A 127254-nucleotide genomic window follows, 5' to 3' on the forward strand; every position below is an offset into this window, starting at 1 on the left:
ATCATTTTAAAAAAGTTAGTTGGGGGTCCCAAACCCACGGATCCCTGCCCGCAGCAGCTCTCTGCTCCCAAACCCCGTGGGAGAGAGCCCTCACCGCCTGGTCAGGTGGGCACTCCTGAGGCTGCAGAGTGGAAGAGACCACCAACACTGCCCACCCCTGCTCACATCCCTGGCCCAAGAGGAAACTGTATATGGCCTCTGGGTTCCCGTAGAGGAGGGCCCAGGAACAGCAGGTCCACTGCGTCTGAGACACCGCCAGAACCTGAAGGAACCTACCGGATAAACAGTTCTCTGCACCCAAATCCCGTGGGAGGGAGAGCTAAACCTTCAGAGAGGCAGACACACCTGGGAAACCAGAAGAGACTGCACTCTGCACACATCTCTGACGCCAGAGGAAAACACCAAACGCCATCTGGAACCCTGGTGCACGGAAGCTCCCGGAAAGGGCGGCGCAGATCTTCCTGGTTGCTGCCGCCGTGGAGAGCTGGTAAGCAGCACCCCACGAGCAAACTTGAGCCTCGGAACCACAGGTAAGACCAACTTTTCTGCTGCAAGTGACCTGCCTGGTGAACTCAAGACACAGGCCCACAGGAACAGCTGAAGACCTGTAGATAGGAAAAACTACATGCCTGAAAGCAGAACACTCTGTCCCCATAACTGGCTGAAAGAAAACAGGAAAACAGGTCTGCAGCACTCCTGACACACAGGCTTATAGGACAGTCTAGCCACTGTCAGAAATAGCAGAACAAAGTAACACTAGAGATAATCTGATGGTGAGAGGCAAGTGCAGGAACCCAAGCAACAGAAACCAAGACTACATGGCATCATCGGAGCCCAATTCTCCCACCAAAGCAAACACAGAATATCCAAACACACCAGAAAAGCAAGATCTAGTTTCAAAATCATATTTGATCATGATGTTGGAGGACTTCAAGAAAGACGTGAAGAACTCCCTTAGAGAAACACAGGAAAACATTAATAAACAAGTAGAAGCATACAGAGAGGAATCGCAAAAATCCCTGAAAGAATTCCAGAAAAACATAAATAAACAAGTAGAAGCCCATAGAGAGGAGTCACAAAAATCCCTGAAAGAATTCCAGGAAAACACAATCAAACAATTGAAGGAATTAAAAATGGAAATAGAAGCAATCAAGAAAGAACACATGGAAACAACCCTGGATATAGAAAACCAAAAGAAGAGACAAGGAGCTGTAGACACGAGCTTCACCAACAAAATACAAGAGATGGAAGAGAGAATCTCAGGAGCAGAAGATTCTATAGAAATCATCGACTCAACTATCAAAGATAATGTAAAAAGCGGAAAAAGCTACTGGTCCAAAACATACAGGAAATCCAGGACTCAATGAGAAGATCAAACCTAAGGATAATAGGTATAGAAGAGAGTGAAGACTCCCAGCTCAAAGGACCAGTAAATATCTTCAACAAAATCATAGAAGAAAACTTCCTAAGCTAAAAAAAAAAGAGATGCCTATAGGCATACAAAAGCCTACAGAACTCCAAATAGATTGGACCAGAAAAGAAACACCTCCGTCACATAATAGTCAAAACACCAAACGCACAAAATAAAGAAAAGAATATTAAAAGCAGTAAGGGAAAAGGTCAAGTAACATATAAAGGCAGACCTATCAGAATCACACCAGACTTTTTTCCAGAAACTATGAAAGCCAGAAGATCCTGGACAGATGTCATACAGGCCCTAAGAGAACACAAATGCCAGCCCAGGTTACTGTATCCTGCAAAACTCTCAATTAACATAGATGGAGAAACCAAGATATTCCATGACAAAACCAAATTTACACAATATCTTTCTACAAATCCAGCACTACAAAGGATAATAAATGGTAAAGCCCAACATAAGGAGGCAAGCCATACCCTAGAAGAAGCAAGAAACTAATCGTCTTGGCAACAAAACAAAGAGAAGAAAAGCACACAAACATAACCTCATATCCAAATATGAATATAACAGGAAGCAATAATCACTATTCCTTAATATCTCTCAACATCAATGGTCTCAACTCCCCAATAAAAAGACATAGATTAACAAACTGGATACGCAACGAGGACCCTGCATCCTGCTGCCTACAGGAAACACACCTCACAGACAGAGACAGACATTAGCTCAGAGTGAAAGGCTGGAAACAACTTTCCAAGCAAATGGTCAGAAGAAGCAAGCTGGAGTAGCCATTCTAATATCAAATAAAATCAATTTTCAACTAAAAGTCATCAAAAAAAGATAAGGAAGGACACTTCATATTCATCAAAGGAAAAATCCACCAAGATGAACTCTCAATCCTAAATATCTATGCCCCAAATACAAGGGCACCTACATAATAAAAGAAACCTTACTAAAGCTCAAAACACACATTGCACCTCACACAATAATAGTAGGAGATTTCAACACCCCACTCTCATCAATGGACAGATCATGGAAACAGAAATTAAACAGAGCGAGACAGACTAAGAGAAGTCATGAGCCAAATGGACTTAACAGATATTTATAGAAAACTCTATCCTAAAGCAAAAGGATATACCTTCTTCTTAGCTCCTCATGGTACTTTCTCCAAAATTGACCATATAATTGGTCAAAAAATGGGCCTCAACAGGTACAGAAAGATAGAAATAATCCCATGCGTGCTATCAGACCACCACGGCCTAAAGCTGGTCTTCAATAACAGTAAGGGAAGAATGCCCACATATACGTGGAAATTGAACAATGCTCTACTCAATGATAACCTGGTCAAGGAAGAAATAAAGAAAGACATTAAAAACTTTTTAGAATTTAATGAAAATGAAGGTACAGCATACCCAAACTTATGGGACACAATGAAAGCTGTGCTAAGAGGAAAACTCATAGCGCTGAGTGCCTGCAGAAAGAAACAGGAAAGAGCATATGTCAGCAGCTTGACAGCATACTGAAAAGCTCTAGAACAAAAAAAAGCAAATACACCCAGGAGGAGTAGAAGGCAGGAAATAATCAAACTCAGAGCGGAAATCAACCAAGTAGAAACAAAAAGGACCATAGAAAGAATCAACAGAACCAAAAGTTGGTTCTTTGAGAAAATCAACAAGATAGATAAACCCTTAACCAGACTAGCAAGAGGACACAGAGAGTGTGTCCAAATTAACAAAATCAGAAATGAAAAGGGAGACATAACTACAGAATCAGAGGAAATTCAATAAATCATCAGATCTTACTATAAAAGCCTATATTCAACAAAACTTGAAAATCTGCAGGAAATGACCAATTTCCTAGACAGATACAAGATACCAAAGTTAAATCAGGAACAGATGAACCAGTTAAACAACCCCATAACTCCTAAGGAAACAGAAGCAGTCATTAAAGGTCTCCCAACCAAAAAGAGCCCAGGTCCAGACGGGTTTAGTGCACAATTCTATCAGACCTTCATAGAAGACCTCATACCAATATTATCCAAACTATTCCACAAAATTGAAACAGATGGAGCACTACCGAATTCCTTCTATGAAGCCACAATTACTCTTATACCTAAACCACACAAAGACCCAACAAAGAAAAAGAACTTCAGACCAATTTCCCTTATGAATATCGACGCAAAAATCCTCAATAAAATTTTGGCAAACCGAATCCAAGAGCACATCAAAACAATCATCCACCATGACCAAGTAGGCTTCATCCCAGGCATGCAGGGATGGTTTAATATACGGAAAACCAACAACATGATCCATTATATAAACAAACTGAAAGAACAAAACCACATTTCATTAGATGCTGAGAAAGCATTTGACAAAATTCAACACCCCTTCATGATAAAAGTCCTGGAAAGAATAGGAATTCAAGGCCCATACCTAAACATAGTAAAAGCCATATACAGCAAACCAGTTGCTAACATTAAACTAAATGGAGAGAAACTTGAAGCAATCCCACTAAGATCAGGGACTAGACAAGGCTGCCCACTCTCTCCTTACTTATTCAATATAGTTCTTGAAGTTCTAGCCAGAGCAATCAAACAACAAAAGGAGGTCGAGGGGATACAGATCGGAAAAGAAGAAGTCAAAATATCACTATTTTCAGATGGTATGATAGTATATTTAAGTGATCCCAAAAGTTCCACCAGAGAATTACTAAAGCTGATAAACAACTTCAGCAAAGTGGCTGGGTATAAAATTAACTCAAATAAATCAGTAGCCTTCCTCTACACAAAAGAGAAACAAGCCCAGAAAGAAATTAGGGAAACGACACCCTTCATAATAGACCCAAATAATATAAAGTACCTCGGTGTGACTTTAACCAAGCAAAAAAAGATTTGTACAATAAGAACTTCAAGACTCTGAAGAAAGAAATTGAAGAAGACCTCAGAAGATGGAAAGATCTCCCATGCTCATGGATTGGCAGGATTAATATAGTGAAAATGGCCATTTTATCAAAAGCGATCTACAGATTCAATGCAATCCCCATCAAAATACCAATCCAATTCTTCAAAGAGTTAGACAGAACAATTTGCAAATTCATCTGGAATAACAAAAAACCCAGGATAGCTAAAGCTATCCTCAACAATAAAAGGACTTCAGGGGGAATCACTATCCCTGAACTCAAGCAGTATTACAGAGCAATAGTGATAAAAACTGCATGGTATTGGTACAGAGACAGACAGATAGACCAATGGAACAGAATTGAAGACCCAGAAATGAACCCACACACCTATGGGCACTTGATTTTTGACAAAGGAGCCAAAACCATCAAATGGAAAAAAGATAGCATTTTCAGTAAATGGTGCTGGTTCAACTGGAGTTCAACATGTAGAAGAATGCAGATCGATCCATGCTTATCACCCTGTACAAAGCTTAAGTCCAAGTGGATCAAGGACCTCCACATCAAACCAGATACACTCAAACTAATAGAAAAAAAACTAGGGAAGCATCTGGAACACATGGGCACTGGAAAAAATTTCCTGAACAAAACACCAATGGCTTATGCTCTAACATCAAGAATCGACAAATGGGATCTCATAAAACTGCAAAGCTTCTGTAAGGCAAAGGACACTGTGGTTAGGACAAAACGGCAACCAACAGATTGGGAAAAGATCTTTACCAATCCTACAACAGATAGAGGCCTTATATCCAAAATATACAAAGAACTCAAGAAGTTAGACCACAGGAGACAAATAACCCTATTAAAAATGGGGTTCAGAGCTAAACAAAAGAATTCATAGCTGAGGAATGCCCGAATGGCTGAGAAACACCTAAAGAAATGTTCAACATCTTTAGTCATAAGGAAATGCAAATCAAAACAACCCTGAGATTTCACCTCACACCAGTGAGAATGGCTAAGATCAAAAACTCAGGTGACAGCAGATGCTGGCGAGGATGCAGAGAAAGAGGAACACTCTTCCATTGTTGGTGGGATTGCAGACTGTTACAACCATTCTGGAAATCAGTCTGGAGGTTCCTCAGAAAATTGGACATTGAACTGCCTGAGGATCCAGCTATACCTCTCTTGGGCATATACCCAAAAGATGCCTCAACATATAAAAAAGACACGTGCTCCACTATGTTCATCGCAGCCTTATGTATAATATCCAGAAGCTGCAAAGAACCCAGATGCCCTTCAACAGAGGAATGGATACAGAAAATGTGGTACATCTACACAATGGAATATTACTCAGCTATCAAAAACAATGACTTTGTGAAATTCATAGGCAAATGGTTGGAACTGGAAAATATCATCCTGAGTGAGGTAACCCAATCACAGAAAAACACACATGGTATGCCACATTGATAAGTGGCTATTAGCCCAAATGCTTGAATCACCCTAGATGCATAGAACAAATGAAACTCCAGACGGATGATTAAAATGTGAATGCTTCACTCCTTCTTTAAAAGGGGAACAAGAATACCCTTGGCAGGGAATAGAGAGGCAAAGATCAAAACAGACACAGAAGGAACACCCATTCAGAGCCTGCCCCACATGTGGCCCATACATATACAGCCATACAATTAGACAAGATGGATGAAGCAAAGAAGTGCAGGCCGACAGGAGCCGGATGTAGATCGCTCCTGAGAGACACAGCCAGAATACAGCAAATACAGAGGCGAATGCCAGCAGCAAACCACTGAACTGAGAATAGGACCCCCGTTGAAGGAATCAGAGAAAGAACTGGAAGAGCTTGAAGGGACTCGAGACCCCATATGTACAACAATGCCAAGCAACCAGAGTTTCCAGGGACTAAGCCACTACCTAAAGACTATACATGGACTGACCCTGGACTCTGACCTCATAGGTAGCACTGAATATCCTAGGAAGATCACCAGTGTAAGGGGAAACCCTGGGTCCTGCTAAGACTGAACCCCCAGTGAACTAGATTGTTGGGGGAAGGGCAGTAATGGGGGGAGGATGGGGAGGGGAACACCCATAAAGAAGGGGAGGGGAGGGATTAGGGGATGTTTGTCCGGAAACCAGGAAAGGGAATAATACTAAAATGTATATAAGAAATACTCAAGTTAATAATAATAATAAAAAAAAGTTAGTTGGGAACAGTAGCTCTTGCCTATATGCCAGTGCTTGAGTGGCTGAGGCAGGAAGATCAAGGTGACCTCAAGTCCAGTTTGGGCCACGGAGTGAGACTTTGTTACATAAAACTAAGAAAGCTGAACACCATGAAGCATGTCTGTATTACAGTAGATAAGAAGGAAGAGGAGGAGGAGGAGGAGGAAAAGGAAGAAGATGAATAGGAGGAAGAGGAGGAGGAAAAGGAGAAGGAAGAAGATGAATAGGAGGTAGAGGAGGAGGAGGAGGAGGAGGAAAAGGAAGAAGATGAATAGGAGGAAGAGGAGGAGGAGAAGGAGAAGGAAGAAGATGAATAGGAGGTAGAGGAGGAGGAGGAGGAGGAGGAGGAGGGGAGGCTAGCCACAAGTTGAAGGCTATTCTGGTGTACATAGTAGGTTCACCTATCACCATATCCCTGGTCAAATAGCTAAAATCAAATACTGACAATGGTAAGAGCTGTCTGAGCTGGACATAATTGTGAACTCTCCTAGAGTGTTTAGAAGCATTTCCTAATGTTAATTATACTATGTACCTTACAACCCAGCAATTCCTTCTATCTGTCTGCCTGTCAGTCTGACAAACAGTGCTTATTGAACATAAAGTCATGTGCAAGAAGGATCAGGTAGTGATTTTTTTAATGACTTTGGCTGGAGACAACTTGATGGATAAGATCTGGAAAGTGGAAGTTGATGAGAAAGAACACTATTTTTGTTGTTGTTGCTCATGTTTATCACAGGCCTGAACCACCACACCCTACTTAGACAGTCTGTTTTTACAGTCATAAGCAAAGACAAAGCCTATAATCCTAGCATGGGGAGAAGAAGGAGAATTGGGACTTCAGAGTCCTTCTCTTCCCTGTACAGGTGTTCCAGGTTAACCCCAGGTGACTTCAGGTCCTGTCACAAACAAACAAGCAAGCACCCACAAAATGAACAACACTACTAATACAACCAACAAAAATAAAGACATGACAAATAATACAAGCTTCAGAGATAACATTGGTTGAAAACAGCCAGACACAAACAATGCAGATTCTGTTTGGCTCAATATATATGAAGTTATTAAAATAAAACAGCTACCAGAGACGATGGAAAAGGCTCAGGATGTGGCTACATTGTGGAAGGTAGGAATGAGAGAGAAGTAGAGATTGGACAGGGATCTAAACCTGTAAATTCCTTAAATGGCACACACATTCAGGGTTTTTACTCTCTAATCTACTCTTAGTAGAATAGAAAAGTTGAATGAGAAAGTGATATTTGGGTGCTCAATTAGATGATCCTAATGATGTCATAGGAAGATTCGTAGAGCAGCAGGAAGCCTTGACTCACCAACCGAGGGGACATGGATTGCTTCCCCATGGACAAGTCTTTCCATTTTTCTTTTTCCCTCCTTTCTATAACACTTTTGAAATGAGGTGGGTTACTCCATTTTATAGCTTTTAAACTAACTTAAAAAAAAACCCCTTAATTTTGTTGACACATTATTTTTTAATTAATTTTTAAAAAATATTCTATTTTTAATTAAAATAAAATTGGATGGCTGATTAGGGGTCTCATCCTCGAGGAAGACTAATCCTACCTCTCTCATCAGTCTTTAATTACCCAAAGTTCTTCACCTAGGGGTAGGGCTCCATAAGATTTCCTCCCTCCATGTTGGTGTGTCATCGGGTGCTGCCATTGCTCAGGTCTTACTTACGCAGTCATATTGTCGAGAATTCATGGATGTGGCTTCTTTGCCACAATCTAGATTGCAGCAGGCTTCTTGGTCCTCTGACTCTTAGTATCTTTCCACTCCCATTCCACGATGTCCCCATGCCTTTAGTACAGGGGTTGTGGGTTACAGACGCATCTGCTGGGGTTGGGCACCCCACAGCCAGTTCTTTGCACTTTGACTAGTTGTGGCTTTCTGTAATGGTTTCTGTCTGCTGCAATAAAAGAGGTTTCTTCAACGAAGGATGAGAGCTACACTTATCTATGGATATAAAGATAAGTATTTAGAATATACTTAGGAATGATACTGGTTTAGGAAAAAGACAGTGGAAGGTTGTCTTCTAAGCTCAGTGACCTCACCAGCATGTGTAATTGGCTAGGTTACAACAGTAAGCTCCATTTTTTTCCTCAGTTGAGGGGTTCTTAAGTCAGGCTGTTGGTTACTGCCCACAAATAGACATCACAGCTGGGCGGTACTGTCGGGTGCTTCTCTCCTTTGGCAGCTTACACAGCATCTTTTAGTACTGTGCAACTAAGTTCTCAAGGAGGAGGCTTCTGAATCAGATCATATACAATCCTGAGTCCTGATGTACATGCTGTCTTCTGCAATAAGGGCTTATTTTCAACCTCTGGAAGCAACCAAGGGCAACCACAATAGCCTGTGTTGTTTGGAGAGTCTTTTGGATTTCCCTAACCAACAACTCAAAAGGAGATTTTTCATACCTGGTGCTGAAGTTTTTGTTAGATACTTTATGGCTCCTGGGGGGAATCATTATCACCCCATCAACCCGTGTGTTGTAACTTCATTTAAACACACACACACACACACACACACACACACACACACACACACACACACACACGTATGTAATTTTAAGTAAACGTAAAATTATATGATCCCTATGTTTTTCAAAGGATCTTAGCATTATTTATCCCTCCTCTCCCATCTCTTTCTGAACTGACCTCCCACCCCTTTTCCAACAAACCTCCTTACCCTGTAGCCAATTTTCAAATTTCCCTCTACATATTATCTGTCTCCTGTGAATCCTGCTAATTGTTTTGACAATAAAGTCAGAAAACACAATTTTTGTAATGAACTATCTACAAAAGGAACTACAGACTGTAGGAAATTTTTCTTCAAAGAAAGAAGAAGAACGACAGAGGGACAGTGTGAGAGAACCTGTTAGACTGGAGAGACACAGAGACAGTTAGTTACAAAAGTTTGATCCAGAAATGTTTGGGGCTAGACTGGAGTTGGTGGAATATAGACATTTTCCCCACTCACCAAGCCATGGTCAAGCCAGGCAAGGTCAGTTATGGACTGGCAGAGCTTCCGGGCGGGACAGTAGCCTGGGAACTGGCACTTGATATTACCCTCGTATGTATGTGGTCAAATATTTCAGACATTTAGATGTACAATGCTTTGTTTGCCATTCCAGATTGTACTTTGCTAAAGGGAAATTGAGATACCTTGAGCTCCCTGTCATGTGACCTAGGAGAAACAAAATCTCCAAAAGAAAAAGTAGCCCAAGGATTAAATCGTTCTGTATCCAGGTTCAGTGTGCTGTAAGGAAGGAGATAACATCTATTTAGAGAAGTTGTTCAAATTGGGTCACATCTGGAACCATGTCCGTTATTTTAAACTTTAAAAAATTTCCCACTTGACATTTGTTCTCTCATTGCGTTTGGGTTCAGTGTTCAGGCTAAACTAACACTCTCTCTCTCCCTTTCTCCCTTTCTCCCTACCTCTCTCTGTGTCTCTGTGTCTCTGTGTCTCTGTGTCTCTGTGTCTCTGTGTCTCTCTGTCTCTGTCTCTCTTTCTCTTTCCTCCCCCAGCACCCCCGTCCCTTCCTCTTCTCCCCTCCGCCGGGGTCCCTTCTTTGACATGGCTGGTCAACGAAGGACTAGCAAGCCGAAATAGCTCAGTTGGGAGAGCGTTAGACTGAAGATCTAAAGGTCCCTGGTTCGATCCCGGGTTTCGGCAGAAGTTTACTTTTCACACCTAGTTGTGGAGGTTTCTCATCATCCATTGCTCCTTTAGCCTCTGTTGTATGATAAGAGGTTACATAATTTCACTGTTATCACAGAGTAAGACTTGAAAATCTTTTTGTTTATAAGAAGCTAAGTTGTTCTTCAGTTTCCAATAGTTCCTGGAATGAAAATAAGAAAAAATTATACAGCGCATTATTCGTTTGAAAGTAGCTTTTATTAAAAGTCTGTATGTATAAGATTCAGGAAGGAAGTGTAGTTCAGGAGTAGTGGTTCTATATGCTAGACTCTGGGTTCTGTTCCTAGTAACATCTGGGTTCACTGGGTCTGTTCGTACCAAGAAGTAAAGCCACAGCTATGTGCTGTGGAGTAACCCAAACCTAGATGCTAATGTGAGCGAATGTTTAGAGACTCCGTTCCTCAATACCACCACCAGTCTCTGAGGATTTACTTTGAACCAACTTGAAATTCGAGTTATCTCTTGGCAATAATTAACGAGTTATCGAGAAGTTTACAATTTGCTGTCTAGTGATTAGGCGTGCTTCTAAAAGTGAAACATGGGGTCATGAGAGCTTTTACAGAAAAACTTCGTCAACGTTAAAGGTTTTGATCTGAGTGTGATGTCTAAGTATTCCAAATTCTCTTGTTTAAAACTATGAATATAGATTAAATAAAAAAATCTCCTCCTGTTGCTTTACTTGGATCACTTCACACAGTTGGCCGGTTAGCTCAGTTGGTTAGAGCGTGGTGCTAATAACGCCAAGGTCGCGGGTTCGATCCCCGTACGGGCCACTAGTTGAGATTTCCATTTTCCTTCTTTCTTTCAAGTCTCTAACAACTGAGAGCCAGATTTCCGTTTGCTCCAAAGTTTAAAATTCCTCCAAGGAAGTCACTACATTAAAAGGACGAGTGCGTTGCTTAAATTCCAGCACTAGAGAGGCAGAGTCAGGCAGATCTCCAAGATCCAGGAGAGTCAATCCTGCATGCACAGTGAAGTACTAACCTCTCTTTTAAAAAAATTCAAGAAAGAAAAGAAAAGCTAGGGGTGATTGCCTAGGTCTGCAATTCTCTCTCTTGCAAGGCAGAAGGAGTTGATGCTAGCGGGTTTGAAGCCTTCGTTGGTTGGGCTACAGTGTAAAGCCCTGTCTCACGAAACTTTGCCTGTAGTATGAGAGCTTAGGTGTATTTTAGAGGAAATTAGGAGAAGGAACAAAATTCTTTTTTCAGTATATTGAGAGAAGGGCAGACTCAATGAGTCAATGAGTAAGTTGGTGAGAGCGAGGCAATAATAACAGCAAGAAAGTTTTTGTCTTTGTTTTCTGAGCAGTCTTACTCTGTGGTGTTTGTTTTGAAACAGGGTCTCATGTAGTCCAGGCTGGTCTTAAACTGGGAGTGTATGTAAATCTGGCCTTGAATTTTTGATCTTCCTGCTTTAGCCTCTCAGCTGGGCCTACCTTTTTAATTTTTCTGGGGTAAGTAAGCACTGGGGTAAATAAAGCCCACCCAGGCGAGGCTTCCAGGTGGCTCCCGCTAAGATCCTTGGTAGCTGTAGTAATGGCCGGAGCTTGCTGAAAGTTGATTGGGCTGATATGGTTTGCAGGGCTCTGTGGGATCCTCTGAATTGCGGAGGCTGCTGGACCTTTAGACTTGGAGGTGAGTATCCTGCACAGAGACCCAGCCGAGGTGCAAGGGTTCCACTTAGGAGCAGCAGGGTGTTTCAAGACTCCCCTGTGTTTGGAGCTTTCTCTGGTGTAAATATTTCTTGCATAGCCTCATCTACTCAGACACACCAATAGTGAATTAATATCTGCAGACAGTTACAGTGCACTTATATAGACTGTGAGGTGCCCTGTGACATGTGAAAGGCTGATTAAGTGTTAGCTTTTGGTGCAGAACCCATTATTAAATGCACCCCTCTTGCGCCTGTACCGGAGCAGGGAGGGCAACACCAAGCAGTAAACGCCATAAGCTGGAGGCCACACTTGGCTTCTTTAGTTTTTTTTTTTTTTTTTTTTTTTGGTAATCCCCAAACTCTCTGTGAGAGGAAAGATAGATCCATTCCTAAACTAAGATGCTCTGGTATAACTTGAGAAAATTCCTCCCTCTTGACAGTTTCTCAGCTTCTAGCCTCTCTCTCCACTCTCTCCGCTCTTACTGAAATAAAAACTTCTTGCTTAGGGCACACTATGAGGCCTCCTTTTCATGCTCCCTTCCCTCTCTCTTTCTGGGTCGACCTCTTTCACCCTGGTACAATCAGTCCCCTTCTTACTTTTATAAACACCACTTTTACCTCTGAAATATTAGTTATGCTTTAGAGAGAAGATCAGTTTGTTCAGATTTAAACAAATTGTATCTCTTTTCTGTGCCTAGTTTTGAGCTTTCTGCTTGGTTCAACTCTGTTGTGTGCTTACATTGAGTTTCCAAGAGAGACAGTGAGGCATACCATTTACCATTGGCGATCATTATTGTTGGAAATGTAGTTATTGTAGAGATGAGGTGTCCTTTCATACATTTCAGAAGATGTTGACAATAGCCTTTTCCTCATGTCCAAATAGGTAAAAAGTGTAATTACTCACTATAGGTAAGTTTATTGTAAAGCATTATTATAGCTCAAAGAAACCTAAAGGCACTAAAATGCAAAACAGAATCCAGCTCCCTGGATGATTTCAGGTTGGAAAGGGTTTGTCAGGGTAGGATGCTGATCCTACCACCAGACCACCAACTATTTTTCAGAAATCAAACAGGAAAATAAAAGCCTCACTGGACTCAAAGTCCAGTGTCTTAACTACTCACTCATCGAAACCTAAAAGACTTATTCATGTAAAAATTAACATGTATTATTTGCTAGAGAGGAGACTGATCTCCATTTGACAGGCACGTTTCAGAGGACACTCTCTTCTAGAGCACCCATTCAACTCCATGCACCTTGTACCACAGCAGAACACCTCCATGTTCCTCAAGCCAAGGCAGCAGGTAGACCATCTCTAAATGTATAATCGGTGTCTCTTAGTTAGGGTTTTCATTGCTGTAAAGAGACACCATGACTAAGACAACTTTTTTAATTTAAATTAAATCTATATAAGTGCACTGTAGCTGTCTGCAGAAATGTCCTAAAAGGGCATCAGATCTTATTACAGATGGTTATGAGCTACCATATGGTTGCTGGGATTTGATCTCCAGCCCCCAAGACAACTCTTATAAAGGACAACATTTAACTGGGGCTGGCTTACAGGTTCAGAGGTTCAGTCCATGATCATCAAGGCAGGAACATGGCAGTGTCCAGGCAGGCCTGGTGCAGGGGGAGCTGAGAGTTCTATATCCTGATCTGAAGGCTGCCAGGAGAAGGTTCTCAATGCCCATCCCAACAGTGACACACTTCCTCCAACAAGGCCACACCTCCAAATGGTGCTACTCCCTGTGGGTCAAGCATATTCAAACAACCACCCTGTGTTGTTTTTTTTATGTTTTAGTATGTAAGGTATGTAAGTGTTTACAAAACAGGCATGGCTCATTTTAAAATAGAATCCTGTACTTAGTTTGTCTGGAGTTTTAGAATACACACCGAGTATAATCCATTGTGCTGTGGAAATGGTAGTGTGCCTACAGTTACTGAATTTGTGCAACAGCTGTGGGGTCAAATTCAGCTGGCTGTTGAGCCTTCTTCCTTAGGAGGATGTGAAATGACAGTGATTGTCAGTCAAGTGAACATGGTAGCACCATCCTCATCTCCAAGCATCTCTCTATAGGTTTCCTACTTACTTCTGTTACAAATGAACAAAGAATAACTTCATGTCACACAAAGAAACACATGGACAACGTGAAAGTAGGTTGGCAAAGAGGCTGTGCCAGAATTCAAACTAGGCTAGCAAGAATACTTGGCCAATTTGGCAAAGTATTCTGTCTTTCATTTGTGACCCTTCTGCCTCTACCTCTTTCAGCAAATCCTACATATGTGTACCATCAAAACTGGCTCAGTCTTTTGTCTATAATATGTGTAGTGACTTCATTTCACCCTGTGAGTGGGGGGCTTGACTTTGCAATCTAATTTGCCAAAGGTCAGCTTCAACAGGTCAGGTAAACTAGGGAGGTATCTTAGTTAGGGTTTTGCTGCTGTGAATAGACACCATGACCAAAGCAAGTCTTATAAAAGACAACATTTAGTGGGGGCTGGCTCACAAGTTCAGAGGTTCAGTCCATTATTATCAGGGCAGGAACATGGCAGCACCCAGGCAGTCATGGGGCAGGCAGAGCTGAGAGTTCTACATCTTCATCTGAAGGCTGCGTAGAGGAAGACTCACTTCCAGGCAGCTAGAGTGAGAGTCTTAAGGCCATACCCACAATGACACACTTACTCCAACAAGGCCACACCTCCTAATAGTGCTACTTCCTGGGTCAAGCATATTCAAATCATCCAGGAGGATAATGTGTGGAACCAGCTACTGATAACTCAGCAGACTTTTCTGTGAGGGAATAAAGCTTGACTCACTGGGCCAGCACTCCCTGTGACTGGTGAGAGAATCTCTAAACTCCACATTCTTTGAGGGCTGGTGAGAAAGAGAAGATAAAAAGGGGTAAAATTACACACACACACACACACACACACACACACACACACACACACACACACACACATACACACACACACTGAGTAGATGAAGCAAGACAAGCACCAACAACTTTATTTTCCCCCTTAACCCTTTTATACCACCTAAAACAAAGTTTTCTATGTAAGAGAAAATTTACCTCATAGCCGCAAGTTACAAAGTTTCTAAAAACAGTCACCACAAAGCCATATTCTTCAAAAAACAGATTAAAATCACTACACAAAAGGAAATTACAATAGGATTATTGATTACCTATTCTTCTTTTGAAACTCACACCTAACTAAATATTTCTCATCTATCTTTCCACAACTACATTGGGCAGTAATTTTTATGTCATTGATTAACAAAGTTTAAGCAAGCCAAGTCTGTAGTAACAGGGTTTTCCCTGTGCTTAGCTGGTGACACTCTGTATTTACCAAGAAACAGGTCATCTATTCTACATCGTATTTTTGAAATCTTGTTCAGCTAAACTGGCTATCATCTGTCCTTTGTTCTTATACTACTAATACAATTAATTACCTACTCTTTGTCCATGGCCCTCCTTTTCATGGTGCACATTGAAACCTGTGACCACATCCTAGACCACAAGATCAAGGACCTCAGACCCAACCTGGAATGAATGTATTCTTTGATCACTAACTTGCCTTAAGCCTATTTTTCTTCCTAGTATGTGCTTGCAGTGTATCAATGCTCACGGTCCTCTTTTTCTAACACATGCAGCCCTTTCTATTCTACAAGGAGGGGCACATTCTGTGGGATGATGTCACAGGTGAGGCAGGTACAAGATAGAACAAGGCCTGTCATTGGACGAGAAGGAAGGATGGGCAGGAGAAAAGTTTGAAGGAAGAGGAGGAGACATGAATGGAAGAGGAGCAGAGAGATAGTAGCTGGGGACAACATGGAAGCTGACGTTAAGATTCCATGCTGTACCTTTACAGGTTGTTATAAATGTTCTTAAGGGATGGATGTGTACTGGGCGTTGCATGTGTAGGTGGGCAATTATATCTTATCAATTGGATCAAAGGTTATTGTGTTGTGTGGTCTTTCTTGTGGAGAATTGAGTTTGGGAGAGTGTGTGGCAGCAGAGGGCCGCCTCGGAGTTGGGATGTATGTTTCAGGCAAGATATCTAGCAGATATCTTGGGGTACTGTGGTGCTGGATCTAGTGGGGGTAAAAGACAGCATTTTATTTTTTATAGTTTTACAACAACAACATTCTATTCTTGATTCTAACTTTATTATATCTTTCTGGAAAACCAACTTAAACCATCTCCTTAAACTTTCTATCAACTACCTTATCTTCTTAAAACTATTTAAATCAAGTCTGGATTTCCACAAAATCATTAATTCACCTAAACTATTATTTTATGAAAGTTTCATCTTCATATTGATCTACAGGAAAATTGCCCGAGAGAGTGGGCTATCTCCCAAGAGGCAGGCACACCAAATTATAGGCAGTGAGAGTCTCCCCAGCGCCCAATCACGCCATGTTAGATATATGAGGAATACAGCAATGCCCCTGTGGCTGAACCTCTCCAAGATACACCCATAGCAGCTGAGAAAAAACAAGGCAGACCATCTCCAGGAAGCTTACTTGCCCACTGCTGCTCCCCTTGCTTGCTGTCCACCACTAATTGATTGCTAAACCTTACAAAGGAGAAGGGGAAGGCTCAGGAAATATTGAGCCTCTGTTGAATGAACTATGTTTGACAGGAAAGAAAAAAAAAGCTTTTCAAGCTCCTTGCTGAGCCCTGTAGAGTCTTTGAGACTTGGTGCACCAGTATAAAGGCAGTCCTGCTAGCCTCTTCCTTTCCTTCCTACCTCTTTCACTCCTTAGGTTATTATCCCATGTACCTGTGTCTATTGCTTCTATCTATCTATCTATCTATCTATCTATCTATCTATCTATCTATCTATCATCTATCTATCTATCTATCTATCTATCTATCTATCTATCTATCTATCTATCTACCTTCCTTCCATTTATATACTTATCTCTCTCCATTTCAATCAAGAATTTCTACAAGGCAAAATTGTGTCTTTTATTTTTAGGGATGGGAGGATGGGAAGGGAGGGAAGTTAGTGGCAGTGGAAACAGGTTTTCTCAACATACGTATGGTCTGTGTCTGCAGTTCTAGCACTGGGCAGATAGGGCAGATCAGGAGTTAAAGGTTAACCTTTAATACTCAGCAAGTTTGAGGGCAGTCTAGTCTATAATGAGACCCAATCTTTCAAGTCCCCCAAATCTAGAATGTTAACAAGTTGCCTATGACAAGGTACTTACTTGGACAGTAGTCTCAATGATGTAATCTTTTTTCTCACCTCATGTCTCTCTTTAATGTTTTTTTCTTATGCTTCCCTCTTGCTTTTAAGAGACAGCCACTTTTTATTTTACTGGCATATGTCTCTCCTACAGAGTAGAATTCTATTTAGAGAAAGAAGAAATCCCCTTTAAAGAACTGTGGTTGGAACATAGTTGAAACATTTTTGCATCGTTTAATCACAGTCTTAACACTAAACCTCTCAGTTTTTATTGAGATATAGTCTCACTATGTAGCCCTGGCTGTCCTGGAACTCAAAATGATCATCCTGCCTCAGCCTCCTAAGTGCAGGTATAGAAGGCATGCTGTCATGGTTTGAATATGCCCAGAGAGTGGCACTAATTGAAGGTGGGGCCTTGTTGGAGTAGGTGTGTTACTGTGGGCATGGGCTTTAAGACCCTCACTCTAACTGCCTAGAAGTCAGCATTCTGCTAGCAGCCTTCAGATGAAGATGAAGAACTCTTAGTTCCTTTTGAACCATGCCAGCCTGGATGCTGCCATGTTCTTGCCTTGATGATAATGGACTGAACCTCTGAGTCAATAAGCCAGCCCCAATTAAATGTTGTTCTTATAAGAGTTGCCTTGGTCATGGTGTCTGTTCACAGCAGCAAAACCCTAACTAAGACAACCACCATACCCAGTTTTCTTTGGAGACTTCGAAGGCTTCATTTTTAACACCATCCATCAGAATCCTTCCATTTGCTTTTGACCTGGGAGGTAGTTGACGTTCTCACTGATACTTCTCTCCCTTACCCTGGGCTTTGGGTACCACAGATGTTCCAACACTTTTTCACTTTTTTTTTCTTCGAGTGTTGCTTTTGGAGTTCAGGAGTTTCTGCTTTTGAGTTCCAGGAACAGCCCTTAAATGTTTAATTTTATAGGTGTCCATGTTGCATATGTCTGTGTTTAACGCTTTGGTCTGGACACTACCTTTCCTCTTTACCCTGCATTTTCTTTTTTCTATTCTTCAGTAATAATGTTAGCATTCATTATAGTTTCATTGAACTACAAAATTTTAATGCTTCAATATTAAAATGTGTTCTCGGAATGGGTTTTTTTTCACTACCTGTGAAATACACTAGGTTTTCTCTTCCTTCCTTCTTTCCTTCCTTCCTTCCTTCCTTCCTTCCTTCCTTCCTTCCTTCTTTCCTTCCTTCTTTCCTTCCTTCCTTTCTTTCTTTCCTTCTTTCTTTCTTGGTCTTTTGGCTCAGGTTTGCTCTGTGTAGTACTGGCTGTCCTGGGCGTCTCTCTGTAAACCAGGCTGTCCTCAAACTCATTTGCTAGCCTCTGCCTTCTGGGACTAAAGGTGTGTGCCACCATACCTGGTATGCTAGGTTTTCATAATGCTTCTTCAGGACAGTCAAGAAACTGAAACAAAAAAATAATTAAAATCAAAATACATTTAAAAAACTGAAATGATTGTAAAATATATTTTAAAAAATACTTATTAGATGTATTTATTTTATGTGTATGAGTATGTATGAGTACCATATATATGCTGAGCCCACAGAGGTCAGAAGAGTGTGCCAGATCTCCTGGAACTGGAGTTATGTATGGTTCTGAGCCACCATGTGGATGCTGGGAACTGAACTTGGGTCCTCTTGATGGCTAAACCATTGCTTCAGTCCCACTTGTAAACTATTTTACTGTTGCTAAGTATAGGTTTGTTTCTGCCAGGACCCAACTTCCCTCCATAGCTATTGCCTGGTTTGTTCTAAACTCCACAAAAGCAAATTACTTAGGGTTGCCAATAGACTTGTAATATCATAGATATATTTATGTAAACCACATTGCTACATTCTCAAATACTCTTTCAGTCCTTCTGTGAGTAATGCTTTTGGGAAGTTATTCCTGTAATAAACCAGAGGCAGTATTAATGCACAGTAGCTATTTAGCTTGAGCATTTTGAAATTTCTTTAATCTTGAAATAGGCCTTCTCTATTTCCTTCAAGGGAGCGCAGTATTTGTGAGAGCTTACTTTTGTCATTCTACCCCTTTGTTTTTGCCTAGGCCTCCTGTATGCTAGGTGAACATTTACCATTATGCTATGTCCCCAGCCTCTGGGTAGCCTTGGATTTAAAATCCTGCCTCAGCCTCTTGAATGTCTGACATTAAAGATCTGTGACACTAGGCCCAGTTAGTTAACTTCTTAGATGCCAAGGGCCAGCCTTGGCTTGCTCCAGATTCCTGAGAGAAAAGATGTCTGGAAGAGGTAAAAACAACTCAAAGTCAAATTGTAGGTCCAAGCTAGAGGCCTATGTTCTGCTCAAGATGGCTCCCTAGATAGCTCTCTGTAGATAGCTCATGGCTCTGTAGTCTGCTTAAGACAGCTTCTCAGACTGCTATCTCTCTGTTCTCCTTGAGACAGCCTTTCTGAAAAACTCTCTGGTTGAGACAATTAGCTTTCTGCTTACGACAGTTCTCTCTGCTAGTGAAAAAATCTAAAGCTCTCTGGATAGCTCATGGGTTTTCAGATTAAAGTTAGAAAAGCTGCTATAAGAAATTCTTGGATTTTTCTGACCAAGGTCACAAATCCTATTAGAAAAAAAATTCTAAAAGGGTTGTGCTCACTCTCCATGGATTTTCCAATCAAAATTAGAAATCACATTTAAAAAAATTCTTGAAGAACTGTGTTTGCTCTCCAGAGATTTCTAGATAGCTCAGCTCTCTAGAGAAAAATTTTAAAGAAGGAAGTAGTATTACTTTTTGCTAGCTTACCTCAGATACAGACCAAAAGCCCAGATTTTTATTACAAATCAATTCAGTTATTTATTCCAGATTCCTTTCCCCTCCCTCCAGGTTCCTTCTTGACTATCCCACAAGTTAGCATTCATAACCTTGGCCCCTTGACTCTTAGGAAAAGACAACAAGCACAAGCACAGACAGTAAGAAAGCTGGGTGGAACCCTACCCTAGAAATATCATACCATGAATGTACCTAAATTTGCTCTGTCCCATGTGAACCTTGAACTCAGGAATCTGTCTGCCTTTGTAAACACACACACACACACACACACACACACACACACACACACACACACACACACCACACACACACACACACACACACACACAAAACAAAAACAAAAACAAAAAACTTAGGTGGGTGGGATCTCCCGTTATCACCACTCCCTAAATTTCTTTATCTCCTTTCTTAGTATTTTTCTGAGAAGTTGGCTAACAGAACAGCTGCTTTTGTCCCTTTAGATTCCTGAAGCCCCTCATATAATTCATATTGCATCCTTAAATTTTATATTTTTGAACTCATGTTTTCAGAGATCTTTTCCTAAGTGCTGTCCAGAAGGTTCCAGCATTTACCATTTTGCTGGATCATTAGCCACACCTTCCCCTCCTGAACTCATGCTGTCTCTGATTATGATGGAATCATTAACATTAACAGGGAGGATATTCCTTAAAGGAGGAACAAAAATATGTACATTATTGTACAATTAAGCCTTATATCTACAGCAGCCATTGATACTATTTGGAAGCCTATTTCAGCTGACCCTGTTGCAGGGATAAGAACCATGTCATTCCACCCCTACCAAAGTCATGCTGGAACCAGCACCTAGAGTCTCTGGATTCAGGCTTTCTCTGCCTCTCCATTCATTTTTTTAGTCACTTTCATTCACTTTCATTATCTTACTACCTACTTCTCATCATAGACTCTTCCTTCTCCAGGAACTGTAAGCCCCTGTCTTACATTGATGATACTGAATTGATGAAAACACTGCCTTCAAAATCTACAATTTTTTATGATTTTGGACAAGGTAATTATCAATGTATAATTAATTCTGCTACTATAAATCAGGATTGATTGCAAGTAACAATGACAGTTGCCCATAAACTTACTTTGTTAGTTTATGGAAAGATCACTAAGCATTTGATTTAATAGCTAGAATAAATGAGCTCTTTTCTCCTTCCTTTCTCTCTGTCTCTCTGTCTCTCTGTCTCTCTCTCTGTCTCTCTGTCTCTCTGTCTCTCTGTCTCTCTCTGTCTCTCTCTCTCTCTCTTAATACAAGGTCTTGTTGGACATAGTAGCTCATGAATTTAGTCCCAGAACTAAGAAAGTAGAGGCAGGCAGATCTCTGTGAGTTTGAGGCCAGTCTACAGTGAGTTTCAAGCCAGTAGGCTGTCCAGGGACCCTGTCTCAAAAAAAATAAAATAAAATAAAATAAAATAAAATAAAAGACTTGTAGTTCTGGCTGGTCTCTTGGCCCCTCAGTGCTGGGATTACAGGCGTGTGCCATCACACTTGGCTTTCTGTTATTAGTTTCAACATGTTATAGAAACTAAAAAGAAAAGCCTTAAAGAATGTATATCAGGAATACCCTTGTGTGCCAGCTCCATTCCTTTGCAAGCCTCAGAGAGTGCATTGGAGCCTTAGCATTATGTTTGGCAAGTGTGCTTAACATGTATTGGCTGTGCATGACAATACAGAGTACTGTGAATTCATCACAGATAGAGGACAGATGTTGTTCTGTCCTCATGCAATCCACCCTTCAGGAGATAGGTAGTTAAACACTGATAAACATAGAGATATGTCGGGATCCAGCCATGACTCAGGGTCGGAGTTCTCAAACTGGAAGCAGAGATATCTGGAAGGCCCATAATAAACATAGACTACTCTTTGGGTACAAACTGACAGGCAATTTTTCAAGGCTTAAAGTTTCTCTCTCTCTCTCTCTCTCTCTCTCTCTCTCTCTCTCTCTCTCTCTCTCTCTCTCTCTCTCTCTCTTCTCTCTCTCTCTCTCTCTCTCTCTCTCTCTCTCTCTCTCTCTCTCTCTCTCTCTCTCTCTCTCTCTCTCTCTCTCTCTTCTCTCTTCTCTCTCCTCTCTCTCTCTCTCTCCTCTCTCTCTCTCTCTTCTCTCTCTCTCTCTTCTCTCTCTCTCTTCTCTCTCTCTCTTCTCTCTCTCTCTCTCTCTCTCTCTCTCTCTCTCTCTCTCTCTCTCTCTCTCTCTCTCCTCTCTCTCTCTCTCTCTCTCTCTCTCCCTCTCTCTCTCTCTTCTCTGCTCTCTCCTCTTTGCTCTCTCTCTCTCTTCTCTGCTCTCTCTCTCTCTCTCTCTCTCTCTCTCTCTCTCTCTCTCTCTTCTCTGCTCTCTCCTCTTTGCTCTCTTTCTCTCTTGCACCCTCCCCTGCAGCTTGAGGCTGCACACACTGTACATTCTCTTGTGCACTCTGCTTTTCTCCATTGCGCTTTTGTTTTCTGGAACTCCCACACTCATGCACACCTCTGTTCATTACCTTTTCATTCTCATACACACTCTTCGTACACACCTCACACATAGCTCACACACACCACACATCCTTTCACTCACACATACAATCTTCATATGCACCCCTTATTCTTTCTTCACTCACTCTTCACATGCTCTTCTCATGCCTTCTGTCTCTTTCTCTCTCTCTCTCTCACACACAATCTCATGTACACCTCACCCTCTCTTCACTCACTCTCCACTTGCTTTTTACATGCTCACACATGTTCACATGCTCTCCACTTTCTCTCTAGCCTTTCTCTTTCCCCAGTCTTTAATTGATACTCCAAAAGCAGATAGAAAAAAGACATTGTATAATCATTGCCAAATCAAATTCAAAAGAATAACCATATCCCACACAGAATTAAGAATTACAATTAGGGGTTGGGGATTTAGCTCAGTGGTAGGGCACTTGCCTAGCAACCGCAAGGCCCTGGGTTCAGTCCCCAGCTCTGGGAAAAAAAAAAAAAAAAATTACAATTGTTCCCCAAAGTTTCAAGCTTCCCTTATTCCCAGGCCTGTGGCCAAAATAATAATAATTGCTAACTTATCATTATGTAAACTTTAACTTTTGACTTATTATACTTCAGAGCTCAGTGCTCTGAGGTCAGCTACCTGCATTTTCCTGTGAAGCTCTAGTGAAAAATGACATGGACAAAGCTGCTAGGTAGTGGCCAGAAAGAATCAAGTTAACCCTTAACTCACTAATTCCGCTAGCTTTCTGTTCCTTGCACACAATGACTCTCATAAGAGTCCCAGTAGTTTGACTTAGTTTTACTAGTATTTCCTTATCCAGGAACCACTCTCAAATGTTATGCAAAACTTATTTCATAACTTCAATAACTTTTTCCTTTTTGGGGGTCCCAATGTTGGCTCTAATTAATTTTCTAATAATTTCTTCAAACTTTCTTTGCAAGTCAAGCATTAATCTGGAACTACCATTGTGCAATTATTACATTGTTTCCTAAATGAGAACACATAGCATGCACCTGGGCCATTAGGACTGTGCTGTGCTGTGCCCTTATGGTTCAATTTCCAATTGTTTAAGAATCATTAGTTTCAGAGAACATCCAGTTTCACAGAATTCACCAGAGCAGAAGGAAAAAGAAGTAGGAAAGTCAGATATAATAGAATAATTATGCACACCAAGGCCAACTGAAAAGCAGTCATGCACAAATGAAATTTATACAGCTGTTGTCCAGAGCTAAGGTTAGTAGGAGAAATTGGAGCAACTGATTTTTACAAAGAGCTGTTGTAGGCTTCTGAGATGTCTCCATCCCGGCCAACTGCTGGCAGTCTCTGTTATGGTATGCTGTCTCCAGCAGAGGAGCAAAAGAAAACATGTTCCTGTGAGGGCATGGACTCTCACTTATGCTTATGGAATTCTCCCAAGAAATCTAAGTGTACCCAGAGAAAACTAGGCAAAGCACAGTTTTTCTGGTTTTTTTATTTGTTTGTTTGTTTTTGTTTTTCTCCGGAGAGACAGAGAGAGGAAGAAAGGACTTGTGGAATGTGTGAAGCCTATTGGCAGGAAGAGCTCAGTTGAGGGCCCCATCTCCAGGTACAAGCTTCAAGAGACAGTGTCCTGTGACTTGTGGTCCGTGGCCAGGTACATAGCAGTACATACCAGACTCCAGGGAGAGGGAGATACAGGGTCTCATTCTGAAGCTCAAGCTAGGCTGTGATCCCCCTGCCTTTGCCATCCCAAGTGCTGATATTTCAAGGGTGAGTCACAAGTCCAGCTATTCCAGGCCATCCAGGGCTGTTGTATTTAATGATTGTTGCAGAAATTGAATGGATTTAAAAATGTACAGCCTTGGGTACCCGGTATTGTAACTTTAATTTTTTAAATTCTATTTTTAACGATGGTTCTTAAACTCTTTAACCTTCCTTGTAACCCACCACCCACCAGAAGTAGTGGAAAAGAAAGGATAATGGGGGGAGTGGGATTATGGGGGAAGTAGGACTGTTTAGAAAGGTCCTTTGGAGCAACTCCAGTCTGTGTTGCCTGGAAATCAGCAGTTCAGTTCACAGGTTAGCAGGCAGCAGTAGCTTGATCTATCCACAAACACCTCACAGATACACTAGCAGCCCAGTTTGGTAGAGTCAGGTTAGTAATAGTGGTGACAATGACCTATCAGAGACAGCCAGGTCTCAACCTCAGCTGGAATCAGCAGAAGAGACCCTGAGGGACACCAGGAGAGGTTCTCAGCCGTGCCTGTCTCAGAGAATCAAAGATCAGGGAAGATGTGAAACCCACAAGTGTTGTACAGCTTGGTTTGCTGGTACAGTTTATTGGCTATGCCCTCCAGGCCTCTATGCCTCTATTGGTATGCCTGGAGGGCATAGCCAATAAACTGTACCAGCAAACCAAGGTCTGTCTCTCTCACTCTGGAGTCCTATTTATACCCTCCAAACATCATGTGTCTTCCATGTGCCTTGCCTCAGCGCAGCTCTTGCCTCAGCACGAGTACATCCATCCAATCAGTCCGAGTCCTTGGAAGCAGCAACAAGCTGCAGCACAGCACCAGTTTTTTTGGTGTGTTCTCTCTGTGGTGTCCTGACAAAGCAGCACAACTATGCAATATAAGGTGGACTGTGGGGAAGTGGACCATGAGAGGTAGCTTAGTCCCCACATAGGAGCTTCGCCTGCTCGCATGCACCAGGTCCCTGTCACTAGCCACAGTCCCACCTTGGCCATCAGTCAAGTAAGGGCAATGCCTCAAGCCTCCCATGTGTAGATGAGGCATTCCTAACATGCCAGACTAAGACAATAGGAAAAAAGACATGGCCAGAGATCTCCATGCTAATGAGGTACATAGAGGCCTGGAGGGCATAGCCAATAAACTTCATTTCTCAGACATTCCTCCCGGACGAAGGTATTTAATCTCAGGTCCACCCTGAGTGGGGAAGTGTGTATGGTTTTACACATTCACTTTCCATTATGGCAATAAATAATTCAGAACCATGAACTGTCTCTTTTCATTGGGATCTGCCATGGGGAGCCATGGAGAAGGCCTTTATCTACAAAGCCTCTGTCTCATCTTCTGTAGAAGGCCTCTCTGCACTCCCAGCCATAACCACCACTAAGCCTGGGATCATCAAGCCAAGGAGAATCGTTGTGGGACCAGCTGGAGCTCCCCCGAAACTTCCCCCCATCCCCCTGCTCCACTGTCTGTCTGAGAGTCTCAACTCCATTCTCTCTCAGCTCTTCCACCACTTCCAGCAGCACTGGGGTATAGGAGAGTCGGAGAGCCTGAGAACCAGCTTGAGACACCCCCCCCCCAACCCCCCAGCGGTGCCTCCGAGCTTTCCTATGGCCCAGCACCTGCCTAATGCGGGTTATGCAGTCAAACTCCCGGAGTCCCACCTCTGAGTGGTGGAGCTCTGTGTTGGAGCAGACGTGGGGCCCACAATCCTACAGCGGACTAATACATGTGTGTTGTTAGCAAAGAATCTTTCATCATGTGTCCTTTCATGTGCTTGCCTTAGCAGAACATCCTCTCTCCCGTGTCTGCTTCAGTGATGCATTCCTCCAAGAGTCGGCCTTAGCCTTTCACACCTGTGTCTACTTTAATAAAATATTCCCAGCAAAACACCATCCAACGGGTTCTTTTCAAAGAAACGTTAAGTTTCCACTTCAGGCTATAGCAGCTCTTGACTTTAATCCCAGTGTGTGGGAGGCAGAGGTAGTAGATTTGTTTAAGTTTGAGCTTAGCTTGGTCTACCTGAAGAGTTCCAGGGCAGCCAGGACTTCTGCCACCCTGTCTCCAAACAAAGGCTGAACAGTCACTGGCAGAAATGCCTTAACCAAGAGTGTCCAATGAAATGTGTGGACTGTTCAGAGCAGCGTGTCCATAGTTAGTAAACTGGGAAATAATCCTGGTGTTGAAGGACCCTAGTTCTTACTGAAGTGTAAGAGCTTTTAAGAGGTTTGGCCTGGTAGAAGGTAATTAGGTTATGGAGTTCCTGTGAAGGACTCTGAGGGCTTTCACCAGCCTTACACCCACCTCCTCAGGTCAAGATTAGGACAAGTACCAGTTTCCCGCCTCTGGTCAAGGCTAGGCCAAGTTCCATTCTCCACCCTGAAAAACTGCAGAATGTACTGACTGACAGTCACCTGACCCTCTGGTCCCAGAAACAGTTCAAATGTATGTCAGATCTTGCTAGCCAATAGATTTAAAGATCAATATGCTTAGCCAATATTTTTAAACTGTAACCTTGCTGATGTAACCTGTACCCCTAAAAAGTATAAGAACTGTTTGTTATAGCCATTCAGGGTTGCCTTCTAGTCACTTGCCATGAGGGGCTGATTGAAGGTTGACCCTGACACGACAGAAAATAAACCTCTCGCATTTGCATCGACCTCCGTTCTCGTGTCTCACTTGGGGGCGTCTTCTGGTAGTTAAGACTCACTTCGAGCCTTACAGGGTCCAGGAGAAAAACAATTTTGGATCTGAGTCTTCAAAAAGAAGAGTGTGTTGTCAGAAAAGGAATGTGTCACTGACTATAACAGGAGGAACTGTTGATTGGAAGCAGGACACAAAAAGAAATAGTTTAAATGGGAATTTGTGAATTGCCTCATAGAGAAAGGACATCTATAGAAGCCACAGTACTTTTTATTCTGATAGTGGGGAGAAAAATTGGCATGGTCAAAGACCAACTTTCAATTCTAGAAAGCAACAATCAACCAAGATATGATTTCTGACAGCTTTCAGATTAAATTCTGTCTTAGTGTCATTCTGTTGCTGTGACATATCCTGTGACCAAAAGCAAGTTAGGAGAGGAAAGGTCTTCTTTCAGTTCATAACTGAAGGTCACATGCCCTTACCTAGCAGAAGCCAGGAAGGAACACTTGACTGCTTCTGGCTCCAGTCTAACTAACCATCTACAAAATCAGACCCATGGGCTGAGGGAATGACTACACCCACAATGGGATAAGCCCTCCTGTATCAATTAACAATCAGGACTCCACCCCCAACACTCACCCTTGGTTGAAACTAAAGATGTATATGACAATATTAAAGGCAGAAGCTGGCTGGGTCTTGCAGCTCTGGCCCATAATCATAGCTACTCAGGAAGTCAAGAGAAGAGGATCAATAGTTTGAGGCTTGCCTAAGTCATGGAGTGAGTTCAAGAGAGCCTGAGAAACTTAGTGATACCCTCTTTTTTTTTTTTTTTTTTTTTTTTTTTTTTTTTTTTAATAAAGTGGATGCAGGGACCAGAGAGATGAAACAGTGGTTAAGAGCATATACTGTTCTTGCAGAGGGCCTGATTTCAGTTCCCAAAATCAATGTCCAGTAACTCTCATTACTCTAGTCTGGGGATCTAATGCCCTCTTCTGGTCTCCTATATACCCACACTCATATGCACACACATACCACCCACCCATATGCACGATTAAAAACAAAATAAATCTTTAAAGAAGTGGATGCAGGGGCTGGAGAGATAGCTCAGCAGTTAAAAGCACAGACTATTCTTCAAAGGTCCTGAGTTCAATTCCCAGCAACTGCATTGTGGCTCACAACCATCTGTAATGGAATCAGATGCCCTTTTCTGGTGTGTCTGAAGACCGCAACAGTGTACTTACATAAAAAACAAATAAATACCTCTCTCTTTTTTAAAAAAAGTGGATGCAAAGGAAAAAATTAGGTTAAAAGGAAAAATAAACATTCAAAAGAAGATGGAGGGAACAAAGGACACGTAAAATTCAACAAGAAACATGAGCAGGAAAGACCAGTAGAAACGATAGGTTAAATTGTAAGGGTCTGAAAATTGATGAAGGAAGACCCCGGACTCAGATAGTATACAAAGACAAAAAGGGTTTAATCTGCAGAAACAGCTAGCATGACAGGGTTTCCATTGTTTCCAAGTGGCAACCCCGACAGTGCATCGAGTTCCTTTTGTAACAGGACTGCTTAATTGCTTCTGAGATCACAGCAGACTTCTAAAACTTAGGGCACATTCCAAGGGGTTACAGAAATCTCTAACGGAAGGTCATAAAGAAGACATATACTACAGGACTCCAGGTACCAACAAACAAAGAAACAAAAACCAAACCAAACAAAACAACAACAAAACCCAGGAGATTAGTTATTGATTGAGTTTGTCAGAACTTCAAGGACAGCTTAGTTAGAGTCTAAACCTCTTCCATGATCCTGCAAGCTAGTAGCAAATGGTGAAAGGTAAGCCAAGAAATTGCTCCTAGTGTTCATGCACAAAGGTATTGTCTGTTATAACCTCTTATTCAATCTAGGATTGACTTTATGTGCAGACCTGCAGTGAGCTTTTTTACCATGTGAACACATGTTCTCAGTCTTACAAATACTGAGAAAAAGGGCAGAGGTAAGTTTCCCTCCCCTTTTCTCATGGTGACAGTGATGACTCAGAGAAGAGCAACACCCTCCCAGGCTTTGCCTACCCTCCTGCTGTGCCACTTTGAGTTCTAACTGAAGGCTGCAGAAGCCAGCCTTAAAATGACTTGGTCAGGTGGATCAGCAGTAGAGCGGCAGAAGCAGAATACCTTTCACCCAGGATAGATAGTGAATGGTCTAAATGGTCCATGGCTTAGTTTCTGAATGGGATACGAAAAATGAACTACTCACTGAACTACTCACAATACAGTCCTATGAATGATTAAGTCAAATGTAAATGAGACAGGGAATTCAAACCCAGAGATTGTTGGGCTGGATTCTAATAAAGCAAAAGGAAGGAGCCAGTTACATTTTGCTTCAGGAAGCACCTTAAGAGCCCAGATGAGGTGGTATGGTTGGGGCCTGTAAGATTCACAGAATAGAAAAACAGAAATAGCTGCCTAGGCTAGGCAGGGTCCTTGAGCAAACCTTTCTTACACCTCCCTCCTTCCTTAGTACGGCTTTTCAGAGACCTTGAAGGAGGAACAGGGAGGCTGCTTCGTGGTTTAGTCTCTGCCAAAATGCTTATGTGAAATCTTCCTGCATACTCCAAGCAGCCCTCCCTTCCTCCACATCCAAGCCATCTTTAGAATCCTACTTTAAGGTTTTAAAACAACTAATAACTTACCAAATTTAGAGATAAAGAAGCAAAAGCCACATACAAAAGCACCATTTTGCTGTACTCACTGTTTGTTTACAAACAATACTTCACCTGAGACTGAAAATGAACATTAAAGCTGTTTTCCTGAAGAAGCCTTAACGTTCTGTCTCTTGGATCAGAATCCCATAATAGTATGCATGTTCATCTCAAATCCCAGCAGACAGAGACAGGGCTGCTGCCAGTTCCAGGCAAATCTAGGCTACAGAATCAGACCCTGTCTCCAAAGAGACATAGGGGAAAGAAAGAAAGAAGGAAGTGAGGAGGGACAAACACAACGGAAAGACACTGAGGAGAAGCAGACCTGGTGGTATGTGCCTGTAATCTCAGCTTCTTAGAGGCTGAGGTAGGAGAACTCTAACAAATGCAGAGTCAGCCTGGGCTCCAGAGGCTAGCCTCAGCTATAACATAAGTCTCAGAGAGAGAAGACAAATAAACCAAACCAAACCAAACCAAAACAACAACAAAAAAACCCCAAAAAACAAAAAAACAAAACAAACAAACAAAAAAAAAACCACCAAAAAAAAAACCAACCAACCAAAAAAAAAAAAAAAAAAAACCTTCTAAACTTCATAAAATCTAGTTCTCTGTAGAATTCTGTGAACTTTATTGAAGAAGGGAGGTTGGACTTTTACAGAGTCTAGCACAATCCGAAAATACATTTTAGAATATCAAAAGTAGGAAAAGAAATAGAAAACAAAACATGAATGAATAATTTTTTGGAGTTCGATGTCTTTTGCAGTTATTCTATGAAAAATCTGCTAGAAAAAACTCAAAGACATCAAGTCGTAGGATAATGTTTTTTCAATTACCTGTGGTCAGTCTAGATTATGTATGTTTTGTTACTAATCATCTTTTAAAAAATAGTATCTCACTATTCATCAGAGTTGTCTAGCCTCTGCCTCATCCCAAACTCAAAGCATTGCAAATGTGCACCGTCATTCCTAACATGTTTAAAGTTCATAAATTATTATCGCTTCTTTTCAGTGTCTACACACAGTGTGCAAAGGAGCACACTAGTCTAGACCGTCTGCATCTCTAATCTCATGATCTCAAAACCAAAGTTCTGTAGTGTTTTATATAAGTTACTGGAAAGTTTTTGTCAAATTACTTCATTTCCTATCTACATATTCCAACTCAAGTCTGTTCCGTTTCTCAGCAAAGTTTAATAGGCGGGATATGTTCCAACTCATAAGATGTGAATAAAAAACGCTCCCATTTAATTAGTGCGAATAACTGGTGGGATTGAGTAGAAACAAGTAAAAGAGTAAAAAAAGGCCCCGCTGGGATTTGAACCCAGGATCTCCTGTTTACTAGACAGGCGCTTTAACCAGCTAAGCCACGGAGCCAGAACTGAAGGGTAGTGTAGTTATACATTATTTGAATACGATCTAACATGTTTGTACGGCTCAGCCATCCTGGAAATTAGTTTAGAAACGAAAAAGATCAGAAATACCAATCACAGCCAAAGAAGAACTTTCTCTTAAAATGGCTGCATATCGTAGCTGGATTGAAGGAGCGACTTTCCGTTGGCAAAGACTTTTGCTAAAGCCAGAGAAAAGAATCTTGTCTGCGATGGGTGCATCGCAATATACAGGAGCCGCACCTGCGGCAGTGTAGATTACGTGGGCGTCCCAGGAGGAGCGAAGAAAGCCCTTTCCTGGGCGCGGTTCACCTGGTTTAAGGGAAAATAAAACAAACCCCAAATATTTCTTCGGATGACATAGCGCTCCTTGAGGCAGAATCCCAAACAAGATAAATCAATGCGATTTCTTACTCTAAAAAAGAAAGGTCAAAGGAGAAAGAAGGAAAGAAAAGAAGGGGAGAGTGGGGAATGGGCAGGCTTCCTGGAGGGGAAAAACGGGAAAGGAGATAATATTTGAGATGTAAATTTAAAAAATATCCAATAAAAGAAAAAGAGAAGAGAAAAGAAAAGAGAAAAAGAAAAGAAGAGGAAAGAAAAGAAAGGAAAAGAAAAATGCCTGCTTGAAATCTTTTGTAAGAAGTGAGGAAAGCAACCTCATATCGTGTGGCCGGTTAGCTCAGCTGGTTAGAGCGTGGTGCTAATAACGCCAAGGTCGCGGGTTCGAACCCCGTACGGGCCAATAAGGTATTCAAATTTTACAACCCCTGGCTTGGACAGATCTATTCTCTCTAAAATAAAGCATAGTTCATCCCACCAATGCTTTGTTATCTGTACCTTGGATAAGTGACACTTGTTCACTCACCACTTTTGTACTGATTATCAAATATGGTCCTTATATATGCTAGGCAACTGCCATGCCTTTCTGATCACCTCAGTCTCTCTCTCTTTTTTCTTTTCTTTTCTTTCTTTCTTTTTTTTTTTGCATTTGTTAAGTCTTTCTTTTTTTCTTTCTCTCTTTCTTTCTTTCTTTCTTTCTTTCTTTCTTTCTTTCTTTCTTTCTTTCTTTCTTTCTTTCTTTCTTTCTTTCTTTTTCTTCTTTCTTTTTTCCCCTTCTTTATCAACCCGTGTATTTCCCATTTACATTTCGAGTGCCATTCCCTTTCCCGGCCTCGGGGCAAATATCCCCCCCATTCCCTCCCCCTCCCCTTCTTTATGGGCGTTCCCTTCCCCATCCTCCCCCCATGGCCGCCCTCCCCCCAACAATCTAGTTCATTGATGGTTCAGTCTTAGCATGACCCAGGGCTTCCCCTTCCACTGGTGCTCTTACTAGGATATTCATTTGCTACCTATGAGGTCAGAGTCCAGGGTCAGTCCATGTATAGTCTTTAGGTAGTGGCTTAGTCCTGGAAGCTCTGGTTGCTTGGCATTGTTGTTCATAAGGGGTCTCAAGCCCCTTCAAGCTCTTCCAGTTCTTTCTCTGATTCCTTCAACGGGGGTCCTATTCTCAGTTCAGTGGTTTGCTGCTGGCATTCGCCTCTGTATTTGCTGTATTCTGGCTGTGTCTCTCGGGAGAGATCTACATCCGGCTCCTATCGGCCTGCACTTCTTTGCTTCATCCATCTTGTCTAATTGGGTGGCTGTATATGTATGGGCCACATGTGGGGCAGGCTCTGAATGGGTGTTCCTTCTGTGTCTGTTTTAATCTTTGCCTCTCTATTCCCTGCCAAGGGTATTCTTGTTCCCCTTTTAAAGAAGGAGTGAAGCATTCACATTTTGATCATCCGTCTGGAGTTTCATTTGTTCTATGCATCTAGGGTAATTCAAGCATTTGGGCTAATAGCCACTTATCAATGTGGCATACCATGTGTGTTTTTCTGTGATTGGGTTACCTCACTCAGGATGATATTTTCCAGTTCCAACCATTTGCCTATGAATTTCACAAAGTCATTGTTTTTGATAGCTGAGTAATATTCCATTGTGTAGATGTACCACATTTTCTGTATCCATTCCTCTGTTGAAGGGCATCTGGGTTCTTTTCAGCTTCTGGATATTATACATAAGGCTGCGATGAACATAGTGGAGCATGTGTCTTTTTTATATGTTGAGGCATCTTTTGGGTATATGCCCAAGAGAGGTATAGCTGGTTCCTCAGGCAGTTCAATGTCCAATTTTCTGAGGAACCTCCAGACTGATTTCCAGAATGGTTGTAACAGTCTGCAATCCCACCAACAATGGAGGAGTGTTCCTCTTTCTCTGCATCCTCGCCAGCATCTGCTGTCACCTGAGTTTTTGGTCTTAGCCATTCTCACTGGTGTGAGGTGAAATCTCAGGGTTGTTTTGATTTGCATTTCCCTTATGACTAAAGATGTTGAACATTTCTTAAGGTGTTTCTCAGCCATTCGGCATTCCTCAGCTGTGAATTCTTTGTTTAGCTCTGAACCCCATTTTTTAATAGGGTTATTTGTCTCCCTGTGGTCTAACTTCTTGAGTTCTTTGTATATTTTGGATATAAGGCCTCTATCTGTTGTAGGATTGGTAAAGATCTTTTCCCAATCTGTTGGTTGCCGTTTTGTCCTAACCACAGTGTCCTTTGCCTTACAGAAGCTTTGCAGTTTTATGAGATCCCATACCTCAGTCTCTCTTAAGCTGAAATTTCTACTTCATTTACTGCCTCTTTATCTGTACTCATTATTGGCACTTGACTGTCTTCTTGTCCACTAGACCTGGACATCAGTATGTTTGTTCATTATTGCTTTAGAATGCTCTCCTGCCTGATAGCTCCAAACCTCGAGCATCATCTCGAGCATCATCCCTTCCTCTTATTTTTGCTTTCATCTTCATACCAGTAAGGTAATAATTTATTTCTTGAGAAGTGAAGCTTTGGGTCATTCTCATGTTTTAAGTGTTAGATCTTTAGTGCTGATGTATAATAGGTAGAGTCCATATGTTTTTGCTGTATGAAGGGCACTAGACACACATGCAGGCAAAACACCCATATACATAAAAATAAAAAAGGTTGAAGTCCTCAGTATATTTTATTTGTGTACGAAGTAAAATCCAGAGAAGAAATGTAAATACGTCCATAAAGTAATACTTGACTGCACTGAAATTATATATACAATTGAGCTGTCAGTCATGGTCATTTGTATTCACGCAGCAGGGAAACAGCTTGACAGTTCCAATCTTGTACTGGTTAGTTCTTGTCAACTTGACACTAACTGTAATCACTTGAAACAAAGGGAACCTCAGTTGAGGAATTGCTTCCATTAGATTGGTCTGTAGGGACTTTAGATTGGTTTATGATGTGGGAGGGCCAAGTTCACTGTGGGCAACGCCATCTTGGACAGGTGGCTCTAGACTGTATAAGAAAGCTGGCTGAGCACAAAGAATTGAAGCAAGCCAGAAAGCAGCATGCCTCTATGGTCTTTGCTCTAGGTCCTGCCAGCAAGTTCCTACTTTGAATTCCAGGGCCGTCATCCTGCAAGCATGACCTATGTATAACCTATAAGGTGAGAACAAGCTCGTTTCCTCCCTCAAGTTGTTTTTGGTTGTGGTGTTTTATCACAGCAACAAAAGCAAACTTGAGTCTCAGGGTTAAATTCCCTGAGATGGAGGATTACATGATAGGCCTGTGTATTACTCAGAGTTTTCTAGAGTCACAGAATATTAGGAACTGGTTCTAATGCTTTGTCTCCCAAAAAGCTGAGCTTCCAGACCTGAGGGTCCCTGTCACCAGCTGGCTTCGATTGATAATAAAGAATTGCCAGACAGCAGGGAGATGGAGCAGACTTTTAAATTGCTTGGAGCGGAGTTTTAAATTGCTTGGGCAAGAGACTGAGGAGCGGGGGAGGGAAGAGGAATCACCATGACTTGAGGGAGAAGGATCAAATTTAAGAGCTGCAGGAGAGAAACCATCCAGCAACATAGAAAGGGAATGTGGATGTGTGTGTGTGTGTGTGTGTGTGTGTGTGTGTGTGTGTGTGTGTGTGTGTGTGTTGGTTCCAAAAGGTAACAGGGAAGCAGAATGAAATATAGAGTTTACAAGGTGTTAAGCCAGGGATAGTGGAGGAAAATGTATGCTAGCTGTGAAAGACCCCCGGAGTGGGGAGACCCTCACTCAAGTCTTGGGGTGACACGACCCCTCAAGAACTCACACAAGACCATCCTTGTAATCACATGAGGTTTATCGATAGGAACCAGTGCTCTGGGGTCGAGACTCATATCCCACGCAGGGGCAGTAGAGTTCGACCCCGAAAGGCTGGGAGAAAGGGTATTTAAAGGGAGAAACCACAACCCAAGGGGGCAGGGATGGCATTATTGGAAAAGTGTGAAGAATACCAGTGAAAAATCACAAGGAGAAACTCCCTGTTTCTCAAGATTGTTCAACTTTATGGTCTTCTAGCTCCTGGGAGAAGCTGCTTCCTGCTTCTCAAGATTGTTCGCTAAGATTCTAATCTAACTTCATGGTCAGCTAGTTCTTGGGAGAAAGCTGTCGAACCGGCTGATGTAATTACCCATTCTATGGTCCTAGGAGAAGCTTCCTGGAACATACAATCCCAGGGCCTAACCGGTTTCTTTCTTCTGCTCTAAACTTTGTGTCTAGAGGGGCAACTTTAAAACTTTTACCTTTCATTCCCCACTTCTTCTAGTGGCTAGTTCTTTTTTTTTTTTTTTTTTTTTTCCTTTTTTTTTGGAGCTGGGGACCGAACCCAGGGCCTTGTGCTTGCTAGGCAAGTGCTCTACCACTGAGCTAAATCCCCAACCCCGGCTAGTTCTAATCATAGAACTAAATTTCTGTATCTTTATAATATTGATTTTTTTTGTCCTCCTAAAGTATGATACAAAACATTAGCCACTCTACCACAGTTTAGGTTCTGGATTGGGTGATAATTGTCAGAGCCCGGCTGGCAGGAGTAGTGTGTTCCAGGCAGAACGACACTAAACCACACATCTCCCATCTCCCAGCATCAGATACTGGTGCACTGAGACAGGTCTTAAGCTCCACATACACAGTCTGTAGATATGTATATACATGGCCTCACCCAGCCATTTCAGCCCACACAAGCCATTTTGGAGAGCAAATTTCTCATGAGCAAGGGATAGGGGCAGTCAGGGATGACCATGAACTAGTGGGTTACCTGGCCCATGCCAAGGTCCACTGTTCTTCGGGTAGTCCATGAGTATTGTTTGTTGCCGGTAGCCCCCTGTACCCAAGGTCTTTAATGGACACTGGCCCACTGGGGCATAGGAGCACAGAGCGTTGGGTTCCTGTATCCACAAAACACTGATTGGGCTTCCCTTCTATCCTGGGGCAGTCCTTGACCCAGTGTCCTTTATTTTACAATAGGCATTCTGATCTTTAGTCAGGAATTCTCTTCTGTTGCCAGGTACTGTCTTCCTAGTCTCTCTAACTACTGTGGCCAGTATAAGTTTTTCGCCTGCCTTTTATCTCTCGTTAGCTCTCTAGCTTTTTTTTTTTTTTTATCTCTTTTTTACAGCTACTGATGCTGTCCACTTATGTGCACAGATTTTCTCTGCAACTTACACTAACTCTCTCAGCGACTTAGCTTAACCCTTCAAGTTTCTTCAACTTTTTCTTTATATATTTTTCTTACTTTAGTCAAATTGGTGGGGTGTTTTTTCAGCCCCTTAGAGACCCACCATTGGAGCCTGGTATAAGACTTGTAGCATTCCCTACCTTCAGGCATATTGAAGTCAACAGGCAGAAGTGAGGGCCTTCCATCCGTGTCTGGAACATTTTTTCTGGCCTCTAGTAGGATTCTGTATTTCCTGTAACAGCTACTAACAAGCATCTCAAGTGGAATGGTGAGAAAATAAGAAGAGAGTCCAGAAAGTAGAGGTCCTCCAAAAAGGACAAAAGCATTCAGTCACACAGAAAGACAATCAAAAGATTAACAGACAAAAAAATAGAAGTGTGCACAACAACAAAAAACAAGCAGCTGCCTCGAGATCACCACAAAACCGAACTGACTCAGACGGGAGCTTCCGTGAGCTCACCAAGGACAGGTGAAGGGGAGCGGATTCCACATCACTCCTCCTTCTCAACTAGAATCTCAACTAGCAAGTTGTGTGTTCTAGCCCTAACTTCAGTAACACAAAACAAGACCTAAGACACACAGACAAAGACCACTCTGAAAATACAGGCGGCCAGGAGGGCGGGTCTTTCTCCAATCCAGGAGAATCACCGAATCCTCACCAGCACCCAGACCAGAATCTCCTAGGCGTCCCTGGGGTCCCTTCTCACCTCCTGGGATGTCTCCCAGGGCAGCGCAATCGGTGAGCCCCTGGCACATCTACCGCTCACATTCACGTCTCTCCTGAGACATGAGCCTCCCTCTCAGCCCGAGATGGGAGCGACTGCAAAACCAGAACTCCAGAACTTGCAAGCAAATACAGACCCAGAGTTTAGTTGGCACAAAACACAAAGACACAGCCAAAGACGTAGATGCTATCTCACCTCCAACTGGGTCTTTCATCCTCCCTAACTCAGATTTGGTATTGGGATGACATTATTTAAGCCAGATTAACAGGTGGGTTTCCTTGAGTTAAATTTTTTGGGTAGGAAATGTCAAATACGATTCTTCTGAATATCTAGATATTTAAGATGAAAGCTCAAGTCCCCAACAAAAGGAGATGAATCATAAAAAAACAAAACAAAATGAAGCAAAACAAACGAACAAGCAAAAATGGTTATAGTAATCCCAACACCTGGAAACAGTAAAGAATTCAATTTTGAGATGACCTAACATCGTCTTTGCCTAGCTTGTTCAAAGCCCTGGGTTTGATCATGGCCTGCTGGCCCACTTTTGTGACAACACTAGAGAAGCAAAGGCAGGGGACCTCTAAAATTGAGGTCAACCTGGTGTACATGTAGCATGTGGTAGAACCCTCCTGAAATACCAGTCATGTGGAGCAGGAGGCTCACACTCCCCCCCCAACCCCACACCAGTGCTTTCCTTTGCATATCAAGGAAAAACAAAGATTTCTTTGGAATATTAGAGGTAATCATAAAAAGTGATTTCCTAAAGCATAGAGAAAATTTTCACTATCAAGATCACCATATTTCAAGAAATCTCTAACAGTTCAGCGTAGGTTTATGCATTTGAATATAGAATGATCTTAGGAGAGTAATCAACAGGACTGGGACGGTCAAGTGATTAAGGCGTTGGACTTAAGATTCAATGGCCTTTGTGGGTTCGAACCACACTCCCAGTAGCTGGAGGGTTTGTGAGGGTTTTCAAAGTAGTTTTGAAATACAATTACATACCCACCCCACAAGGGAATATTTTTTGTGTTTATTTACTTTACAACACAACCTGGTAGCACAGGCTGCATTGGGAAATAGTGGCTCTGTCTTCACAGGCAGTGGTTTGTCGATAGTTTTCAACAAGTCTCAGGTTTCCAACAAGAGGAAAATCTATCCACCAGTTTGCCTGAGCTTTTAACATTCCAAGAGGATTCGCCAAACCTTTATACCTTTTGTCTTTATGGAAATAAACTCTGGTTCTCTGAAGTTTGCAGACCCAGGATTCCCTGAATGAAAGAAAAGGCCAGGCCCTGTGCTAAAATGGGACCTTGCTACTAATAAACATTTTACTGTTAGCCTTTCCCCCATTCTTCCTCACAGGGAATCTATGTCCCTATATTAGTGTAACTGTATATTGGGGAAAGAAACAACTGAACTTTCTAGGAGATATTTAATACTGGTTCTGAATGGACATGAAGCATGTACTCCTTCAGTTACAGCAGGGACTTAGAGAGGCCAAATGGTTAATGGAGCTTTGGCTGAAGTCCAAGTTACTCATCCTGCAATCATTTTCTCTCTCTCTCTCTCTCTCTCTCTCTCTCTCTCTCTCTATATATATATATATATATATATATATATATATATATATATATATATATATACATATATGCTTAGAAGTTGGCAGAATCTTGACAGTGGGTCCATAACTTTTAGAGTGAAAGCTATTGTGGTTGGAAAGGTTAAGTAGAAGCCATTGGAGTTGCCTTTACCAAGGAAAACAGCACCTCAAAAACCAATATTGCATCCCTGGAAGGATTAAAGAAGTTAGTGCCTACATCAAGAACTTGAAAAATGTAGGGGTGGTGGTTTCCAGCATATCTGTCTTTAACTCTATCTGTCTTGTGCAGAAGACAGGTGGATCCTGAAGAAACGACAGTTGACTAATCACACACTTAATCGAATAGTGACTCTGATTGCAGCTGCTATACCAGATGCTGTATCCTTACTTCAGCAGGTCAGCACATCTCCTGGTAAGTGACACGCAGCTATTGTTCTAGAAAATTCCCTTTTCTCGTACCTCTCCACAAGGACCACCAGAAGCAATTTGCTTTTGGTTGGCAAGGCCAGCAGAAGGCCTATATAGACTTGCCCCAAGGCTGTACTAACTTTCCAGCCTGTGTTGTAATTTAGTTAGAAAGGATCTTGATTGTCTGTCTCTTCCACAAAATCATAATGGTAGATGGTGTTCTGCTGACTGGACTAAGTGCACAGGAGGATTTGTTAGGAATACATATGCATGTGAAAGGATAAGAGATAAAACTCAAAATCCACAGGCCTTCCTTCTACCTCAGTGAAATTTCTAGGAAATTGGTGATATGGGGCATGCAGAAAGCACAACAGTTACTGCCCCGATTTGGATTCTGGAGACAGCACACTCTTTTCATTTGGGTATGTTACTCCAGCCTACATATTAAGTGATTGGGAAAGCTGCTATCCCTCAGTGGGATCTGGCATAGGAGAAGTCTCTTCAACAGATCTTGGCTGCTGTCCTGGCTGCGCTAGCATTTGGGCCGTATGATCCAGCATACCCAGTGGTTCTGGAGGTGTCAGGGACACATACGGACACTGTTTGGAACCTTTGGCAGTCCCTCGTGGTGTTAATCACAGAGGACACCCTTGGGATTTTGGAGCAAGGCTCTGCCATCATCTGCAGAAAACTAGTGCTAGAGCATCCTGGACTTATAAAAAAAGTGCTATGGTGGCAGAGATGGAGGTTACATAAGGCTTCAAAACCTGTACTTCCACACAACAAGGCTGACCTGACCAGTTGCTGATACAGTACTGATACAAAGGATGACCATCAGAGAGCTGGTGGCAGGTTGACTGCATTGTACCACATTCTCCAGGCAAACGACAGTAGTTTGTCTTTATTGGACTAGGTATTTATTCTGGTTATGGATTTGCCTTTCCCTCATGTAAGGCATTTGCCCAAACCTCCATCCATTCACCTATAGAATGCCTTACACACTATCATGATGGTCTACACAGCATTGTTTTTGACCAAGAAGCAAGGCTGGAGAAGTGAAACAGTGGGCCCACACTCATGGAACCAACTGGTCTTACCAAGTTTTCCATGACCCTAAAGGAGCTAGTTTGGAATAGCGTTTTGAAAACACAATTACAGTATCAGTTAGGTTTCGAGAGCCTGCAAGGTCATGTCAGAGTTCTCCAGAAAGCAGTTTGAGTCAGGGTCCAATATGTGATCTGATTTCTCCCATAGCTAGGATTGACAGGTTCAGGAATTAAGAGGTGGATCTGAGAATGGTTCCACTCACAGTTACTCCTGATGACTCACTGTGGAAATTTTGATTTTCTCTTCCCATGGCCTTAAGTTCTGCTGACCCAGAAGTTATAGTTCCAGAACCACGCATGCTCCTGCTAGGTGACACAGGAAATGGTCCATTGAGCTGGGAGCTTTGACTTCCCCCTGGCCACTTTGGACCAGGATGACTATCTTAAGCTCAATGGCAAACTTTTGGTGAGCTGATAAGGTGCTGAGAAAGGCATTCTGCTAGTAACAACAAGTGCTTGACATTTTGTGAAAGAAATTCTCTTTGGGTCAGGGAATGGGCTGAACAGTATGCTATCTCTCTGAAGTTTCACTTTTAGACTTTTCTTGATTCTAAGTCCCTACAACTTGTCTTGGAAGATATGCCACTATTTAGCAATTTAGGAAGTTGTTGATGGTGGGAGGGGTGCTGGGTTATGTGAGAGGTTTTTTTTTGCTGTTGTTGTTTGTTTGTTTGTTTGTTTTGTCATGATGGAGGTCAGTTTTCAAGACTGGCTCTAACTGTGAAGCTCTGGCTATCCTGGAACTATGTAGACCAAGCTGCCTTTTAAGTCAGAGATCTTTCTGCATCTGCTCGGGACTCAAGGCATACATCCAGCTTCGAGATTTCATCTTAGAAAGGAAAAAGAGAGAAGAGAAGAGAGAGAGTGGAAAAAAACAAAACCCAGGGGGCAAAGGAATAAAAGAGAAAGAAAAACCAAGAAGAGAGAAAACAAGACAAACATAAGCATCCAGAACAACCAAGTTCACTGGACCTTAAGGGCTGATTGGTTATCTGGGTGGCAGATTTATTTATTCTAAATCTTTCCCACAGTAGCTCAGCAGAAACCAACAGGGCCCATAAGCTAAAAGTCAGAGCCTTGCTATGGAGGTGTTTTGTTTTGTTTGTTTGTTTGTTTGTTTGTTCTGTTTTCCTCTTGAACATGATGTTCAGAGTACTGCCCCTAAGACAATGTGTGCACTCTGTTCATACCATTTTCTGTCTTTCTCTGTTAAATCCATTAGAGTTTGTGGCTGTGCCTGGCTTTTACAATTTCCTTCCTTATCTTTTTTATTTTTGACGTGCTTACAAAACTCCTGTTCACTTAGTACAAACACAGGCAGATATTACTTGGGAAACAAATTAGTCCTGTATCCTTGGTAGACTACAATAGAGACTAAAGTCGAATAAGATCTTGTTTCTTTTACTTATAGTTGAAAAATGGTGTCATCGACTTCTGCCTTTTTAGAAATCTATGCGACATAGACTTACTTCTTGCTCATTAGTTCCTGTCAGATCAGTTCAAAGCAGTGGTCAAGTGCCTTGAATTTTTCTTTAAAGTAATCCATATTATAATAACTCAGAAGATCCGTTTTATATACCTTCCTTTCCAGATCCAAATTAGATTCCTGGAAAAGCTCTGAGAAGGAGCAGCAGCAAATGACAGAACAGGAGGCTACATTAAAGCAGAATCTTATGTGCCAGAACTCCACAGACACACTCATGAGCGGAGAGTCTTACTAATGTTTTTGACAAAACAAAACAAAACAACAAACCCCCCAAACAACAACAAGAACAACAAACAAACCTTATAAAACACCTCTTTATAGTCCATACAAAGGCATATGTAAAAGTAATTAGAATTCTGTTATCAATAACGAATTTAACTGTTACATCTTGTCATTTTTATAAAATTAGAGAAATCTTGTCAAACGTTTCTGTTATCAGTTAGAGAGTCACACAGGTCGTTGAACTTCTATTTGGTGACCGTGTTTTTTATTTATTTATTTATTTATTTAGACAGTTTTGATGTGTCACACCGATTGTCCTCAAAAATCATAGATTCTTCTGCTTCAGACCTCATAATTCTAGGGACACGGATTTGGCTACCATGCCTGGCGGATGGTTGTGTATTGATTGTTCAGGCATAGGTGTGGGGCCGCTTACCTGGGCACCAGCATCATCCTGAAGGAGAGCCCCCCAACCCCCAAAACTGTTTTTTCTTATACATACTTTCACGCACACATCCGCTCATATGCACATATACATATATGATACACTCATACATCGCCATCCTCACATTTTCTACCCTCGCACTCCTCTTCTTTCTGAATTTGCTCCCTCTAGAGTCTGTATATTCTCCAGCCTCACAGACACCTCCGGTTGGCTTTTGGCAGACGGAACGCCAGAGAATAGCATAAAATGGCGGACGAACCTTAGAGCTTGTTCCTCAATATTTGACTAGCTTTGCTCTGAGAAGCTGAGATGGGGTAAACTCCTGTGTAGAGACGGTAGCTTGAGCAGAAATTGAATTTTTTGGATTAGGGGATGGTGTGACTTCCCAGGTCAACAAGGCAAACCCCCAAGCGCCTCCCGCTCCTCGGGTGGATAAAGTGCGCCCTCTAGCGACAGCCACCTCAGTAAATCACAATCGAGGCCCACTACCGAGCACTCGGTTGGATTTCCTTCAATTGTTTTTGCCAGTGGGTTTTCCCCAATCGTAGTAAAGTCCGATTAAGAATGATCAGGACAAATTCGTCTGCCTGCCTGCCTGCCTGCCTGCCTGCCTGCCTGCCTGCCTGCCTGCCTGCCTGCCTGCTTGCCTCTATAGACACACACACACAAACATATATATACACACGCAAAGACACAGATTCATATATATATACACATATAAGCCAGATACATATAGATACACACACATATATACACATATATAAATATATACACACATTCATGTACATGCACATATATAGATTGAGCAGGAAGGAAAATTACAAGCTGCTAAACCCTGATGGAGACAAAGGAAAGGGTCCTTGGATGAGGTGGATTTCAGACTCACATGGGGAAAGCTCTGTAGCATTCCTTTGACACAACCAGGGAAATGTGAATGCACTAGTTCATCCCTTTTCCAAAACCAATAAATGCTGTGGTGTAGGCAACAATACTGTACCACTGGTAGAACTGGGGGCTGGGCCCTTAGCAAAGGCTCTGGGGCCTGCAGAGATTGTTCTCCTGCTGTCTCCAGGACCACTCTTAGACTCCTGCTGAGAGCACACTGTGCAATGCACTGACCTGGAAAAGTAAGAGTGAATCTGGAGGCTCCTTCCTGCATCTAGAAGGAGACAGGTATCTTTAGCCTATACCCTTGCTGACTATGTTCAGGGATTAGAAAAAACAAACTTCACTTTAACCACATATGGTTAGCGTCTTCCAGAGGTTTGGCTTCTGCCAGGGTACAGCCTTCTACAGCCAAGAATGAACTTCCAGGATGGCTGCTCAACAGTGGGGTTTGGGGCGGGGGTCAGGCTGGGTGGCTGAGAGGAGCCTTTCTTCTCCCAGGTGAGGTTTAACCAAAATTATAAAAATATAGGGGTTCAATACCACTTTTGAGACATACTTGTAAATTACTTCCAGGGAGGCTTTCCTAGCTTTGGGGCAACCTATGTTTTGTGAGTAGATGTCCATTTGGGATTGACAGGACCAAGTTAGCCAGAGCTGACAGGCTACAAATGAGCAGTTTGGGAGACTAGGCCCAAGTTTCTGTTTCCCTGGAAATGAGAACCTGGATCCCAGAACCTGTAGTCAGCCAGCCACAACCCTGGGCAGCCAATCCGAGGACACCATGTCATCATGTCTGAAGCAAGAATAGGTAGCTAGAATGAATAGGCAACAACCCTGGGAAGTCTCCAGAGCCTAAGCAATTATCCAAAAAGTCAGACCCCTAGGGACAGAGCTAACCAACCAAGGTAAAAGGGCTCATACTGTCCTTGGAATTCCTCTAATTTACAATAAAAGATGGGCCTGCGAGTTCACCAGGTGTCTCCATTCCCAAATTGAGAGACCCCTGCATGCAGGAAATTCAGTTGAATAAACTCTCTTTGTTGTTGCATACTATTTGAGTATAGGGTACCATTCTTTGGTAATTCTCAAACCCAAAAATGAAGAGTTCACCTTTTACACCAAGTGTAAAAGGAGGTTGGGAAGAAAGCAGAAAGACTTTAAAACAAACCTGACATAAACTATCCTAAGTTCTAGATGATCAAACAGATTGTGAACTCCTACTGTGAGCCACTTGTGGGAAGACTGGAGCTAAAACCAAAACACAACCCTGGCCTTCCTTACAACAGGATGTGTGGACTAGGGAGAAGGGTTTATGAAGCAAGAGTTAGACTTTGAGGCGGTGTGGAAAGGGAAAACACAGATGTGGTAGCTAAGCGCCCCAAAGGGAAGCTTGTGCAGAAATGAGAAAGTCTGGAAGGTCCGAGTCAGTATTTGAGGAGTGAATGGAAGTCTTGATGAGAGCAATGATAAGAACAGAAAAGGGGAAAGACCTGTTAGTTGGGTCCAACCTTTGACACTGTCTCAGGATGATGACATCTACAGAGCTCTCAGTAGAGAAATAAGCAATTGTACAATTTATTTAGAAAAACAAAAACAAAAACAAAAACAAATAAAAAAGAGACAAATCCTCCTGTCCCCCAAACAAAACCAAAAGAACTCCAAACAATTCATGTTTTAAGTATGTGTATGATTTTGTGTTGTAGCACATTCACAGTGATTTTCTGCTGCAGACGCTTTACCTAACTGAAATCAGAGAAACAGTCCAAAGAAAAGGTAGCTGTGACTGGTCACAGTGGCCTGACCAAGAATGGCTGATCCACTGGGCTCCTTACGGTGTGGAGTCTGGGAGAAGAGCACAAGCGAAGAAGAGCCTTCACATTAGATACTTCTTACTTCCAGATACTGTTACTTTCCAGTCTTAAGGCAAATAATGTGAACATTCTTTCTAAATAGGGAAAAGAATAGGCATTTATTTAAAATGCACATGTGTATTCTTTTCTAGGAATGAGATGACACCAGAAACGTGACCTTTCTCACCCACACCAGAACATGGGTTCCAGAAATTGGGCAGGCTCCCTGCAGTATTGATTTCTGACCATGGGTCTCCTTAGACATGTAAGCTCACATTGCTGAGGGCTGATAAAACTGTTGGTTGTGAACACATGTGGTGGGTGGTTTAGGGGTTCACATGTACATTTCAAAGAATGAAATTATTTAATAATGAAAGATCATGTAAGATGCTTCAGTAGGATTTGAACTCGGATCCCTTGATTCAAAGCATTAAACATTACACTACAGGATCAGCAGGTATGTTGTCTCAAAGAGAATTTCCTGAGGAAGTTAACTCATCCCTGACACACCTCTGACTGCAAATTTTAGGTTACTTAAAGTAAAAGTATACTGCCCTCTTGTGGAATATGTTGACAAAACATGGGGGCTTTGCTTGTTTAGAGCATAAAATTGACTTCACAGTCAAGAGAGGCTAAAACTCCTGTGGTGCTAAGGACAGCTCTACCACAAGAATGATGCCGAGGATAGACCGGCTTTGTTGAATGTTTTGTCAGGTTTTCTGGAAATTCTGTCTGGCAGTATAATCCTTGCTTGTCTATCCCTTCCATTAATGTTTCCTCTCAAATGCAAGGTAGACCCTATTATGACTCTAACTTTTATTCTGAAGTGAAGGGTCACAGCTTCACATTAGATGTCCCCCAGGATTCACTTTCTCAAGCTTGAGCTATCACATGTCAAATCTCTCTGTAGGAGGTTACCATGGTGGGTGGTTGGTGGTCTGAGAGTCCCAGCCACTGCCACATATGTGTGGACAGCTCTGATGTGAACTCCAGTCCCTAGGGGCTATTCCATGAATATCCCACCATCTGGCGCTGGGTTTTTAATTTTCAAATACCCATGACTTCTGGGAGGAACATAATCCCCCTGTGTTTTTTTTTTCCTGTAATATTAATTTTTTCCCTTAATCCATAATACTTACTCACTTTTCCATTGTAGAAATTGTCTTATTTGAATCAGAAACCTTTCTGAAACCAGGATGGCTTTCCAGTCCTACACTGCAGATGAGTGTCATGTTTGGTTGACTTGTACATGACTGCTTAGCAGTCAAAGTGCCTTCTGCCCGGGTACTTGCGTGACTGCCCTCTGTGGCCTTGAATCCTCAGATGCCTGCTTTCTGTCACCAAGGGTCTAAAGGTCCTAACTTCTGCCTCCATTTGTAGAGAGGCACAAGAAGAAATGAGAGCCCACATTTGGAGGATTGGAGTCATCTTCTTGGTCATGCTTGTAGGTCTCTTGTCTTTCCTCATTCTTCCGTACCAGTTCCTACACATGTGAAAACATTCTTCTAAAAAATGCTAAGGCCACATTCTTCTGTCCATACAAACACTGAGGTTCCAGGTCAGTATACTTCACAATTTGAACTGTGGTAAACTTTCCAAGTTCTGAGTGAATTATAGGGAACACTATTCAGGAATTCCATGTTGCAGCCTCAAATGTTTTTGTTTTTAAATTTAGTTTTCCCCCCTTCAGATAGGATAGAATTTGGTTATAATACTTGTAGGAATTATATATAATTTCAATATTTTCTATTTAAAAAATCATGATTCCAAAAGTAAAATGATATTGACAGACCAATTTTAAATACAGATACATGCACATGACTGTGTTGGCATAATAACAACTTCAAAGTTTTATGAAGAAGTAGAAAGTCACAGTGTATTACAGTGAATTGGCTGTTGTTGAGACACGTTATAATCACCTTACAGAATTATAAAAATGTTCTTTAGTAATCAGCTTTTTTTTTTTTTAAAAAAAAATCTCTTCAGTTTTAGAATTATCCTTATGTTTCTCAGATACAAGCATCCAAACATCCTAAAAAAATCTACTTGGCACATTTGATCGTCGGACCTTTCATTTTATTTTTGTGTTTGCCTGTGTGAACGTATACCCTGTGTATGGGTGTCCTAGGTCAGAGGTGGGTGTTGGATGCCCTGGACTTGGAGTCACAGTTGATTGTGAGACACCTGCCAGGGGTGCTAGGAACCAAACTCAGATCCTTGTGCATAGTAGTAAGGGCTCTGAACTGCTGACTCCAGCTTCTTTATTGTGGGTTTTTGTATCATTGATATACTTCTGAGATGCAAGCATTCCACTAGAGCCAGCTTGTTGTATCTGATCATTACATACTGTTTGTGAAAAACGAATGGTGACACAAACATTGCTAAGGAAGATACCCTAATGGATAAAGTCAGACTCAGACCCTTGCTTCTGAGATAGACAGATTTATCCAGAAATATGTATGCAGTAACATAATCCCATGGGAGCAGTGTGGGAGGTGAGGTCTTTCGCAAACTTTGTTTCTGTTAGTAAACACATAATGAGACACTATGTTAGAAGGATACTCTATGAAATTTTATTGACTTTTGAGACAGGAAACAGCAGGGTTGGCAGCTATAGAGAAGGTGAATATAGGGGAGACAAAGATAAAGTAAAAAACAAAACAAACAAACAAACAACTAGAAAGGCTCACAAGTGGAAGAAGTCTGTATGGGTGAGGTGGAGGGTTCCATTAAAGAGACAGAATTTGACTCCTGACAGGAAAAGGGTGACTGGAAGAGGAAGGAAGTTGTTTCCCCAAGTAGACCTCAAGTGGACAGGCTTACCAGTGAGTCTGTAAACAATTCTGTTGAGAGAGGGGCTTTTCGTGGTACCTATTCCCTTAAGGGGATACTTATTCCTCCCAATTTCCTCAGGTTGGTCTTCTTTAGGTTGTAAAACAGGATTTTTCTCCTCTCTGAAGGTCTCATCTTAGCAAGAGAAGTGCCCATGATCTACATACACAGGGTATTTATTATTGGCTTCCAGCCACGTCATTTGTAAGTGAAAGCTGATGATTTCTGAGACTCAAAGATGCCTGGAAGGTAACTGCAGAGGGCATTTTCACCACCTTCTTTCTACAAAGCATTCTGTATCACTCCCAGGGCTCGGTCATATTCACAAAAAACATACACAGGCACACAGTGCTACTACTTGTAACTGTCTTGTGTCTTGAAGACACTCAGTACATATCATTGTTCAATGTTTAGACAGGCTGTGATGATACTCGGTGGCAACACACAAGCATTCTGAAAGTTCTTAAATCAGTTTCTGTGTATTAGTGGTGCAAACTCAAGCAGTATCTTTACTGCCACTGAACACGAGCCTTGTGATCTATAGTACAGGCACAAATATGATTCACCTTCAAAAGATGTAATGAAAAGAAAAAGACTCAAACTGGATAGTGGCACACACCTTTAATCCTAGCACTCTGGATTTCTGAGTTCAAGAGCAGTCTGATCTACAGAGTGAGTTCCGGAACAGCCAGGGCTACACAGAGAAACTTTGTCTTGAAGAACTAAAACAAAACACAAAGAAAAAGAAACGATTTAATTCTTATAAAGGGCTTTAAAAAGCATCATCTAGCATAAGAATTAATCTTTATTGTGAAAAGTTACTTTTGTGTCTTTTCCGCCAAACACAATGTTGTATTGTAAATTGCTATTGTATTTGCCTTTGAATTTCAAACTGCTGCTGAAAGAAACAAAACAGGTGGGACGGAGCCTAGAAGGAATGCTAACACTAAACATATGTCTTACACACTTTTGCAGAGACAGTACATTTCTATATGTAGAATTTCAGTTTAGAAAAGATATTTATATATGTAACTCCCAATAGTAATATACTAAATCTTCCTTCAAAGTTTTACCAATTTACAGGCTACCAGCAGTGACTAAGAATAATGGTCAGGGAGGCCTAGTCACGATTTTCCATTCTCATCCTACCAAGCTTACTAGGTGAATAAGATATTGAAATGGTTTAGGAAAACAGGTGGCTTTGGTGCTTGTGAGGGAAAAATTAATTTTTTTGCTTTAGTATCTTGAAAAATCATTAGTTGTAAGAAAGTGAGATGTTAACTTTATTGGTCCTTTTGGGAAAACAAAAACAAAAACAAAAAAAAACTGTGATGGTGTGTGATGTGCTAACAGCATATTCGTTCTACAGATGAATGTCCAGTCGATACTAAAGCTGAGGCCTAAAATTAGTCTTTCCTTTAAGCCAACCTAAGTTGTAAACTGAAAATTTCAGTTAGCATATGCAACTTGATAGATAGCAATCGAAAAAACATCTTGGTGGATCTTTTCTTGGCTAACACTGACATCTCTGAGCCTACATCAAGCATGTTCTTACCCTAGAAATAGACATTCGGGGGCCAACTCATCTATTCCCTAGTCGAGCTCTAGAACAAATTAGGGCAGGAATGCACAGATAGTATGTCCCCGTATGCTCAAGAAAGCCAGACAAATACTCAATGCTTTTGAGCTAAAGTACTGATCCTTCAGGACGGATTATTTATTAAGTGCCTGCATATTAATTTTGATGCCCTCTCCTGGCACGGGATTTTGCAGGGCCCAAAGCATCCCCACTAAAATGACAATTGCCTTCTTTGCCCTACCCTTTGATTTAGAGGATGTTTTCAATTTGGTTCAACAGCTAAACGGAAGACCAGGAACTTACCTGCTTTCTCCTTATTGTTTTCTTTCCCTTCTTGGCAGAAGAGGCTCTCGGTGGGCAGAGCCCATTCAAAATACCCGTGAGTGGCTAAAACTAAAGATCTCCACGTCCAGCACCCCAAATTGGCTACTTGGGAGGAGGATGCATGTGCAACAGCCTTTTCCACTGAAAGTATAGGTGGCTCTGAAAAGAGCCTTTGGGTTAGGTAGGAGTTAGAGGAACTCACTTGGAGCTGGTGTACTTGGTGACGGCCTTGGTGCCCTCGGACACCGCGTGTTTAGCCAGCTCCCCGGGAAGCAGCAGGCGCACGGCCGTCTGGATCTCCCGGGACGTGATGGTCGAACGCTTGTTGTAATGCGCCAGGCGCGACGCCTCGCCCGCGATGCGCTCGAAGATGTCGTTCACGAACGAGTTCATGATGCCCATGGCCTTGGAAGAGATGCCCGTGTCTGGGTGCACTTGCTTCAGCACCTTGTACACGTACACCGAGTAGCTCTCCTTGCGGCTGCGCTTGCGCTTCTTGCCGTCCTTCTTCTGCGCCTTGGTCACGGCCTTCTTGGAGCCCTTCTTCGGGGCGGGAGCGGACTTCGCAGGCTCAGGCATGTTGCCACTGGGACTCTCGACCTGCAGTTCCAAACTCTAGAACTCTAGCACAGAAGCCACCGGTCCTGTCTATTTTATGAGTACTCATTCAAATGAGGCATAGAAACGCACACTTATGATTGGTTTATGATGTCTATGCTGTCACCCAAACTCTTGCCCAATCGAAGCGCGTTCCGGAATGTTTCCCATTGGTCTAGAAGAAAAGTCAGCCAATTGCATAGGCCCGTTTTCGCGCCCAGAGAAAACTATGAGACAGAAAGCCCTTTTTTACCCACTTTCTGTTCAGTTGTCAGAGGCTAGTCGTATTTAAGTATGTCTGGACGCGGCAAGCAGGGCGGCAAGGCTCGCGCCAAAGCCAAGACCCGTTCTTCACGGGCCGGCCTGCAATTCCCGGTGGGCCGCGTGCACCGTCTGCTCCGCAAGGGCAGCTACTCTGAGCGCGTGGGCGCCGGCGCCCCGGTGTACCTGGCGGCCGTGCTGGAGTACCTGACGGCCGAGATCCTGGAGCTCGCGGGCAACGCGGCGAGGGACAACAAGAAGACTCGCATCATCCCGCGCCACCTGCAGCTGGCCATCCGCAACGACGAGGAGCTCAATAAGCTGCTGGGCCGCGTGACCATCGCGCAGGGCGGCGTCCTGCCCAACATCCAGGCCGTGCTGCTGCCCAAGAAGACGGAGAGCCACCACAAGGCTAAGGGGAAGTAAGACCAGCCGTTCACTCATCCGAGAACAAAGGCTCTTTTCAGAGCCATCCACAGTGTCTTTTAAAGAACCGAACACTTTAAGCAAAAGTGTCATGTGCAGTTTAATGGTGAAAGTAAACCAGCGTTCTGTAAGTTTTAGTTAAAAGAGACTTGCACGTATGACCCTAAGTATAAACTAGTTTCCCCCTAAACTAGGTGGCGGTACGTATTGACAATTGGCCACTTTAATGTTTAATGATTGTAACCCTGCCCTTTTTCGAGACAGGGTTTCTACGTTCCCCAGGTGTCCTGGAACTCCTGTATGCCAGTCCAGCCTTGAACTCTTATCAGCCTGCTTCCTTACTGCAGAGTTGAAAGATATGTGTCACTACCACTGCCCAGCGCTATGCACATTTTGTATGTGTGTAGGAGCGAAGGGACATAAATTATTCAGACCCGGAACCTTGTTTTTAAACATAGTGTACTATAGTGAATTTTGTTTCATAAGAACGAAGATCACATTGAGTAAGGTGAAAACCTGTAGTTATGAGTGTGCATCTGCATCTTGCGTTGTTTGACGTACCTAAGTAAAAAAAAAGTGCTAAGGAAAAACCGAAGTGTTTGAGTGTGAGAATGGGTGGGTGATGCAGGGGGTGATGGAATTAGTGTCCTTTCTATTTGAGAATTTGTTGTATTAAATTTGCTCTAAGCCCCTCCCTTGCCACACCCACTTTCACTGGGCTCCTGTTTTCACTCCGGTCCGCAAGTTCCCTATAAGAGGGAACTGCTTCTTGGAGACGCCATCTGTTTCTCTTTAGAGCAGAACGTGTTCTGTGTCATCATGTCTGGCCGAGGTAAGGGTGGGAAGGGTCTGGGTAAAGGCGGCGCTAAGCGCCACCGCAAAGTCCTGCGCGACAACATCCAGGGCATCACTAAACCCGCCATCCGCCGCTTGGCCCGGCGGGGAGGAGTGAAGCGCATCTCTGGCCTCATCTACGAGGAGACCCGCGGTGTGCTGAAGGTGTTCCTGGAGAACGTGATCCGTGACGCCGTCACCTACACGGAGCACGCCAAGCGCAAGACCGTCACTGCCATGGATGTTGTCTATGCGCTTAAGCGCCAGGGCCGCACTCTCTACGGCTTCGGTGGTTGAGGACATCCACACCTTCACAACACAAGTATATAAAGGCCCTTTTCAGGGCCACCCACTTTTCTAAAGGGCTGTACCGTTATTGCTATAGTTGGAATTTCCACATTTGTCATGTTAGCAGTCTGCGAATTACTGATTGTGTATATAGTGCTTTCTTGCCTAAGTACTGAGACTCCCGTCTCATGTTCTTACCCGTGCAAGTATTTTGTGCTACGTCTGGAGCTGAGGTACCTTCAATATACAATTAGTGGAATCTTTGGCTGATCACTTAACTTAGATAAACTTAGCAGCGTGACTTTAGCTCTTTCCTTCTAAGAGACAGCTGTTTTCATTCCTCCTGTGAACTTGGCAACAAATTAACAGGCAGGCCTTGTGTACGTGATGCAGCTATAAATTAGGAGACGGAAATCGAATCCCTGGGAAAGTAGATTGTGAGGCTTCCCAGCGTCCAGCTCCGAATCCTCCAAGAATTTTTTTTTCTGCATCAGTTTAAAGTGTTTTCCTCTTCTGCTCCCTGTAAGCTCCTGTTTAAGGCGCTTGATTCTGCTGCATTCAGGATTTAGGGGTTTTCGCCTGCTACCTGAGGACTTTTCCTGCCTTTAATTCTTTAATTGGCAGACAAAGTGAACACAAGACCTAGATTGCATCAGCATGGCTGAATACCTTTCAATGATTCATGTTAATTTTGTCTTAACAGCTCATCACATTTTGCATGTATATGGGATATAAAAGTGAGGTCTACACTGCTCAACTATTAAGGTGTGGCTTATATCACCTTACTGTACAACAGATGTCAAGAACATGTGCTTTTGGCTAACTACCCCTAACCCTCAAATCTGCCCCAGCATGCAGAAGTATTTGATATTATTAGTTATCTGTCCCAACCCTCACCCTGTGCCTGGTTTACTTGGTATTTTATTTTGGTTCATTAAGGTTATAGTAAAGTAGGATTTCCTTAGTGGGAAGTGTAATCTTGTAAAATGTAGAGTAACACATTAAAAAAAAAAATCAGTTTATCCTGGTAATACATTGTCTTCATGGAAGCTAGTTAAATTACTATGTAAAATTAGCTAGTAAATACTTAACTAATTTTTATTTTGAGCATAAAAGAGATTCCTTACTGGTTATGAATGCCTTTGGTGCTTTGCCAAAAAAGGAGTAATTTACTGTAATGTGGATAAGATACATCTAAAAGAGAAAGCTTGTAGTCCAAAATATGGAGTGCAGATGTGTCTTATTTGGGCTGAAAATTTGAGGTTTAGCTAGTTTTCTTGTTTAAATATCAAAACTTGGTTTTGCTTTTTTTTTTTTTTTTGGTGATTTATATATTTTTGCTTAATGTACATTAGTGTTTTGCCCACATGTATGTCCATGTGAGTGTCAGACCCTGGATTGAGAGTTACACAGTTAATGAGCTGCCATGTTGGTGCTGGGAATTGAACCCATGTTCTATTGGAAGAGCAGTCAGTGCTCTTATCCACTAAACCATCTTCCAGCCCCCTTTATTTTTGTTTTTGTTTTTGCTTTGTATGTAGGGGTGCTGGAGACCCTGAAGAATCCAGGTTCATGTAGACACCCTCCCACATCATCCCAATTTTTTTTTTTTTTTTTTTTTTTCTTTGTAGAACCTAGGACGACCAACCTAGGGCTGGTACCACTCACAATGGTCCATGCCTTCCCCCATTAATCACTAATTGAGAAAATGCCTTATAGGCTTGCATACAAATGGAGGCATTTTCTCAATTGAGACTCCCTCCTATCTAATGACTATACCCCTGTCAAGTAGACATAAAAAAGTATCCAGGGCAATTGTTAAATAAACAACCAAACTATCCTGCTGAGTTGATAAGATCTTGCCCTGCAACATCTTTAATCCTAGCACTTGGGTAGGAAGATCCCTGAGTTCCAGGCCAGCCAGGGCTACAGAGAGAAACCCTGTCAAGCAAACACATGTGAGCACACGCACATGCACACACACACACACACACACACACACAAAACTATGCTAGCTACACTTACGAAACCCCCTTGATTTATCTTTAAAAAAAAAAAAAAGAGTAACATGGACTGACAAATTCTCAGTACCTCCATGTATATATAATCTCACTCTTCTATACTGCTGGTTTTTCAAACTTACTTGTTACCCTGCTTCCACTCTTGATTTTCAACTGTACTATAGATAGCATTGATAATTGCCCAAATAAAGTATTTGCTCATAAGATCATTCCATAAGTTCCTGTCCATTAAGTCAATTCAAACACAAAGCACATGTCAAAGAGAAAGACATGGGGCAATTTAGCACTTGAGGTCAGAGTGTATGCAGCTGTACCACACACAGCAGTAAGCTCGTGGGTGACAGTGTTCATGTATTTTGTTCCTCTCCTTGCTGCATCTGTCACATATTTCTCAATAACAGAACTATAGGATTTCAAACAGTACCAGGAAGGTATATTTCAAAATATTAGGAAACCAAGACCATCAATTGTTCCAAATATGATCAAGTCTTGGAACAGGTGTGTAACAATATGGTAGGCTAAATCTAATCTTTTGTTCTACTCTATTTTAACGATGCGGTTTGTAGTGAGCCATATTGGATTTGGGCCTAGCCGCTTTGTGACTGCATAGCTCAAGGTGGCTACTTGACTCTGGGCTGCATGGCCACAGAGGTTTAACCTTGAAATGACTGCCATACGGACATGAGATTGTTGAACTAAAGCCTCTCCCAGGAAGACCCTGGGAGCAATGACAGGATGTTTCAGCCTGAGCAAAACACCGGATGTCCCTGAGCAGATTCCTGAGAAGGGTTCGACCTTTTCAAAGAACATGTCCCCGGAAGACTGTTGCCTCTTTGTTATAGGAGGATATCTTGCAGTGTAGTGATTCACCTTATATCCTTGGGCACTTCCCAAACTCCCCCACCCTAAGCTTCAGTTCCCGCTTCTATTCTTGCCTCAGAGCTTTAAATGCTGTACATTTCTCTCAATAAACGAGACCTTGACAACAGAACTTTTGCTTGATCTCCTTCTTCTCTTCACCCCCATTTTGGCCCACAGGTAGAAAGCCTCTTCGGGACCCTGAATAACTGGGTTCCCGCTGGCGGGGGCAGCGGTTATCAAATGATAAATAGCTTGCTTGTTTGAAAGCATTAATTTTTGTGTATCATATATGTGGTGAGCTCATGGGTGAAGGCAACCTTAAGGAATCACTTTTTTCTCTTCACCTTTCAGTGGGTTTCAGGGACCGAACACACATCATCATCTTGTGTAGTAAGCACATTTTTTTGAGCACAAGGTCTCATTATGTAGCTCAGACTGTCATGGACCTCACAATGCAAACCAGGCCGGCCTCTGAGTTTCAATAGCTGAGATTAAAGGTGTTTGCCACTGTTGCCTCACTACCCTGGAACTTGACGTTCAGTCATTCACGTTGTATCCATGGGAACAAATTCATCCCTGTGAAAAGTAATGAGACCTAATAAAACTTTTTGTATAAAATCTACTTACTACCGTTCTTTATTTTTGTGTAGACCGGGCCAATGAGTATTTTCTGTGATTGTGTGTCTGCCACATGTGTATGTGCTTGCTGTTAGGGAGAAAGGGGTTACTAGATGTTCTGAACTAGACTTACAGAAGGTTGTGAGGTGCCATGTGGGTCACTGATTACTGAACTTGGGATTCTCCAGAGGAACAGAAAATGCTCTTAAAACACTGAGCTGTTTCTCCGGCTCCTAAATTATATATTTTCTACAAAGTATTCTTTCTTTCTCTTCCTTCTTTCTTTTCCTTCTGTAATGGGCCTCCAGACTTTAGTAGGCCCAGAGACCTTAGCACAAATGACTCCATGGTAGAAACGCCATTCAGGCTGTAAAACTCAGCACATAGAAAGCACCACCTGCTGAAACTAAAGCAAGGGCCTAATCCAACAAAGCCCACATGGCTGGGAAAGCCTCTAAAGGTAGCGACTTTGCTTTTCAGCTTCTGTAGTTCTCTGCCCAGCTGTTTTTGTTAAGTGAAGTCTATCGCCCCAGGATATGTTTTTTTTTTTTTGTATTGAAAAGCCCACTTGAGAAAGGATTGGGACCCTACTGTTATACCAAATGCCCAATGTGGTGCCTAATAAAGACTTTCTATTGGCTTAAACCCATGTCTGATTTAGTCTTCTCTGGTGAACATCCCACAACACCTCCCTTTCTTTTCTTTTTTCTTTTCTTTTCCTTCGTTCCTTCGTTCCTTCCTTCCTTCCTTCCTTCCTTTTTTTCTTTCCGAATAAGTTTCCTATTATGTAGCCTTGGCTGGCCTTGAACTTACTATATTTTTAGACCAGGGTAGCTGCAAACTCAGAAGTTTGGCTGCCTTTGTCTCCCAGGGGCTGGAATTAAGGTACATAATCATCACTTCCAGCCACAGTCATTGTTCTAAAATCCCTGACATATTGGGAAAAATTTCACAGAATATTTTTCTAAAGTTTGAGAGGACAGTTTGGAATTGAAAGCAATGGAAAGTGTGTTGGATGAGAAGGCCTGCGCTATCACGGTGAGCTCAGTTATGGAAGAATCTGCTCATTCCTAAATACATAAAATGATTTTGGGTGAAGCACTGTCTCTCTTATGACCCACAAAATTTAAAACTATGTCATAGGTTGAGTTTCATAAGTATCGGTGACAGTCTTATTCTGATGTCTCAGGAAAACTCAACTAGTGGTCAGTAATTTGTGGTATGGGCCTTTTGATAAGTACATGGAAAAGAAGAGTCATTTATTGATAACAGCAGAATTTGTCTTGTTAATTTACTGCATTGTTGTTTTATCATTGTGAAGTAGCAATCTCTAGGTAACACAGGATCAGCAGCGCAGACAGAGCTTCTGATTATTCCCAAAATGTATTGCAACCACAGCAAACACACAACAATAACAAAGCATAAACCACACAAGAGAAAATTTAATCTGCTTGCACTTTTATGTTCCTTTTTATTGTGGGTATGTATGTGTCATCAGGCTCCAGTGGCAGTGTCTGCCTAGCATGAAGTTCTGAGCTTGACATTCAGAACTACATAAGCCAGGAATGGTGGGTGGCACACGGTGGTAATTCTGGCATTCTGATGAGGCAGGAGGGTCAAGATTTTGGTTTTTTTTTGTTTGTTTTTTTTTTTTTGGTTCTTTTTTTCGGAGCTGGGGACCAACCCAGGGCCTTGTGCTTCCTAGGCAAGCGCTCTACCACTAAGCTAAATCCCCAAACCCCGAGGGTCAAGATTTTAAGGTTGTGGCCTGTAGTAGTTACGAACTTGTTCTTTCACATGACCCAAGTTAAATCCCCAGCACCTTTGGAGAGGAAGGGGGATCTCACAACTGCCTGCAACTCTAGTTCCAGGAGATCCAGTGGCTCTAGCAACCAAGGGATCTTGCACCACCACCATTAGCCTATAAACACAAACATAAAAAAAGCTTAAAACTTCAAGGTGATCCTTGGCTACTTATGGATTCAAGGCTAGCTTGAGATGTTTTTAATAAATGAACGAATGAGTACTTTGTTATGTGTTATAAAAATGGGTAAGCATTCTTATTGATGAGTTTATATTAACTCCCCCCCCCCCCATTTATGAAGGGGCTGAAGAGCTACCTGAGTTCAGTTCCCAGCACCCCTGTCAGGTACTCATAACCTTCCCTAACTTGAGTTCTAAGGGACCTGACACCCCTTTCTTGTCTCTCTGGACACCTGCATACAGATACATATACATTAAAAAATAAGTCTGTTTTGAGACAAGCTCCCTTATTTTGCTCTGGCTGTCCTGATATTCATTACCTAAATCTCAAATTTGGAGATCCTCCTCCTGATCTGCCTCCCAAGTGCCCAGCTAACAGTAAATAAAAATAAACTTTAATTTTTCCTTTGCTACATTGGTAATGATATTTCTCTAGGTTCTTTTCTTTATTTTGGTTTAAGCCTGGGTCTTACTGCTGCGTAGCTCTGGCTGACCAGGCTGGCCTTCAACCCACAAATCCACATGCCTCTGTCTCTTGAGTGCAGAGGTTGTTGGGTTGAGGAGAAACAGCTTTTTTGTTTGGGGGTTGTTTTGTTTTTTGAGACCAGGCCTTACTATGTTTCCTTCACTAGCTTGAAACTCACAATGGTATTTTTATGAAGTTAGAACTGAAGCTCAAACACTGAAATTCAAAACCCTAGGCGACTTCTTAAATTCTTCCATGTGATACGTATGCATGTCTTATGACTTCTAATAAAATAGATGGGAAGTATACCATGCATTACTATTGAACCAAGTGAGAGACTAAGACATAGGGCTAATAGGCTTATTATATATCGACTGTGGTGACAAATTGTGATTAGTAACAGGGCCAAGAGTTAAGTTTATCATCACAGCCATATAAACTACAGAGCAAGGTATATCCGAACCACAGAAGACGAGCTTTCCGAAACGCGTGGTAGTCCTGAAGTGATCCGTTTTAGAGGGAAAAAGTAGTACAAAGCGGCCAGACACAGGCTGCTTTCTCAAAGAGTTCAATTCGCAGTACCCATAGGACAGCTCAATTGGAACTCGTCAGGCTGAGTTCTTTTAAGAGCCAGTTATGTTGTAAGTTGCCCTTATATTATCAGAGGGCATAAAGGAACATTAAATTTTTACGAAGACTTCCCAGAGATAAGAGGAGAGAAAGGATCACCGGCCAGTTCCTCTCTTGTTTATACAAAAATATTGGACATATTACCAATACTGGAAACTAATGTTGCAGTCCTTCAAAGTTACATGAATTGAGCCTCCAAATGGTAACTACTGTAGTGTAAATGTAAGCACATATATTTGTCTAACAGCTTAAGACAAGATACCCGAGAGAACATCTATACACCAGTTGGCAGGACTGTAGGCTTTCACGAATAGAAAACCGACATGCAAACTAGGTGCATACGTAGGTTTGCCCTGATTGGACAACGTACTAAGCCTTATCAGTCCTGTGACTAGTTCTGTTAAAGTTAAATGTACATTCTGATGAGTAAAGTCTGAACAAGCGTTACCTCCTTCCCAAAACATGTAGTGGCCCTGAAAAGGACCTTTAAGGATGATCGGGATGTTTGTGTAATTGAGCAGCTTAGCCGCCGAAGCCGTAGAGGGTGCGGCCCTGGCGTTTCAGTGCGTAGACCACATCCATGGCGGTGACGGTCTTGCGCTTGGCGTGCTCCGTGTAGGTGACCGCGTCGCGGATCACGTTCTCCAGGAACACCTTCAGCACACCGCGGGTCTCTTCGTAGATGAGGCCGGAGATGCGCTTCACTCCTCCGCGCCGGGCCAGGCGGCGGATAGCGGGCTTAGTGATGCCCTGGATGTTGTCGCGCAGGACTTTGCGGTGGCGCTTAGCGCCGCCTTTACCCAGACCCTTCCCACCTTTACCACGTCCAGACATAATGTCCTACAAAGGAACAGATGACTTTTGTGGGAAAGCAGTTCCCACTTATAGGGAATATGCGGACCGGAGTGAAAACAGGAAGTCCTGGGGCGGAACTGGGTATTTTGGGGGGAGGCACACTCAGCTCAAGTTTTTTTTTTTTTTTGGTTTGCACAACGCTAAGCTTCAACCATCCATTTTCCTGCTCAGGCAGGCCACTTCTCTAACCAGCTGGGTCCACGGAATCCAGGTGTAAACTCAGTAGGTTGTCTCTCAAAAAGGGACAAAAAAAAGTACCTGTTAGCATTCTGTGTAAGCTCCACACTTACAGTTATCTGGCAACAACCAGGTATGCCTCACACTATAAAAGGGGCTGCTTGCCCCTCCTCACTCTCTTGCTCCCTCTTGTTCTTTCTTGCTCTTATTCCCCCCCCCCTTTTTTTTCCCTCTCATTCCCCTCTCCTAGTCTCTCCAAGTGCTCATTGCAGGCCTCTACTCTCCTCTTTCTCTACTTCTCTCTTTGCCCTACTACCCTCCCCAAACCCTGAATAAACTATTCTATACTATAGCTGTCGTGTGTCTGGTCCCTCAGGAGGAAGGAATGTCTCAGCCTAAGCTGAGGCCTGCTGAGGCATTCCCTGCCCCCAGACTCCCATAGAACATTCACCCCCACCTCCTTACCTTTCTATAAACACAACATTGGTGCTGAAACCCAGGACCAATATCCTCTGTTTATCTTCTTATAAACACATCAGTACCTGCCTACCTTGTAAAAGATCCAACATTATCCATTGTTGCAGAAGAACATAATCTGTGAATTCGGCACACGCGAGGGTTCTTTTCGAGACACGCACCCGGACACTTAGTAATCTCCAATTCTAAAGGATAAATAGAACAGCAGCAGGCACTGAACTGCTGGTCAAATTTGCAGAGCTCTCTCCCGACCTCAGTGCAGCCCACGGGACTGAGAATGTGGCCGCTGGTCTCTGAGTAGGTGTGTTTCGACAGCCATTTTGCCAGGCCTGGAGAGTACAAACCTAGTGCCAGTCAAGAGGTTCTGCGTGGTAAAACTGCAGTTTCTGGGTCCTGGCTGGGTCATGGTGGTTCTACATAGATCTTGCTCTGCTCACACAAGCAACTTAAGAGCAGGGACATTTGCTGTGACTTCCTAACTGGCAGCAGCATCTGAAAGCACCGCTGTAGATAGACACTGTCCCACAGGGTCACAGCTCCTTCCAGTTGATGGGTTTCTTGCCAGACTTCTGGAGCAGTTCATTGGCTTTAGAAAAATGTCTACCTCCAAAGAATCCCCTGTTCACCGACAACGGGGAGGGATGAACTGTTTGCAGGACATGGTGATGCTTCCTGTCATGGCACTGCCTTTCTGAGCTTGAGCGCTCCATAGAAGCTTATCATTTAGTCAGTACACGACTGCGTCCGTGAACTGCTCCCAGCCTCTCTCCTTATGGGATTTGACTTGGTGTGCCCGGAAAGTGAGGATGGCGGTGAGGAGGAGGACTCCTTGTCTGGCCCACCCTGACAAATTTTTTTTGGCTAGGGTGAACAAAAACATCAATGTCTGTAGACAGCTCTTTAAAAATGTTTTCCAAACTGGCGGAGGTGGAACTGCTTTTTGGACACTGAAGCAGAGCCTGTGAGCTTGATTAGGTCCGTGATAGGGCTCTTGTCCCACATCACGGATGTTGCCCATCTGGGTCCACGTGAACACCTGCTCGGGGGGTGGATAGACCTTGTGGTGTTTCCTTTCTAAAGCAACAAATCCCAGAATCTTGACGAAGTACGGCTTCTCGAACTCTCCATACAACTGCTGCTTCCAGCTTTTGCCGAGGCCGGGGGCCACGTTGCAGGTGGCGAGCCTGAGCAACACTTCGGCCTTTTTCTTCTGGCTGCTCCGCATTGAGCGGCGAAGAGGGCGGCGTGGCCTGCTCATTCTGCTCCACCCCGGCCTTCTTGGGCAGGCTAGCCTGCCAGGAGTCCGCGTGCTCAGGCTCCGAGCCAACCTAAGGCCTAGGCCGGAAGACATCTATGGTCCATCCAAGCCGGGGACGTACTTCGCCAGCCTACAGGGGCTCGTTTAATGCTACAGTTCTTAAATGGAAAGGAAGCGAATTCCATCACCTCCCCACACTTTCAGTTTTCTTTAGCCCTATTCGTATAGGACCATACTCATTTAATTTAGGTGTCCAGAACAGCATAAGTAATGTTGCTCATTCTTAATGCGTGCGGGCTTCAGTTACTGTGATTCCTACCATGTCCTTATAAATTAAAACTATATACAAAGGACAATTGCACCATTTGCATTTATACTATTTTCACTACTTGGGAATAAGTATGCATTTTAAGCTGTAAAGTTAAGTTTTAAACTGAATGATTTGATGCTGAAAAAAAGTATTGAACTACACAGCTGGGTGACCGTGCACACTCCAGACGCGGCCTGGCACACCGAGTTCAAGGTCAGCTTGTTTTTACAAAATGAGTTGAAAGGCAGACAGGGCTGTCAGGACACGGTGACCAGAAACACAAAAATCCAAAACAAATAAAAAGCTTCTGAACCTTAAAATTAAATTGAGTATCTAGTTATCAATATTGGCAGTATTTAAATTTCAATCTCAGTTAAAGTAGGTACAACTTAAGTACAAGAAAGAGTTAAGAGTGCATGATGATATAAATGCAGAAACCCGGATGGATTAAGATTCAACAATAGCTTTCAAACACCTACACCCAGATGCAGCCCTTCCAGGCCACTTTTGTGTCAGGATTACGCGGCCGGGTGCCTTGGTTTGGCATTGAGTCAACAGCTTCTTAAAAGACATTGTGGATGGCTCTGAAAAGAGCCTTTGGTTCTGGATGAGTGAACGGCTGGTCCTATTTCCCCTTGGCCTTGTGGTGGCTCTCGGTCTTCTTGGGCAGCAGCACGGCCTGGATGTTGGGCAGGACGCCACCCTGCGCGATGGTCACGCGGCCCAGCAGCTTGTTGAGCTCCTCGTCGTTGCGGATGGCCAGCTGCAGGTGACGCGGGATGATGCGTGTCTTCTTGTTGTCCCTCGCTGCGTTGCCTGCGAGCTCCAGGATCTCGGCCGTCAGGTACTCCAGCACGGCCGCCAGATACACTGGGGCGCCGGCGCCCACGCGCTCCGAGTAGTTGCCCTTGCGGAGCAGCCGGTGCACACGACCCACGGGGAACTGCAGGCCGGCCCGGGAGGACCGGGTCTTGGCTTTGGCGCGAGCCTTGCCGCCCTGCTTCCCACGTCCAGACATAGTAAAAAGCCGAAAGATAGAACCTACTCACTGAGAGATGACACCGCTATGCTGTGGCACTTATACGCAACACAGGGCGTGAAAAAGTAGCAATTTCATTGGTTACATGGAACTATTCGCCTAGACCAATAACACAGTTGGTTAGAAAAACCCTTGCTATGATTGGGTATTTAGTGGATGACGATTGTTAGTTCGCGCTAACCAAAGCCACAAGTTTCTTTAAAAGTCAGCCTGTGCAGAGACAGTACAATTGTTCGGACCTATTTTCTTTTGTTTGGTGTTTCATTTTCGCCATGCCTGAGCCCGCCAAGTCCGCTCCGGCCCCGAAGAAGGGCTCCAAGAAGGCCGTGACCAAGGCGCAGAAGAAGGACGGCAAGAAGCGCAAGCGCAGCCGCAAGGAGAGCTACTCGGTGTACGTGTACAAGGTGCTGAAGCAAGTGCATCCGGACACGGGCATTTCTTCTAAGGCCATGGGCATCATGAACTCGTTCGTGAACGACATCTTCGAGCGCATCGCGGGCGAGGCGTCGCGCCTGGCGCATTACAACAAGCGCTCGACCATCACGTCCCGGGAGATCCAGACGGCCGTGCGCCTGCTACTACCCGGGGAGCTGGCTAAACACGCGGTGTCCGAGGGCACCAAGGCGGTCACCAAGTACACCAGCTCCAAGTGAGTTCATCTTAACTCACTCCTAACCCAAAGGCTCTTTTCAGAGCCACCTACACTTTCAGTCAAAAAGTCTGTTGCACATGCGTCCTCCCATGTAGTCAATTTGGGGTGGTGGACGTGGACATCTAGTTTTTGCCGCTCAGCGTTTTCTTCATGTGGACCCTTCCCTCTCCAAGTACTTTACAAGCAGCTCCTAGTGTCATTCCTAAGTTGAATGCTATTGGGACAGCCAATCATGTTTTGGATTTTCGGGTATTCCTTTGGCTTTGTTTACAGGGATATTTTATTTTTATGAATGACAATTTAACATCTCTTTGACTTAAGTATGTAAATATCAACCTGGAATTAAACCTGTAGATATTACTGTTTTTTGAGTATATAATGTGTGTTAGGGTTTTATTTTCTTTTAGCAGTGTAGTTTGTAATTCAAAAGACTAGAGCCCATCTGATCAGGAACTACTTACAATGTCACATTCTGTATGGAAAAACCTAAAGGTAACCACAGTAACAGTGCTAAGTGTTTTTAAAGAACTTTATATTAAGTCGTTTTTCTTTTTGTTTTAGTTTTTCTTGACAGTCTGTAGCCCTGTCTGTCCTGGAACTTATGCTATTCCAGGCTGGCTTGGAACTCAGAAGTCTGCCTGTCTGGCGTCCTGGGATTAAAGATGTGTAGGGACACATCCAGTTTATGTCATGTTACTTTGTAGCAACCTTACAATACAAATTACATTTGTGCCTATACTACAGATCACAAGGCACATGTCAGTGGCCATTAACAAATTTCCTGAATTTCCTCAGTTAGTAAATAGTAACTCCTTTATAAGGAGTTTCAGAATGTATGGCTGTAACCACAGAGTATTGGCACAGCCTGTCTAAACACTGAGGAGTAATGAGCGTCTCTAAGATACAGAGTGGTGAAATCTGGAGCCTATTCTTGACCCAAAGGAAACTTTTTTTTCACAAAATTTGAAACAGTTTGTTGTTATCAACAGAATGTCATTCTCCAGTACTGTTCAAAGAACGGGCACTCCTATCTAACTTGATTATTAGCTTCTCCTCTGCTAAAGTCACCTTTCAATGAGCATTATCATGGGACACAGTCTCTTCACATCCATTGCTCAACATCTTGCCCAAAGGTCTTTCTGAACAAATTTCCATTCACACTTTTTATTAAAAAATGAATCTAGCCAATTCACTGGCTGTGTGACTCATGAGTCAGTTAAAAAAGTCTTACTTCTGGCCACATCTCTCTCCTAGCAAGATATATGACCATGTATACCATGTCATGTTCTACCCATCCTGATGGTTTCCCTTCACCAGGGTCTTTGAAAGCTGACTTAAAAGGAGTTTGGAGCGCTGCAGCTGTCCACTTCTGGATATGTTCTACTTAACATTCAGAACCATCAGTAAGCCAGGCCCTGGTTTTTTCTCAGTCCATTATAGAGCGAATCCCAAAAGGTTACACCTGCATGTTTGAGAAGTAGAAACCATAGGCCTTTGGCAAACTACTTCATGTGACTTGCTTAAGCCTTCAGGACCTGCTTAGGCTCAGTCACAAACATACATTCACTTTGTAGTTGGCAAGAATTGTCCTGTGCACATCCACCTTCATGGCCTCATCAGTCAGATAATACCCAGTTCCTGATGGGCAATTCAGTCACTTGGTAACTTGGTGTCCCATTGTCAAGTATTCAGTTTCCATTAAGGTTCAATAGCAGGCTAAGAGCTGTTTCTAGAAAGAACAGTTTTCTGCAGATGATAGTAGAGCCTTGCTCCAAAATCCCAAGGAAGTCCTCTATAATTAACCCGTAGGGGCTGACAAAGGGTTCAGATGTTTAGTGACTCTCTCTCTCTCTCTCTCTCTCTCTCTCTCTCTCTCTCTCTCTCTGTGTGTATACACACAGATGTTGTATGGCCTATGTGAGCAGTCAGAGAACAATTAGAATACTCTTTCATTTGATACTGGAATGTGTCTTTAAAGTACTACATTCTATAACTGCCTCCTCTCACTTATTTGTATTATTGTTCCACTAGCTGTCAGACTGATGCGAACACAACCCCGCTTTTAAACTTAAACATTTCTTCTTTCTTTTGCCAGAGTTTCATTATGCAGTCCTTGTGTCCTAGAACTCACTACATAACCAGGTTATATTGGGAGTCAGAGAGATCTGCTGATTGCTCAAATTATAAGTGTTTACCTTTTCTTTTTTCTTTTGTTCTTTTGAGACAGTGTCTTTGTAGCTGAGAATGACTTACTGCTCCTTGACCCACATTTATTTCCCAGAACCCACGTGTGACTGTTGGGAACAAGCAAAAGAAATGTATGTTAAATGCTATCACTTCATTTTTAGACTCCATTTAATCATAGGGAGAAACTAAATTCTAGGATCCAGGCTCTAGAATACTGGGGGCTTTCTAATAGCTGAACAGCTTCAATTATAAGGAAGGAATCAGTTGTCTGAGTCTAGCCTTCAAAGACAGCTTCTTCATCTTCCTGGTAGGATAAACTAGGTTTATTTTCTCAGGCCCAGGAACCTATTTATCATGACTGATGAAAACTCCTTTGCTTAAACTCTATGTCAAAATATGACTGGACAATGCTACAGACCACCCTGCTCTCCCTCGCTTTATGGCTTCATCCTTTAAGTATGCCGCACAATGTTTTTTCAAGGTCACATTTCAGTCCCAAGTCTGGGCTTTGGCACTGATCAGTGAGTAGTGGCTGATTACAATAAATTCATGTGCATTTACCTGGTGTTTGAGTTATGTTGGATTTAAGTGGACCTCCACAACAGTGACACACAACAACTTGTTACTCCAGTTTTGGGGATCAGATTTTGAGCCATCTGAGCCCCTGAAGCTCATGGTAGACATACATTCACTGAGGCACACAAACACATACAGAAATAAAAATAAACGAAAAGGACATTTTAAAAAAGAAATGGCAGCTGTGGTGGCTCATGTCAGCCTTTGGGAGACTGAGGCAGGTGTTCAAGGTTACACAGCAAAACTCTGCTTCCCCCTCACAACACAACAAAACAAAACAAAATTACTTTACTAACACAGGTAAGTAAGAAAGCAATGTAGTTTTGTTCCTGTGTTCCTTTAGTTCAGCACGTGTAAATAGGTTTGTAAACTCAGTGGTGGAGAGTTTGATCCCTTCTTTTATGTCCTCAATTTTCCTCCCTCCTCTTTCTGTTTGTTTTTAGTTTGGGGTGAGGTTGCTTCCTTCTGTTTTGAGGTATGGTCTTGCTATGTAGCCCAGGCTGGCCTCTAACTCTCAGCAATCCTCTTGCCTTGGCCTTCTGTGTGCTGGAATTACAGGCGTGCATCCTGATAGCTGGCTCACCCCCACCTCTACTCTCAGTACAGGGCATTAAGCACAGGGCCTCAGCAATGCAAAGCAAGGACACTACAGACAATCACTGCCAGCTGAGATGCATTCTAAGCCAAGAAGAAACTAGGGGGTGGGTTGCAGGAGGATGGGGGAATCTCTTATCCTTGCTTGGAAAACATTCCTTACTGACCCACACTCCACACTGAATGTTGTCAATGAGAAAGTTAAAAGCGACTGTACTCAGTGTATTCGTGTACACTCTGTGGGTTTGTTGTGAAGCAAGAGTCCTATGAACGTGGTCACTCCTGGTAAAAAGATGACCATGACTTTGTGTTTGCTTTTCTGTTTGATTTTTGAGAGAGGACCTCAGGTAGCTTGGGCAGCCTTGAACTTCCAATTTTCTGCCTTTGATCCTGTGTCCCAGGTTATAGGCCTGAGCCATGGTGCAGGGTTTTATGTGTTACTAGGTATCCAGCTTCTTGTGTATTAAGAAAGCACTGTGCCAGCTGAGCTCCTGGGGTCTCTCTGTAGCCCAGGCTGTCCTGAAACTCACAGCACTCATCCTATCTCAACCTCAAAAGCTGGCGTTATAGCCTATTTGTTAACCCTACATCCCAGGGAAATTCATCCTGAGACTTAAGAATGCTTTTGTTGCTGTGATAAAACACCATGACCAAAGCAACTTGGGGGAGGAAAAGGCTTGTTCTCACCTTACCGGTTATAGGTAGGTCATGCTTGAGGGAAGTTTGGTCTAGAATTCAAAGTAGGAACTTGCTGGCAGGAACTAAAGCAAAGACCACAGAGGCATGCTGCTTTATGGCTTTCTTCAATTCTTCATATTCAGCCAGATTATACAGGCCTCTGAGGGCATCTGCCTACAATGAGCTTGCCCCTCCTATATCAATCTGATGCCCCCTCACACTAATCTGATGGACGCATTCCTCATTGGAAGTTCCCCTTTTTGTACTGGTGGTTCTCTGTGTGACCTTGACATTCCTTCCTTCGAGAAAGCCAAGGAATTCATAGCAGATGATTTGACCCCTCCAAAACATTATGGGAACTATATATGGTACTAAGGTATCCAGCTTCTTGTGTATTAAGAAAGCACTGTGCCAGCTGAGCTCCTGGGGTCTCTCTGTAGCCCAGGCTGTCCTGAAACTCACAGCACTCATCCTATCTCAACCTCAAAAGCTGGCGTTATAGCCTATTTGCTAACCCTACATCCCAGGGAAATTCATCCTGAGACTTCAGAATGCTTTTGTTGCTGTGATAAAACACCATGGCTAAAGTGTTTCTCTGCTGCCCCTAGACTAACAGTATGTGTTCTAATAGGAGGATTCACATTGTTTTATATTCATACAGAAGGTAAAGGAATTAGCTAAATGCTACCCCAATTATGCCTGTTGCATAATCCTAAACTCAATCCTAAACTTGGTTTTACGTTCTCTTAAAAGACAAACTGTCCAAAGACAAATATCCAGAAACTACTGCAATATCAAGATTTTCTTCCAAAAATTGTCGGAAGTAGAGACTGCATCAACTCCTTGCTCCTACAGACTTAGCACAAGTGGTTTGTTTCCTCAAGGCTGTTGCCTAGCTCACTTCCTTCTACTAATTTGCCTGTAAGTCTTCCATTCTCCACTAGAAAGGAATATAAATTTCAAGATTTCTCTGATCAGGGTATTTGGTTTTCTTTCATGTAATATGCCTACACACTTTGTTAGACCTGACAAAACCCACAGCTGTCTTGATTAAAGCAAGTTTTATATTTAGAACTGGGAAGTCTGCTGCCTCTCCCAAAATTAAGATTTCCGAGAGCAGCCCCCTCAGTGGGTTTTGAGTTACATTTTATGAGGAAACATGAGGGCTGAAAGAAAAGAGTTGTGCTGTTAGCACCAAGACAGAAGAATGGGGGACTCAGGGCTCAAGGCTGCCTGTGAGGTAGATAAGTTGTAAAAATACATCATGTCATCAGGGGATGACATCAAGGTATCTGGGAAGACACATTTTAGTAAGGCTAGAAGGCAATCATACATCACAGGTTCAGGAGTTTAGCAACACAAAGGGGTGGGCATCATACATTATGGGGTCACAAGATTAGTAAACTGAAAGGCATGTTTTGCAGGATATGTTAGGCATGGGAAACAAACTTAACTCTTGTAAGGTATGGAGATTTAATAACAATGTAGTTCTCTGGCTAATGTGTTTACCACCATATTCTTAATCATGGGTCACTGAGACCAAACCTTATTTTCCCTCACAAGAATTCAGTCTGAAATTCTTCTAACTCAAAACAGCTGATGAACAAGCTTGTAAGCATAGTGTGAGGCTGAAGGAGATTTTCTACTTAAGCCTTGCTACAGAGTAAGATTCAAGTTTTTTGCACACAAAACATCAAAAAACCAAAGCTACCAACCTCCTGGAAAACCCAAATGGCTTAAAAAAAAAAAAAAAAAAAAGAAAGAAAAGAAAAAAAAGTAAGAGACTATTATATAATGGGATAAATTAAAACATTTATTTTATAATGTATGAAATATTTCTTTTTCAGGATCATATTTTGGAGGGTAGTTCACAGTTCAGTCTCCACTCAGATAAGTCTGTATTTATGTTGCAGCTTCAGTTCAATCATTTTAATTTCCTCAACTTTAAAAGGAAGGAAGATAATAGAATTTGTTCCACAGGATTCTATAGAGATTAATGGAGATGGTTAAAGAAAACAGTTAGGCTTTATTAAGACCTTACTAGTCATACATTCCTTTTAGCGGCTGCATACTAACATCTCATTGATATTCCATTACTTTGAGCTGTTCAGATTCACACTTAAGTCGACAATATTTGCATTTAGTAACTTGTAGGACTTACAGAAATAGGGCTTTAAACTTCTTTAAAATTGTTTGATTTAATCTTAGTAGTTTATCCTCTGAAAAAATCCAGAAAAAACCGAAAAAAAAAAAAAAAAAAAAAAAAAAAAAAATCACAGTAAAATACAATATGTCCTTTAGTTTCTTTTTTCCCCTCCCACAATCTATTTTCTGTCATCACCACACCAGTAGACCATGAAGGTGTAACAGAATTTATAAAAGTTGAACACACTTAGAAAAAACGGAAATAAGTTTTCTATCTTGTAAGAACAAGTCTGGTTCAATAGGCCTGTGAATCCAGAGACTCATGAAACTGAGGCAGTAAGTCCCATCTTGAGGATAGCCTGGCTAGAATTAGTTTGAGAACAGACTGCTATATCAGTGAAATTCGCTCCGAAAACAAAACACTTAAACCAAACGACCAAGAAAATGGGACCCAATCAAGTTAAGCTGCGCCTGACCATGTAGAGCTCCGGGCTCCAAAGGACGATTTGTGACTTTTGTACGTACCCTAGTTCCATACCCTAGTTCCAGAAAGAACACAAGGTGTTTTATTGAACAGAAGCTACTGTGACGTCTTAGCTTTAGGAGTTCAAAAGCATATTTAATACACTGGGTTATAACACTAACAAGATAGGCTAAATGTCAACTAAGCATTCCTCATAGACTCTGGAATTCTAAAATGAATGTTAAAGCCAGTGTGGGTAGAGGTGTTAAAACCCAGCACTCAGGAAGCCCTTAGTCTCCGAAGTTAACCTGACCTACACATAGAGAATTCAAGGAGAGGCCGGGTCAGTGAAACATTGCTGCAATGTTATCAGTAATAGTAACTGTTTCAGCCCGAACCAGTACAAGCAATTGAACTCTGTTTTGAGAATGTGCTTGGCTCTGAAAAGAGCCTTTGGGTTAGTGAGTTAAAGGAACTCACTTGGAGCTGGTGTACTTGGTGACCGCCTTGGTGCCCTCGGACACGGCGTGCTTGGCCAGCTCTCCGGGCAGCAGCAGGCGCACGGCCGTCTGCACCTCGCGGGACGTGATGGTCGAGCGCTTGTTGTAATGAGCCAGGCGGGAGGCCTCGCTGGCGATGCGCTCGAAGATGTCGTTGACGAACGAGTTCATGATGCCCATGGCCTTGGACGAGATGCCGGTGTCCGGGTGCACCTGCTTCAGCACCTTGTACACGTAGATGGAGTAGCTCTCCTTGCGGCTGCGCTTGCGCTTCTTGCCGTCCTTCTTCTGCGCCTTGGTCACGGTCTTCTTGGAGCCCTTCTTCGGGGCGGGGGCGGACTTAACCGGCTCAGGCATTTTTAGATAGGAAGTCTAACGCTCAACAACTTAGGCAGTGACTCTTTGGGTTTTTTTTTTTTTTTTTTTTTTAAATAAGGCGTTATTCAAATGAGGCATAAGCAAGCCCATTTCTAATTGGTTAAAAATTTCAAATTTCCATTGCCCACCACAAAAACGGTTCTCATTGGTCTAGCATAAAAGAAGAAACCAGCCAATCGCATAGGCTCTTTTCCGCGACCAGAGAATCCTATAAAAACCAAGCTCCTCACCCTTCAGCAGTAGAAGTGTCAGTACTTGAGCATCTCTCGGAATGTCTGGACGTGGGAAGCAGGGCGGCAAGGCTCGCGCCAAGGCCAAGACACGGTCCTCCCGGGCGGGCCTGCAGTTTCCCGTGGGCCGCGTGCACCGTTTGCTGCGCAAGGGCAATTACTCGGAGCGGGTGGGCGCCGGCGCTCCGGTGTACCTAGCGGCTGTGCTGGAATACCTGACTGCTGAGATCCTGGAGCTGGCTGGCAATGCGGCCCGCGATAATAAGAAGACGCGGATTATCCCGCGCCACCTGCAGTTGGCCATCCGCAACGACGAGGAGCTCAACAAGCTGCTGGGCCGCGTGACCATCGCGCAGGGCGGCGTCCTGCCCAACATCCAGGCCGTGCTGCTGCCCAAGAAGACCGAGAGCCACCATAAGGCCAAGGGAAAGTAAATATCAGTCATCCTATCTATAAACAAAGGCTCTTTTCAGAGCCAACCACTCATTTCATTTAAGGAGCCTAAACGTTTTTTGGACCATTTTTAGTTACTAAAAATTTGTCCTTTAATTGTAGAAGTAATCTCAATTTCTGTCCTTGATAATGCAGCTTCTGGTAACATTTTAGAAGCCTTCAGTTTTGTAGATTATAGGTTCATGAATTTTGTGTTTTGAAGGCTTTAACTACCTTAAGTTTCATAGTCTGTTCATAAATTCAAAAAGGAAAACTAGGAAGCAACTTTTGCCTTAGTACTTAAGATTGTGTTTTTAAATTGAGAATTGTTAACACCAGGTGACTCCTTTGGATTGAAAATTTGGCATCATTTAGGTTCCATAGAGAATGCATTCTTTGAATTTCTTTTGTAAATAAATGATGTAGATAAAAAATTTGAAATATCTTAAGTTTACAGAATTGAACCAGTGGTGGCCATTATTCATTTCTACGTATGTCGAATTTTGTTAAACTCAACTGATGTAAAACGCATTGAATTTTCAAGGTGTAGTAAAATATTTGAGATAGAGTAGTTCGATGTGATAATGAAGGACACATCACCTGACATTTTATCCTGTTTTAGTGTACTTTGGAATAAAGAAAAATGTTACTAGCAGTTATCTGGTAAAAACAAATAGAAGAACCCATACGTGAGAAGGAAAACACAGCATGGAGATTACTAAAATGTATGAAAGAATTTCCAAATGCATTTCTGTGGACACTTACCTAGCATATCAATGTACCCTGTTTCAGTTTCAGTGTACTTCCTACGACAAATTATTCCACTTCTTGTTATCTGTACTGGGGGGAAAAAAAAGAACTAAACAATCTATCCGAGGAAAGAAAATCCAGTCTGTAGATTACTAAAAGACTCAAAGTTGCACATGTATTCTGTTGTTATATAGTCCAGGCTGGCCACTAAGTAGCAATTCTCCTTTCTCAGCTTCTAGAGTGCTTGGCTTACAATTGTACTACCTACATTTCAAAAGGAAAGGCAGGATTTAAATGAATTTGAAGCTGTTCCGCATGACTTAAAGATTTAAAAAAGACAAAAAACAAAAACTCAATACGGAAGGGATAGTTGGCCAATAACTTTAGAGTTCTGGAGGCGTGGTGTGGTTTTGTCCAATCAGCTTCAGATGCTTATTATAAATAGGCCTTCAGTCCAGCACCATCTAGCACTTATCTGTGAGGCTATGGCTCGCACAAAGCAGACCGCTCGCAAGTCCACTGGTGGTAAGGCTCCGCGCAAGCAGCTTGCCACCAAGGCCGCCCGCAAAAGCGCTCCGGCCACCGGTGGCGTGAAGAAACCCCACCGCTACCGTCCTGGCACCGTGGCTCTGCGTGAGATCCGGCGCTACCAGAAGTCGACCGAGCTGCTGATCCGCAAGTTGCCTTTTCAGCGTTTGGTGCGTGAAATTGCTCAGGACTTCAAGACCGACCTGCGCTTCCAGAGCTCCGCCGTCATGGCCCTGCAGGAAGCGAGTGAGGCCTACCTTGTGGGTCTGTTTGAGGACACCAACCTGTGCGCCATCCACGCCAAGCGTGTGACCATCATGCCCAAGGACATCCAGCTGGCCCGCCGTATCCGCGGAGAGAGGGCTTAATACTCTACTAATCTCTTTCTCAAAGGCTCTTTTTAGAGCCAACACCTTTTCCCATAAGGGGCTGTTTCACTAGCTTTGGACTTGCAAGTAGGTTGCAAACCTGAAGTCTTTAGTTTTTAGGGCTTCAAGTATCCTTTTTAGATTTCCTGCCGTATTTTCAATACATAACTAATATACAGAAGGTTTGGAACCGTCTTACAGTGTCACGAGTGTGCAAATAGGCAAAATGAAGAACCTCTCCTGGGTTAAGATTAGTCTGGAAGCTCCAGGGCTTGACCTATTTAGTCTAGCAAAAAGCCAAATTCCAACAGTCCTGCTCTTCCCAGTTTCTTGAGCTGTGTGCAGAAGCATTCTCAACTATGGAACAAGGCTACTGAAAGGATAATGAGCGCTCCCACATCACTTCAGTTTGCAGGAGTGTAGTCCTAGTTTCTACTCCCTTTGCTGAATTCTGTCTTAAGTATTTAATCTTTGGGAGAAAAGGCTCCAGGAGAATGCCAGGGATTTCCTTCACATGCACAATCTCAATCTCCATCAGTGAGCATCATCAGGGAGACTATTAGCAGGATAAGACATGATCAAAGCCACCAAACTAGCCGAATTTCAAAACATCTCATACATAGGACTTAGTGTTTGATGCCAGGTATGTCATTTGGGTATAAGGATTAACTGAAGATGACACTCCGCACAGGTAAGGTGAAACACCTGACAGAAGTTTCCCTTTAGAATGCCATAAAGGAGAATTTCCCTGTTATTGTGCTCTAACATACCAAAAAATAATGCCCACCACGGAGGAGTCCTATTGGGTTAGCCTCTTCCCATTACTAATTTACTCTATGTCTTTTCCTTCCCATATACTTATTCCCCAGATCCTTAAAAGAGCCGATAAACTTTAGTTTTAATTTTCTTGAGCTTGCTTGCTGCAAGGCATTTCTCTATATATTTCATTAATCACTTTCCATGTTAAAATACCATTTGTCAGCTCAATTTGGAGGCCCTAGGGACCAAACTTAAAGTTAGATGAAGGTTTTTTCCTGTTTTCAACTCTTCATTAAAGAGAGAACTGGACCCAAGAGTTTTGTGTTATAAAATTTCAAATAATGTGCCCAGAGCCTGTGCTTTTCCCCCAGGTAGAATGATTCTTGGTTTTAAAATAGTTGTTCCAAGGAAAGCAGATTGTTGAGGGTTTTCTGCAAGAGACCAAGATCACTCACAACCTATGAGCGAGCACTGAAGAGTAGAGTCATTACCTCACAAGAGCTTGTGCACTTCAAGATGCCCTTACACAAACTATTAAAAATGAAATTTTTTTCACTGACATTGCAGGTAAGAGAGGAGGAGAGTGGGAGAAAACTAATTTGCTCTGGAAGATAGTATAGGGCGTTTGGTAATTCTTTTTAAACAGCTGGAGTCTTTGAGAACCAAGTAACTCTGTTGACTTGCCAATGATCTTTTCTTCAATAAAGTCATCTTTGGCTTCTGCGTTGCACCTTTTGTTTCTAAATGTAAGAAAGAGGATGTCTGGGTGTAGTTGATTTCCATGGGTAGAGAAAGAGGACAGGAGTGAATTCTGAACAGCCCTTTTTAATCTCTTCCCAGTGTGAAGAAATATGGAGCAGCGGCTCTGATTCTTGAATGTTTTTGGAATGAAGAAAACTTGAATCACTTTTCAGCAGAAATATGGCAAGTCTGAGAAAGCACAGAGGAAAGCAGCACAGAGCTGGAGTTTGAATCTCTCTTTCCCAAATAATTATATATGGAAAAAACACAAAGAACCACATTTTGGCAAGTGTGCGTGCGCGTGTGTGTGTGTGTGTGTGTGTGTGTGTGTGTGTGCACGCAGCGCACATTCATCTAAGCTTCAACTACACTGATACACCTGCAACACTCTTAATTTGCAGGCTGGTTAGCTCCTGTTATAAAGAAAGCATTTTGCACACTTGACATTGTCAGAAATATTTGTCATCTGCCCTCTTAAGTTGTGAGTTTCATATCAACCAATCACAAAGACTATGCTGTGAGTGAAGGCAGGCCAGGAGCCTGACTTATAAACAAGGATGACCCAGTAGCAGTGGGTAACTCTGAATGTGAGGTGGATGGAGCTATTTTCAAATAAGCCTCTTTAGAATCTGGAGTTTCAGCAGTTCTTTCTTTTTCTCTGAAAATCTTAATATGGTTCTCTGGTAAACACCAAGTAATTATTGCTTGTGCCAGATATTCCCAATTAGGCAAAAAGCCTGATCATAAAACAACGTGCCTACTGTCTGATCTTACTACTTTTGTTGCTGGCAAATATGACCACATTAAGTGGGGGCCTGGGCAAAAGCCGCGTCAAACACTACCCAATAGTCACGTGCATCATACTGAATATCAGCAAGCCTGCCATCTTCTGCCTGGCGCAACAGCAGCAGCAGCAGCAGCAGCAGCAGCAGCAGCAGCAGCAGCAGCAGCAGCAGCAGCAGCAGCAGCAGCAGCAGCAAGACCATCCTTGGCTTAGCTACTCCAGAGCAGCAGCAGCAGCAGCAGCAGCAGCAGCAGCAGCAGCAGCAGCAGCAGCAGCAGCAGCAGCAGCAGCAGCAGCAGCAGCAGCAGCAGCAGCAGCAAGACCATCCTTGGCTTAGCTACTCCAGAGGCTGCCTTAGTCTCCTAGAACTGTATACATTGTTTTTGTGTAGCCTGCTGTCTCTGCGAATTCCCACCTTCCCTTCCTACCTTAATGGTATATCTTTGTAACTTGTAAATGAATGCCAACCACGAACCACGTGTACCTTACAGTGTTGCTATGATATAGTAGTAGAATCTCAATGCCTTCTGGGGTTGGAACTCCAGTAAGTTGAGGGTTCACCCATTTTGATTTTTTTTCGCGCCAAAATCGCAGCAGCGGAGAGAAAGGCAGTATCAATTACAACTTCTAAAAGTTTCCGGTCATAAAACTGTTCCAGCGGTTCTTGGGTGAAATCAAATGTAAGAAATGTTGACGACTCCAGGAATAACTAATTCTTTTGTTAATTTTCCTTTCAGATATTTTCCATTAAATTTTTGCTCCAAATAACAACGCCCTTGCTTAAATAAATAACGAGGAGTCCTTTGGACTCCAAAGCCAACATCTTCTCGAGATGATAATTCCTGGGAGTTGCTAGAGTATTTTATCCGCAGAAAACGAAAATTGTACATTTAATATAAAATGTAGGCAATGTTTTCCCTTTCATTACTTGATTTAAACGCGCACCAATCCCCTGTTTGGAACATGACGTCATCAACTTACCGTCCAATCCCAAAAGGTGGCTTGTTATATATATACTTGAATTTTCTCAGCACACACCTCATTCTACACTCCTCTCAACGTTCTCAAATGGCTCGTACTAAGCAGACCGCTCGCAAGTCCACCGGTGGCAAAGCCCCGCGCAAGCAACTGGCCACCAAAGCTGCCCGCAAGAGCGCTCCGGCCACCGGCGGCGTTAAGAAGCCCCACCGCTACCGTCCTGGCACCGTGGCTCTGCGCGAGATCCGGCGCTACCAGAAGTCGACCGAGCTGCTGATCCGCAAGCTGCCATTCCAGCGCCTGGTGCGCGAGATCGCGCAGGACTTCAAGACCGACTTGCGCTTCCAGAGCTCGGCGGTCATGGCCCTGCAGGAGGCCTGTGAGGCCTACCTTGTGGGTCTGTTTGAGGACACCAATCTGTGCGCCATCCACGCCAAGCGTGTGACCATCATGCCCAAGGACATACAGCTTGCCCGGCGCATCCGGGGTGAGAGGGCGTAGTTCCCCTCCCCATTTCTACAAAAGGCTCTTTTCAGAGCCCCTCCATTATCACCAGAAAGGAGCTGTTTACCTCACTCGTATCCTTTAGTATCTAGCAACTGCAACCCTTGAGAAGCCCTTGTGCTTTGCAGAAGCCATAAGCTGCGTCCTTCTAGCCTATCTCCAGTTTTTGTTGCCTCCAACATAGGCTTAGACCATTGCCAGTTTTACCCTCCAGAGGCATATATGCCTTAAACTTCCTGACTCCAGGGTGGCAGGCATCTAAAGTCTGCGGAAATTAAATCCTATGGTAAGTCTGTAAATCCATGCCTTTTTGATAACCATTATGTAACGCTACTAGTTCATGGAAGTACCCATTATATACTTGGTAGGTTTGGCTGCTTTGTACACCATTCCTACATTATTTGTAGCAAATATGTTGGCTTCTTTAGCGTCCTTGCCGACCTCTGCATTGGTAAGACGGCCTTTATTCCATTTTATTTTATCGAGATAAGGGCTAAAGTACCTCAGTGTTCCATGTTGGACTCACTTGAATAAGTAGCAATAAAAGACCTTGTAATAGTAGTCTTGCTCCAGTTACATAGTTGATAGGATTATAGGTATGCTCCAGTAAACCTTACTCCAGAAAGACTATTGTTTGGAACAAAAGACACACAACTCCAAACTGTGTTTCTTTTACAAGATTTCTCTGTGTAAAACAAAGTAATATTCTTTGTGATTTATCCATCTGAACCATTCTGATGGACTTTATTAAACTAGTACAAATCTTGTACTTCTTTCCTTACCAAAGCGACACATAGCTTAGCAAATTTTACTTTCTCTTTACCTTTTATTTTCCTCAGTCTTTTTTTTTTTTTTTTCCCCTTAATTCAAGACAAGGTTTCTCTGTGTAATCCTATCTGTAATCCTGTGTAAACAAGTCCTAGAACTTGAGCTATAGACTCCAGACTGGTCTTGAACTCACAGAGATCCACCTACTTCTGCCTCCCGAATTCCTGGATTAAAGCTGTGTGCCACCACTTCCCAGTTTCTCAAAATCTTTGAATTTGTATAAATGTAGGTTCCTCAACAGTATTCTAAAATACTGGCCTTCTTGTCATCTAAACATGCAAAAACTACCAATGTTGTTATTGGCTATTTATAAAGAGTGTGAGTGATTGTGCTGTTGTTTTACTTTCAAAACCTCACTGGCCATCTATCTCATTCAAGGGCAGTAGAATCTCCTTGAAAATTCTTCTGAAAGTTTTAGAATTTTTCTTAGGTAAAATATTTTTTAAGGTAAGTATTTTCTGTCTCCAAATATCCCTAGGAAATTGTGAAAGCCCATTGATCAGAACCATATCTAATTTATTTTTACTTAGAATTATGGTGATTGGCATCTGAAGTTAGTGATTCCTTTTTATGTGTTTGAGATATGTTTTAATATTTATGTACATGAGGGTTTGCCTACATGTATATATGTGCATCACTTATATGCCTTATACTAGCAGAAGCCTGAAATCCTCTGGGACTGGAGTTATAGTCAGTTGCAAGCTGTCCTGTGGGTGTTGGAAACTAAACCCAAATCTCCAAGAGTAGCAAGTGGTCTTAAATGCTAGGCTGTCTCTACAGCTCCTAAATATAATGATTTTCAATCTCCCTACTTCAAAGAAGTCACTCTCGCACTAGAAATATTGCATTTTCCATTAAAGATATCAACCCTGTACAAAGTACTAGGAGTTTGAACTATTTTAAAGAGAAATATTTAAAGTGGTTAATTTCAGTCTGTAGCCCCTAGGCCTGTGTTATTTGCTACAGATACAAACAACGTTTTTGCCCAAAGCAAAAGAACTATTAGTTTTACTCTTGAAAAAATTAAAGGCGGTATCTTTGTACAAATCCTCTTAAGTAATGTTCCTTGCATCCTTCGTATAAGTTTACAGAAACATGCAAGTAACTCTCAGGATGCTCTCTGCTCGGTGGATTTTTAGTAAACACTGGAGGGATTTTTAAAAATATCTTTGGTCAGTTGCGTGGGATTCAAAAAAGCACAACCAGGTACGTGAATCCGAAGGCTGTTCTCCTTTGGAACTCCAAACTGCCAATTTCTGTGGCATTATTTTCGGCAGTAAGTAAAAATTTGGGGACTAACAAACACAATTTGGGATTGTAACCTTGAGTCGCTGCGGCCAGAGGGCGGTGGATTGGACGTTCCACCAATCACAGCCCAGCACCGGCTTATATAAACCCGGAGCCTGAGCAAAGGAGCATTGCAAAATTTGCTCTTCGCGTTAGTTTTCCTTTTCTTGCAGCTTTTATTCTCGCCATGTCTGAAACTGCTCCCGCCGAGACTACGGCTCCCGCTCCTGTAGAGAAGTCTCCCGCCAAGAAGAAGACAAAAAAGGCTGGCGCCTCAAAGCGCAAGGCCACTGGTCCCCCGGTGTCTGAGCTCATAACTAAGGCTGTTTCTGCCTCTAAAGAGCGCGGCGGCGTGTCCCTTCCTGCTCTGAAGAAGGCATTGGCTGCTGGTGGCTACGATGTGGAGAAGAACAACAGCCGCATCAAGCTTGGGCTCAAGAGTTTGGTGAGCAAAGGTACCCTGGTGCAGACAAAAGGTACCGGCGCCTCTGGTTCTTTCAAGCTTAACAAAAAGGTGGCTTCCGGCGAAGCCAAGCCCAAGGCTAAGAAGACTGGGGCTGCCAAGGCCAAGAAACCTGCAGGTGCCACCCCGAAGAAGCCCAAGAAGACTGCCGGGGCCAAGAAGACCGTGAAGAAAACTCCAAAGAAAGCAAAGAAACCTGCAGCGGCTGGAGTAAAGAAAGTTACCAAGAGCCCTAAGAAGGCCAAGGCTGCTGCCAAGCCTAAAAAGGCGGCTAAGAGCCCGGCAAGGCCCAAGGCGGTGAAATCTAAGGCGTCCAAGCCTAAAGTTACCAAGCCCAAGGCAGCTAAGCCTAAGGCTGCCAAGGTAAAGAAGGCTGTTTCCAAGAAGAAGTAAGCTTGCTTGTAACAGCAGGAAAGCCCCAAAGGCTCTTTTCAGAGCCACCCAGAGAACTCTGTGAATGTAGCTGTACACACTTTAAGCTCTCCCGGGTTTTCTCTCCCAATTGGGCCAACCAACTGGAACACCTTCCCGCCCTGATTTGGGCCCTGTGCTCAATCTACAAGGTAAGACGGTTTAGTCTTACCTATGGATAAATTGGTTATGTTGTCTGTTGGTAGTCTCGCGGCCCACTATGGTCACTTGGGACCTGTACGTGGGCCATAACTGCACACACTCATTCTACCTCCATGTGCCAGCTGGTATTAGTCTACGTTGGGTACTTTCCCCAGTGTGAAAAAAAGCATTGTTAGTAGCCAACATTCACTTAGGATTAAGTGAGACCTCGCGCGAAAAATAACTCATTGGCTGTGTCGTATTACCTTAAACCAATGGTACTCTGGTTTATTACTGACTTTAAACTTGATTGGACAGTCATTAGATGACGTTCACAGATAACGCGGTAGTCATCGCCATAGTCTGTTTAAAATGAAGCCGGTGCGGAGACCATCTTCCCTCCCCCCACTTTAGAGTTTCCTTATCTTAACAGAGCTTGAGCTGGTGGAAGTCTCGGTCCGACTGGAAGGGCTCGACTGGAAGGGCTCGTAGAAGGCGAGGGACAAGTATGCAGAACAGCAAGAGGTGGAGCCGAAGCTGCAAGGTGTAGATGCTGAAGGTCCTGAAGCAGGTCCCCGAACACGGGCATCTTTTCCAAAGGCTGTGTACAAATTTCCACTCTCAAGTCATTTACGCTTTTTTGGAGCCTTTTTGCTCAGTTCTTCCATTGGAAGCACCCAGACACTGAAGTCCCTTAATGAACGGTCCTTTTGTGCTAAAGGTTTGTTAATGTAGTAATGGGTGTGACACTCCCCTAATAGGACTTTCACTGTATTTGTTTAACATTAGATCAGTTTTAAGTGTTAAAGACAGTGTAGCATTTTCACCTTTAAGGTTAGATTATTGCCAATATCACTAATTGGTAATTAGTTTTCACTGTCACTTCAAGCTTCCCAGTGGCACAGGTAGGAATGCTCTGAGTAAAGTTTTAAAGGGAAGTTTTAAGCCACTTATTTATTTATTTACTTACTTATTTATTTATTTAATTTATTTTTAGCAATATTAAGTATTGCTCTCATCAGGCTAAATTTGTGTGAATGCCTGAATGCTATCCAGAAGTTAAATTACAGAGTTAAGACACCCCACAGGCTTAACGCAGAATTGGCTTCTTGTGTACACACTATGTTGGTAGTTCGATTTTTTTTTTTCCCCTCTGTCAATCTGTATATCTGGGAGTATCTATACATCTCAAAGTATCTGTATTTATTCCCACAGTCAGACTTTTCTATGATTTTTCTACAATGAAAATGGCAGCTTCATTTTGCCTCCTCGGTTTTATTTGCCTCTTAATGTTTTGCCTCTTCCAAAAAAATAGTATTTGTAATTATTTTCAGATAGTGTCACAGACCAGCACAGGGTGCCCTTCAACTGAAGGCAATGTTTGCTGAGTCTCAGTGCTGGGATAAGTGTGTGTTAGAATGCAGACACAATCTTGCTTGATTGTCATTAATTCCTCAGGGTTCGGATTTTCCTTCATCTACAATGCAGTTCATTCTCTTAGAATTAGCTCTGTCTCATTTTTATATATTTCTGAATGAGCTGCCTTCAGCAAAGATTTAAAATGCCCTCTTACTCCCACCTCAAGTCCTCATTCCTGAGAGGTTAAATGACCAACTGACCAGCTTGAGTACAAATTAAACACAAATTGCAAACTAAATACTTTAGGTTGTCTGCACACATTTCCATATGTATTTTTAAACAAATAGAAAGGGTTGGGATTTAGCTCAGTGGTAGAGCGCTTGCCTAAGGGCATAAGGCCCTGGAGTTCGGTCCCCAGCTCTGAAAAAAAGAACCAAAAAAAAAAAAAAAAAAAAAAAAACCAAATAGAAAATTGGACATCAAGTAGGTAATTGGTAGAATAGTATTTTTTTTCTTCAGTAACAATGGTATTTCATAAATTTCCTAGAGAGACAGGAAATAGGCAAATGTTGAATGTCTGAATTCTTCTGTATTGATATCTCTTCATAGGAATGCTATTCTATTTATTTAGTAATTTAAAAGAGAACTGTGAAAAGTTTTGTGATTATATTTGTAAATATTTTATTGCTTTGACTTTGTTATCACTTTCAGTATTTGCATTTTTAATCTTCTGTAGATTCCTATGTGTAGAATTCACGTTTACCTTGCAGGGAAGCTTTCCTCCATCTTTGGATCTGGACAGGGACCAGCAATGGTGATGGGCAACACAGGAGACTTCAGAGTGTTTTGAACGTGCTTGGACTAAGATGCAGCACAGAGACACAGAGCAGAGGATAGAATACCCTAGCGATGAAACTCTTGGCCAGTCTGGTTAATACAAGTCTGAACAGCCTTCCCTCTTAATGCCCATGCTCACCTGCATCCCTGCCGCTGCCTCTCCCAGTGCTGGCATTTTCTGGTCCTTGCCACAACTATTATGTGGCATTTAGGTCTGCCCTCTCCACCTCTGCCTTAGTTTTGCTGTATTGTAAAAGAAATCATGGAAAAGAAATTGGTTAAGAGAAATGGATTCATTTATAGTTTGACCCAAATCAGGAGAAGAACCTATTTCTTCACCCCAGTGCCTGTGGTGATCTAATATTTGATAGGGGATAAGGATGGACAGTAGGCAACTGAGGTTTACAGGGCCTCTTCTGCAATGAACACCATTGAGCCTGTAACACTAAGCCCTGGGTGGCCTTCGACTCTCATCAATCCAACTAGGACCACGAAAAAGCTAAATCACGGCTTCTCTCCTGATGAACCTGTGGGTTTGAAGGGACACAGGAACATGTACAGCTGGGAAAGGCAATCTCTGCTGTCATGCTTGCCTACCATGTCTACCCTCTGCCCTTCTATGCCTGCCATTATGGGTGGGGGTGCTTTGATAGGGTGTGGTGTGATCTACACGAAGTGTGTTCATAGGTGACATTTCCAGACACATATCTTGTGTGTTGCAGTATGGTAGGCACTCTGCTTAAGAATTCCTTCAGGACTGAGTTAAGCCTATTATCTACAGTGCTAAGTTGTAGTGTTGCAGAAAGCTATGTAGGACAGTTTGGCTTAGCTCTGAGAGGACAGACAGACTCTGAGACACAGGAGACAGTAAATCAGAGCATCAAAATACAACAGAGAGGAGAAGCAGACTGAGAAGGGGAAAGGGAAGGGGCAGAATATGAGACATAAAGGAAATGGAGTAACTCAGAGTTTCCCAATTGGGTCAGGAGAGGGTCCTTGATTGAAACGTACTGGAATATACTCCATTCTGCTTCTTTGGGGACTAATTGCATAGCAGGAGTTTTCTTGAGGATGGACTTGTACCAACCCATGTCTCAATATTTCTTAAAAGCTTTTGGGGCTGAGGTAAACTGAGTTTGATATCTCTGGGTCTCTTGGTAGAAGGGTTTAAGATCCAGGAAGGGATACATGCCATTTGAAACCTTGATAGAATCATTCTACAGTAATTGAGAGAAATCTAGACACATTCTCTGACTCTCCTGACTAGACTATTTTGGTCATCATATGTGCCCTTAGATTTCAGATAGCATTTAAAATGTGTTGTGCATTAATAAAATTGGAAATCATTTTTACCCAGAAAGATAATCATAGAAAACCTCAGGTTCGATCAGGTTCAACTGCTGCATGCAGGCATGTTACTAGAATGCCAGAGATTGGGAGCAGGAACAGGAGAACCACAGCTTTCTATCTTGCATGGGGCTGCAAGATAGAGACACTCAAGATAGAGACACAGCCTTTTCACTTCAAAGCTTTGAATTATGCATTTATCAAAGTTGGAATTTCTGGCCCAACTTGCTGGAAAACTCCTAATTTTTTTTTTTTATTTAAAGATTTATTTACTTATTACATATGAGTACACTGTAGTTTTCATACACACCAGAAGAGGGCATCAGATATCGTTACACATTGTCGTGAGCCCCTATGTGGTTGCTGGGATTTGAACTCAGGACCTCTGGAAGAGCAGTCAGTGTTCTTAACCACTGAACTATCTCTCCAGTCCTGGAAAGTTCTTAAAATGCAGCAGAGACCTTTTTTTATGTTTTACGGTCTGGGAGTCAAGCTCTTTTTATCTTGACCTCTAAGTCTTGTCCAAAATAGTTGTTTTGCCTCCAGCCATTGTATCTGCATCTAAAGACAGAAAATATTACAAAGAATGAACAAAAGAGTTCTCCTATTATATGGGGCTGTAGAGAGATGATTTGGTAGTTTATAGAGCAGATACTGCTCTTTGCAGAAGAGCCAAATTCAGTTTCCAGTATTCCCATTAGCCAGCAAACACATCTGGAACTCCAGCTCCAGGGAGAATCTGATGACTCTGGCTGCCAAGGATGTACACACACGTGTGGAGACACACACACACACACACACACACACACACACACACACACACACACACACACACACACACACACAGTCAATTGTAAAATAAAATCTATGAAAAGATTATATTTTATTTTATATATGTAAGTGTCCTGCCAGCCTGTATGTGAACCATCTGTATGTAGTACCTCTGGAAACCAGAAGGGGGAGGCAGATCCTCCCAAACTAGAATTAAATATGGTTGTGAACCACTCTGTAGATCCCGGTAACTGAAACCAGGGTCTTATGCAAGATCAGCAACACTTTTTTAACTATGAAGCCAGCTCTCCAGCCCCAACTGTTTTTTAAATGCAGTGTCTGGGACCCTTTCACCTAACTCGTAGTTGGAATTCATTCACACTAACTACATCATGCGGCTGCAAGGCAGATCAGTAAACTGCTGATCTTCTGTGTAAATTTCCCAAAAAGAACAAAACTGAGAGAACCTACAACTTCACTCACCATCAAGACTAAGGGCTTGAGTGTAAGCAGTATAGAAAAAGGGAAAATCCAAGTGAGAAAACGAGGGCATGGCCTCTAGAATGATGCCCCTGGGTGAACGGCTGTAGGCCCCTCTTCCTGCCTTTAGAGTGACTTGGGTAAGCAATCCACAGTGTATGGACTCTAACCCCTCACCAATCCAGCCACAGTTGAGGTTACGGTGAAAGAATTGGAGCCTGGAGATCAGAGCTGGCCAGCTTGGTTGTACAAAAGACATCAGTGAATATGTGGCGGTTAGGTAAATGGTCATACAGAAGACCCATGAAAGTATAAGGATAGGTGAGAGGATGGTGATTGGACGAACTGCCATGTATGTTTGGCATGGATGGATAGATGAGTGGGTAGAATCACGGACGAATGGGTGGATTGATGGGTGTGTGCCCCCCGCCAGCGGGGACCCAGTTATTCGTGGGGGTCGAGGGGGACCCATACCTGCGGGCGAACGGGCAAGAAAAAGGAGGGAGACCAAGCAGTGTCCTTGTCGAGGTCTGTTTATTGAGAGGAGTGTACAGCATTTAAAGCTCTGAAGCAGGAGTTGAAGCAGGGACTGAAGCATAGGGCGGGCGGAGTACTGGGAAGTGCCCAAAGACATTAGGTGAATCATTAAACGGCTAGATATTCTCCTTAGACAATGAGGCAACAGTCTTGCGGGAACCTGTGCTTTCTTTGAAAAGGTCAAGCCCTTCTCAGGAATCTGCTCAGGGCAGGGCTCTAGCTTTGCCTAGTCCGGCAGTCTGATCCGGCCCCTAACAGGTGTAGGTAGATAATGGATAGTGCTGTTGTTTGGCTTTGTTGTGATTGGCTTACAATTGTCACTGTGTTGGGAATTTGTTCCCCAGTACGGTTATGTGGGAGACAGTCCAGACGTCTACCTTTTGGGAAGCTCATAGGGCACTGTGGACCATGATCTTGGAAGTGATAAAAATAGTTGTGGAGGGGTTGGGGATTTGTCCAATGGTGAAACGCTTTCCTAGGAAACCCAAGGCCCTGGGTTCGGTCCCAAATACAAAAAAAAAAAAAAAAAAAAAAAAAAAAAATAGTTGTGGAAAGCTCTAAGTTAATTCTGAAGAAAGGCTCATAAACAGAAGAAGGGTCCGCCTTCCCTGCCTCTTCTGTTTGAAGAAGTGATTTTTTTTCAGGGGTCCTCAACCATTTATAATGGGGCCTTCACTATCTTTAGACTATTAGTATCCAATACCGTAAGCCAGTCAAACTTCTTTCCTTTACAAATAGCCTTCTTCAGGTATTTTATTGCAATTGATAAAGAATGAGAAAAAGCAATGGAAATACCAGTTAGTGTGAGTAGTATGGGAGCGCTAAGATAGCTAAGTGACCAAGTTCACAAAGTAGAACTTTCTTGGCAGAACTTTTACCTCCTGTTTTCCAGTTCTCCTTTCTCTTCAGGACCTGCCTCAAAACTTATGTGCTTGACTTCACGAAACCTGCGCCACCACGTAGGGACCCTAAGGAGACTTTCCCTTGCACCTGCTTATTTCTGTCTCAGCCATTGTCACTTTCTGCTCATATCATGCAGCATCCACCTTAGTCTTCAGACCGTCAGGTGCAGGAGGATGTGACTGATTCCACTGCTGACTTGTGAACATGACTCTAAGGACATGTTTAATAACTGTTGAAAGGGTAAATATAAAAGTTAGAAATGTGAGCTAGAGAGACAAAGAAAAAAAAGCTTACTACTTATAGCAGTTTTCAATGAAAGAGTCCTCCACTGTCACTGGTATTCAAATACTTGTTGTTCTCTGTTGCTGATGTTCTTTGGAGAGGTTTAGAAGGTGAGGCCTTGCTGGGAGAGTTGTCCCTGGGGACCAGGTCTGAGACCCTAAGGCCTAGCCCCACCTATAGTTTGCTCTTAGTTTCATTCTTGTGGTTAATGTATGAGGCCACAGCTTCCAGCTTTCAGCTCCAAGTGCCATGCATGGTCCTTCCGTCATGGACTCTGGCCCTCTGGAATGGTGAACAAAAGTGAACTTTCTTCTATAACTTGAGTTCATTTTGGTGTTTTATCACAGCAGAAGGGAAGTAACTAATATACTACTTTTTGTTTTGTTTTTAAGAAAAGGATTTACTCTGTCTCTGTCCCTCTGCCTCTCCTTTCCCCTCTCCCTGTGTGTGTGTGTGTGTGTGTGCGCTTTCGAGTAGAAAAAATGGGGTCTGATCAATTGAAATTGGGTTCAGTACAAGAACATTATATGCTCTAAATCAACCACTGACCATCTCTCCAGCCCCTGTTGCTTGGTATTTGTAACTAGCAGGCCTGCCAGGCATGGTACTCCTTTCTCAGCCTCCTGAGTGCTGGGAGGATAGGTATGTGACACCATACCCAGTTCCATTGTTATTGATTTATTTAATCATTTGTTGTACATTAATTTACAATGAAGAAAATTTTCACTCTTACAGTCCTTTCCCACATCTTAACTATATTCTATGTGAACATTTTTCATTAAAAATATGTTGAGTTTACATTATTTTGATTATATAGTGTTCTAGTCAAAATAATGTGATAATTAAATTTCCTCTTTGTGGTGGTTTGAAGGAGAATGGCTCCCATAGGCTCATATATTCGAGTGTTTGGTCCTTATTTGGTGGAACTGTTTTGGGAAGGATTAGGCAATGTGGGTTTGGAGGGGTGTGTCTTTAGGAGTGGGCTTTAAGAAATAATATTCTCTCTCTGTCTTTCTCTGTCTCTCTGAGTGTCTCTGTCTGTCTGTCTCTCTCTCTCTCTATCTCTCTGTCTCTGTAGCTCTCTGTGTGTCTGTGTCTCTGTCTATTTCTCTCTGTCTCCCCCTTGTTGATTAGATGTGAGTGAGCTCTCAGCTCACTCCAGGGCCATGCTTATCTGCCTGCTGCCATGTTCCCCACCATTCTGGTGATGAACTCATCCTTTGAAACTGACAGCAAACCTACAAGTAAATACTTTCTTTGGTAAGTATTTGTCTTGATTGTGGTGTCTCTCCACAGCAAGAGAATAGTGACTAAGACAGTCCCAGAGACAGGGGAAAAGCACCCACTAAGCAGGGTACCATACTGGAACAATGACCTGTATGTATGAAAATGCCATTATGAAACCCATTTGTTTTGGCTGTAAATTTAAAAACAGCAAAAATGAATTCAAGTTTCTAACAGCATTTTTTTTTTAATTTCTATAATTCTCCAATGTGACACTGTTTCAAAATGACTCTGAAGAGATAGCCATTTAGCCATCTGTAGAATATTCATATATGTAAGACACAGAATTTTATGGCTTTGACTCATTCTGTGATTGACAACAATAAAATTTGCTATTCATTTAAGTTATAAACTTTTACATATGTACAATTAATAAAATGTGATGTGACAAATCATACCATCACATGCTTTTTATTTTGCAGCATGTCTTTAGATTAAAAAAATTACTATGTCTGTCTGTCTGTTTCATTCTTACTATGTAGTCCAGACTGGCCTTCAACTCATAGAGATACACTTCCCTCTGTCTGTCAACTACAGGGATTAAAGGTATGTGCCACTATGCTTGGCTTGTCACAATTTTGCTGTAAAAAAATAAATATATTTTTAATTAGTAAGCTATAGGCAAAGTCACTTATGATATTTTATATACTGTTAAGTACTCAGTAAATGGAACATATAATCTAATGTAGCAAGAAGGGTCTTAACATCAAGCGACAGCTAATGTTCATTGCACAAAATTGGAAACAGTAAATAGTCAGAATTAACAGAAAGGACACTCTTAAACATTAACAATTCATAGACTTTTAAAACACATACACATACCTGGATACCATAATTCTGCAATCAAGAAATAATACAATCAGGGCATGGTAGTAGGGCCTATCTTTCCTGTATTCAGAGTCTGAATTGGATTATGTGATTGAGGCTAGTCTGGTCTACAGAGCTAGCTAGCTTTAGGGTATCCTGCACTATATGTGGAGGAGGAAGAGGGGAGGGAACTTGTTGTTGTAAAAATATAAAAAATAAAAAAAGTATTGTTGGCTTTTACCTCGCTCTAGGTTCAGCACCACAGTGCCCCAAGATACCTGCTAGATGTCTTGGCGGAAACACATCCCAACTCCAACGCCACACACTTTTCTTACACTCAAACCGTCACATAAAAGAACACACAACACAATAAACTTTGACCCAATTGGTAAAGTATAATTGCCCACCTAAACATACAAAGCACAGTACCATCCATCCCTTAGGAACATTGTAACAACCTGTAAATATAGAGTGAAATCTTAACATCAGCCTCCATTGTCCTGCCACAGCTTCTCTCTCTCTCCTCTCTCTCTTCCTCTCTATCCCAGTCTCCTCCTCTTCCTTAAAACTTCTCTCCTGCCCATCCTTCCTTCTCCTCCAATGACAGGCCTCCTTCTATCCTGTACCTGCCCCTCACCTGTACTTTACAAATTCATTGCAGAGAAGGTTCTGGTTAAGTCACCTGTTTCCTGAGTACAAGACTAGGCAGCTGTCCCTGGGGCAGTGGAATTAGCATCAAAATACAGATAACTTCAGGGCAAACCACAACACTTCCCCCTTTTTGTCCAGTTAAAAAGCCTTTTCACTTACATATAAATTGAGCACAATTATTACCATTCTTCAATTTATAAAGCATATGATATACTCATATTTTTACAACAACAGATGGCGAATAATGTGATGGGCAAGAATCCACTAGTAATCCTAAGAGCTGAGAGAAAGTTTTTATTTTCTAAGAGGAGGCCAGCGCCATGTTAAGTCATGTGATATCTCAAGCGTGGGGAAGGGGGGTAGATTTAACAAAGAAACAGGGAAGTAGCCTGGGGCTGGCAGGCTGTGTGATAAGTAATGGCTGCTCAGAGAGTTAGAGATTAAAAGCTGCTTTTAAAAGAAGTTTAGAAAGTCTTTCAGGATACTCTTATTCTTTTTAATGTGGGCTCCACGGGAATTTTGGGTTGAAATCCTAGTTAGACAAGCTACTTCTTAATTACAGGTATTATTAAAAAGTGATAAAGTTTGTTTTTAAAAAGAAGAGAGTAAAGAGATTACCTGAATCAGGTGGGGATTTTCATCCATGGTTCAGAACTTAGATAGGGAAAAATTAGTCACTACCTCCAAGTAGAGAGTTGTGATGAATGTCTGTAACACCAGGTGAATGCAGACATATTATAGAAGTTATTAAGGTTAAATAAAAATGTGTGACTCTGGGTAGAGAGCTTGACAGATTGAGATATTTTGGGCTAAAGTCCTGGTTTGATATTGAAAGAATAAAAATTGTAGCTAAGAAGTCAGGAGTTTAAAAATGCTAGCTCACCCCTAAGAAGCCCTAAATACCTCAAATTCCAAACCCTGCCCTTTACCTGTAAGTAGATAAAAGGTCACATTTCTTGAGCCTGCTCTCCCAGGAACTAGGTGAAAGGACTTAAGATAAGGCACTTAGATATGTGATTCCTGACCTAGTAAAGATAATAGAAAGCTTCCCCCAGGAACTAGCTGACTGTAAAGTTAGATTAAAATCTTAAAAAAACAACCTTGAGAAGCGGGGAGCTTCTCCTAAGAACTAAAGGGAACACAAAATTAAGCAATTTTGAGAGACAGGAAGCTCCTCCTTGTGATTTTTCACTGATATTCTCGACACTTTCCAATGACGCCATCCTTGCCCCCTCCTTGTGGTTTCTCCCTCTTGGGCTCAAACTCCACTGCCCCTGCGTGGGATAAGAGTCTCGACCCCAGTGCACTGGTTCCTATCGATAAACCACATGTGATTACAGCAAGGATGGTCTTGTGTGAGTTCTTGGGGGGGGGGGGTCACATCATCCCGAGACTTGAGTGAGAGTCTCCCCGATCTAGGGGGTCTTTCAATATGTTGCTTATTGATATTGGAATTGATAGAAAGTATTTGGTTTGTTTTATGAATTACCCTGCTAAAGGCCATATGGCTGGTTGATGCTGGCTAGCGAGGGTTTGTGGTTACTTTTGATATTTACCACAACAGGAAGCTCGGATTCTCTTAACGTGGGCTCCACGGGAATTTTGGGTTAATTTCCTGATATCACAGAGTACAAAAGCCTACCAGGCTCATTGTTTAGCTTACTTCCTTTTTAAAAAATTGTTTAGTCTTCATGATGGGTATGACTTTGAATTTTATGGTTATATTATTACTCTGGGATAGAGTGCAAGATACAAGCTTTTCTGGTTTCAGACTAAGGAACACAGTATTTTGGGAGAAAGAATTTGTCTTCGTGGTTTTAAAAAGTGTGATTTGGCTCTGGAAACCTTACAGAGTCATACTGATCAGATTTGATAGAGGTAGACCACCTGAAAAATTTATTCAGGAGACTCAAACGAAAAGATATCTCAAGTCTAAACTTTTGTCTTGAGAGTTGTATTTTGCAGAATGTGCCTACTTGGATTCCTGGTCTCAAGGACTTTCAGCTGGGTCCAGTCAGGACACATTGGCTATAGCATTTGCTTCATTCTTCCTATCCCCTTACCCTTAAGGATATCTCAATGCCCATGTACAGCTTGAAGAAGTTATAGAGGAGTCATCGTCCCAATTCCCTGGACTTTTGGGGGACTGGAAGTGGTTATTCTAAAGTTGTTTTTATGAGGAATTTAATAATGGTTGTAATTTAACAGGGAGGAATTAGCTAGATTGAGCTATACAGTTGTAATCTCATTTGTTAACTAAGCTAAAATCATATCTTTGCTTTGATATGGAATATATTTGTTAAAAGTTTAAAAGTACAAGGTTTAGAGCCAATCCTTCTATTGATGTCATTACAAACTTCTGAGTTGATTACACATGTGAGTTAAGGGCTAAATAGCAAACATATTACTGACTTTGTGAGAGAACTTTCAAGATATTATTAAGATATAAAGACAATGGTCCAGATTATCTTATATAGATAGATGGTTTTCAAAAATGTCAGAAATCCACAAAATTTGAGATTTAAAGTTATTTAGCTTTTGTTGAGACATATCTGCCCCTACAGTTCCCCTTTGGAGGATTTTAGGAAGAATTTGAACATCTCTACCTCCAGGTGAGGCAATACTTTGTGGCTAGGCAGCCACTAGACAAAACTGCCTGTTTCATCTGCAGACTAATACTGTCCAGAAAAAGACACATTATGCAGAATAGTTGACTGATAAACTCTGCCAAGACAGAGTGATCAGCCCTTCAAAATCTGCATTTCAAGAGTCCATCAGTTGATTTTGGCCAGAAGGCTGAAGACTTGTCCTCACATGTTGCTAACAGGGGACTGTGCTAGTGGAGATTTGTCTCTACAACCTCTCAGTTCCGGAAGCCATGTTAGGCTTCCTATATGTATAGATATTTGGTCATTCTCAGATTTCTGATGGGGTTGAGGACTGATTATAGTCTCATAGCCTACCAGGCTGTTTAACTCTGAATATACATATTTCATTGGATAGTTATCAGATAGTATACAAGCTAGCCAAGATATAATACAGATTTTAAGCCTTTCTTAAGCTGGAATGAATAACTAAATGTTCTGTTTAACTGATATAGTAATGGACTGGGTGTTGAGAATATCATATGCTTTATAAATTGTAGAATGGTAATAATTGTGCTCAATTTATATGTAAGTGAAAAGGCTTTTTAACTGGACAAAAAAAAAAGGGGGAAATGTTGTGGTTTGCCCTGAAGTTATCTGTATTTTGATGCTAATTCCACTGCCCCAAGGACAGCTGCCTAGTCTTGTACTCAGGAATCAGGTGACTTAACCAGAACCTTCTCTGCATTGAATTTGTAAAGTACAGGGGAGGGGCAGGTACAGGATAGAAGGAGGCCTGTCATTGGAGGAGAAGGAAGGATGGGCAGGAGAGAAGTTTTAAGGAAGAGGAGGAGACTGGGATAGAGAGGAAGAGAGAGAGAGAGGAGAGGAGAGGAGAGAGAGAGAAGCTGTGGCAGGACAATGGAGGCTGATGTTAAGATTTCACTCTATATTTACAGGTTGTTACAAATGTTCCTAAGGGATGGATGGATGGTACTGTGCTTTGTATGTTTAGGTGGGCAATTATATCTTATCAGTTGGGTCAAAGATTATTGTGTTGTGTGTTCTTTTATGTGACGGTTTGAGTGTAGGAAAGTGTGCGGTGGCAGGAGACTCTGGGTCGCTGGGGAGTTGGGATGTGTTTCCGCCAAGATATCTAGCAGATATCTTGGGGCACTGTGGTGCCGGACCTATAGCGAGGTAAAAGACAACCGTACTTTTTTTTATTTTTATATTTTTACAACAACAGGAACTAGCGAGAGGAGGAAGATGGAGAAGGAGGAGAAAAAGAGTAGTACAACAGAACACCCTAGCTATTCCACAACTGTGGTCAGGCCTATTCATCTTGTGTCTCCCTCAAGGTAACTGCAAATTATGGCAGAGCAGCAGATTCAGGACAATTACAAACTCCTGATTCTGAGAGCTGACCCATCTCACCCAACTGTGCCTGAAGCTGTAAATTTGCTCATTCTCCCTCCTCAACCCCCTTCTTGATCTGTGTTTTAAGTTGATTTAATAAGCAGCTGCTTGGTTATCTAACCACTTTCTGTTCAGTGCCTTCCAGCAAGCTGTGTTTAAAGGATGCAAGGAAACTTCTATGCAATGCTTATGGTTCCTGCTAATTTTCAGAAGGGCTGCATTTGGAATCACCCAAGGGGCTTGCCCCATGTGTGTCTGAGATTGGGTTTCTAGCATTTGTCTGAGGAGGATAGTGACATCTGGAATGTGGGTTGTACCAACCCAAGCTTGGTCTGGGTCTTAGACTGAATAAAAATAAAAGCAAGAAAACAAGGTGAATACTAGCATGAATCTTTCTGCTTCTGTAAGGATGCAGTCTGACAGCTACTTCACTGTGGGAAATGTGATCAGGAGGGGCCCTGGGATGTAAAGTCACAAATCCAGGAAGCAGACTCTGGAGACCAGCATTGAGGCACAGATCTACTCTATTGCGAAGCAGCAACCTTCCTTCCTTCCTTCCTTCTTTCTTTTTTTTTTTTTCTTTTCCTTCATTCCTTCCCCCCCCCTTCCTTTTTTTTTTTTTTTTAACAGTCTTTGGGCACTGGGGAATCAGCATGAGCTCTTGAGTAGCCAAACATCCCTCTGGCACTATGGGGTGGGTGTGCCAGGCTGCCAGCACTCGAGGGGACTTCCATAAAGACAGGTGGTGGGGTGGGTGGTGGTGGTGGTGGGAGAGCAGACACCACCCTGTCCTGGGACCATTCTGAGGTTCCACTAGTTTACTAGGAACTTCTATTTTGTGTCACACACTATGCCAGAGGACATGGGCACTTTTACTATTGTGGTGGCATGGAAACCTCCCTTGTTGTTCACTGAGCCCTATCCAGGTTCGATACCACACACACTTCATATTTTGAACACTATGTTTATTTAGTATTTGTCTCTTTATGGTTAAAGCCTGGGCCACAACAAGGTGGACATGGCCATCCATTCTCAATATAATTAAGGACTGTCATAGAGAATTGCAGAGAAAGATTGTTCTCTGTGGCCACACTGGCAAGAGGAACAAATGAGGAGGTCCAGCAACCTTTCAAACTGTCTGATGCAAGTTTTGTTTTTTTTTGTTTTTTTTTTTCTTTTTTTCAGAGCTGAGGACCGAACCCAGGGCCTTGCACTTGCTAGGCAAGCGCTATACCACTGAGCTAAATCCCCAACCCCTGTCTGATGCAAGTTTTAAACAGAAGGGAAGGGATATGCCTACATATGCAGTCCTAATCAAAATGTATCCTAGTCAACACTGGGCCCATCACTGTCTTGGCTGCCATAAGGTGGCTGATACATTGTCAGAACTATTTAAAACCTCTTCTAAGGAGCCAAGTTTCTTCTAGAGCTGGTACCAGGACTTTAACCTTTCCTTTCCCCAGCATGAGCCTCTGGGGCCAGAGGGTGGGGTCGAATGGGCAGTTTTAATTGGGGGTGGAGTTTCCCATAGTTTCAGTAGCCTGAGGTCTCTAGGGAAGTCTTGAGTGTTTCTGCCGGGATGGCAATGGATGGTTACCATGCCGCCTCTGCTCTGATGGATTACACCCCTTCAAACCAGGAGTGAAAATAAACCCTCCCCCTAAGTTGTTACAATTTGGAATTTTGCAACAGGAAGACTCACTCATTGCTACCATTAAGCTTGCTAGGTTATGTGGGGTAGTCATCTAGGTACAATCTGCAGGAAGTGAGGAAAAGAAGAGAGGCATTTCAGTCACAGGGAAAGACTCAAAGCTTGAGGTGCACAGCATGCTTAAGGTACCTCCAGGGACAGGAGACATAGCACATAAAACCTCAGAAGCGGTTGTAAGGGTTCAGCAAGTCTGAAACAGTGTCTTAGTCAGGACTTGTATTCCTGCACAAAACATCATGACTAAGAAGTAAGTTGGGGAGGAAAGGTTTTATTCAGCTTACACTGTTGCTGTTCATCATCAAAGGAAGTCAGGATAGGAACTCACACAGGGCATGACCTTGGAGGCAGGAGCTGATGCAGTGGCCATGGAGGGATGCTGTTTACTGGCTTGCTTCCCCTGGTTTGCTCAGCCTGCTTTCTAATGGAACCCAAGACTATCAGCCCAGAGATGGCACCACCCACAATGGGCTGGGCCCTCCCACCTTTAATTACTAATTGAGAAAATGCTTTACAGCTGGATCTCATAGAGGCATTTCCTCAAAGGTGGCTCCTTTCTCTGTGATAACTCCAGCTGTGTCAAGTTGACACACAAAACCAGCTGGTACAGACAGGAAGAGATGATGATTGTATTGGAAGGTTTTATGAGGTTTCATGGAGCTGTAAAGGATAGAATATATGCAGGACAGGGATGGGTAGGAGCAGGCACAGACTATAGAAGCTGTGTTAGGATTCTCTAAAGGAACAGATGTCTTGATACTCTATGCACAAATCCCACACGTCTAATACTGTGAAGAAACCAATGGAAATTAAGCTATGTTTGGATAATCAGAGCACTTTCTGGGACTCAGAATTCTTAGTCAAGGCATCTTAAGTGTCTGTAGACTATGGAGGATATGTTAGAATTGCCATTAAATCCTATTTTTAGCTGAAATCTGAGCCTATGAGCATTTTTTTTTTTTACTGGCCTCTGCCAGAATTTTACTTTTCTTCCTCCTTTTAAAAGAAAACAAGAATACCTCCAACAATGTTGCCTGAGAGAAAAACACCAGAAAGCAAAGGGAAATAGTCTGCTCAGAGGAAAGCACAACTTTCGGCATCAAAAGAAAAGAAATGTGAAATTTTCCATCAATTGAAGACCAATATGTATACCTGTTCAATGCTCTATTTAACGGACATGGAGGATGTGTAAGAAATGAAACTTTCCCACAATTTTTTAAATAGGTTAAGAAACATTGCTATTGGCTCCACCGGAATGGAAGGATGGGTCTTAATGATAAAATATGGAATCAGGTTTTAAAAGCTTTTAAAAGGCAGGTTCATGTGTTTATATAAACGGGGCGGGGGGGCGGATATGTTCTATGGAGGTGTGGTGAAGTATGGGAAAGGGGTGCCTCAGTGGATCCATGCTAAAACATCCTTTCCCCCTGACGGACCAGCCAAAAGATGGTGTAATATAGAATAAAATTTATTCAGAGGATGGGGAGGAGAGTTAAGAGGGTAGTAGGGAAGAGAAAGGCAGAAAGAGAGAGGGAGAGAGAGAGGGAGAGAGAGAGAGGAGAGAGAGAGAGAGAGAGAGAGAACTAGAATAGGAGAGGAGAGGAGAGGAGAGGAGAGAGGGGAAAGGGAGGAGAGGAGAGAGAGAGAAGAAGAGAAATAGAGGCCAGCCATGAACATGTGGAGAGAAAGAAAGTAGGGAGGGAATGGGAGAGAAGGGACAAGGGGGAAGAGGAGAAGAGGGCAAAATAGTGAGGAGGGAGTGAGCGGCCCCTTTTATAGTGTCAGGCATACCTGGCTGTTGCTAGGTAACTGAGGGGTGGAGCTTAGAATGCTGACAAAGGTAATTATGGGGAATTTTGTTGAAAACTAGTACATAGTTTTATTAAAAGACCCAATTAAAGGATTAGGTGGTAAGGTAAAATATTCTATATCTAAAGAATTATTTCAGCAAGTACATAAACATTGTTACAGGTTCATCCAGAGTGGAAGGGGGTGGTCCTTAATTGTAAGACATGGAACTAGGTTTTGAAAGCCTTTAAACAGGCTCTGTACATGACATTTCCATACCCGAGTGGTCTCTTTGCTCACTTATGTTCTAGGCTTTAAAGCCATTATAAAATAACATAATAGAAAGGAATAATAATCAGACAAATCCTGAAATGGTTACAACAAGAGAGAGACAATAATGATGGTTATATGTCTGGTGTAATCTCAACCATTACCTTCCCTTCCCCAAACACCAAGAGCCTCTTCTGAACAAAAGAAAATAAATATGCATCAGTTTAAGGATAGGGTGGTAATTATGAAGCAGTCAAATAATGAAGTTTAATATAGAAATTGATAACAAATCTGTAAGTTATGAATCAGATAATGGAGAGTAGCATCTAAAAGTCAATATAAAGGATTATGAAAATTGAATAATTAGCTCCTAATATGCACATTTCTGAGATAAATAAGGAATGTAATGTCAGATCTCCTGCTTATAATTCTTATGAAAAAAAATCAATAAAAGAAGCCCCTCCCCCCAAAAAAGATATAAAAACATTTCCTGTAACTGTGACTCAAATTACTCCAAGCTCTCAAGGATAAATACACTATAGCCATATTCTATTAACTTATGAAACTTTTACAGATTTTTAAACATCTAGTAGTTACTTATGGAATACATTCATTTACATTAAAAGAATGTTACAAAGACTCACCTCTAATTACTGCTTAACGTCATATGACTGGGTGGCTTTAACGAGAGTCATTCTAGAAGCTGGAGCTATTTATAATTCTGAGCATGGTGGCAAAAGCTAGTATTACAGCTGGAGAAAAGTCAAGGAAATAATGATACTGTCACTGTAGATCAAATCAGGGACACCCTGTTGACTCTTGAGTAGGGAACTCTGCATCTCTTGATGCCCTTGCTTATCAGTGTTCCACGTTGGTTGAGGGCCCTGACATTGTAGTTCTGTCTGCTTCCTAGAGCTTGCTCAGTCTCTGTCCCCTAGTTGGCTTGTTCATTCAATGAAGTCTACTGTTTAAGTTCCACAAAATCTCATTTCCCAGCCTCCTTTGTTCTCTCTTTGTACTGGTTCATCCTTCTGGTCACTTGATTCAGTTTTGCAGGGATTCAGATGTATTTTGGGTGAGGATAGTATTGTTTTATGCTGTCCTACTTTATTAAACAGCTGGCTCTGGAGTTGGGTTATGGCTCCCCCTCTCCAGACTTAAGCAAGTTTAAAAAGTTTCCTCAAATGTCTGTCATAGGTCAAAAGGTCATTTGACTCTGGGACAGAGACAAAACAAAACAAAACATCACAACAGCCGGAAAGAATTTTATTTATCACTTGGGAAGCAGAGGCAGATGGATCTCTGAGTTTCAGGCCGGCCTAGTCTACAGAGTGAGTTCCAGGACATGAAAACCCTGTCTCAAAAACCAAAGCCAAAACCAAACCAAACCAAATCAAACCAAGCAAATGGTAGACTATTCTCAATAGATGAAAGGGTAATATAAACCCCATTTGTCTCCATTTTGAGGACCAGGCCTGATTTCAAAAAAGGCAGTAAGGCAGCAGCTTCAGGAATAGACCATAAAATCCAGAACAAGATCATAAAACTCTCTCCCAAAGAACAGCCTGGGGATAACCACAAAAATGGGGAGATATCTTATCTCAATGGGACATCTGCACTGGGCAGCCCTATTTTTTTTTTTTAAACATGGTTGAACGTTCATGACAGGAATGTAGACCACTGATCACCTGTGACCTCCCCACCCCTAGCACTCACCAATGAAATTTTAGATTACCTACTCCTTCTAGAGAGTTCTCTGCTTCCCTATAAGAAGGCTTTCATGCCTTTGTCTGGTGTCTCCATTTAAAGAATGGTTGTGTAGGGTCCATGCCCTAATAGTAGATAAACACGATGAGTGTTTTATTCTGCGGGTATCCAGCATGCTGGGGTCTCCCATTACCAAGACTCCCCCCTTCCCCCCCCAGTGAGGTCCCAGGCCCAATTTAAAGCACCTTTAGGGAATCCCGAGGTAGGCAGACTTTGTCTTACTTTATCCCTAAGTACATTCTATTACCAGGCTCAGGGCTGGCTGGAAACTGCTGATCCATTGTCCTTACTGTAGGCCAGGTGGTGGGGCAGTTTCTGACTAGATGTCCGAAGCCTGGAGGATTAGGTCTATCTAATCTCCTGAACTGCCAATTTGAAGCCTGTCATGGAGTTAGCCTCTCTCATCAGTAGAACCCCCTCCCACCCTCCAACGCCCCCAATGTTGGTTGTTTTCACAGAATATTCACTCTTTGTTTTGTATACTATCTGGGCTTCTTTCAGCGATGTTCGGACCCTTACATGGAAATCACCTTTGCTTTGCTCATATTTTTGGCTCTAACTCTCTGAAACATTTTAAAAAATATAAACTTACCTCAGGACTTATAAACTTATTGTGTATGGTTAAAAGTGTTTGTAAAATCAATAACAAAAAGTTAACTAAAAACGTATTAGCCCTGTTAAATCCTCTGCTCCTTTTTAAAATCGTATCTCTTATTTAAACTAAGAAAGTAACAACAGGTTCTTTGGAAAATTAATGAAAATTAGCAGATTGCTTTAAGTGATTATATAAAAAATTAATAATCTGACAAGGACCAGCCATAGCTTGGAGAGGGGTTCTGAGATATGGAGTGTTTGGGAGCATCGAGACAAGCGACTCAAGTTAAGCCATGGGTCCAAGCTGGCAGCCTATGACTGCTTTCCAGCTTGCTTCCTCTCTGTTCTACTTTCTCTCTGACCTGCTTTTTCTCTGGAGACTTCCAGACAGTACTCTAGTTTTATTCTGCTGGACACAGTTCTCCAAGTGGTTCTCTTTTGCTATTCTAAAAACTTTCTCTTGATAGCTCATTAGCACAGGTCACAAGCCCAGTCTTTTACTTATTTTTACATATCAATCCAGTCATTTACTCTGGTTTTCCTTTTGATTATCCTAAGAATAGGGAATAGCAAACACACATTTTCTTTTAATATTGCAAAAGAATTTAGAGAGCTGCCTGCTCCTCTGTTAAGCACAAGTGTTGAGATAGCTGGGTGGGACCCTGTCCTGAAATTACCATTTCTACTACACCTAGGCCTAACCTTGCTGTGTCCCCGGCTGACCTTGAACTCAGGAATCTCCTTGCCTTTGTATCTTTCTGATAAGCTGGTTTGTAGTGTAGTGGCCTTTGTTCCTTTAGATCTGTGAAGCTCCCTGTACAATACATATTGCATCCTTATATTTTTTGTATAGTTGAGAAATTATACATTTTTGAACTCATGCTTTTAGAATTCTTTTTCACAGCCTTAAGGGCTATCCTGAAGGTCCCAGCGTTTACCATTTTGCTGAGATATTAGCCACACCTTTGCCTCCTGGACTCATTAACGTTAACAGGACATTCCTCGGAGGAATGTGAAAATAAGTACATAACTCTACGAACAAGCTTTATGTCCATGTCTGCCATCCACACTCTTGGAGTCCATTCCACTGGCCCTGTCCCAGGGGCAGAAACTGTGTCATTCTGTCCACACCAAGACCATGCCGGACCCAGGAATAATCAATATTAGAATACAAATGTCTTTAGTTTTTAAAATAAACTTGTTATTATTGGTCCTGTCACTAAGCATAGACCTTTTGATTGAAGTATATACTTTATATACTGATGCTAATATATTTAGAATTATTGGATATTCTTATGAAAAGAAGAGATATTTCTAAAGTATTATAAACCCATCCTTATCTGTGCAAAAGGCCAAGTTTCCAGCTATTATTACCTCCTTGTCAGATTTTTGAAACCCTTAAACATTATTACAGACTCACAATATGCATCATATACTGTTCAAAATGTTCACACTCTTTTTCTTTATCGTGATGATACAGAAACATTTGTTTTGACAGTTGTAACAACTACTAATTTATCACATTAATCCACATTTTATTATGCATATCAGAGTATATACCAATCTCCAGGGCTCTGTGGTCAATGTTAATCAATTCTCAGATTCTTTTAATTAATATATTTCAATTATATTCTTGTACTTTTTGCCTGAAGCTACTAAGTTTCATGCCTGTATACACATGCTAACTGGTGAGCTTTACAAAGAACATTTCCTGTAACTCAAGGCATGGTAAGTAATAAGTTTAAATTGTGAAACTTGTCAAACATTTCATAGACCTTGATTGCTTTCTGGTAATATCAGATGAGATATAGCAATTGGATGTAATCTACATTAAAATTTTTGAAATTGCAATATATACATAATTCTATAGATACATTTTCAGCATTTCAAGAGACTACTGCATTAAGTAATGAAGAGGCTTTATCAGTTATATTATGTTTAAAAGGAGCTTTTAATATTATTAGTATTCCTTAACAAAATAAAATGGTGAATGTTAGTTTATATGTCACAGAACCTTAAAGAATTTTTACAACATTGGAATATTAAATATATTATGAGTATCCCTTAAGACTCTCAAGGACAGGCCAGCATTGAAACTTCTAACAGAACATTAAAGGAGATGTGAAACAGAAGGAGAAAGATAGACTTTAATTCTACAAACATCATTTTAGATTCATTATTTACTTTAAAATTTTTGCATTGTAAAAATGATGATTTTATGCTTGCTAAAATTCAACTGTTATTGGAGAAAGTGTTGCGGGTAACATATTACAATCTATTTGGTATAATGAGGAAGACTTTTAGAAATGGAAAAAATTAATGTTATAAAATGGGGAAAGGGTTTGTTTATGTTTACACAGATCCAGGTGATCATTGATTTCCAGAAAGGCAGATGAAATCCACATGTGACCAGTTTGTCCCTGACTTGCCTTCTCAACAAATGGCTTATCTGACTTTGGGTCAGACATCTAATACAAATTGGGAAACCACTACCTTCCATAGTGGATTGTATGTTTCCTACCTGGGGGCAGTTGAAAAAATTAGTCAGTACAGGAGAAAAGATGGTTCATTATCTGGAATGAAAGAAACCTCTCCTCTCTGTGCTGAGTAAGGCCCCCCAGGAAGGCTACCCACATTAATGTCTGTATTGAATTCCAGGACCCCATGACAGTAGAGGTTCTTTATTTCTCATTGAAGAGTATTCAGATTTGAATTCATCATAAGAAATAGGGCTTGAAATACTTCATATTTATATTGGGCATGAGGCTCATTGTTTGAAAAATATATCTAGGGGATGGTTATCTATTATTTGAATTGGAACAAAAACTGAAGGGAAGAAGCTGTTCTTTTTAGTAGCTGAAGGGTTCAAAGGAAACATTACTACCTTTCATCCCACCTCATTTTCCCCCTTGCCACACTCCTGTTGTCTGTCTCTGAGTTAAGTGAATAGAAACACTGGGAACAAAGTAGAGGACCAGAGGTGCGAGTTCTTATGGCAGCTCATAGATTGGAGCCCTGTAGGTTTTCCTCACACCAAACAGAAAGGCAAGGAATTAAGATAGCTTCACAACAATAATAACACCATCCATCCATAGTAGTTGGTCTGAAGTTTTAGTATGATAGGGGTGGATATCCCCTTCCTCTGCTCATATGGAGGGAGGAGCTACTCAAGAATATCCTTGGAAATTATTATTGGCATTGTATAACTTTTGGGCCTGAAAGGGAATATATGGAAAAATGCTATTAGCCACAAGATTATGTTCTCTTTTACATATAAAAAAATGTATCTTAGAGCAAGTGTTCCTCTTCCTTATTTGTTCATGACTGGAGAATCTACTTGAAATCAGTTTGAAAAATATGTATCTTGTTTCAGTTGTTCTTTATAAACATGTTTATATGTTGGAACTATTGTTAATTTGAGTGCCCAGAGAATTTCTGTCCTTTGAGCTTGGATTCGTGTTTGGCTGTGTGGACAGATGGACAGATGGACAGATGGACATATGGCTGGAGCTTGGCAAGGACCTCCTTCCATGCCTATGGTTTATCACATACTGGATCAAATGAAGGAAAGGACTGATTATTGTCATCGTGGTGGGAATGACTGACATCTCTACCACCACCACTACTGCTGGCCTAGACCTACACCAAAGCATTCAGAATGCACATTATATTCAAAGACTTCATTCTGACTCAGAAAACTTCTGCAACATGCACAGACATTTAGATAGTACACTGTATGCTGGAATCACTGACTTGGCGTCAGCCATGATTATGTTAGGTGACAAACGTCATTAAGACATGATTGGATGTGGCGCAATTTTATTTCTCCTGTGCATTGAAATGAGACCTTATCCCCTGGGATAAGGTTAGAAAATATTTACTAACTTATGGAAACCTTAATCAGGAAATATTAAATTATAATCTGATATTACATATTTGTACAACATTGTGTAAACTATCTGGTGATAAATTATTGGTAAGTGTTTATTACTGGTGCTTTGGTTAAGTCAAATGCATTGGATCGATTTAAGATTGCAAGCTCTTCCTATCCTAGAGTGTTTATATTGATTATGTTATATTTGTTTTTGTTATTTTTTTAATAGTCTGACCAAAAAACCTCTCCCACCATCAAAAAAGTAATTCAACATCGATCGTCTTTATTCAACATTATATTACAAAGTACCGTTAAACAGAAAAGGGGGAAATGAAGATTTGCTGAATTAACATCAGGCCAGGACAATACACTTGCCAGACATCCCTGGAAAAAAGGAGGATGCTTGTATAATTATGGCAGTCTACTGCCTTCCTACTCCAGCAAGTATTTCCTTGACCAGTCATCATGTTTTTCTCATTTATTTTCTGGGAAAAGGATCAATTAGTAATAGAAAAAACTACTTTTTGTTCAGTTAAAAAAAAAAAGAAAAACAAAAGAAAAACAAGACATGATACCTTTTTTTTTAAAGTCCTTGTTTATTTTGTGTATGCAACTACACTGTTGTTCTCTTCAGACACACCAGAAGAGGGCATCGGATCTCAAATAGCTGGTTATAAACCACCATGTGCTGGGAATTGCACTCAGGACCTCTGGAAGGACAGTCAGTACTCTTAACCACTGAGCCATCTCTCCAGCCCTATATTTGGTACCTTATGTACTATTTATTTTGTAATCAGCACTGTAATGGTACAATATGGTTAAAAAGAAAGCCTTTGTACTCTTGCTTCCCACATAAGCTGAGTCCTTTCCTCTTCTTAATCCTGATCTTTCACACATAATTTTAGCTCAAACCTGAATCCATGAGCCATATTATTGGCCTCTATCAGTACCTTCTCTTCCTCCTCCTACTAAAAGAAAACAAGACTACTTAGAGAAACTAGGTTCTCATTAATTTTTCTTTATGAAAAATATGAAGCTTAGAATTTTTACTCAGGTTCTTTCCCTTTCTATTGTATGTATACTATATCGTTTCTGACAACGAAGATGACAAATTAAGTCAGACACCCACAAGCAAATTTGTTCCCAAAAAGAGATTTCAAAGGCTCTGTGCTTCCCAGTCATCTGAGCCGAACTTATTGTTAAAGTAGTTTCTGCGTAACATTTTTACATTTCCTTTATCAATATTATTAAAGTTTGCAATCACAGACGTATCTAAGTGAACTTCAAAACTAACTTGGTTTTGATTTTATTAAATGCTATTTATTGTTATGTGGACCTCCTGAAACACGACTCTGAAATTAAATAATTTATTCAGCTGTTTTCTTCTGTGTATGACATGCATTGTTAATTTACCCCAATTAGTTCATTTAAAGAAAATAAAGGAACATGTAACTATTTCTACTAGTTTGTCTGAAAGAATGCCATATCCCTTAAAAATTCAAAATTATCTCCCATTGCTTATGTGCTCAGAATGAGAACATCTGGGAGTCACTAGAATACATTAATCATATAAAAATGTACTACTAAAAGAATTGAGCAAAATAAACTTGAAGCATTTTCATGTAAATTCCAGAAAAGATTTAAAATGTTTCAATTAAGCTATTGCATATTTTAAACTGAAAAGCCCGTTTTTATTATCCAAGGTGAGGCTACGGAATGAGCAGGGAAAGGCTTTCTGATTTTTCCTTTTTAAAATTTGTCCTAAGTACCGGAAACAGTTGAAACACTGAGCAGGAAGAACCCCAAGAATGATGGGAAAACAAACGCGACTATCTCTGGCGCTTAATTTTGAAACTGCCCGCGAAACGCCCTGATTGGCTAGCGAAGCCACAAATCAGGACACTGTAAAGATGAGCGTAACTTTCAGTTTTGGTAAACTAATCCAAAGGGGAAAAAAAGTTTACGGAGCACTGTACTCAAAAGCAGTAAGTGCTGTCTGTACTCGGCCCTTAGGCATGCATTTCACCGAACCTCTTGAATTGTCACCTTCCTTTAGTCTTTAGTTTTCTAAGCAAACTCAAAGTGCAACATTCTTTCAGTAAGGTGAGTGGCTCTGAAAAGAGCCTTTGGGTTAGGAGTGAGTTAAGATGAACTCACTTGGAGCTGGTGTACTTGGTGACCGCCTTGGTGCCCTCGGACACCGCGTGTTTAGCCAGCTCCCCGGGTAGTAGCAGGCGCACGGCCGTCTGGATCTCCCGGGACGTGATGGTCGAGCGCTTGTTGTAATGCGCCAGGCGCGACGCCTCGCCCGCGATGCGCTCGAAGATGTCGTTCACGAACGAGTTCATGATGCCCATGGCCTTGGAAGAGATGCCCGTGTCTGGGTGCACTTGCTTCAGCACCTTGTACACGTACACCGAGTAGCTCTCCTTGCGGCTGCGCTTGCGCTTCTTGCCGTCCTTCTTCTGCGCCTTGGTCACGGCCTTCTTGGAGCCCTTCTTCGGGGCCGGAGCGGACTTGGCGGGCTCAGGCATGGCGAAAATGAAACACCAAACAAAAGAAAATAGGACCGAACAAGTGTACTGTCTCTGCACAGGCTGACTTTTAAAGAAACTTGTGGCTTTGGTTAGCTCGAACTAGCAATCGTCATCCACTAAATACCCAATCATAGCAAGGGTTTTTCTAACCAACTGTGTTATTGGTCTAGGCGAATAGTTCCATGTAACCAATGAAATTGCTACTTTTTCACGCCCTGTGTTGCGTATAAGTGCCACAGCATAGCGGTGTCATCTCTCAGTGAGTAGGTTCTATCTTTCGGCTTTTTACTATGTCTGGACGTGGGAAGCAGGGCGGCAAGGCTCGCGCCAAAGCCAAGACCCGGTCCTCCCGGGCCGGCCTGCAGTTCCCCGTGGGTCGTGTGCACCGGCTGCTCCGCAAGGGCAACTACTCGGAGCGCGTGGGCGCCGGCGCCCCAGTGTATCTGGCGGCCGTGCTGGAGTACCTGACGGCCGAGATCCTGGAGCTGGCGGGCAACGCGGCGAGGGACAACAAGAAGACGCGCATCATCCCGCGCCACCTGCAGCTGGCCATCCGCAACGACGAGGAGCTCAACAAGCTGCTGGGCCGCGTGACCATCGCACAGGGCGGCGTCCTGCCCAACATCCAGGCCGTGCTGCTGCCCAAGAAGACCGAGAGCCACCACAAGGCTAAGGGGAAGTAAGACCAGGGATCACCAAAGGCTCTTTTCAGAGCCACCTATAAGAACACACGGAGGAGCTGTGCTAATTAGAATGGTAGTTGGGTCAATTAGTGCAACACTATGTGGACAGAGAAACAGTAAGTTAAGCCAGTCCTAGGTTTATTCTCAAGGATTAATGAATCAAACTGCCAAGTTTTAATTATTGCCCAGTAAGTATTAGTACCTCTTAAGTTTTAATGCTTCAGGCCAGAAACGTTCCCTGTATTATTAAAAGATCATTGTGTTTGTTCTTGTATAGCATTCTAGGAGGAATAGCAAGTTATCTAATAGATTGTTCTTTCCCTCAGCATTTACAGGATGACTTATGTTAAAATCTGTCATTTCTTTAAGCCTCAGCCATTTTAAAACATCTTTTCTCCTTTTTTCGGAGCTGGGGACCGAACCCAAGGCCTTGCGCTTGCTAGGCAAGTGCTCTACCACTGAGCCAAATGTCCAACCCTTAAGCCTCAGCCATTTGTTCAGTCTTTTACCCCTTTTCATCTTGGCCTTTGTTTTCCGTTGAAGAATATTGTAAAGCGTTTAGGGCAAGTATTTCGTGGGTTGGTATTGAGTGAACCTTGGGATGCACATGTTAAAGTTTACTACGGTGGTACAGGCTTTAAGGAGCCTGAGGTTAAAAAGAAAGTTTAAAATGAAGTCTCTGCTGCCAAGGGACTTAAAAACAATTCAGTTTATTTCTAAAGGTAGAAATTAGCAATTCTGGAAAGGAAATGTTTTAAAATCATGTACTAAATCTATTAGTAGAGTTATATTTTATCTGAAGCCAACTTTCAGTACATGTGGATAGTAGTTACTTTGAAAGAGTCATTTGGGGGCCTAGAGAAGAGGCCAATCCTGCAGGGTTAGAGTTAGGTGTCACACATCCTGTTTTGGCATCCTGGGCACTGACACTGAGACATCAAATTTGCACATGAAATCAAAAAATGAAATAAAGGGCAGAGAGAAGCTAGAATCAAAGGTCATCTCCTGTCATCTCACATGTTGAGTACCTGTTATGTCCTGAGCCAAACTCTGGTTACATGGACTAAATAGAACACACATCATTCTTGTACATGTGGAACTTGATGGAAGACATGATCAGACCACCAATCAAAAAATGTAGATATCCTGTTGCATCTCCCAGCTTGCTTGGTATTCTATAATCAAATCTTCATGTTTGATAGTATTCAAATGACAAATTTGAAACTCAGAGGAGTAAGAAACTCTAGCTTTGTTACTTTCTATTGTTAATTTCTTTTTCTCATGAGACTTGGTCTTCCTCAGAGAAAGCAGAGATATGATATTACCTCCAGGACACCTAGGGAGAAGTGCCAGCATTTGCTTTCAGGCCAAACTCATCATTTTACCCGGATTCCTAAAATAGCCATTTGCTTGCTTCCAGGCTCACCAAAGTCAGTCTTCAGTGTAGTCCTTGTTTTCTCTACTGAGTGGAGAAGACAGGCTCTTAATGTGCCTCCTCACTGCTCTCTGATACAGCCCTAAGACTCTTCATGGTTTGTCCCTTTCTACCTCCCTGTGACTTTGGGTCGTAATGCCTGCATAGTTGAAAACACACACACACACACACACACACACACACACACACACACACACACGGTGTGTGTGTGTGTGTGTGTGTGTGGCAGAGACAGAGAGACTGGCAGAAAAACAACAAAGAAACAAAAATCCACACAACTCTCACCTGAAAGGGAATAAGAAACACTGTATTCTAGAGGTTTCTCCAAATTTCATGCTCCAACGTGGACGTTTTATGAAGTTAGAGAACAATGCCACGAATAAAGATGGGTTTAAACACATTGGTGGGTACATCAGAGAAACTATATATATATATATTTTTTTTGTATTTGTGGGGAAGGAGTAGAAAAGAAAGCAGCCTCTATACTGGGCCCTATTCAGTGGCAGCTTCTTGTTCCATAGGGTTAAGGAAGACTTTGAGGAAATAAAAGTTGTTTGGAAAAATCCAGGTGTAGTTGCTTTGTATGCTGTGATAGGTAGGAGAGATGAAGTGAACTGTGAGGGCCCCTCACACCCTCCATCTTGCCCTGGAAGCCTGGGGTGGAGAAAATGCCACTTTCATTCCTGCTTCTTGGGGTTATTTACTGCCACATAGTGATAGAGGACCACAAGCAAGAAAAGCAACACGCCCAGCATGTTGGCGAAGATGGCGAGCTGCACGTTTGTGATCATCCTGACTAGCTCCACCCGACCCCGACCCTACTGCCACACCAACTCGAGATAGGCGACCTGAGCCCATCAGAGAGACATTTACAGCCATGTGGGAGAATATTTTCTATAGATCTCAGATACTATCTGATGACATTCTTGGCTTTTGGATTGGTGGAAACTACTGGGCTGCTATGTTGAGGTTGCAAACGGTTTTTATCTATTAGTCACATGGTGTTAGACATAGAGGATCACATTCAGGAGCATAAAGGTACCAAAGGGAAGCCAACCAGCCTCAGGACAAATGACACTGCAATTTCACGGTTAAGTTTGGATCCCTCTCATATATGTAGTTCTTGTCAACTAGTCTTTGAAGATACAGTTTCTTTCCATGAATTTTCTTGATAGATACCAATTTAGAAGTTGTGGGGAAAATTTTACAGGGATTAAAAAACAAAGTGTTCATTTTACTTGTACTGTACATACAGTATTGTGCGTAGCAGTCACAGCTGAATCCCCAGACTCAAAGATTTTGCTCAAACTTCACAAAACTATGACTTGGATATTTTCTTGAAAATATTTGGTGAAAGTTGATTAAATAGAACATATTTGAGAAGAAATGAGGTTGGCAATAGGGACGATGAAATTTTAGTATAAAAATTAATTTAATATGGTCACAATAGAATTTCAGTAACGACCCTAAGTATAGTGAAGAAAAATTCACTTACATGTGAAAAATGACTTTAAATTTAAAAAGACTCACCAAGTCATGAAGATGAATAATTCACCGGTTTATGCGATAACTTTTTGAAAGTTTTAACTAAAAATATCATTTGAAATGTGGTCACTGTTAGAGAAAGAACACAAGGCAATTCACAGCACGTTTTACATGTTAGAAAGTCCTTTTTTTCTTTTTTAAGTCTTCCCTTCCCCCATGGCAGCGGGCACAAATTCCCGCCTCCTCCTTGCAGGTTCTCATTTCGGTCCGCACCCTGCCGTATAAAATCAGGCACCCAGGCTCCGTGTTAGCATAGCTGCTCTGGGCTCTTCAGAGTGCAGTCATGTCCGGCCGAGGCAAGGGCGGGAAGGGTCTGGGCAAAGGCGGCGCCAAGCGCCACCGCAAAGTTCTGCGCGACAACATCCAGGGTATCACTAAGCCCGCCATCCGCCGCCTGGCCCGGCGCGGAGGAGTGAAGCGCATCTCCGGCCTCATCTACGAGGAGACCCGCGGTGTGCTGAAGGTGTTCCTGGAGAACGTGATCCGCGACGCCGTCACCTACACGGAGCACGCCAAGCGCAAGACCGTCACCGCCATGGACGTGGTCTACGCGCTTAAACGCCAGGGCCGCACCCTCTACGGCTTTGGCGGCTAAACCCCAGTGCTTTCCTCCATTACTGCTAAAGGCCCTTTTCAGGGCCACCCACATAACTCCCTGAAGCGCTGTAGCGTAGTTTTTGATGTGCAATATCCAGTGAGGATGGGAAATAGTTGCTTTGTGATTTGTCCTTTGTAGCCTTTTTTTTTTTTTTTGGTAAGCATAAAGATAAACCGAAAGATGGTTTTAAATTAACTTGCAGCAATTTATTTCCTGTAGTTGTCAAACGCCCAATGTTATTTGAAAGCAAGATTCTAAAATTACATGATTTTAGATTACGACTACTGTTTGCCACACTGAATGTCTTGATTCACTTAGAAGCTTTCATTTTGTCCCTATAGTTTGGAGTTTTTGTTTTGTCTTAAGATTGGGAAGGAATACATCTAGTTCATATTCTATAGTCTAATATAGACCCCCAAGGTTAGTTTTTGTCCCTTCAGTGTCCATTTAGTCATTGCTCCCTCGTAAAACGTTTCTGTGCTTCTAAGAGCAGTTTTTATGAAGTTTTCAATGTTTATTTTGGTTTGTTTGTCTTCATTGGGTTATGACAAAAGATTGAAGATTAAGGTGTCCTACTTGGTAAATGCCATGTTTCTTAATATTCAGTTGAACAGATTGGAGTTTCTGAGAGCTTTTGAAAATGTTACGTAATTAGTAAACACCATTTTTCTGACTTGTGCTTAGGACACAATCTTTTCTGCGATCTCATTGATAGTAAAAATTAAGTTATAATAATTGATTACCCCCCACCCTCCCCAAAAGCCCCAAACCAAAAAAGACCCCAGCTGGTTGTCCAGCTGTGGAGTACAGATATGTCATAGTTTTCAGTTAGTAAACGTCTGATACGTTTGTAGGAGAGCTGGCTATTGAAGTACCATATCTAGGTACCATATCCCAGCATCCCATAACCTTCCGTTTGTCTTGGCTGGCCTCAAACCTGTGATCTTTCTGCCTCTGCCTCAGAAGTGGCCAGGGTTACAGGTATTAGCTACCAGATCAGGTTTCAGAGCTGATTCTTTTTCCCTTCCAACAGGGAAGCACCATTTGTGTATAGCTGAGCGGTTTCACCACAAATATGACTTATTAACACTTCCTGTGGGTTGTGGTCCTTCAGGCAACATTGAAATCCCAATGTCTGACAGTGTCTTTTCAGTCAATACTAAAACATCAGGTGACTGCAGAACTTTTAGGCAACAAACTATTTTTGCCCACACTCAATCCTTTGGAGATCCCATCCACTGGGGTCTTAAATAGTATCTATTCCTTAATGACTTCTAATTTTATATCTGCAGCTTAAGTTTTCTTATCTAGCTTCTGAAATAATCTAACTCTTCATGAATGTTTAATAGCCTAAGGCTAGTAAATACAACACAGTATCCCCCAACAGTATCCTAACAGGACACCTTAACCAGCTTTTCATTTTTACTTGAAAATGAAGACATAACTAAGCACCAACAAAAAAGCTCAACCTCTTATTCTCCATAACAGTATATAATCACCCAAATGCACTGCAAAGTAAGCACTCCAACGGTATATAACAACTTGGATAACATTTATATGCAAATATAGTTTATTAATTCAATTTATGGCTGGAGCAATGGCTCAGTGGTTAAGAGCACTTGCTATTCTTTAGGTTAAGAGTTCACTTCCTGGAGAGATGGCTCATTGGTTAAGAGCACTGACTGCTTTTCCAGAGGTCCTGAGTTCAATTCCCAGCAAACACATGTTGGCTCACAACCATCTGTAATGGGCTCTGATGTCCTCTTCTGGTGTGTCTAAAGGCAGCTACAGTGTACTTAAATAAATAATATAAATACAACTTTCTTAAAAAAAAATAATAGTTCACTTCCCGGTACCCACTTTGAGCAACTCATAACTCAATCCAACTAAAGAATATCTGATTCCCCCTTCTGAATCCCACACTGCTGATGTACACATCACACTCATTCATTAAATAAATAATGAAAAAAAAACTGAATCAATTTAAATGCAAATCCTACAGCAAAGGAAAAGAAGTGGAGCAAAGAGATTTTATTAATTTATTTGTTTATTTTGTTTTGTCTTTGTTTCTTGTTTTCTTTATTTTCCTGAGATGAGGTCTCACAGCTGGCCTTGAACTCCTGACTGAGTTTCCTGATTTCATCTCTGGAGTGCCTGAATTACATCATACAACATCTCTGGCTTATTTTCTTATTGCTGGATCAGGCTTCTTCACTGGTTATAAAGACAAGGGTCCCCATTTGGACAAAGTGGACGGTAGCTGCACCAATGACTCAAGTAGGCAGACAAATAGGCCTGGTCACTGTTATGGCTCAACACAAACATCTGGAACACTCTGAAGTTTTATGTGTAGTTTGGCAGCTAAGTGTACATAGTTCCACAATGAATAGCACCGCTGAATGACTGGATTTGGGCATTCCATATACCAGATAAATTTAGAGTATCATGAATTTCAGCATTGAGGTATTTTATGTTTAAATAGTACTTCACAGATACCATCAACCTCTTGGATCTTTATCTCATGTGCATTAACACAATTGCACAGCTTACTCCTTATCTATACCAAACAACATTTTAGGATTTTGTTTTACCTATCATACTTGTAGTTTCAAATAGTACCAAGAAGTCACATTAATAATGCCAGGATACTAAGACCATGAATTTCTCCAAATATGGTTCACTTCTGGAACAGATGTGTAATGATATGGTCTAATGCATCTAATGTTTACTTCTGCGTGCTTCAATGATAAAGTTATCAAAAGATAACAACTTGCTCGTTTTAATAATGGCAATAACTTTATCCCTGTGAAATGGAACTTAATAGAACATTTTGTAGAAAATATGCTCACTCTTCTGTGTTGTTTTGTGAACAGGGATAAAAATATGAATCACATTTTCCACAAAAATTCTTAAGTGTTATTCTTAAGTGTTCTTGCTAGTACTGGAAGATGCTTAATAGAATATTTTTGTAAAGTTTGAGAATATAATTGTCAAAAGCAAGTGGGAGTGTGGCAGAGAGAAGCGCATCTGTTGATAGAAGAACACTATAGACTTGGCATTTTCAGTCCAAAATAATTAGTGCTGTGTTGTCTTGAGTGAAGAACTGGGCTTCTGTTAGGACATAGAAAATGTAAAACATGTCCAAGTGCTGTGTGACAGTGTCCTTCTTTCTAAACTCTAGTGTTTCCTCAGCCTTTCTGTTTCAGTCCCAGGTCTCTGGCATTGCAGATCTTCGTTGAAGATGACCTTCAGAGACAGACAGGTAGTTGGAACTCTCTTTAAATCTGGGCCTACCCTCAACATCTGTACTTTTTCTACCCTGGAACCCGACCTACCATCTGAAGTCTTTGGCTGTATTCTCATGCTGCTGAATTAAAGGTCTGATGCCTCTGCAAAAATTGGTTGTCAGTCTGAACTTTGTGTCATGGGTCTTTGACAAATACATGGAAAAGAACTGTTTGTTGTTGATGAAACAGAATATACCTTTCATGAATTGACATCAATATGAGAAAGGGTAATGTTGTCTATTAGATATTACAGAATCAATATTATGGATAATGTTAAAGTCCAAGATGTGTTGGCTATTAATGCAGTCAAATAATCATAGTACACATAGGGACAAAACTAATCTTTTGGCATTTTTATGTTTCATCTTCTTAATGAAGAATATAAAATATGTTTTATATTAAAACATCTTTAAAAAGAGTTGGTAAACCTTCATATTAATGAAATTCTATTTGTTAATTGAGGGGTGTACAGTTTCTCTTCAATTTTCTATAAACAATGTATAATAGCAGTTTTCACAATGTATATAGCATATGTATATGACTATTTCCAAATTGTCTTCTATAAATGATGAAACAATATGTGGCCTGTGCTTACTTGGTAAACTTTAAAAATATCAATTATAACCAACACTTTAATGCTTCCTCTTTCAAAATGTATCTTTTAACTGGAAAAAGAAGTAATAATAAAAAGTTTAGTCATGTATCTCTAAGTAAAGCAGTGGAGTGGGAAGAGTGTCAATGTCAGCGGGGGTTAAGAGTTATTAGTTTTACGAGATATGGGGGTAAGACTTGGCTTTGTGATATTTAGGATTGTTGTACAATAATACAAATATTTACTTATCTAATTCGAAGTCACTTTGTTACTTTAGCTGACCTGCCTGAGTCCCTTTGAGACCAGAAACTGCAGTCCCTGGCATTTAGCACCTTATCATAAAACTGTTGTTGATGAAACAGAATATGCCTTGCATGAATTGACATCAATATGAGAAAGGCTATCAAGTTAAAGGATTAATTGCCTTTTGCCTTTTGTCCAGATGCCTTACTTGTCAGACTAGGGGGAAGTTTGGAACAATAACCTATTGAACCAGGAGAAGAGAATCATGATGGTAGAAGAGGAAAAAAAACCTTTTACATAAGCAAATACTCATAAACTCACATGAATTCATAAACAGATTCACACATACCCACTTATACAATTCCATTCTACTCAAACCAGTTGGGTCCACCTTGTATGCATTCTCATAATTACCTCTCTCTCTCTCTCTCTCTCTCTCTCTCTCTCTCTCTCTCTCTCTCTCTCTCTCTCTCTCTCTCACACACACACACACACACACACACTCTTACTTACTTACTTACATATGCATTTGGAGCAAAAGACTAAGTGCCAGTGCAGAAGAAACTCATTCATTCCGGATGAAAAATGAGCTCCAGTTTTTATTGCATAGAGAAAGAAAAAGCTTCTACCCTTTTAATGCTAAATGAATTAAACCCGAGTTTGCAAGAAGAAAGCTTTGTTCCGTTTAATAAGATTAAGCCTGCCTTGTTATTAAGAAAAGACCTGTTCTGTCCTATGGTAAGGAGAAGACTGCCTGCTCCTTCTGCTCTCTGCAGTTTCTTCTTTTTCCCTCTTTTCCTCTGCATTCAGCATATTGCTCTTTTAGTTTTTTTTTTTATTCCTTATAGTTTCTAACTTATTCTGCTCTGCACTCTACTTCTAATCTTGTTCTCCTCTCCTGCTCTGAGGTCACAATAATGCTCTTACTCTTAATGCCTTTTCTCCCAGTGCCTTTACTTCAAGTTCTTATTGAGTTCAGTTCTGTCTAAAAAGTTCTCTTGTGTCCTGACTAAAAAATTATCTGGTTCTGTTCTAGAAAATTCTGTTCAGATCTGTCTATAGAGTGTCCTGTCTAAAGTGTTCTTCACCAGCTCAGTTCTGTCTCTTCTCTTTGTCCTCAGTACTTATACATCTTCCAGAATGCCTGATTGCATGCTAAAACGTTCATCACAAGTTTAAACATAAATTTCAATCATAAATCAAGTAAGAAGTTTACAACAGAGAATGTTTACCTGCATATCCACTAGGACTAATTATCTGACTACACATTCATCACCTGTCACAGCTCCACAATTTCAGGGAAAGTCAAAACTAAGTTAGTAGTGATGTTTTATATAGATAAACCCAAACAAAATTTTATCTTCTGTCCTAGAACATATTAGAGATCATTAATTCCCCTTTCAAGACCTTTGAAAATGGTTTACAATCTTTTGGAATGTGCTCTGAGTAATAGAAGGACTGCTTACTATCTTAGAAGCAATTAACTGGTGACACTTGCAGACTGGCAGAGTTCTCATTGCAGTTTTTTTTTTTTAAAGATTTATTTATTTATTATATATGAGTACACTGTAGCTATCTTCAGACACACCAGAAGAGGGCATCAGATCTCATTACAGATGGTTGTGAGCCACCATGTTGTTGCTGGGATCTGAACTCAGGACCTCTGGAAGAGCAGTCAGTGCTCTTCACCGCTGAGCCATCTCCTCAGCCCTCATTGCAGTTTTGATTATCAGAAAGAACCTGATAGTAGTTCCAGGGTAAAAGAGCTTAATAAATAGTGATATAGTTTTAGGAATTCTTATAGGATCATCATTAAAAACTAAGAAGTGCTCTATTTATCTATATAGCATCAGCACAAGACAGTACATCTTTGTAGTTCTACAGAGCCTACTCAAAGGAGTGGGCTAATACATAGTGATCGTTATATATATTTAATAATAACAGGAAAACATATTAGTAGCAGGAATCTTTCCTAAAATGAATTTCTAAGGGGCATTGGCTATTGACAGCAAATCTGTCATGGATTAAAAATCCAAGGCAGACTCATCTCAGGAAGTTCACTTAGTAGTTTAATTAGCTTGTCCTATGTTGGCTCCTGATATTAAAACTGGCTATCAGATGATGAATTGAGTTTTACACAGTAAATGACTTTTTTTATTTAGATATTCAAAATAAAAGTTATTCAATAACTCATTGGAAAGTTATCACAAGTGTATACTAAACTGTAATTGGATATTGAGGAGATATTAAATTCTAAAAAAGAGATGGAAATAAACTCAAGGACAGAAAACACATAATTATTTCAATTGACTCTATAAAAGCATTTGTTAAAGTTCAACATGCCTTCGTGATAAAAGTTTGGGGGACTTGGGGCATAGATGGAACATATCTCAACATATTAAAGGCTAAATACAACAAACCTATAGCTATCATTGTATTAAATGGAGACAAACTTGGAGAATTTCCTCTAAAGTCAGGAACAAAGAGGACAGTTCTCCCCTCTTAATCAATATAATGGCGAATGTCTTCTTACCTATAGCAACCACATAAGAGAGAGACATATAAGACATAATGCTAGAAAGCAAAGAAGTGAAACTCTTCCTATCTAAAGATAGGATTCTTTACTTAAAAGACTATGTGGAGTCTACTAGAAACCGCATGGGCCCAATAAAGACATAGTAAAGTTGCAGTATACAAAAATCAATTAAAAACAAAAACAAAGAAAGAAACAAAACAGTAGTCTTCATGTTACTAACGGTTGATTCTCTGTCTTATGCTAGTGCTGGGGACAGCATACTGTGACAGGGACTGCCCACAACAAGCCAGGATGGAGACATCTCAGAAGCCCAGGGTTGTTAACATTTGTCCTAACCTTAGCCCTGGACAACGGCTGTATAGGTTTCATTTGTACATGACTGCTTTTCAATTGGCCTTGGTGTGCGTAAAGGGAAGAGGGACTTTCCTCTTCCCTTCTCCTTCTGCTCTGGCGAATTCTGTGAAACTAGATGATCCTTGATGTAATGCTTCTTAAACAATTAAAAACTGAGGCACAGGGGCACCGTACAGCACAGCACAGTCTTAACGGCCCAGGTGCATGCTGTGAGCTCTCACCTTTGAAACAATGTAATAAATGCACAATGGTCATTCTAGGTTAATGCTTGATTTGCAAAGAAAGTTTGAAGAGATAATGTTTAGAAATATTAGAAAATGAAACAGAGCCACTACTGCTAGAGTCATACAGGATCCTTTACCAGAAACTGAAGGAATTTGCTGGAATCATGAAAAAGCATTAGTATGAGAGACACAAACATGGGATACTTTAATTCAGAAAGGAAAAAAAAAAACTACTCATGCTATGAAATAAACTTTGCATAATGTTTGAGAGTCGTTCCTGATCTCCTTTGGATACGTATGGATATAAAGTATAAAATGCATAAAGTTATATACTAGTAAAGCTAAGTCAATACACTGGGGTTCTTAGAGCCATTCTGTGCAGTGTAAAGAAGCAGAAAGTAGTGGAACTGCTGAGTTAAGGGTTAACTTGATTCTTTCTGGCCACTGCCTGGCAGCTTTGCCCAGGTCATTTATCACTAGAGCTTCACAGGAAAATGCAAGTAGCTGACTTGCTCTATAATAAGTCAAAAATGAAAGTTTAAATAATGACAAGCTTGCAATTATTATTATTTTGCCCATAGGCCTGGGAATAGGAGAAGCTTGAAATTTTGGGGAACGATTATAATTCTTAATTCTGTGTGGGATGTGGGTATTCTTTTGAATTTGATCTGACAACGATTATACAATGTCTTTTTTTCTACTTGCTTTTGGAGTAACAATAAAAGACTGGAGCAAGAAAAAGGTGACAGAGTGCACACATGAGGTGTGTGGGAGGTGCATGTAGAGTGTGTGGTGTGGAAAGTGAGTGAGAAGAGAGAGTGTGGGTTGAGTGAGTGAGTGAGTGAGTGAGTGAGTGGATGTGAGAATGTGAGGTGTGTGGTGTGGAGAGCCAGGTGAGTGAATGTAGTGAGAATGAGTGTCTGTGGACTGTGTCTGTAGAAGAAGAAAAAGAACACACTCTGTGTGTGAGTGTGAGAAAGGAATGAAAGATAGCACGACCTGAAGCCCAAAGAGAGAGCAAAAGTACATGTAGCTTCAAGCTACCAGAGAGAGAGAGAGAGAGAGAGAGAGAGAGAGAGAGAGGGAGAGAACTTAAGCCTTAAAAAAAAAAAAAAATACATGTCAGTTTGTACCTGAAAAGTTCTCTGTGTGTTTATTAGGTGCCTTCCAGAAATTCCTGTTGAGAACCCAGATCCTAAGTTGAGTGAGGTTGGACCCCCAGCACACCAGTTCTCACTGGAAACCAGCAGAGGGGGTGGAGCATCAGTGGGGGGGGGGGCAAAACTTGGTTTTGTGAAAGTAAAACTTGCATAGTGTTACTTAATACTTACTTGTGTAGTATTACATAATATTGACTCTCTTTGATTCTTTTTAGTCTGGGCCCAGAAGCTGATGGCTTCCGAGTATTAATACCTGTTGCTTAAGAGTAAGGAGTGGAGGAATTAAGTAAAGGAGCTAGGGTTTCTTTCTCTTTTGTCAGGAGACTTACCTTGCCAGGTGTGAGAGAGGCCTGAAGCAATTAACTTTTATTGAACCATGTCTCTCTCACAGCAAGAAAAACTTTTATACAAGCACACACACACACACACACACACACACACACACACACACACACACACACACACTTTTTAGTTTGGTGGACGGGGCAAAAGCTCCCATGAGCAGGTTTCATTGAGCAAGCACCAGTGCAGAGAGAACTCACTCATTCTCGATGAAAAATATGCTCCAACCTTTATTGCTCAGGGAATGAAAAAACTTATACTTTTTTATTTCTGTGAGTAAAAAAGACCCTAAAGAAAAGGCTCCTAAGTAAAAGGAAGTAGTTGCACAGTAAGAAGAACTCTGATTGCTCTCTCTGCTGTCCTGCTCTGCTCTTATCGTCATAGTTCCTAACTCTTGTACTTTTTTAGGATACATGGTGTTCCAAGCATCTTTTTTTCAAACGTTCACAATAAGTTCATGTAAAAATTCCAATCATAAGTTGCATAAGGAGTTACAACGGAGATGCTTACATGTGCTTCCACTAAGACTAGTTATCCATCCAGGGACTAAGCCACTACGCAAAGACTATACATGGACTGACCCTGGGCTCCAACCTCATAGGTAGCAATGAATAGCCTAGTAAGAGCATCAGTGGAAGGGGAAGCCCTTGGTCCTGCCAAGACTGAACCCCCAGTGAACAGGATTGTTGGGGGGAGGGCGGTAATGGGGGGAGAATGGGGAGGGGAACACCCATATAAAAGGGGAAGGGGAGGGGTTAGGGGGATGTTTGCCTGGAAACCAGGAAAGGTAATAACAATTGAAATGTAAATAAGAAATACCCAATTTAATAAAGATGGAGAAAAGAAAAAAGAAAAAGACTAGTTATCCAATGAAACAGTTATTATCTGCCACGAGCTACAAAGGTCCATTAAGAGTTTAGTTTGAACAATAATCCTTGCTTTGTCATCCATGTGGTGGGTAAACTGAGGCAGGCAGTTATTGGGGGGTCAGTGCTTAGAGCCACTGATGGTGGTGGATCCAGACAACTACAGGGGCTGCTGCAAAACACAGACAGGGATTAGAGAAATTACTTGGCAGACTTTTCTGTGGGGAAAAAAGCTTAAATTACTAGTGCTGTCACTCCCTGTAAGACACACATAAACAAGCTCTCTCTTTCTCTGTCTCTCTCTCTCTCCACACACACACACACACACACACACACACACACACACACACACACAGTTGATGAGTGGAAGGAGCAGTGTTCCACCCCATTCATGGAAACTTTACATATATACATACATATATGTAGTTGATGGATGGAAGGAACAATGTAGCAAGCCACCACTCACACAAACCTTACACATACACAGGGTTGATTGCCCCCAATCCTCATAATTTATTCTTTCTTCCATAACTTATATATCCCAGGAAAATGTTTCAACCACTATATAATTATGTGATTACATTTTAATTTTCTTCTAGTGATAGTCCCCAAAATTCACATACGTTTGTAACCAAGCAACGTGTTACAGATTAACAATGTGTAATTTCAAGCAAAGTCGTTTTTTCAGCCATTTTCTGTTACTGGCAGGCAGCAATTTCCACTTACAAAGAAAGAAGTGATTATTTTATTTATCTTCAGGAGGAATCTTGGAAGAATCTTAAAAGAATCCCAAGTCTAAACTTTTATATAAAAATCAGTCATATCTACAGTAAATCCTCAGAATGCATATCTACTCATCAGCAATTCTTATTAAATCATATCAGGAAGCTGAGGTCAAAAATGGGGATAAGAAATCAATCCTCTCCTGAGAGACATAGCCAGAATACAGCAAATACAGAGGCGAATGCCAGCAGCAAACCACTCAACTGAGAACAGGACCCCGTTGAAGGAATCAGAGAAAGAACTGGAAGAGCTTGAAGGGGCTCGAGACCCCTTATGAACAACAATGCCAAGCAACCAGAGCTTCCAGGGACTAAGCCACTACCTAAAGACTATACATGGACTGACCCTGGACTCTGACCTCATAGGTAGAATTGAATATCCTAGTAAGAGCACCAGTGGAAGGGGAAGCCCTGGGTCCGGCTAAGACTGAACCCCCAGGGAAGGGGATTGTTGGGGGGAGGGCGGCAATGGGGGGAGGATGGAGAGGGGAACACCCATAAAAAAGGGGAGGGGGAGGGATTGGGGGATGTTGACCCGGAAACCAGGAAAGGGAATAACACTCAAAATGTAAATAAGAAATACTCAAGTTAATTAAAAAAAAAAAAAAAAAAAAAAAAAGAAATCAATCCTCACCAATCCAGCCTCAGTGCCATTGGCAGCCATCGCTGCCATTGTTCTTTTTCCCTGACCATAAAGGTCCCTAACTTAACTAATAAGAGTGTGCCTTTCTGAACTTCATATTGTTCCTAAGAGTTCTACATCAGAGTCAGTAGCAAAAACATCTTAACCTAGCTTCACTAACAACTTTATTTTTCCAAATTTTTGTAAGGGTGGTGGTCATTCTTGACAATCTGTCTCTAAATTCTGTCCTAGGTTGGTGATTGAGTCTGCTTCAACACAGGGCCTGAAAGAGATCAAGTATTGTGAATGCCAGAGACACTGTCCAGTGAGTGACTGGAGGCCCCTTTAAGGTTTTCATATAATTCTTAGATTGAGAGAGATGTGAGGGCAGCAAGCAGAACTCCATAAAAGCATGAAGTTCTCAGGACACATGGTCATCGGGGCTGTGTCACACTGAGGCTCATCCACATGGCTATGGTAACATGTGGGCTGCATTCCATGAGTTCTAAAGTCACTTCTCCTTCTTCCTGTATAGACCTAGGCAAATCCATATGTGTAAATTTGCACAATTTTGCTAAGGGGAGAATCATCTGCCCAATGTCTCATTTGTATCAAACTTTTTATAGCTAAATCCAGTCAACAATTTACCTTCTGTCTTTGCACCTACAATAAATCGTTCATTCTGTTTTATGACTTCAGTTACCAGATAATGGTTTTACAGTCTAAAATGAATATTTTTCTTGATGGTCAATCTGTTCCATGCCTGCTTTCTGTCCTAGTACAAATAGTTCGTACTCACGACAGATTATAGAGTCCTAATTGCAGTTTTATTAAAAAGGGCTCAAAAATTACTTGTATAAAGGTAGGAATTCTATAGAATCACTATTAGGAATTGTGAAATCATCAATTTGTTTAGATAGCATCACTACAAAACAGTACATTTTTGTTGATCTGCAGAAAATCTTCCCAGTAGGGTGGGCTTGTGAGGTTCGAATTGGACCTCCACCAGGACCTCCTGAAATGAGACTCACAAAAGCAAGAGGAGTTTAATCATTCCAACATGTTGGAGACATCTCACTTCAAGGGAGAGATGATCCTGAGCAGACTCTAAAAGGGAGTTATATACCTTGCAAACAATTGGGGCAAAATTCAAACAATTGGGGCAGAATTTGCACAATGGTAACTAGGGGGAGTACTATGCACATGTGATGGAGCAAAACAACGTTCAGATTGATGCAGTGTACTGTTCAAGACTTTCCCAAGGTGTGTTGGTTGGGTGTGCGATAGTTTGGCCTACAGCTATTCCAGGAACTAAACTAGCTTTTCTTTTTTCTTTCTGGGAGGGAGGGGCTTTTGTGTTCGGAGGTTTGTGGTGGAATTTTCCCACTGACCTTAGACTGACCCCAGCTCTGGCTCTTTCAGAGTAATGTTCAGGGAGTATTATACTAGTTTAATAATGACAGGAAAAGGCATATTCGGGGTAAGAATCAATCCTGAGATTTAGTCTCTTTTGGGCCTTGCCTCTTAGAGCTCACTCATCCCACACCATGCAAAATATGGTGGCCCACCTTCAGAAATTTACCCACTAGCCTATAGTCTATCCTCAATGGCTTTTGAGAGTCTTAGGGTTATTACTGCTGCAACGAAACAAACCACCAAACAGCAAGTTGGGGAGGAAAGAATTTATTCAGCTTACACATTGCTGTTTATCACCAAAGAAGTTAGGACAGGAACTCAGACAGGGTTCCTGGAAGCAGGGGCTGATGCAGAGGCCATTGGACAGATGCTTTCTCACAGAAACCAGGATTACAAGCCCAGGAATGGAATCATCTACTATGGGCTGATCCTGCCCTCATTGCTTGCTAATTGAGAAAATGCATTACAGCTGGATCTCATGGAGGCATTTATTTTCTTCTTCTGAGGTTCCCTCCTGGCTGATGACTTTAGCTTGTGTCAAGCTGACACACAAACCAAGTCAATACAACGCACCCCTTGTCAGCTTGACACACAATTGTATCACTATTAAGTTCTAACCCTTAGTTTCTTATTTATCCTATTTAGGGGCATTGCCTTGGTTTTCAGTCTAGAGGGAAGACTTGACAGACATCAGATTTATCTTGCCTGATATTTCCTTCAGAGAAAAATCAGACAATGAAGACAATTTTCTCAGGTGTAAAAGGCAGGGGGTCTGAGGGTACTACTTCCTTAGGTGAGGTAAACTCTTTGAGAATTTGAGGATTCAAAGTTCTCAGCTTCAAAAGGGTCCTCCCACACATCCCCACCCCAAGTTATAGGATCCCACTCTGCCAATTAATGCACTTACTTTAACTGCTGACCCCTCTGAGACTGAGACTCAAATTTTCGCTGTAATCCAGGCAACTTTATAATGAGAGCTTTGGTTTGATTTTCTGCAACCTGAGCTCTATGGCTGCTGGAGAGAAGATTCTCTCCAAGGGCACTCTTAGAAACCTTTAGAGTGTTTATTTGCACCTGGAACTCTTTGAGACTATTCCTCCCCTTTAACAATTTATCCAGAGATGCTAAGAACAACTAAAGAGCAAAAGCATTTTCTTTATTTCCCTCCAAACTGTAGAAAGCTTCGTGTAGCTGGTCTCCAAATCTGTTGCCACACACAACATGGTTCAAGATAATTTTACCTCTTCAAGTTTGAAATATAGTTTCTACCGTAGGCTTTCAATACTCTCCAAGCTCCCAGGAGAAAGACTGAGTGATGGGTTTCTTCAGTAGCTGACTGTGCTGGTGAGTTAGAAGGTGCTGGCAAAATAAAGGCCTATTCCAAACACTTAAAAGATTCATCCTTATACTTCTGCTCCTCTATAACTACTCCTGGTACCAATTTCTCCTGGTAATATTAGTCAGGGTTCTCTAGAGTCACAGAACTTATGGAATATCTCTATATAAATTTTTTTGGAATGAATGACTTATAGTCTTTAGTTCAACTAACCTAACAATGGCCAGCTGTGAATAAAAATTCCAAGAATCTAGTAGTTGCTCAGTCCCACAAAGCTGGGTGTCTTAGCTGTTCTTCTGTATAAGCTGGAATCCTGATGAAGTAGGCTCCAACAGATGTGCTGGCCAGGTGTAAGCAGGCATAGAAGAAAAACCCTTCCTTTTCCTGTTGTTCTTATGCAGGCTTCCGGCAGAAAGTATAGCACAGATAAAGACTGCTTCAAGATTTGGATTAAAGGTTTGTGTTGATCAGGATTAAGGGTATGGGCCATCCCACCTCAAGACCTGGATCAAAAGCTTGTGTCTTCCAGCCTCAATATCTGGATCAAAGGGTTACAGATGTGTCCTCCATTTCTGGATTTTAGTTCATTCCACATAGAGTCAAGCTGACAATCAAGAATAGCCATCACACTCTCCCAGGTAGTAAGAAAAAACATTTCCTTCAAAACACTCCCAATTAAGTATTCATACATCATTATTCTTCATCATCATCATTATCATCGTTGTCATCATCGTCATCATCACCATCATCATCATCATCATCATCATCAGCAGCAGCAGCAGCAGCAGAAGCAGCAAGAACAACAAAAATCCAAGACTTCTGCAACAAAAACTGTAAGATAGTGCAAAAGGAAACCACAGTGAAGCGAGTAGAGTACTGCTGTTTTTGTCATGACTCTGTCTGTAGACACTTCTCAGTCCTCTACCTCCATTATGGTCTTCTCTGGCTTGGGAACACATTTGCATTGTTGATGACCTTGACCACTATCCAGATGTAATAACCAAAATAATTAATGTTTGTACAAACTAAACACAAACTCAAAACAACTGCTAAGACATAAATCAAAATGATTACGTTTGTTCTTCCCAAACAGATGTAAGTCTACTATGACTCTCACATAAGATTGATGTAATTGTGGTCTGTGTGGTTTTTTGCTTTTAAAAACATAGTTCCCTGAGTTTCCAACACCAAGAGACTTTCTTAGGCACTAGCCCCAGTCTTGGTTGCTGGCCAAAAATTTTAAAAAAATCTTTTAATTTGGCCTTATATGTATAATTATGGTGGTCTATAACTTTCTCGCCTAAAATACAACAGAAGATACCAGAAAGTGGAAAATAAAACCTTTTATACAGAAATAATATTGTAAAAATATCTACAAGTACCAAAATTAATATATAGAATTAATAAAATACCTATGAAAATGTCCATGTCATATTTTACAGGCTTAGAAAAAATAATGCAAAAATCCATGTGGAACAAAAAAGATCCAAAGCAATTGTAGTGAGTAGGAAGAATGCTGGAGTCATCACCTGACCACAAGCTATGGTGATAAGAGACAGCCTGGTGCTGGCATAAAAATAGACATGTACACAGTCCAATGGAATAGACAGTGGAATAGAATAGAGGGCCTAGAAATAAAAAGGCAAAACTATTCCCACCTAATTTATGACATAGTGGGAAAAGCATACTTCAGGAAAAGCCTGTTCAATAGTTCTGGTAAAGCTGGATTTTTAACTGTAGAAGAATGAAATTGAATTTGTATCTTTCATCTTGTGCAAAACTTTGTGCAAAATGGATCAAAGCTCTGAAACATTTAAACTTTTAGAAGAACATGCAGGGATGCCCTTGAAGATATTATGGTAGGTAAACTCTCAAATAAAACACAAACAGCAGAGGAACTAAGGTCAAGTTACAACAGATGGAACAACATGAAAATAAAGTTTCTTTGTTGCAAAGCAAACAATCAACAGCAAACAGACAACCTACAAAGTGGGATCAAATCTGTGCCAGCTACATTTCGGACTGGAGACTATGTCCAGGATTTACAAAGAATTCAGGAATTGAATGCTAAAAAAAAAAATAAAGCTGCCAATCAGCAAATAAATTGAATCAATAGTTCTCAAAACAAAGGCAAATGGCCAGTAACTATTTTGAAGTGCTCAAGAACCCAAGACATCTGGATATACACATTAAAGCTGCTTTGAGATACCACTTCAGTTAGGATGAAAACCATTAACAAATGGTGGCAGGATGTGGAAGGAAATTCTGATTCACTGTTAGTGGGGGTGGGGGTGGGGGTGGGGGTGGGGTACAAATCAATACACTGTGGAAAAGTTTGGAGATTGCTTAAAAAATTAAAAATAGAACTCCAATATGGCAAAGCTAATTTATACCTGAGCATATACTCATAGAACTCCATACATACTGTTAAGGTATTTTTTTTACCTCAGTGTTAATTACTGCTTTATTCACAATAACAAAGAATCGGAACCAACCTAGTTACCCATTTACAGAGAAATGGATAATGAAAAATTTGTAAACAAACATATTTGAATATTACTCAGATCTGAAGAAAAATGAAGCAATAAAACATGCAGAAAAATCCATGGAATTAAAATGTATATTAAGCAAAATACACAATCTCAGAATTTAAAAAAAATCCCCACATGTGGGTGGAATGTAACCAATGTAAATATGTAAAGATGTAGATAAGGATACAGTATAACATGAAGAAAATGGTAGAACAGACTCAATGCAGGCACTGCACAAGTTAAACTAATTGTCTATTGATATTTCTATCGAAGTGTAAAAAGTAATCCTTCTGTTCTGAGTGTATATTCTAACAGTGTATCTTCACATAACTCTTGGGCGTGTTATGTGAATTTTTAATTATTTGAAGTTTTATTCATAGCTTATTAAAAAACCCAATTCACAAATTCGTTCCCAAAACGTGGCAGAGTGTCATTCAGAACTTTTACTGCATCTGAGGTAGCAATGTAGTTTACAAAACCAGAACCTCATTCTACATAACTGAATCTACAAATTCCGAGTGTTAATAAGTGGTCTGTGTGG

General features: G+C 41.7%; 13 protein-coding genes, 1 long non-coding RNA gene, 4 other non-coding genes and 1 pseudogene across 19 annotated transcripts; 10 read left to right on the forward strand and 9 right to left on the reverse strand.

Moving 5' to 3' along the window:
* Positions 1-10164: 10164 nt before the first annotated feature.
* Trnaf-gaa lies at positions 10165-10237 on the forward strand. The gene has a single exon. It is a non-coding gene; the product is annotated as a tRNA-Phe (tRNA).
* A 723-nt stretch (positions 10238-10960) lies between these two features.
* Trnai-aau lies at positions 10961-11034 on the forward strand. Its single transcript has one exon. It is a non-coding gene; the product is annotated as a tRNA-Ile (tRNA).
* Positions 11035-30766: 19732 nt separating this feature from the next.
* On the reverse strand, positions 30767-30840 carry Trnat-agu. The gene has a single exon. It is a non-coding gene; the product is annotated as a tRNA-Thr (tRNA).
* A 682-nt stretch (positions 30841-31522) lies between these two features.
* On the forward strand, positions 31523-31596 carry Trnai-aau. Its single transcript has one exon. It is a non-coding gene; the product is annotated as a tRNA-Ile (tRNA).
* A 7202-nt stretch (positions 31597-38798) lies between these two features.
* LOC116883516 (histone H2B type 1-C/E/F/G/I-like) lies at positions 38799-50639 on the reverse strand. Its single transcript, XM_032884688.1, has 3 exons — positions 50086-50639; positions 48669-48702; positions 38799-40370 (listed from the first exon to the last, which is right to left on the reverse strand). The coding sequence occupies exons 1-2, from the start codon at positions 50460-50462 to the stop codon at positions 48675-48677; spliced, it is 405 nt and encodes a 134-aa protein (XP_032740579.1). The 5' UTR covers positions 50463-50639; the 3' UTR covers positions 38799-40370; positions 48669-48674.
* Positions 50640-50688: 49 nt separating this feature from the next.
* Positions 50689-51326, forward strand: LOC116883520 (histone H2A type 1-B-like). Its single transcript, XM_032884693.1, has one exon. It carries the CDS (start codon positions 50775-50777, stop codon positions 51165-51167), a length of 393 nt encoding a protein of 130 aa, XP_032740584.1. The 5' UTR covers positions 50689-50774; the 3' UTR covers positions 51168-51326.
* A 637-nt stretch (positions 51327-51963) lies between these two features.
* LOC116883526 lies at positions 51964-110553 on the forward strand. Its single transcript, XM_032884699.1, has 4 exons — positions 51964-52275; positions 55311-55348; positions 73052-73383; positions 110101-110553. Exons 1-4 carry the CDS (start codon positions 51987-51989, stop codon positions 110417-110419), a joined length of 978 nt encoding a protein of 325 aa, XP_032740590.1. The 5' UTR covers positions 51964-51986; the 3' UTR covers positions 110420-110553.
* LOC116883524 (histone H4) lies at positions 59334-59721 on the reverse strand. The gene has a single exon (XM_032884696.1). It carries the CDS (start codon positions 59700-59702, stop codon positions 59391-59393), a length of 312 nt encoding a protein of 103 aa, XP_032740587.1. The 5' UTR covers positions 59703-59721; the 3' UTR covers positions 59334-59390.
* Positions 59836-60627, reverse strand: LOC116883527. The gene is made up of 2 exons (XR_004385768.1): positions 60451-60627; positions 59836-59956 (listed from the first exon to the last, which is right to left on the reverse strand). It is a non-coding gene; the product is annotated as an uncharacterized LOC116883527 (long non-coding RNA).
* Positions 60870-62518, reverse strand: LOC116883896 (annotated as a pseudogene).
* Positions 62131-62963, reverse strand: LOC116883518 (histone H2A type 1-B). Its single transcript, XM_032884691.1, has one exon. It carries the CDS (start codon positions 62961-62963, stop codon positions 62571-62573), a length of 393 nt encoding a protein of 130 aa, XP_032740582.1. The 3' UTR covers positions 62131-62570.
* Positions 63216-63910, forward strand: LOC116883523 (histone H2B type 1-C/E/F/G/I). The gene has a single exon (XM_032884695.1). The coding sequence runs from the start codon at positions 63257-63259 to the stop codon at positions 63635-63637; it is 381 nt and encodes a 126-aa protein (XP_032740586.1). The 5' UTR covers positions 63216-63256; the 3' UTR covers positions 63638-63910.
* LOC116883515 (histone H2B type 1-F/J/L-like) lies at positions 69466-71170 on the reverse strand. Its single transcript, XM_032884687.1, has 2 exons — positions 70760-71170; positions 69466-69655 (listed from the first exon to the last, which is right to left on the reverse strand). Exons 1-2 carry the CDS (start codon positions 71134-71136, stop codon positions 69616-69618), a joined length of 417 nt encoding a protein of 138 aa, XP_032740578.1. The 5' UTR covers positions 71137-71170; the 3' UTR covers positions 69466-69615.
* Positions 71417-71830, forward strand: LOC116883519 (histone H2A type 1-B). Its single transcript, XM_032884692.1, has one exon. The coding sequence runs from the start codon at positions 71429-71431 to the stop codon at positions 71819-71821; it is 393 nt and encodes a 130-aa protein (XP_032740583.1). The 5' UTR covers positions 71417-71428; the 3' UTR covers positions 71822-71830.
* LOC116883514 (histone H3.1-like) lies at positions 76401-77296 on the forward strand. The gene has a single exon (XM_032884686.1). The coding sequence runs from the start codon at positions 76659-76661 to the stop codon at positions 77226-77228; it is 570 nt and encodes a 189-aa protein (XP_032740577.1). The 5' UTR covers positions 76401-76658; the 3' UTR covers positions 77229-77296.
* Positions 79413-80464, forward strand: LOC116883513 (histone H1.5). The gene has a single exon (XM_032884684.1). The coding sequence runs from the start codon at positions 79534-79536 to the stop codon at positions 80200-80202; it is 669 nt and encodes a 222-aa protein (XP_032740575.1). The 5' UTR covers positions 79413-79533; the 3' UTR covers positions 80203-80464.
* Positions 103717-106195, reverse strand: LOC116883522 (histone H2B type 1-C/E/F/G/I). The gene has a single exon (XM_032884694.1). The coding sequence runs from the start codon at positions 106156-106158 to the stop codon at positions 105778-105780; it is 381 nt and encodes a 126-aa protein (XP_032740585.1). The 5' UTR covers positions 106159-106195; the 3' UTR covers positions 103717-105777.
* On the forward strand, positions 106452-107220 carry LOC116883517 (histone H2A type 1-B). 2 transcript variants are annotated; one of them, XM_032884690.1, is made up of 2 exons: positions 106452-106532; positions 106638-107220. In XM_032884690.1, the coding sequence occupies exons 1-2, from the start codon at positions 106452-106454 to the stop codon at positions 106842-106844; spliced, it is 288 nt and encodes a 95-aa protein (XP_032740581.1). In that variant the 3' UTR covers positions 106845-107220. The 2 variants fall into 2 exon arrangements, with proteins under 2 accessions (XP_032740581.1, XP_032740580.1); XM_032884689.1 differs by having other exon boundaries at positions 106452-107220.
* Positions 108954-109095, reverse strand: LOC116883525 (dolichyl-diphosphooligosaccharide--protein glycosyltransferase subunit 4-like). Its single transcript, XM_032884698.1, has one exon. The coding sequence runs from the start codon at positions 109068-109070 to the stop codon at positions 108957-108959; it is 114 nt and encodes a 37-aa protein (XP_032740589.1). The 5' UTR covers positions 109071-109095; the 3' UTR covers positions 108954-108956.
* Positions 110554-127254: the final 16701 nt, after the last annotated feature.

Source organism: Rattus rattus, chromosome 14 (assembly GCF_011064425.1).
Source record: "Rattus rattus isolate New Zealand chromosome 14, Rrattus_CSIRO_v1, whole genome shotgun sequence".
Taxonomy (NCBI): domain Eukaryota; kingdom Metazoa; phylum Chordata; class Mammalia; order Rodentia; family Muridae; genus Rattus; species Rattus rattus.

Coding starts and splice junctions, on each gene's coding strand:
- LOC116883516 (XM_032884688.1), bottom strand. CDS start 50,462: ATGCCTGAGCCTGCGAAGTCCGCTCCCGCCCCGAAGAAGGGCTCCAAG. Junction 48,703..50,085: donor ACCAAGTACACCAGCTCCAA/GTGAGTTCCTCT, acceptor GTTTTGTTTTAG/TTCTTCAAGACAAAGTTTCT.
- LOC116883520 (XM_032884693.1), top strand. CDS start 50,775: ATGTCTGGACGCGGCAAGCAGGGCGGCAAGGCTCGCGCCAAAGCCAAG.
- LOC116883526 (XM_032884699.1), top strand. CDS start 51,987: ATGTCTGGCCGAGGTAAGGGTGGGAAGGGTCTGGGTAAAGGCGGCGCT. Junction 52,276..55,310: donor GCTTAAGCGCCAGGGCCGCA/CTCTCTACGGCT, acceptor GAACTTTTGCTT/GATCTCCTTCTTCTCTTCAC. Junction 73,384..110,100: donor CTGTTTGAGGACACCAACCT/GTGCGCCATCCA, acceptor GGCTCTTCAGAG/TGCAGTCATGTCCGGCCGAG.
- LOC116883524 (XM_032884696.1), bottom strand. CDS start 59,702: ATGTCTGGACGTGGTAAAGGTGGGAAGGGTCTGGGTAAAGGCGGCGCT.
- LOC116883518 (XM_032884691.1), bottom strand. CDS start 62,963: ATGTCTGGACGTGGGAAGCAGGGCGGCAAGGCTCGCGCCAAAGCCAAG.
- LOC116883523 (XM_032884695.1), top strand. CDS start 63,257: ATGCCTGAGCCCGCCAAGTCCGCTCCGGCCCCGAAGAAGGGCTCCAAG.
- LOC116883515 (XM_032884687.1), bottom strand. CDS start 71,136: ATGCCTGAGCCGGTTAAGTCCGCCCCCGCCCCGAAGAAGGGCTCCAAG. Junction 69,656..70,759: donor ACCAAGTACACCAGCTCCAA/GTGAGTTCCTTT, acceptor TAATCTCTATAG/AATCCTGTGGAACAAATTCT.
- LOC116883519 (XM_032884692.1), top strand. CDS start 71,429: ATGTCTGGACGTGGGAAGCAGGGCGGCAAGGCTCGCGCCAAGGCCAAG.
- LOC116883514 (XM_032884686.1), top strand. CDS start 76,659: ATGTTTTCCCTTTCATTACTTGATTTAAACGCGCACCAATCCCCTGTT.
- LOC116883513 (XM_032884684.1), top strand. CDS start 79,534: ATGTCTGAAACTGCTCCCGCCGAGACTACGGCTCCCGCTCCTGTAGAG.
- LOC116883522 (XM_032884694.1), bottom strand. CDS start 106,158: ATGCCTGAGCCCGCCAAGTCCGCTCCGGCCCCGAAGAAGGGCTCCAAG.
- LOC116883517 (XM_032884689.1), top strand. CDS start 106,452: ATGTCTGGACGTGGGAAGCAGGGCGGCAAGGCTCGCGCCAAAGCCAAG.
- LOC116883525 (XM_032884698.1), bottom strand. CDS start 109,070: ATGATCACAAACGTGCAGCTCGCCATCTTCGCCAACATGCTGGGCGTG.